The sequence below is a fragment of the Humulus lupulus genome, chromosome 9 (assembly GCF_963169125.1).
Source record: "Humulus lupulus chromosome 9, drHumLupu1.1, whole genome shotgun sequence".
Taxonomy (NCBI): domain Eukaryota; kingdom Viridiplantae; phylum Streptophyta; class Magnoliopsida; order Rosales; family Cannabaceae; genus Humulus; species Humulus lupulus.
The window spans coordinates 181,158,302-181,302,480 of NC_084801.1; the positions used below are offsets into that span (position 1 = coordinate 181,158,302).

The following is a 144,179-nucleotide window of genomic DNA, read 5'->3' on the forward strand; positions in this document are numbered from 1 at the left end:
GAAGTCTATCGACCTGCCCCCAACGCAGATGATCATTTTCATCAAACCGAAGACTATCCTTTTGATGAAGATGATGGATCATCAATTTATGAGTCTCCGCCACCACCGAGCTATGAAGTTTATTTGTGTTCTGATAATATTGACAATGTGAAACAACTTTAAGCTAACAAATTAAAGGAAAGTTGACTCCCGCCTTTTTTCGAATTCTCTCTCTCGGTGGTGACACCGGCGGCCATGGCTAAAGGAGCAAAGATCTCGGGAAAAGCTAAGGGAAAGAGGAACAATAAGAAGAAAGGTCCTTCTTCTTCGGATCATGTTATCAAAACTCGATCCATGGATGCCATTTTAGGGATTTCTGAGTTAGAAATCCCAGAAGAGGAACAGAAAGAGGAACAGGTCCTGGGGAAAGAATATACGGCTGAGGAATCGGAGGAGATTCTTAGGAAATAGAGTGAGGTTCGTAAGAATTTCTCAGAATGGTTAAGTATTGCAAACCAGACGGCTCATGATGTGGATAGGGGGAAGAAGGTGACTCCGCCTATATTACGATCTGAGCACATTGTAAGGAACTTAGATCGGGCTTTTGACTCTCCATCGAAGTCAGAGGGATCACCGAATCAGGGCAAGAAAAAGGTGAAAATTAACCAGGCCGATATTGTGGAAGAAGTGAATTACTGGACACCTTCAATAGTGGCGTATGTTGCTGGTGCTAATCCTCCCCTGAATGTGCTTGATGGATTTGTGAGAAGAATGTGGAAAGATGAAGTGGTCAAGGTAGGATTGCTCTCACATGGTATTTTCATTATACGGTTTCAGAATATAGAACAGAGAGACAAAGTTTTGCATGGAGGTTTCCTTTTCTTTGACAAGAAACCTTTCATCATGAAGCCATGGAATTCGGTTGATGATTTTACTAAAGAAAATGTGGATACAGTTCCTACATGGATTCAAGTGAGGGGCCTAGATATTAAGTATTGGGGAGAGGCTTCTCTTTTTAAGATAGTAGGTCAGATCGGAAATCCAATTCAAGTTGATGATATCACAAAGCATAGAGACAGATTACTGTACCCACGAATTTTGATTGAGGTGAGTATTGCTCAAGACTTTCCTCCTACCATCTCTTTTACAGATGAATTTGACCATGATATTGAATTGGATGTGAAATACGAATGGATTCCAATTGTGTGCAAGAACTATTCGGGTATGGGGCATGGCTCTAATGTGTGCAGGAACAAAGTTCAGACAAAGCAAACCTGGGTCCCAAAAGAGAAAACAGAGGTAAAATCGGTGGCACCTGTAATTGATGAAGATGGGTTTTAGATGGTGGGCAATGGTAAGAAAGTGCAGAACCAGGTTGTGACAGCAACAAAAGTGAGTAATCAGTTTGATATTTTACATTCTCAAGAGGAGAAGAATGAGCAAGAGAAGGACAACACTGGAGAGGGGGGAGTTCCCTCTAGTTCAAATGGATAGAATTCTTGTTTGGAATGTTAGAGGGATTAACAGCCAGCTCAAGCATAAAGAAATCAGGCAACTGGTTTATTCAAAAAAGGTTGGTCTTGTTAGTCTTCTTGAAACTAAAGTTAAGAATAAAAGTATGGGAGATCTTTATATGAGTTTGTTTCCTGGATGGTGCTTTACTAATAATAACCCTTGGTTGGATAAAGGGAGAATAATAGTGGCTTGGAACCCTTCTATATTTTCCTTAGATATTAGGAAGTGTACAAGCCAATTGATTCATTGTATTGCTCAAACTTGTCAAACTTCACAGGAGTTTCATATAACCTTTGTTTATGGTTTCAATGAAGTTCGAGGTAGAGAAGCTTTGTTGCTGGATTTAAAAGAACTCAAGGCTAATATAGATGAGCCATGGATGATAGTAGGTGATTTTAATGAAATTTTGAACTATGATGAAAGAGCTGGTAGTAAGAACCATAAAAAGCCTTCCGAAAGTTTCAAGGAATGTGTGATGTATTGTCAAATGGAGGACCTGAAATTCTCAGGAAGTTTCTTCACTTGGAATAATAAACAAAAGCCTGAAGAGAGAATTTTCTCTAAGATAGATCGTGCTTTGGTGAATCTGAAATGGACGGACTCCTTTTCGAATTCAGAGGTAGTCTTTCTGCCGGAAGGGGAGTTTGACCACTGTCCTATTTTGATCTCCTTCTATCAAGATGTTAGTACTGGGAAGAAACCTTTCAGATACTTCAGCATGTGGAAATCAACACAGGGTTATAAGGCAGAGGTTGGACAAAGCTGGCAGACCCCTATTGCTGGTACTCTTATGTATCAGTTGGTGGGAAAACTGAAAAGGCTGAAGAGTGTTTTTAGAGCTATTAACAGGGAGGGATTCAATGAGATACACAAGGTTGTTATTCAAGCCAAGCAAGAGATGTTAGATATTCAAGAAAAATTGAATATGGACCCACGAAATACTATTTTAATGGAACAAGAGCAAAGGGCCAGAGATAAATACACTTATTACCAAAGAGCTCATAACTCCTTTTTAGCTCAAAAGGCTAAAATCGATTGGGTTCAAAATGGTGATGAGAATACGGCCATTTTCCATGCTTTTTTGAAAGCCCGGAGAGTCCATAATAGAATTAACTGTATTCGGAATGAGAGGGGTATTTGGATGGATAAACCAGGGGATATTCAACAAGCATTTCTGAGCTATTATCAGAACTTGTTAGGGACTTCAATGAGGAACAGAAAGAAGGTTTTTCATTCAATAGTGGCTGCTGGTCCATTACTTTCAGAGGAGCACCATCGAATTATTCAGAAATCATTCTCCATTCAAGAGGTTAGAGATGCCATTTTTGACATACCGGGAAGGAAGGCACCTGGGCCGAATGGGTATGGGAGCTCTTTTTATCAGGACAACTGGGATCTGGTGGGTCAAGAGGTAGGTGCTGCTGTGACTAACTTTCTAAACACTGGTTTGCTTCTTAAAGAGATAAATGCAACAACCATTACACTCATTCCTAAAGTCAAATGCCCGAATAGTGTCCAAGAGTTTAGGCCTATATCTTGTTGTAACGTGATATATAAGGCAGCCACAAAGATTATTTGCTCTCGCTTAAGGCAAATCCTTCCTGATATTATAGCTGAAAACCAAGGTGGTTTTGTTCATGGGAGATATATAGCCTATAATATTATGGTTTGTCAAGATATTGTTAGGCATTATGGAAGAAAGAATTGCAAACCAAGTTGTATGATTAAAATTGATTTGAGGAAAGCTTATGACACTATTGAATGGGGTTTTATTGAAGAAATGCTGGTTGCTTTCCATTTTCCCCAAAAGTTTATTGATCTCATTATGGTGTGTATCAAAACCCCTAGGTTTTCACTTTTACTTAATGGTGAAATGCATGGTTTTTTTTTAATCCAATAGGGGTTTGAGACAAGGAGATCCTTTGTCCCCTCTCCTTTTTGTGCTTGGCATGGAATATTTGTCTAGGATATTGAAATATGTGGGGGCTCGGCCAGGTTTTAAGTATCATGACAGATGTGCCTTGTTAAAGTTGAATCATTTGTGTTTTGCGGATGACTTGTTACTTTTTTGTCATGGAGACTTTCCGTCGATCCCTTCTGTTATTGCAGGGTCTTAAACTCTTCTCAATGACTTCTGGTTTACTGCCTAATAATGAAAAGTCAGCTGTGTATTGTAGTGGCATGCAGGAGGCAGAGGTGGCCCGAGTGCTTGAGATGTCTGGTTTTAATAGAGCTCATCTCCCTTTCAGATATCTTGGCATTCCTGTTTGTTCCAAAAAAAATTCAGCAGCTGAGTGTAATGGTATCCTTGAGAAAATGGTTGCTAGGATCAGAGTGTGGAGCACGAGACACTTGTCTTACATGGGAAGAGTCACTCTAATCAATTCTGTTTTGATCACTTTGCACTCTTATTGGGCCCAAATAATGGTTCTTCCTAAAAGGTTATTAAAGGGTGTTGAAGCTATCTGCAGGGCGTTTCTTTGGAAAGGTTTGGCTGATAGTAATAGTCCGGGGTTAGTAGCTTGGCATCAAGTTTGTTTGCCTAAGACAGCTGGTGGTTTAGGCTTTAGGAAGGTTTTTTATTGGAATTTGGCTGCAATGGGTAAGTACGTTTGGGCAATTGCCAACAAAAAGGATAATCTGTTTGTGAAGTGGATTAATAGTGTTTATCTGATGGATAGAAACTGGTGGGAGTATCAGGTGCCTTTAGATTGCAGTTGGTACTGGAAGCGGTTGGTTGCTGTCAAGAATGCTTTCAAAGTTAAGATTGAGCTGTCTAAATTTGCAGGGATGAGGTATAGTATTAAAGCTGGTCATGATCTGCTGTTTGAGCATCCTGTTGCAGTTAACTGGAGCAAAGTTGTTTGGGATAGGCTGAGCATTCCAAAGCATAGATTTATGCTTTGGCTGGTGATAACTCTACAAAATAGAGTTATTTTACCACTTTTTATGTGCTAATTGTTGCTTAATTCTTGAGTTTTTAATTGATTTATTAAGTTTTTAAGTAATTTTGAATTTATTAGTCTTATTTTGATTTTATATATTTTTGTGTGTTTTTATAGTTATATTATTGGAAAATGTTATAGTTTAATTATTTAAAATTAATATTGTTAAGATAGGAGTAAAAAGATGCAATTTTGAGCTTAAATGTTTAAGTAAATTAAGTTTTAATTAATATTTTCATGGAAATTTTGTTGTATATTTTATTATTGAAAATATTTAGTTTTAATTTAATTTATGTTTGTTTTATAGGAAATTTGTTATAATTTATTTGCTCTTGAAAAGCAATAAAAATGAGGATAAAGAAATGGCATTTTTGAGAGAAAGGCAAAAAAATGACACCTCCAGCACTAGGCCCAAGGCCCACTTGCCCAGGCCCAATTTCAGCTTCAGCCCCCACGTTTCCTCCTGGTGCACTTCCTTCATCTAGCCAACTCATTCATTTGAGCAAGTTTGCATATATATATATATATATATATATATATGCTCCACCTCCTGCTACATCACTCAGCCAAGCATCAACCATTTCAGCTCCACGCCTCCAGCCTTCTCAAGTCACCCACGGCCCAGGCCCGCCTGGCCAGTTGCCAGCCCAAATATGGGCCTTCTGCTGCAGCTCAACCCAGTCGGCCCAGATCCCTCCAAGCAGCCTGCGCCAGCTGCACTCCAGCAGCCAACAAACCCCAAAGCAGCTGCCATTTCATTTTGAGCCCACAAAAAAATATCACAAAGTACCATTTGTCCCCTTGTCCAAAAATATCACATTTTTACCCAACTTTCTACACATTTTACCCCAAAACATCATTATTATACCCTATAATTTACCCCTATTTGCCATATTATAATTAATTAATTAATTTAATCAATTTAATTAATTTAAATTGATTATTTTAATACCACTTTTTTTGGCTATAAATAAGGGAATTTGGTGTCCATTTGAAAGGGAGGTTACCATACCAAAAACTCTACACATTTCAAAACCTCTCCATTCTCTTCATCTTCTTCTTCTTTTTGGTTATTTTTCATGTATTTTTAGAGGAAATATTTGGGGGTTCATCCTCCAAATTTTCCTATTTATGTTTGTAATTTTTAGTTTGTATTTGTTACTCTAGTTATGTGTTTCTAATCTTTTTAAGATTATTAAGGTGGTGATGAAACATTATGTAACTAGATAGTATCTATTTTGTATGTTGATTTCCCATTTTGTGCAACAAAGTTTATGGAATTTTCTTCTTCAAATATCTTCTTTCATCTTAAATATCATGTATTTTGGATTGTTAGCACATATTTACACTTTGTTCTTCATTAGTGCTAAAACATAATATTCTTTGTGTAAGATGTGTCATTAAATTGTACACATCCATGCTTAGAACAAAAATATTATGTTTTTCCTTATAAATAATGTTCATTGATTTATTTGTTATTTCATTAGATTGATTTACACTAAATGCTTTGAAATTATAATTTTGAAAAGTGAAGAAAAATCTTATCTTTTTAGAAAAAATTTGTGCTTGAAATTATAAATCTATTTAGAAAATGATAGTTTGATTTATTTTAACTATCACTAAAACTTGAGAATCAATGTACTTATAAATATTATTGAACTTATATTTTGTGGATTCTAATCCTTAATAATCTTATTTTACCATCTTCATTTCTATTATTAATTTATGTTATATATATTGTCTTTAATTTTTTTATTATTATCTTTTATTTTATTTTTATTGTTACAAATTCTCATCAATCTTTGGAACTAGGTTAGAATTTATTAATTTTGGTTTAAAATAGTTTTCTTTTCGATTTTAGACAACTCCTTTGGGTTCGACCTCGTGCTTACACGAAAACTATTCTATAAATACGATTCGTGCGCTTGCGAGTATAAATATTTAAACATACCCGTTTTGGGTCCATCAGCTGGTCATGTTGCAGAGGCTTCGTACTAGAGAGCAATTGCACAAGTTTCAGCCGTTAATAGACCAATCTTGTCTGCTTTATGGAGGTGATATTGAGAGTATTGGTCATCTCTTTTTTCACTGTCAATATAGCAGTTCCTGTTTGTAGAAGATCAAGCAAAGTTTGGGTTGGAATTCAGCTTCTTTAAACCTGGAGCACCTTTTCCGTTGGACTCACAAAGCTAAGAGATTGAGTGTTGTTCGGAAGAGCATCCTTTACTCTGTTCTTGCAGCTCTCGTGTATCATCTATGGAGAGTGAGAAATGATGTTTTTTGGAGCAATAAAGTTTGGCATGTAGATAATACTGTACAAAGAGTTGTTAGAGAGATTCAGTTTAGACTTTCTCTTGTAATGCCTAAAAAGGCTAAAGCTATAGATAGGGAGTGGGTCACTAAGTTCAGTAAGAGCTAGTTTCCTTTAGGTTGGATTTGTTTGATTTGTATTTGGTTTTGTAACTGGTTGGTCGGCTTGTAACTGGCTGAATTGTATCCTTTTGGCTGTTGAGTAATACATTGAATCTTATTCACCAAAAAAAAAAAAATATTGACAATGTGGTGGCTAAGGGTGTAATCATTGTACCAAACATGGGTAGCCAAATTACCGTCCATGGAAATGTACTTGATGATTCAGTTGCAAGGGTTTGGCTTATAGATGTCTTACAAGAAGAAGCTGAGATCCCTATTCCCTTTGGTAACGTACGATATGTTGGGGACGCATGAGACACATTCCTGGCTTGGCCAAAAAATTTAATTGTGGCTTGTCAGGTATAAAATTATTTACTTAGATATTTAAATTTTATTTTTAAATGGGTACACTATATTGATATGTTTAATGCTATTATGTAGGGTCCATCTTCATCTAAACACAAATCCCTATCACCAAGCCCACATTTATCATCAGTTGGATCTCACGTAGTCATCCTCACTGAAATAACTCAACCAGAACCTTCAAATTGGTTAACAGATAACCAATGGGACAAAATTGATCTGAGTCTAAAATTTATAGTGAAGGAGTATTATTCCAATAAAGGAATAGATGGGGTTGTACAAGTTCCCGTTGATCCGGAGTTTATAGGAGAACACGAGGCAATCTTCATCACTTCGGAAGACGTTTATCAAGCAGCCTCCATGGATAATATTGGATCCACAGCTATGCTGTTTGGTATGAGGTATGTATTAATCCGTTATGTCATTACAAACTATTAGAGGAGTTTGAATATATTAGATATTCATCCGTAGTGAAGTAAGTTCTGAGATGAAATTATGTGCTGCGGAGATAACAGAAGGTTGAGAACATGTATGTCTTAGTGAAGTAGGTTCTGCGAATTTTGTGTGCTGCGGTGGCTTATGGTTGAGAACATGCTTGTTGTTTGTTGTATGTTTTGTCTGAATTGAATTTATAGGTTCTAATAATTTTGGATATGCTATAGAAACAGAGGAAACTCTGCCCAATTTTTTTTTTGACGATATTAATTTATTAATTGAAAATGTAATATGAATGATTGATTCTCTACAGATGCATTTGGGAAAGCATGCACCCAAATTCACAACAATTATATAAATTTTTTGACACCGAACATCTTTCTATTGGCAATGATGAAAGTAAAAACTATACGGTGGATCTTATAGCCAAATGGATGATGACTATGGATAGACGAGGCCAAATATATTTCATTCCTTGGATTGTTGAGTAAGAACGAACTACTTAAACATTATCACTACTATGGTTGAATTTTAATTTTATAATAATCATATTTTATTATTATTTTAGTCGACATTGGATGTTGGTGCTCGTGATGATGCGGGGGATGACCATAATTTTGGACCCTTTAAAAAATGATAAATCTCCACCAATAATTACGGAGGTTATGGGAAAGTAAGTTCTTCAATTGTAATGTATGCATTATTAATTTTTAAAAGTTGAGAGCATAATATGTATTTAATTAATTTTAATTTTTGTAGAGCATACGCACAATGTTTGGAAAATGAATACATCGGCACATTTACAAAATTGGTGAGAGGTTCTTGTCCAAAACAACCTGAAAGTCATGAATGTGGTTATTATGTACTAAGATACATTTATGATCTTGTAAATGCACCGAATCCGGCAGAAGTTATCAAGAAGAAAGTATGTTATATTTTAAACTCTTTTTTGCTTAAAAAAAACTAGATATAGTATTTAATTATCTAATCTATATTAACTTTTCAATTTTGCAGTGGTTTGACAAAAAGCAATTCAACGTCAAAGAGGATCTACTACCACTACAAAGTGATTGGTTAGCTAGATTAATGTCATTTGTTTATGAAATCTAAATTTTTGTATGTGTTGACTGTGTTTTTAGCCAACGACGTGAGAACGTCAAATACGACAAACCTTCAAGAGAATTTAAATAACACAGATAGTTTATGAACAGAAAGTAAATAACACACAAGATTTTTATAGTGGTTAAGCCCCGATAGTCGGTAATAGCCTAATCCACTTAGAGTTGTGATTATAGATCTGTACTCAAGATCAGATGGACTGAGCCAACTGAGTTTCTTCAGTACAGATTGCAAAAATACAAGAATCCTTTCAAATACCAGCACTTTCTCTCTCTAGAATACTCAGACCCAAAAAGAAGAAGAAACCTCTCTAATCCCATAAGCCCTCTATTTATAGGCTTAGGGTCATACATCTGATATCCCCTAGAATCGGGATATTTTATTATATTTATTACATTTAAATTACAAAAAACATTCAAAATGTAACCAAACCCCCCATTTGTGGGAAGAATGAGAGATTCCCGCGTATCTTGTTGAAGCTGTTTCTGGGAATCTTAACTTAGTCCTCCTCTAGCTAGTTGATCCACCTCCTACTGACCACCCATGCAAGTGCTGGTCGGACATGTGCATGGTGGTAGGACATGCACTCTTCTCCTCTAACATGGCACTCTCCTCTAGCATGCCATATCTCTCCTCTAACATGGCACTCTTTTATTTGGGCAACCATGCACTTGTTGGACATATGTATAAAGACCAAATTCTTGGATTCTCCTCGGACCAAATCCTTGGGGTCTCCTCGGACCACATCCTTGGGATCTCCTAGGATGCATTCTCCTTAGTTCTCCTAGGATGCACTCTCCTTAGCTCTTCTAGGACCACCCCCTTGGGGTCTCCTCGGACCACACCCTTGGGATCTCCTAGGATGCACTTAGCTTGGTTATGACATCTTTCAAGCAGTCCAAACTCTTCACCAGTTTACCGGGTCACCTTATCACAACTCTGAGGAGTCAATGTATTTATTGACTATTAATCTGTCTTTTACTGACCATGTACTGCCATTTGTCACCTCTATTGCCACGTTATCAATCTCCATTTTTGGGGATAACAGTATGTATGTAAGATTAAAGTGCTAACTTATATTGGTTAGAATGATTAAAGTCTTTGATTCATTACTAGCCAATTATTTTGTATTAGATATGAAATTTATATATAAAAATTTAACAAATTAGTTATACTATTGAAAATAATTATGTATAATTAAAATTGAAAATTAATTTTTTTTATTAAAAATGCTGGGTTATCAACTGAAATTGAATTTTTTTTTTAATGAGAAGCTCTTTTCTCCGCGGTTGGCTTACTACAACCGCAGAGAAAAGTGTAGCTTTTCTCTGCGGTTTGCGTAACACTTTTCTCTGCGGTCGAATACACTGCGCTTTTCAATACTCTCGAAAACCGCAGTGTATTGAGTAAAAAAACCGCAGAGAAAAGCATTTTTTGTAGTAGTGTGATCTTGCTGCAGTTATGTTTGATCAAATCATGTCCTTGAGTGGTGCCAAATGCAAGGGTCAACACTTGATGTTTCCTCAAGTCATTTACAAACTTTTGGATTCTCAGCGTCCTTTGAAGAAGTCCCATGAGTCCTTGACTTCTCCTTTGGTTGGTCCTACCTACACTGTCAAAGATGACCATGCTCAGTCCATAGCTCAGAGGTCAAAGGCATTAATCTGGCTGGTTCTGGTTCTGGCAATGTTGTGACTGACACTCCTGCTGTCCCGACTGATCTCGCTTCTGTACAGACAGGAATAGCAAGTCTCTCTGACCGATTCACTCTCATGGAGGATACTCAACGCCAAATTCTTGCTTCGTTGGCCATTATTAGTGCATCCACCTCTCCTGCTCCATGATAGTTACAGTTCCTTTCACTCGATTTTTATTTTCTTTTGATAAATGTAAAAGAACACTAGATGTGTTTTTCTTTTGGTTTCGTTTCCTTTGTTCTTTGAAATTTTCTTAGACAATGAGGGGGAGAGAGAGTAACTCTATTTTTGGTACTTCGATTATGTTGATTGACCTGCTGTTTCTCATTGGTTTTTGTTAACAGATTTATCTTGTGCTTTGGTTCATTTTGGCAGGGGGAGTCATTCTGTGACTCTTGTGATTTTAAGCACTTACTTGTGTTTTGCAGGGATCTTTTAAAAATAGATATGATGTGTCTATAAAATTGCCAAATGGGGAGATTGTAAATCCTAAAATTGGCATATTTTATAGTAATATCTTTTTAATTAAAAGATCAATTTATGTTTCCCTTCATTGTGATTTTCGGAAATTCACTTTCCCTTTTTGTGAATTTCGGATTATATTAGCTTCCTTATATTGTCTCAATTTGATTATAAAGGGAAGTTATATCTTATAAATATTCAGTACTTACCCAAGTCATTTCTGGAATATTTGATTGTATATTTTCCTGCAACTCAAGAATTGAAATTCAGGAAACTTAATATTTAATGTCATTAATTGTTCTTTCTATTTTGAGCATGTTTTTTATCCGACACAGGTCTGAGCTGTCTCCACCAAAATCGTATCTATCGGATCAGCATCTTCTAAAAAAGGCAACTCTTCATCAATCAAGAATATCTTCAATTATTCTTGCCTTTATTAGGAGATTCTTTCTCAGCCCTTATGAGCACGAAAAAATGACTCTATAAATAGGGCTCTAAAGGAAATGAGAAAAAGTGAACTCTTAGATGCATAATTTGTGAGTGTATTGTAATATTTGTGAGAGTTCCTTCTTTGTATTCAAGATCATAGTATTCACGTGATTTTGTAGAAAATATAAGTGTTTAGTTTTTGTGGTGAGCTTATACCACGTTCATGAGTGAATACACATTGTAATTTGAACACAACTTTTATAGTCTTCGGGAGAAGATTTTTTACAAGCCTTGCGTCGGGAGGATGCAAGCGCTCACTGGCCATTGAAGGGAGTTCAAGTGGTTGAACGTTTCAATCAAAATCAGATTAGTGAAGAGAAGTACAACAAAGTTGCGGCAAATCTCAAGAGGGAGTCTTGTTTTGTTTAAGTCAATATTTTGTACTTGTGATTCTTTATTAATTGGTTTTATTCTCTAGGCGTGGCCCCAAGGAGTAGGTTATCCGAAAGGGTTTCTGAACCTTGTAAAAATTTGTTGTGTTCTTTATTGTTTTGCACTATCTTTTTATTGTGTTCAGTTTCTATCGTGACAAATTCGGATTCTGTCCCGACAGAACTGCAATATGTTTAAACAGTTAATTACCATTCCGTACTTTAATTAATTCACATGGTTTAATTAATTTGGTAATTACTAAAAACGGAATTTCAAAATATATGCTATATTATACATACTAAAAATTTATGATAAAATTAATTATCAATTTAGACTTTTATAATAATTTTATATATTTTCAACATTATATAAACATGTACATTAATTATAAGTTGATTTCGTTTTTGTTTATCAATGTTTATACATTGAATTTAATACATTATATCAATTATTATTTAATTTAAATTTAAATATGCATATTTCCAACATTTTATAGATATAATTTTATAATTGGCAGATTATTGTTAGGTCTACTTTTTATTGAAAGAATTGTTTTGAACAACTTTGATTTATGTTTTTTATGAGAATAATTAAAATAAAAGTGATAACCTTTTTGTTATTATTTGGATAGATAACGACTTTGTTTTGTGATATCTTCTAAAAGAAACTTGTTGAATTCTTAGCTCTATAAGTTACTTTCATATTTGTTTATAATTAAAATATTTATAAAATATTACTCTATATTACTGGAATAACTTTTGTATAATCATAAAAAAATTTAGTACCAACTCAGGATTAGTTATAAATAAGAATAAATTCTACATTGTAATAAGTTATAATATTTCTTAGTCTCATCTTTAGAAAATATGTATCGACATAATAAAAATAATAATAATAATTGTCTTAATTTTAAATATATTTAAATGTATGCTATATTATACATATTAAAAAATTTATGATAAAATTAATTATCAATATTATATAAATATATACATTGTAATTATATATTGATGTCATTTTCGTTTATCAATGTTTATATATTGAATTTGACATATTGTATTAATTATTATTTAATTTAAATTTAAATAAGTATATTTCCAACATTTTATAAATATAATTATATTAAGTTATAATATAATAAAAATATGTTGGTACCAAATAGATTTAATATTATTGAACTTTAGATTTTTCAAAACTCTTTCCAAATAAGTAACATTCGTGGTGTGATTTTCCGTGAAAGTGCTTAAAGAAAAAATAATATTGTTATTTGGAATCTTAAGGTGTACAACACCATAAAAAAGTGTCATTTTGTAATTTATTAATGATACTTCATAATAATTATTAAATTAAATTGTGTGGGACCCATTATTAAATTTTATCAATAACAATATGTCATTTTCTTGTGGTATTAAACATCACTGTACCCTATCAATTCTCAAAGAAAAAAATACACAAAATGAAAATTATGTTTAATGACTTTCATATTTTCACACGTACTCTTATTTATTTAATGAATAAAAAATAATTAATTCTATATTTATCATTTTCTTTTTTCTCTTTTCTCTATAAAATAAAAAAAAAATCTAAAACTTAAATGCTAAATAAATAAAAGAGGAATCTAATATCTGACAACCATTATAAAGTGATTTTTATTTAATAAAGATATATAGATATTTATTATGCATGTGTAATTGTGGTCATACACACACTTCCATTTTATTGTTCGAAATTTATGAAGCAAGAGTTTAAATTTGTTCACAGAAGAAAACAAATTAGGATAAATATTAAGTTATAAAACTGTTTTAATTATATCAATTTTTTTTATTTGTAATAGAGAATTTTAAGTAAATATTATTATTATTATTAATGATCAAATTAATTGTCTTAATATTTATTCTAATATGATTGAAAAGTAGTAAAATTTGGTCAATTCTAGCGTAATTATAGATCGAGACTACTTTATAGATCGACTAGTTTAAGCCATGTTTAAGCAAAGACGAAACACAGGAAAAGTGCTTATAGATCGACTAGTTTAAGCCATGTTTAAGCAAAGACGAAACACAGGAAAAGTGCTTATAGATCGACTAGTTTAAGCCATGTTTTCTAAGCTTCCGATATCGCTTCTCTTACTATTCCTAACCATAACAGTAATACCGGCTACGTCCCAAGATGATCATGGTGATCTTAGTTTTGTCTTCGATGGATTTAAGCCAGTCGACCTGGTCCTCGACGGCTTAGCTAAAATAACCTCCAATGGCCTGTTGAGGCTCACGAACAACACGAACCGCCATACAGGTCATGCTTTCTTTCCCAGACCAGTAACCTTCAAAGCCACCCCAAACAACACCGTTTCTTCCTTCTCCACTACATTTGTCTTCGCCATCAGATCGGAGTTCGCGACTCTGAGCGGCCACGGCATCATTTTCGTAATCGCTCCGACGAGAGGTCTTCCCGGAAGTCTTCTTTTGTTCTGAGGTGTTAGTTTGGTAATTTATTTGTAATTTTAGTTTAAAAAACTTCGATCAAAATCAAGTTTAAGATGACCTATTTAAATCATTTTACAAAATATGGAATCTAAAAAATAATTTATCAAAACGGTCTAATACGACAAAATATAATGTCCAAAATAATATAACCCCTACTAATATAATAATGATAAACTCAATCCATGGGATGAATTTTTAAAAAATTAGTTGCATTTAAAAATTTGAAAGAGTACAATTATATTTATATTTACAAATGGCAATAATAAAATAAAAAAATCTCGATGTAATAATAAAATTGTGTTATTTGTCAAAAAAAAAAAAGTGCTGGATAATTTGCCTAATTTAATTTTGGTTAAAAAAAAAAACAAGATAAAACGAAAGATACATTAAACCTAAAAAGAAATTCGAATCTCCATTTAGTGACTAACATATATATATATATATAGATAACTCTAATTTATATTAAATTCCATTAAATTATTTTATATTTTCTTAATATTCTAAACTATTGTGGGGACTTTACATGTCAAGTGCTGAGAAGAATTAGAAAAATCAATCAATCATTCTTCTACGTGTCACACTCTAATCCCTCACAAACTTTAAATCAAGTAAACAAAGACAAGAATTTAGTAATGAAACTGAAAGGGAACGAAAGTAGAATCGTAAGGAACAAGCGAATATAGCTCAAGGGCCATGTTTTCTAAGCTTCCGACGTTGCTTCTCTTACTATTCCTAACCATAACAGTAGTACCAGCATCATCCCAAGATAATCATGGTCATCTTAGTTTCGTCTTCAATGGATTCAAGTCAGGCGACCTGGACCTCGATGGCTTAGCTCAAATCACCTCAAATGGCCTGCTGAGGCTCACAAACGACACAAAACAGAAAGCGGGTCATGCTTTCTTTCCCAAACCAGTCACCTTCAAGGCCACCCCAAACGGCACCGTTTCTTCCTTCTCCACCACATTCGTCTTCGCCATCAGATCGGAGTACGCTACTTTGAGCGGCCACGGCATCGTATTCGTGATAGCTCCGACGAGGAGTATGCCCGGAGCTCTTCCGAGCCAGTACCTTGGCCTATTTAACGAATCCAACAATGGCAACTCAACCAACAGAGTCGTCGGCGTCGAGCTCGATACGATTCAAAGCAGCGAGTTCAAAGACATCAACGCCAATCACGTGGGGATTGACATTAATGATTTAACCTCAGCTACATCTCTACCGGCGATGTATTTCGACGAAAAAAAAGGTGGGTTTACGAACTTATCTCTTATAAGTGGTAAACCGATGAAAGTATGGGTCGAATATGACGCTGTTAAGAAGCAGATGAACGTCACTTTAGCTCCGGCCAAAGCCGTTAAACCCCAGAAACCGCTTTTGTCTTTGACCAAAGATCTTTCACCGATCATAAAGGATACCATGTACATAGGTTTTTCTTCCGCAACAGGCTCTGTTATTAGCAATCACTATGTTCTGGGTTGGAGCTTCAAGATTAATCGCGAAGCTCAAGAGCTCCCGAATCTGCCTCGGGTCGGACCCAAACCAAAATCCAAGCTTTTGACAATTGGGTTACCGGTGATTTGTTCGAGCTTGGTGGCTCTAGCGATCTTGAGTTTAGTTCTTATCATCAGAAGAAGGAGAAAATATGCAGAGGTACTTGAAGATTGGGAGGTCGAATATGGACCTCATAGATATAGATACAAAGATTTGTATACGGCAACTGAGGGTTTCAAGGACAAAAATTTATTGGGTAGGGGAGGATTTGGTAAAGTCTACAAAGGAGTATTGCCCTCCAAAACAGAGATCGCTGTCAAAAGAATCTCTCACGAATCAAGACAGGGTATGAGAGAATTCGTGGCTGAAATTGCCACTCTCGGCCGGCTCCGACACCGGAACGTATTACCCCTTTTAGGCTATTGTCGCGGGAAAGGTGAACTTCTTCTAGTCTACGACTACATGCCCAATGGCAGCCTAGACAAGTACCTATACAACAACCCAAAAACGACACTAAATTGGCACCAAAGATTTGGGGTCATAAAGGGAGTTGCCTCGGGTCTATGCTACCTTCACCATCAATGGGAACAAGTCGTCATCCACCGTGACGTGAAAGCCAGTAACGTACTAGTTGACAGCGAGTTAAACGGCCGATTAGGAGACTTTGGTTTAGCTAGATTGTATGACCATGGAACCGATCCTCAAACAACTCGCATCGTTGGAACATTCGGCTACCTCGCCCCAGAGCATACCAGAACCGGAAAGGCCACAACGAGCTCCGACGTCTTCGCATTCGGAGCTTTCCTGCTTGAGGTGGCATGCGGACGACGGCCCATAGAGGGGAGAGGAACATCGGAGGAAGAGTTAGTTTTGGTGGACTGGGTTTTCTCATATTGGAGCAAAGGAAGGATTATTGAGGCCATGGATGTAAATTTGATAGAATCAGATTCTGTCGTATCAGAGGAGGAAATAGAGCTAGTATTGAAACTGGGGTTGTTGTGTTCACACTCGGAACCGGGGGTCAGACCGAGCATGAGCCAAGTGGTGTACGTTTTGGAGAGAGATGTACCATTGCCGGACTTGTCGACAATGGGACTCACAGCTGAAGGGGTCGATGATTATGCAATGTCTATGGCATTTTTCCCTCAAGTGTTGTCGTCGTCGTCATCTTCTATGGCCGAGTCACTCCTCTCCGGTGGTCGATGAGTTGATTCTCAATCCTACACGTGAACTCACTTTACCTAGGTACATGGTAAGTCACTCTGCATGGGAGGTAAGTGCCTTTTTTAGTAGTGAGAACGCCATTAATAACACATAAGGTACTATACGAGACCACCTCATAGTGTTATGCAAATTCCCTAATAATTCACATATTTCCTTTTAACAAAAAAAAATAAAAATGTTAATAATTTATATTATTGTCCTATAGAAATGTGAAACTTTGCTCTCGAGAGAAACTTATGAGTTTTTATAAAGATGTTGTCTATTTGTGAGTCTTTCTACTTTATGACTGTGTTTTGTTGTGTTGGTTTAGAAGAGTCACTTAGCGTGTTTATGTTGGATAATACTCGGATGAAATGTTTAGTTGTTGTTTAGAAAATTGTTAAGAGATATTATTGGTGCCTAAAAATATAAAGAGTTGATATACAATTATTGATGTAATCTAATATCGAGTGATAATTAGGTATTTATTAAGCTTTTGGCTCATATTTAAATTTTATGCACTTTAAATAGAGGCTACTACTGATATATTATTTTAATAATAGTATATAATTATTTTTAGACTTTTTTTTTAGAATTGATAATCTTTTAATATTTGAACATTGTAAATGACTTGACAAATCAATATTGGTCATTTGAATCTCTTTTGCATGCAGTTGACTTATTGCAAGTGTTGTATGGTTGACTCTATAAATAAAATTTACCTTTTATCTTAAAAAAATGTGAAATTTTGACCATTAATAAATAAATTATATTTATTGATTTTAAGTCTTTTCAATAAGTGTTACTTAAATGATTAAGAGAACTTAACAATTAAAATGTTAACACACATTTAATACAATCCTAAGAGAGGTTTTTTTTTTAATCAAAATCTTATTATATATTATTTTAATTAAAATAGTGTGAAACTTAATAGAAGAAACTAAAGGGAAGCTTTCTACGTCGTTATACGCAATTTTCTCACCAAAAAGTCTTTAATAAATTCATATATAATACCATGAGAAAAAATAAGGAAAAAAACAACATTCCAAAGTGAAGGTTCCCTTGTAGCTACGTGGTCTAGACTAGAGTTGTCACAACGAGAAGGTTCTCAAGATAATTGGTCTTCTTAATTAATTAGTAGGAAAGTTATCAACAATGGACTTTTGAAGCATCAATTTTTTGGTGTCCAAACTCTTAATTTGTAGGGAACAAAACATTCCATGGCAATCCCAACAGAGCTACACTCAGCTCCTCAAACGCATACTCAAATAATAATAATAATAATAATAATAATAATAATAATAATTTGTGATGATAATTAGTAACTAGTTTAAAATGTTGCTTTAAGTCCCCAAGAAAAAGATTTTGGCACCAAAAATCATAAAATACTCTAAAAGATTGCATTTAAGTCACTAAGTAGTTTTTTTACGCTAAAAATCAATAAATACGTACTCTCACATATTGCACTTAAATCACTGAATAATCTTTTTATTGCAAAAGTCACATTTTACATTAATTTGTCTTAATTTTAATTAGTTAATAAAAATTTAATTATATATTTCTAATATTAATTTTTTTTAATATATTTTAAAAATAAAAAATAATTTAAAAGTTTTAACATGAATTTTTTTTTAATTTTAAATAAATTAAGTTTTAATTCAAGTTAAGTTGTACAATTTTCTAAAACTTAATTTTAAGTAAAATTAAATACTTTTTCATGTTAGAAATTTTAAATTATTTTTTATTTTTAAAACAGATTTCAAATAATTTTTTAAAGTTAGAAATGTATTTTTTTAGATTTTTATTAACTAATTAAAATTAAGACAAAATTGGTATAAAATATGATCTTTGCAACGAAAAAATTATTTAGTAACTTAAGTGTAACATTTCAAACTACTTACTGATTTTTTTCACAAAAAAATAACTTAGTGACTTAAGTGCAACATTTTAGATTACTTACTAATTTTTGTTACTAAAAAACTATATAGTAATTTATTTACAACTTTTTAAACTACTTACTGATTTTCGCCACAAATTTTCATTATAATAATGTATTCTCTTTATTTAATCTTTACTAATTGATTTAGTGTCTCGTCTCAAAAACAATAACAACAAATTTCAATGTCAAAATATTTAATCTTTAATAAAATAAAAATAAAAGCTCACTTGACCCATGTAAAGTCCGTATATGGATTTTTACATAATGTAACACATTATTATTTTTTTAATATATAGGTTTTTTTTCCTTCCAATTATTACTACTTTCAAATCGTGTTCCTTGAATTTTTTTCGTTATTAAAAATTTCCCTCCCCCTTGAATTATGCATGTTATTAAGTTATAGAACTTCCGCTAGTTTCTATCCTATATATGTGGCCAACAAAATATTACGTGGCACTTTGACAACTGATGTACCATAGTCACATCAGTATCACGTGTATAATTCAAAAATTAAAAAAAATTTATTTTCTTATTAAAAATTAATATTGTCAATTGTGTTCTCTAAAAATGATTTTAATTTTTTAAATAACATTTAAAACTTAAATATTTAATTAATATAAATAGCAATATTAATTAATAAAATAAATAACAAAAACGGAAAAAATGAAAGAAAAAAAAAAGATGTTTTCTCTTGACGATTTGGGTTTCTCCCTCTATTCGCCCCTCACCTCCCTCTCTATTTATCACTCTCTTCGACCCATAAGTAGATTTGTGCTTTGGGCTCATCAATGTTGGAAGGCGGAGTTGGGTTCATCGGCACACACAGAAGACTAGGCATGCGACTGGAAGACAGCAACGCTCCATGGAGGTAGAGGTTGTGTTATGATTGGTTAAATACATAGTGAAATTGGTTAAATAAATGATGAGAATGATTCAATTATATCTAACCACACTTGGGAAATTTTTTATCTACAACAAGGATCAAATCCAATAGGTTGTAAGTGAGTATTTCGACGAAAGTATCACACTAATAGGACCACTCAAGCCTTTAAGGTAAGGTTGGTGGCCAAAGGGTTTAGACAAAAGGAAGACATAGATCATTTTGATACATATGCATCGATAGCAATGACAACATCAATAAGAATGTTATTTGCCTTATCATCAATACACAACATATATGTTCATCAAATGGATGTCAAAATAGCAATCCTAAATGGTAATCTCAATGAGGAGGTTTACATGGAACAATCAGAAGGGTTTGTTCTAAGAGGAAATGAATATAAGGTGTGTAAGCTTGTTAAATCATTATATGGTTTAAAACAAGCACCAAAATAATGGCCTGAGAAGTTTAATGAAGTTATTGTTTCAGATGGGTTTAGACACAATAGTGTGGAAAAATACTTATACTCTAAGACTTGTGATGAATATTTCATCCTAGTGTGTTTGTATGTTGATGATATATTGATATTAAATAATGACATGAAAAGCATAATAGAAATGAAATACCTTGAAGAGGTTGATACCACACTAGCACTACACCAAACACCCATTACCATAACACATGATTATAATAGAATTTAAAAAGAGTTATTGTAAGTGAAAAAAATTGCAGGCGGCAACTTAAAATAAGGTACCGCCAAATGACTTAGCTTTTTTTACTTAACTTTTTTTACTGAACTTTTTTCAATCCGTGTACCCATTTCCCCTATACCCATTTCCTCAATCATTCTTCGGTCTTCCCCTTCCTGGTCTCTCAGTCCCTTCAATCTTCAATCGTTCTTCGTCTTTCCGTTCCTGGTCCGTTCGTGGTCTATCTCTCTCGGTTTCCCGTAGACTCGATCTCTCTCTCGGTCTCTCGGTTTCCGTTCGTGGTCTGTTCGTAGCTTGCTCTTGCAGGTCAGCCCTCTTGCATGTCTTCCCGTAGCTTGTTTTGTTTTTGTTATTGCAGTGTGGGTTTTGTGTAGATTGTTGCTCTGTTTTATCGGACATTTGTTTCTAATCTGCATTTCTTCTGGCATTTCTTCTGCATTTCTTCAGTCTTGCAGGTCCCGTAGCTTGCTCTTGCAGGTCAGCCCTCTCTTTGTACCAAGTTCTCCTTTACTCTATCAATGGAGGATCCTCTTCTATTCTGAGAAATACCTCAAACCCACCAGTTGTTTCACTCATTCTCAGGTACACAAATTAGGCACCTTTACTGTATTTTTTAACATTCTGTTTTCATGAAGCTTGATAACATTCTGCTTTCATGAAGCTTGATACTAGTGCTTCAGCAACAAACAATTTTTATTAGATTGTTACTGGGGTGCTCTTTATCCATTTGATAAAACATATATAGTTTTGTTTTTTTCTTTCTTTCGTATTCGTTGTGCTTTCACTATCAGTTTGTCTGCTTCTGTTAGCTACATATAATCTGATCTATACATATTTATGTAAGGTGAGTGGAATTAAACTTACTTTTGAATTTTAATTATTAATAATGTTTCAGAAAATGGGTTTTGTTTTATATCTGTTTCTTTACTTATTATTATTGGGTCAATAATTTGTTTAAGTCCAGTACTTCACTGAATCACTGATCAGTCTTTCTGAAAAAGAAAGAAGATTTTCATGTTGCTCTTACAAGTAAATATGAATCAAATAGTAATATCATGAACATTTCTACATATTTACTTATTCTATTAGACCATATATGAATGAAGAAACAACTTAAGTAACCTTAATTTTTATTTGCTCTTCTTGTCTTTAATAAACTAATAATTTTGTAAAAAAAATTAGTTGTTATTAGAATTTTTTTATATGCATGTTGAACATTGTAATAATATCCTGTAAAAGTTCAAACCTTGGTTGCTCAAGAAATCTTTGATGTGTTCGTTCAAAAAAAATAAAATCTTTTATGTGTTCTTTCAAAAAAAAGAAATATTTGATGTGGTCACTACTCTCACAGTTCTGTATCAAAGATTGATGAAATTGTAACTTCTGACAAATAACCATGTCTATATATACATTTTATGATTTGATTAAGCACTGTGAGATATACTGTCATTATTTTTGGGTAAAATGTACATTGATTTTGAATTTGGTGTCCTTTAGCGTTAAACATGGATTTTTCAAAATTAATCAAATCAACTTTATGGGGTTTTACTTATTAATTTAAAACGTCGAAAAGTCTTTCTTTTTTGGATTTAGGTGTGTGATACCAATCCATCCATGCAGTGTTTGAATTTGCCTTTATTATTGTTTCATGAGTGCCTTATTTAATTTTTTTTAACATAATAAATTTATTGTTTAGCTAAAGTACATGTAAATTAATCCAATTTATATGAAATAGTTGCAAAATGAATGAACTTTTAATTCATGGACTCAAGTCATTGTGTTGCAAAAATTTCCCAGCACCAAAACATGCCAATCTAAATATATAAGCAGAAAACATAACATATAAGTTACAAATATATTGACCAACTCCATTAGATGTCATCAGTATATTTAAAAATCGAATCAGTATATATTGTCTCTTGGATATCTTTAAATATATAAACTACAAATTTACATATATTACCTTTTAAATATAAAATATAAAATATATTTATATTTATATTTTCTTTATAAAGTTCTTCTAAAGATAGTGTTGTGATATTGGGTTTAGTAGGGAATTTTATTCCATGTAAGTAACTGTCTTTGGTATGTGGTGATGGCTGCATGGCTGTCTTATTTGGTAATGAAATTCTAATTCTTTAATTGAACCATTTTTAGATAAGAATTATTTGTTCTTATCTCATGTAATTGTTATTAATTTTAGACTATTTCAGTAAAAAAAAAATATAGTACATTTGACAATTTAATTATTTTGTTTTCTATCCATTTCATAAAACCCATTTCAGCATTCCATCCTCCATCCCAATCTGTAGTTTCATAAAATAATACCTGGTCATAATCATATTGGAATAATCTTACTACATCAGGAGTACAGCTATTCCTTATGGTTAAACAGTTTGATGACATTTCCTGGTCATGATATGGTGATTATGGTTAAACAGTTTGATGACATTTCATGTTGATCAAGAATAATTGAAATTAGAGCATATGCATATAGTCCATGATTTATTACATGAAGATCTTAAAATAGGTATTTTAAAACACTATTGTTGTCTTGTGCCAGCAAAATAGTACAAAATGCCCCATAACAGACCAATTGCAACTGAAATTGTGAAAGGCAAAAAAAAAAAAACATAAGTTTATAGCCTTTGCATTTGCTTTACAGTAGGAAACCTCTGCATCTGCATTTAGTATATTGTTTCATACTGAAGTCACTGAACCATGAATGGCTCATATCATTGATGTTTCATTTCATTTCCATGTATAAATGAGAATACAACTCTTCTTTTTCCTGTGCTTATATCAGTGTTTGGTTGTTCTACTAAAAGTTATCTGTCATTGTTAATTATAAAGTTCCATAATTTTGATCATGATTGTAAAACTAGTCTCAAAAACAATAAAAAATGGATATAAATCTTTTGCGAAGTAAAAGAGAAATCACATCTGTAAAAACGAGCTTGTGTGAGACTAAATATGCTGATATGTATGTTGAGTCTACTTTGCTAAAGTTTATTTTAAGATTTTGGTATCAATATCAACTTTGACGATGTGGGTGAGTTCAAATAATAAAAAAATGCAGGGGTCAAAACATGAGATTCTCAATAGTGTGCGAGTTATTAATACATCTGCTCATCAGTTTTTTCTAAGGCTTATTGGTAGCAGTAATAACACTCCCATGAAATATTGCAGAGCCTAATTTCCTCATTAAACTTGGATTCTCGCAGTTAAAACCACAATGATAAAACTTGAATACTAATAAAACAGTCCCAACATGGACAAATTACTCATCTAGTTAATTTTCATAACAATGATCAAAGTTACATATGAACAAACATGGAAAACCACAAGGTTTCTTTTTTAAAAGAGGGATTAATAAAGAAATAATATAAGATAAAACCACTGTTGTTACATTTATTTGATATTCCAACTTTTATTTTTGGTTGTTTGAGCTTGCTTGCCATGTTGTTTAGTTTGTTAGTTTATCATACATGCTTGTTTAATATCTATTGACAAATTTTAATTTTGTATTAATCTTTTAAGTATTGATTATATTCTTTAGGTTGGGGATCGAATTGGCAAGGAGCATTGCAAAGGTAATTTGCAAGAGGTACGGAATTTGTTCTTTTAACTCTTATTATTAATATCTTTAAAATGTTAGAGGAGTTTGAATATCTTAAATATTCATCCATAGAGAAGTAGGTTCTGAGATTAAAATTGTGTGCTGCGATGATAACGGAAGGTTGAAAACTTGTGTGTATTAGAGAAGTAGGTTCTGGAAAATTTGTTTGTGTGCTGCGGTGATATAAGGAAGAAAACTTATTGTGTGTTGTTTGAATTTTTTGACTTGGTATTGATAGATGGTTAGGTAAGCTTTTATATGTATAGATTAGATTTTTCATTATATGTATAGATTAAATTTTTCATTTAGTCATATTGTTTTCATTATTTCCATATGTATAGATTAGATTTAATTGCCACAACCCAAGCTAAAATCTTGTCTTTGATCCAAACCCAATTAGTTAGTGGCTACAATTTTAGAATCTGATTTTTAAATTAAAAACAACACTAGAATCTCTTGAAAGCTTAATGAAACTAAAGTACTGGAAATTAGTAATAGATTTAGACCAAGAAATCTTTAGTGGGACTAAGAATCATGGTACTAGAAAATCAAGTAACTGCTATAACATACAATTAAAAATCTCAGCACTAGAACAATCAAAACCATTTGAGCAATAAGGAATGAATTTTAATAGGTAAAAAAAGAAAAAGAGAATATATATAAACTTTAGAATGAATGAATCACTGAGATGATCTTATCATTGATTCACTATAGCATCTGGTTATCATTATAGCATATATATAATTAGTCATCATGATTTGTCCTACACGTGATGCATAAATTAAAGCAAGGCTTTTGGAATGATTATTCATTGGAATTTAGAGTGTCCCACTAAAACAATTCCAATTAGTACTAATATTAAGGCTAATTCTTAACCAAATCCATTTAAAAAATCTGCTTTCAAAACAATAGAAAAAAGAAACACTATCTCATGATAGTAAATTAGTTTCCTACCAGAATATTACCTTCTCTTGTTAAAAAAAATTGACAGTTCCTCCATCCCTATTGCCAATAAACTATTGATTTAGTTCTTTCTATAAAATGACATGAAAATAAAAACATCAGTGGACAGTTGAAGCTAAAAAAATAACCTACTATTATTATTCTTCATGAAAGTGAACCTTTTAAACAGTAGGGGCGCTAAAATGTATTCGATAAACAACCAGCCAAGAAGAAACAAAGAGAGAGACTATGAACCATACTTGAAACTCGTTTAATTATAACTTGCAAGCTAGCTTCTCAAGTCCCATCCTCAATTTTCTGAAATTAGAAAGATTATACAGAAACAATTAGAAGAAAATAACTATACTTAACTTTCTTTGATAATATTTTCTCTTATATAAATCTTTATGATTACAGTTATTATATTAAAACTACATATTCATGCTATTTTAGATCATATAGCTATAAACCCAGCTACACAATTTATCATCTCTTTATGCTTTCTTTAGTTCTCAAGATAGCAAATTAGAATCAATCAAGTTTTCCATAGTCTGTAGCAATACTATGGGAAGCAGCCATTGTGGAAAACATCAGTAATTTCTAAAACCTGAAGACTAACAGAAGCACTCTAGTTTTCTTCCCAGAGCTCCTGAAAATGGTAAAGCTATTAGCCACCTAAGAGTAAAATATGACCGAACAAATTCAGAATGGGGTTGGAGTACTTTGCTACACAAAACAATCTGCTTTGCTACAAATTCATTGATACAAATAATGTAGGCTTATAATTTCGCAAACATACTTAGATATACATAATACAGTCTGTCAAAACAAAGTGAGCAATGAATAAGAATATCAACCATAACAAACCATAGACAGTAAAAAAACATTATCATTCTGTTAAGAGGTGATAATTATCTGATTGAGATAATATTGCTCAAATTAAAAGATAAACTATACATATACCAAAACCCTTTTCCTTAAAAAAGTAAAATGTCTACATGTGCTGAAGCTTTAATGAAAAAATCACACCTACTTTTGAAAATATAGGCACTCTAAAAGTTAGGGTATTGGACCTTTTTTAAATTTTCTCTTCAATAAAACAGTGAGTTACTAAAATATTACCCCTTTAATATCTAATTAATCTTAATAATCATTTGGTGTGCTAAAGTAAATTTTACCATTACCAATATAAATTTGTAGCTTTCTTAGTTAAATACTTAGAAAAGTCCTCATATGTTTCTCTAAGTATAAACTTTATAAGTCCTAAGTTATAACTGGATTAGTTTGAAAATTATAATTGGAAAACTACATCTCCAAAAATTCTCAAACTTCACAGAATTAACCTTGGCTATATCAAGCAGTTTCTTGTAAAATTTTACACAAAAATAATTATTTTTACTTAGTGACATTTATTTTCAAAAATCTTACTTTAAGGCTGTCTAGGAATAGGTCAATCTTTTTAAGAAATTTTGAGACTTTATAAAATCTATTTGGTTTATTAATTTGGTCCAAAAAATTTTAGGACCATAATAGGCGGTGTAAAAAACACTCACACCAAAAATAAAATCATTTTAGGCATTTTTACTTGGTAAAACGGATACTCAAAGTTGGCTATCCAGAAACTATGGTAAATTCTCATAAATTTTTATCAAATTTTTTGAAAATTCATAACTCACAGCTCTTTTAAAATTCTCCTTTGAAATTTGGCCATTTGATTCTTAAATATTAAAATAATGTATTCTCCAAAAATCATCCAAAAATGCAATGATTTTTCCACCGAAATAATTGTCCAAAATCAGCCATTTACCTCATTTTTTAAATGCTTATCCCAGACTACACACAAATTTTGCAAAGGCTATCGCTTGGTCAATTCAAAATCTTCTTGCACGTTTTTACACATTATGGACATCTATACATCCTAAAATGCAAGATAAAATACAAGAAAATTCATAATTAGTTTGACCCATAACTCGTTTAACCCACTAGAAGTCAGCTTCTAACCATTTTCTTACAAAATCAAGATTTTTACATATGGAATGTTGGATTCCATTATTAACAATCATGTAAATTCTTATGCATGTACAATCAGCCATTAATTTAACATATAATGGCATGGAAGCCAGCTACTAATATATTCAAGAATAATGCCTCCTCCCCATGTTGCTTGCCCTGATTAACAGCCAAAGTTTTAATGTTTTATGACCCATGAAACAGTACTTATTAATCATGGCAGAAACATATTTCAGTACTCCTAAATACTCGATGAAAAGAAACAATCAGACTAGTACAAAATGCTATTTCGAACCAGAAGGTATTTTAAACGATTTGAGTAATGAAACCAGGGATTCAAGTAGTTTTACATTGTGCAAGTATGCAGGAAAATTGGCAGAAAGAACATATATACAGGAAAAAATATTAAAATTTTGGGAAGTATACAACCTGTGTCATGCCTTTTCGGCTCATCTTAAATCGCTTAACATCCCAATTCCCAGTAGAAAGGCTCCTCTCAAGTCCCATTGTTATGCTATCTCTCACTATCCACTGCATTAGCATAAAAACAAAAGAAATGATACACGATTTTCAAATAACACAAAGAAGAACCGAATTACATTCCATCAAAATTTCATATTTGCAATCTATTTTCTGTAGTAAAATTCTTGCACTTAGAGAGAACTTGGTCTTGCATACCTAGGTTTTTCTATATTTCCTTATTCAAAAATACAGTCCCCCTGAATTCTCTCTATTTATTTAATCCTATTGTTTGATATCAATTTGAGCCTATCATACTTGTCGCTAAAATTAAAATCAGTCTGCAGAAAAATTGAACACATCTGTTGAATATGAATCTAATAATTTGGATACAAGCTAGACTAGAATGAAATGAAGCCTAGTCTAAAAATGCTTAGGACAGTACCAAACAATAGTTTTTTTCCTGTGTAATCATACACACATCAAAGATCTATTTCTTTTTCCAGTAGTAAAGCAAACCTAGTCAAGTCAATCAAATTTGAAGTTGTCCACTTCACATGCACCCTAGATAAGAATTAGATAACAAATATTCACTTGAAACCATCAAATTAATGGAAAAAAATTCAGTGTTTTTATCTGTACCCAAAAAGAAATAAATTATAAGTTAATCATTTTGGTTCCAATATCCTCCAACCTCCTAACAGAAACTTTGGAGAGCTAAGTAAACATTAGTGATAAAAATATTTCTCATCACATTTCTGTTAAAAAAAATTAGTAATTAGCAGAGCTTACCTGAGAAAAGTCAAAACGATTAGACCTGCTGGGCTTTGTTAAAATAGTATCCACAGTCTTCTTAACCTCACTAATCATTGTCTTTAACAAATCCTACAATATTAAAAAAAAAACACCCAAACAAAATTTAAAAAGTTAATGATATAGTTATTATACAATACAAAGCATTAGATGGGAAAATATATGTTTACCTCAAAAAGTAGGGAAATAAGCTGACCAGATAACTCCAACCTCTTGTTCCCAACATAATCCTGAAATCATCACAGTATAATTTATTTGTTTCTATAGAACAACATTAGCCTATTAGTGACTTTCTAGAATGTTAATTTAAGAATACCTATTTTTTCTTTAAAGTTGTAATAACTAGAGATGATGAAGTATCACCTATATTATATCCTAGAAAGTCATTAATAGGCACTGCATTCTAAAACATCTAATAAGATATGCGACTATTACATATAAAGACCACAAATGCCAATCAAAAAAGAAAAAGAACATTGACAAAGTAAAGGCCCTAAAGTACTTATTGTTGAAGATAGCCACCCATTTCAAGTTCTTGACACTATTTTTGACACTAGTAAGAAATGAATGAATTGTTGAATTCTTCCTCTCTTGATTCTCTTTAAATGTTCACCTTCTCTGTTATTATTCTATTTCTCTCTAAAGTTCTATTTTATTTTCTGTCTTAATTCTCTCTCTAAATCTAAAATAACCCTGTTCTTCTAGAAATGTTTACCACTTATTCTGAACACAACTCACCATACACGGTTATACAATCAAACTGAGAACTAATAATGATCTATAAACCACAAATCTGGAATCAATTATAAATTTATATCCATTAACAATCAGAAAAGGTACGAGACCATAAAGAAATCCCAAACACTCTACAGGGAACTAGAACAAATTTGTAAATTGGAATTAAGTAATTAACTCCACTCTAGAATCTTCAGCAAAAGTGATCATTTAACTCTGAACAAGCAACTCTGCCCCTGAATGAAATTCAATAAACTTTAAACTTCAATAACCCAAATATACTGAAATTCAACCAAGGCATGTTTTCTTTTAAAAGCATGTGTGTGAATGACCTTGTCATGACCCTGATATTACAACCGCAAATAATGTGATTGTCTTGTCTAACAACATCAAATACAAATTCATTGGAGATGGATAAAAGTTGGATCCATCTTAACAGGTTAGTAACCAAAATCATATAGTTTATTTTGGATATAAGTTTAAGTGTTAGTGCTTGATTATTGACGTATGCTCTAAAATTGTAGAGTAACGGTGGAATATGAGCAAAAATCTAGAGAGTTTGTTGAGACAGCCATGACGAATCTTGGATTTCCAGCCAAGATTCTTTGTCCATGCAACAAATGTCACAATCTAAGACATCAACTTTCAGTCCCCTAAGGTAAATTATAAAAGTTGTTATTGTTTTAAATTTTCATTTTAGAAGAACAATTACAGAAACTAATATATTGTCTTTAAAATAAATTTGGTAGAGTATTGCACTAGAAAAAAGACATAACTTTACAGAAGGGAAGAATGCTTACTACTTGCTTGACTGGGCAGATGCAATTGTTGCTGAAGGTCGTTGGGATTCTAGTGATCCAAATATAACTGTACATGGAAAGCCTTTTGGATCAGACTTTATGCGAGTATGGGTTGATGTTGCTATTGTACCAGAGTCTTACTTATTTCGTCCTAAGCATGCGATGCTTACAATACAAGAAGCAGTTGGTTCCACAGTTGTATGGCCTTCTAAAAAAGTTATTCCAAGAGGTACATTTTCATACTCAAAAAATAACTAATGTCTTATAATTTAGTGTTTGGTTTCTTTGTTTGCTTTGGTGTAGTTGTGAATCTATTATTTTGTCTGTGGTGTCCTTTCTTGGATATAATTTCCATAGCATTTTTCTAGAAGTAATTTGTGATGCTAGATAATAACAATAAAATATTTCTTTGTTTATTTTGCAGATATGACAAGCGAAGTATAAAAGGATACTTAAGACTCCTTGAAAGTAGTAACTTTGTTTATTTCTTTGTGTTGAAAGTAGTAACTTTTAGACTCCTTGAATACTTAAAGAATATTTTGTTGTTAATGACAGTGTTGCATGTTTTAAACTAAATTGTGGATTGTTAATTCAATGTAGAATGTTCTTACTTTTTGTTATTTGAAAATCAAGTTCATTTGATGATGCTAGTATATATTAGAAAGCTAATTTTAATTATATAAAAAAATTAAAATATAATAGAATAAATTAGTGTAATATAAATAAAATATATAATGAGAATTTAAATATATCTAAATATAACAATAATACGAAAATTGAGTTATAATATATATTACAATAAAACTTTTTATGCAAAGAATTATGTTATGGAAACTTCATTATATAACACAAATAATGTGTTATACTAAAGTGTAGTATAACACAAAAAATGTGTTATAGTAAAGTGTAGTATAACACAAAAAAAGGGTTATACTAAAGTGTAGTATAACACAAAAAAAGTGTTATAGTATCGACTATAAATAACATAATTCAACACTTATCTATATATTAAAATAACACAGAAATTGTGTTATCGTTGACAGTACAATAACACATCTGTATAACACTGATAAAGTGTTATGTAAAGTACCCTGACCTACGATAACACAGTCTGTCTTAACACATCAGAAAGTGTTATCGTAGGTTTTGATAACACATTTTTGGTGTTATTAAAAGCATTTTTTCTTGTAGTGTAGGTATCAAGGTTAGAAGAAATATTGATGGACATGTCTTAGGTCAAGCTCATTATATTGAGAAGATGCTTGCATGTTTGGTCATCTTAATACCAAAGAGGCAAACACGCCCTTTGACTCAAGCCAAAAGCTTAAAAAGAATGAAGGGAGAGTGGTGGCTCAATTAGAGTATGCAAGTGCAATAGGAAGTTTGATGTATGTCGCACATTATACAAGAGCGGATATTCCATTTGCAGTTAGTAAACTAAGTAGGTTTACTAGCAATCCAAGTATCAAACCTTGGAAGGTCATAGAAAGAGTCTTTGGATACCTTAAAAGAACCAAATAGATGTACCTCCAATATTCAAATTATCCTATGATACTTGAGGGGTATTCCGACGCAAGTTGGATATCCGATGTAGGAGATAATCTCTCCACAATCGATTAGGTGTTCACCCTTGGTAGGGGTGCGGTCTCTTGGGGATCTAAGAAATAAACATGTATACGTCACTCAACCATGGAGTTCGAGTTTGTAGATCTAGTGGCAATCGACAAAGAGGTTGAATGGCTAAGACATCTCATGATGGAGATACCAAAAACCGCGGTTGATGTATCGACGATCTCGATACATTGTGATATTCAAGCCACTTTGATTAGAGATTATAATAAGTTATACAATGGGAAGTCTAGACATATAAGTCTAATACATGACTACGTGAGAGAATTTATTGATAAGGGAGTCATATCAATTTCGTATGTCAAATCGTGTGAGAACTTAGCGAATCTGTTTACCAAACCTCTAGGGGATATTTGGTTAGTTATACAAATAGAGGGATGAGACTAAAACTCCTTGACCAATAGATTCCCCAATGATGGCAACCCAACTCAAAGCTCGTTTACTTCGAGTGTGAAGTTCAATGGGTAAGAACAAGTTGTTGATAAGGGAATAATTGACAACATTAACGACTTAAAGTCTCATCTAGGAAAGTTAATGTTGGTTTCTATCAGACATGAGGGTTAAGCCAAAGGCTTTTAATGAAATTCAGTTGAAGAGCAATAAGAATTTCTAAAGGTAGCAAAGATGATGTAAGAATTTTACCTATGTGAACCTAAAGGTGGTGCTGCCTCTCAAGAGAGTAGGAGTTTTTTCTCCGGATGGTTCATGAATGGATAAGCACAGGGCCATGAAAAATGTTGAGCGCGCATAGCGAGAAATACACGAGTAATCAAGTAGAGGTGTTTGTGATATTATCGGTTTTTATCACTAGGAACGTTGGGTTCAATATTTTAAGAATTTTTTAGCATTTCAATATATGCTTTGTAGTGTTTTCACAAAGATAAAGTTCAAACCCAAAAGGTACTTTATTTTATGCACTAATATCATTCAAGATAGAGAAAGAGGATGTGTTTAACCAATTGAGGGATTGTTATGATTGGTTAAATAAATAGTGAAATTGGTTAGGCACGAAGAGGTGCAAAAACCATAACGATTTCATTAAAGTCAACATGAGCGGGTTGACTTTTGGTATAGGCATCTATAAATTATCTATTTGGGTCCAAAGTGTTTCTTTTGAGTATATGTGAGTACCCAAAAAGTTTGGAGATATTTGGGGCAAGTTTGGGGGTGCCAAGTCAGGTGGAACTTTGTTGCATCGCCTATAGAAGGCGACACATCACTTGGGAGTGAAACCTCAGACAGGCGATGCATCGCCTACATGGTGGCGACGAATCGCCTGGGCGATCCGTACGGGACTGTATAGTTACGTAATTTTGGCTCTAAAACTTAATTTAAAATGCTCTAATCTCATTGGTTGAGATTAATGAGGGTTCTTATACTATTTAAAGGGGTCGTTTGAGTTTTGATAGACTTAATCAGTCACCACACACTCTCTCTCTCTCTCTAGCTCTCAAGATTACTAGTTTTCTCCAAGATCTTCATCAAGAAAGCTTGACTTTCAAGAAGATTCAAAGCTTGTAAATTCCAATCTCATTCCACTTGTAGTAGCTTCAAGCAATCTCTAAGAGAAGGCGAGGAATAGAGATTTTTGGACAACAAATTCCAGTTGTGTCAAGCCTTTGTTACCTCCATTGATTTACATGAAATCATAATCTTTATGATTTTATGTAACTAAGGGTTTCTGTCTCCAAAGGTCTACTCTATCACTTGATCTTATTTATGTTATTCCTGTATTATAGATTAGATTATCTTAGGTTTGTTCATTTGAATTGCAATATTCAAAGTTTGTATATAGTCATATCCCCAACAGGTTGCAGTTAGGGACGACAGCAAAATGGTGGATGGGTTGTTCAACGTGAGGCAGACGTGTGACAGAGAGGATGAGTTCTACGACGACCTAGGAAAAAGGAGAAGCCTTGGAGAGATAAGTTCCATGTAAGGAATGAGATTTTCATAGATATGGTCTTTGGGATCATTTAAGTATATTGACTTTTGGGTTTTGGATATATTTTTTCATCTATGTTTGGTTTATAAAAATTATGGGTTTGTTTGTATATCTAAGATTTGATTTTTAAGTTTCAGATGGATTTTGTTCTTAAAGATTTCATGATTTTGTTCATATGAGATTGATGATCCATGGGTTTTGATGAATTTTGTTCAATGGCAATTTTTGGGTTTCAATTTTATTGTTCAACTGAGATTTTTAGAGCTTTATTTCATAAAGATTATGAGTACGGTCTATCTTTTGTTTAAGACATAGCAGTTTATCTGAACTGTTAAGTGTAACAACATAAAGAGATAGATGTGTCGTATACAATATAGATTGTATAGGATTGAGACACGATGAAAGAAAGAACTTCTAATAATCTTTGTTAAAATATAGAAGTTCGACATTCATCAATCAATGGTCGTTTGAGACTTAACCTCAATCTTGAAGTGAGCAATGGACTCTTGTTTGTGATTTCATGACTTTTGACTTATTGGGTAAGGTTCAATATTCCTACAACCGAATTCTTGATATCTTGGAATCATAGAATTGCAAGTGACTAGGAACATACTTCACAAATATGGAATCTACTCCTCACTTAAATGAAAGCAAATTTGTTGTTCCTTTTAGTGTTGATTTAGGACTTGAACATAGAACGCTCAATTTTTGTTAGAAAATAGAAATTTCATTTTGTAATTAAATTTATAGAATAATATTCATTAGAGGATCAATGGAACTAATTGATAAAGACATAATTAGAGAAGTTAACAGACATTAAGACCTAGCTCTAATTATGAACAACTAGCGGACGGTCGTAACTTATGTAATGACTAAATCAATGGATGACTTAATAGTTATCACTTCTAATAATATAAGATTGTAATTTTGAGAGTTCAACTATGAATTTCTAGTGAAATAATTCATAGTTAATAAATTAATTAACAGAACTATGAGTTAGTAAAATTAACTAAATTATTGGAACTTAGAACTACGGGTTCGTATTGTCCCCATACTAGTTCGATAACATAGATGTAAGATTTTGGTATTAAAATGAAATTATTGAAAATGATAAAATATTATTTTAATTACACAAATTAGTATTATTTGTGAAATAATATTTAAAATATTATTTATGAAATAATGTTTAATGGAAAATAAAATTATATTGATAATGTTATCAAGTTAATTTTTATTAAAATTTAATTTATTCATATTTATTTTTGTAGTATAATATATTACATAAAATAATATGATAAATACCCAATACATAACATTTTATAAAGATAAAATACCACATGGTTCAAAACCTTACATTTGGAGCTAGTCACAGTCCAGATGGACTATGGTCCATGCATAGGCTTAATGAGATTAAGATTAGTTTTTTTTTTTTCTACACATAACACTAATGAGAGAAGATTATGTTTTTCCCGTTAGAGAAATATAGAAAACTTTGTTATCTCTCTTTTGTGACAATAACACTCTCTCTCGTGAGTTGAGATTGAAAGTGTATTATTTTAGATATTCAGGATCTTTTGTTTTATTTCCCTAGAATTTCTATTCCATGTTTCTACTAGCACCGAGCAACACATAAATTGACTAAATTTGCTCATAGGATAGTCAATGAAAATCTGGTTGGAGGAAATTCCTAGTCTTATGCTATTTATTATCATAAATGATCAAATTTTCTCTTTTTACAGAAAAAAATTAACCAAAAAAATTATCACAAAAATTACTTTAAAAATTAAAAATTAATTTATTTGTAAATAACTAAAAAAAAAGGGGGAAATTCACAAAAATACCTAAAGTTTTTAAAAAATATATTAAAAATATGAAATCTGTACAAAATTACAAAAATACAGAGGAATATATATGTAAATACATTTTTTTTTTAAATAAAGTTTACAAATTTGTAACAATACAGTTTTTTTATAACCAAAATTTACAAATTTGTAATTAAAATTTACAAGTTTGTAACCATATGTTACAATTTTATAAATAACATTTACAAACTAAATAGAAAATTGTAACAGACGATTACAGAATCATAATAAACTGTTATTCATATTTTTGTAATTTTTGTAAAAATCTGTATTTTTCAAATTTTTTTTTAAATTTACAATAATAGATGTAATTTTTCCAAAAAAATATATAAAATGTCTTTTGGAAATAATATCTTGGGTCGGGTCGGGTCGGGTCGGACTATTTTGATAACCGATGGAATATTAATGGTATAGTTGTGAACAAGAGAAGAGAGAAAACATCCCTCGGAAAAAGAAATTGAGCTGAACAAGGAAAAGCAATGCCGGTGAGAGTGGTGGATACCTCCGCCCCTTCTCAGGTTTCTGGTATTTCTCTCTTCTCCTTCTTCTTTCTCCTCATTCGGTACCCATTGCAACACCTTCTTCTAGGTTTTCTCTCTTTTTGCTCCATAACCAGTACCGGCTTGTAGCCTTGTATATATGCTGTATATAGTTATATATCTGTGTCTGAAATTTGCTTTAGATTCTTTCTTTTTTTTTTTACCCAATTTTACTCTAAAGAACTTGATTTGATCTTCAATTTGATTTAACAGAGAACCCAAAAATTACAGGATCATTGTTTGTTATATTAATATTTGTATGATTCAATTCGATTTGAAATAAGATTTCCTTTTATTGATTTCTCGTTCAGAAGGTGCAAATTCTGGACAAACGTCACCACAAGCTTGTACCCTTTTGAGTGTTGGACAGGTTTATCCTCTTAACTTCGTTGTCTCTGTACATGTTTGACAGTTTTATCTGTTGGTACTACAACTTTACTTTTCAGTTGCATACTTCATTTCGAGCATTATTAGTTTAGCACTGAGTGCTTGTTCGAACTATGAGTTGGGTTTGTTTTGTATCATATTGAAATGAAAAGTTTTATTTGATTCCTACAAGATTTATGGTTGACACATTTCGTTCAACAACTAAATATGTTTATTACAGCACTTTTTTTTTACCTCATTCTTTGTGCAAGAACAATTGGTATGTGCCAATATGGGTGCTGATGTTGTTATATGATAATTGGAAGCTTTGTTCAGTCTTTGTTGTGGTGTGAAAGTGGGATGGGGAGAGAGGTGAGGGGGTGGCTGTTTTTGTTATCTTATTTTAGCTGGGATTTTTATTTAGTGTTCATATAAGAATATTGCTTCCTGGTTAAAGTTTCTGCACTTACATAAAGATTTGAAAAGCTGAATTTTCTTATGTTTATTCTCACGGAATGCTTCTTTTATAGACATTCTCGGGTACTCAGAATGTTTCGGGTCTGCAAAAAGATGAAGCATGGAGGGTAAATGTTTGTATACAAGGATGTGACCTTGAACATGGTTATCTATGTGGTACCATGGAAGCTCTTAATGTTCCCATGGCAGATACACCAGTAAGAAATTTATTCTCTTTGCATTTCAACCCTTGGAACTGTATAAGTAGTCTCAGCCTTTTCTTTAATTTCTGCTTTGGACACTTATTTATAACTACATACATTTATGTTTGATTGATTTAGAAAGTTTCCTTTATTAAACTAGAAAGATTCCATCTGATAAAAGAAAGCTGCTGCTTTGTTGTTTGAGAATTTCATTTTGCAAAATTTGTTGACATTGCTAGAAGACATCTATTTTACAGAGCTTCATAACTCACTGGCGTTCTCATTCTATTTGGTCCCGTATTGTAATTTCACAGAATGAGATGATTTTGAGATGGAAAGTCTATGTGAATGGTTTCCAACTAGTTCTCGTCGTATATTTACCATATATCAACTGAATCTCCCTAATTTAAAGCTTCCTTACACTTTATCAGCTGCTTGCAATATCACATATTTGGGCCACCTGTTGTAATTTTTGTATTTGAGATATAAGTGACTTTGAAGCGTTGGTTGCTTATATTTATTTATTGTATGCATTTCATTATGTTTAATAACATATGCTATAATGTGATCACTGATTATATCACTTTCGAACATCATTTTCTGATAAGTATAATGCTGGTATCTCCAGCAATTTAATTATTTTTAAGTCCCTCATTAAGCTTGTCCTTTGCTCCTTTAACTCATATCAGGTAGTAACCTTCTGGGAAGGAGAAATTGTTGACACCAAGAATTATACTTTCTTCACTGGCAAATGGGAAGCAACGTATGTTTCTTTTGTTTTTCCTTGTAACCTTTTATTCAATACTATATAGTACGGTATCCTTTACAAGATGATTTTTTAGAACTATAAACCTATTTTCCGATGCTTATCTGTTTGTAATCTCTTAACAGGCCAGAGGATGATATAAGGCACTGGACCAAGTTTTCTTCTTTTAATTCTTTACTTGTAAGGAGCTTATCTTCTTTCTTCTCTTAAACTTATTTTATAAAAGAAAAAATAATTGCATAGGAAATGTATAATATAATCTACTTATTCATATTTGCTTTATTATGTCTTATTTTCTTACAGAGCCAAGTGGAGGTTGATGGAGGCAAGTCTTTGGACTTGAGTAACTATCCATACATATTCATGGTAATTTCATCTCACATTGTTTCTCCTACTTGGTGTAAAGGTAACCTAGCCTATATGTGAAATAAAATCTCACCTATAATTCTTTTTCTGGCGCAGAGATGGAAAGAACAGTACTTTGTGAATGTTGGGACAGACTGTGGGTTAACTATAGCTGGCTTTTACTATGTTTGCTTCTCTTGTAGTGATGGCTCCATTAATGGATTCTACTATGATCCTAATAGCAGGTGCCCTTTTCTTCTCTTTTCTTTTTCTAAGATGTTCAAAGTAATTTTAGCTGATGTAACTTTTACTCTTTCTTAAACTGTGAGGTGACATTTTCAAGAACAAAATGGTATTAAGGGAAATAAACTGTTTCAGTGATTAATGGTAGATCAAATTTTTAAGTTCACTATGCTAATGAAATGACCTGTGATTTTCTAATCTTGCAACCTTGTAAAACTGATTGATGGATATTTACTTAAAATGAACCTGCAGCCCATTCCAGAAGCTGGAGCTGAAATCTACTAATGAGGGAAGATCAGGTTTCAGTTTCTCTTCATACGAGTTACGATGAGAGATAGAAGAAGAAGAAGAAGAAGATTAAGTTTTTAGTGTTTGGGGAAACTAAGGAGATCACACGGTTTCTCACTTTCTTGGTGTACATGTTTCATTACAACTTAGGAAAAGTTGTTGGCTTTCAGCTACTCCAGTTATAGTTGTATCAGATTTATTGTAGCAGAGCCGATGATCAAACTTCACTGTGTAGCTTTCTCTCTTCATGTATATGTTAAAGTTTAGTTTTAAAGAATACTCAAGCTTGGATTTTTATTTATATATACTTGTCCAGAGATTACCAACTCTATCAATGTCATGAAATATATATGAAGAAAAAATTTCTTCTGATCTATTTTTTTTCCCTTAATGAAAAATGAAGTCAGGTGGTGCATCTCATTTTCCGAGAACTATTAATCATAATCTGAGTACAGCCAAAGCCTGTGATCCCAAATGAGGTGCCTGCCTATGAAAGCTATTTTATCACTATACCACACCACACCAATTGGTGATATCTTCATGTACCAAGTTTTTTATGGTTCAATAATAATGTACCTTAGCTAGTAGATATGGTCAATGCACTGCCCTTGGGTTCAACCCAGCTAGGTCTAGGAGTCCTTTAAATCATGGGGTATGATTATTTTCATTTTTTTTTAAAGGTGGGGTAGGAATATTTAATACGAATAAGTAGACTCATACGACTGAGCAGTAACAACAACTGTCTACATTATGATTTATGTTCCTTTAAGTTATGAGGTAACTAAAAAACAATTGAAATAAACTCTTCATTTACTCATCACCATGTCATCAAGTAATAATCGAATAAACTTGTTTCATGGTTTAGAATGACTAAACTTGTAACTAGTCACTAAAACTAGTGTCAAATCGTACAAGGGTAGTTAGTTTATTAACTTGCAATAAGGCAAAAAGACAATTGAAAACTCATCAGAGGCTCATGACCAAAGAGCGTGCATGGAATTGTGGGGGTTGAGGAATAACCACAATGTGGCCCCCAACTGGGAAAGTGACCTTTCTTCTCAACTACAAAATAACATAAAAGGAATGAATAATGTAAGATTTTCATTGCCTAAAATCGGACCACAAAGCCATTGAAATCAAGGCAAGATTATCACAGACCCAAACTCGTGTGTATGCTCACGCAATTGGTTACTGCAGTCAAAACCACATATCTTTATGCATTTAATTATTTCATGAGGGACGTGTCCTTTTTATTATATCTCACATACCAACTCTCTCATCTTTTTACACTAACTCACATTTATAGATATATGACTATATATATACATATAGATATAGATATAAACTCCCTTCATATTAATATGCCCTTTCACCTTCACTTTGTTTGGTTCTTTTCTGGCTTTCTTGTACAAAAGACAAACAAAGACCAGAAAATGATTGTTACGTACGTACTCTCAGTGTAAGACTAGTGTGCTATACTACTAACTACGTACGTGCGTAATAATATGGATCATATCAGTTTGTTTTGTGATGAGGTTTGGCCCTCGAGCCCCACTGCTGCGAGTGATGACATTGGCAATAATATTCCAGTGCAAATGACCGAACATGTTATTACAACCAAACGTTGTAGTTTCGAAAGTCATGATGATAATAATGGTGGTGATCAGTTTCATATCACTACGGAAGACAGTGAGGTGGCCCTTACCATATGCCTAGAGAAGGAGAAAACTTACGTTCCTGAACCTAAGTACTCAGAATATCTTGAGTCCAAGAACTTGATCGTTGCTAGGTTTAGAACAATTCAGTGGTTTATCAAGGTCAGTATTACGTACTATATATATATATATATTGTTGATTTGAGATTATATTAATGTGTACTTTCTTGCAGTGCCGAAGTCGGTTTAATCTCTCGTTTGGAACTGTTTTCCATGCTACAAACTACCTCGATCGATTCATATCAATAAATCAGAACTGTATTATTACTGTAAGAAAATAATATGATGTATACATATATATATATAAGGAGTTGTTTTTTATTATGAACTCAATTATAATAACATCAAACATTATTGTTATATATGTTTTAGGAATGGAAATACTGGATGGTTGAGTTGTTATCTATTGCCTGCTTTTCCATTGCCTCCAAGTTCATTGACACCAATCCTCCCATGCTGCATGAAATTAATCAGGTTTGTATCCATATATTTGATCGTATATATGTATTATTAGAAGTCTGTATAATTTTTTATATAGATGATTTAATGATGATGATGGTGATGGTGATGGTGATCAGATGGAAGATATAGAGCACTCATTTGAGGCCAGTGCGATTCAGAGAATGGAATTGAAAGTGTTGGTGGCATTAGATTGGCGCCTTGCTTGTACCACTGCTCATTCTTATCTTCAGCTATTTACTCCTCACCTCCAATATTACCTCATTTTGAACCACCAACAACACATCATCATACCCCAAATCAATCACCTTCTTCTCCGAGTCATTTCTGGTATAGTATTATATAGATATATATATATATATATGTAATTGATGTATATGATCATCATATATCTAATAGCTAGTTTGCTTTGATTATTGATACCAATATATATATATATATATATAATGATGAATTAATAGATACGGAGCTGGTGGAGTTTAGACCAAGTGTGGTTGCTGCATCAGCCATATGGTGTTGCCTAGATAGGTTCCTTTCAACACCATCCACTGTCCATCAATACTCTCATCTCACTCGTTTCTTTCACCAACCTCAAAAGGTATATATATACATCTCTTTCTATATAAAAAGTAACAGATTAATATACTTTAAAGCTATTTAATTATATTAATATAAATTTAAATGTTATAAAATATCATTATTATATAATATTTAATACAAGATATTTAATAATTATATTAATATAAATTTAAATATTATATAATATTATTATTATATAATTAAATAAGAAATTAAAATAATATTTATTTTTTATCAAGGATAAACATGTTTATTCTTCAATCATAAATATGTGATTTGAGTAATATCATGAATATTTTATATATTAAATAGTATAGTTTATCATCATATATATATTTTTTTAAAATACTATAAAGAATATTTTAGGTTTAATTTTTCTCTTAATATATTTATGTTAATTTTATATATATAATATTATACATATTAAAATCATCATATGTAATGAAATTATTTTGCTTATTGGATGTAAAAATAAATAAATATAACTAGAAATAAAAAATATCTATTACAAATAATTATCTCTCTTAAAAATATTAATTTTTTTATTTTTCGATCTTTCTCATTTGAAAAAAAAAAAAGGAATCATCCTTTAATTTCTGGATGATAAATAAAATATGGGTTTGTACTTTTTTGATCCAGTTTTTTGTCTCATTATATGTTTGGTCCATGTATTCTGAAAAATTATTTTTTGGTTCATGTGTTTCATAAAATTGTTTAAATAGATATATGAATTTGATGAACAAAAAAAATATAAACAAGTTGTTAGGCATTTAGTTCAAAAAAACTTTTATCAAATTCGAGTTTAGTATTCTATTTAAACCATTTTACAAATTAAATACTTAGGTCCAAAAAATAATTTGTCAAAACACAGGGTAGGGACAAAACACATGATTCAAAGAAAGTACAATCACATAGAATATCTTTATTGATATTTTGTTTTTATTATTTTGTTTAAATTTTTATATCTTATTTACAATGGCGAAGCCAGCGACAAAATACAGTGGGGGCAAAAAAAAATTTACTATTATAAAAAATATTGAGAAATTATCCCCTAAAAAAGGCTATCGGTGTACCATTTGTGTTTTTAGTATGTAGATGGTTATAATCTAAAGTTTTTTATATATGATTGTATGCATTGTAGTCATAACATGCATCACACAAATTTTTGGGATATTCTTAATAATTTAAGATACCAAAAACAGGGTTCAAACATTTATGTTAACAAATGTGTTTGTTTTTTTTTATACACGAGTGTAACAAAATATTTGAACTGTAAAACGACACCATAAATATTTCAAAAAAAAAATTTTAAAAAAAAAGGAGTATATAAATTTAAATTGGAGTATAATTATTTCCTAAAAAAACAATTCATTAGAAATTAAATGTAAATAAATATTAAAAATAAAGTAGCACTAAATAAGAAGAAACAACAAAATTAGGTGAGATTTTTTTTTTATTTTGAACTGTCTTATAATTCAACTTTATACCAACATATAATAATATTGGTTGATCAAAGTTTTTATTTGTATACCAAACTACTTATATATGTATATGTGTGTATTATATGTTTATATAATGTTTTTTTTAATTTATATGCAAAGTAGACAAAATTATTTATTTGACATCACTATAATTTGTCTATATGTTTCGGGTGAGTTCAAATCCCACTTTAAAAAAAAATTATAAAAAGTGAGTGGGGGCACATGCCCCCCATCTCTCTATTATATAAATTCATATTCGAGTAAACATTATTAAAAATAAAATTATTAAAATTAATTAGTAAATAAATATATGATACTAAACACTATATAATTATTTAAGACATGCCCTTTCCATAAAAAGTTTATTAGTTTAAACTATAAAAAAATCACTATAGAATAATTTTCTATTATAGGGTATAAATATTTATATATATATGATAGTAATGCAGTATAACTACATAGCACAAATTTTTTATGTTGTGAATGGGATTGGTTTATTATTGATCAATTTTTATTTTTGAAATTGATGTAGGATGATATAATAAGGTGCCATAATATGATGGAAGAGCGTAGTACTAATGATGGTAGAATATACTTATATGATTATAACAATGGCTGCCCTTCAAGTCCTACAACAGTGTTATTGAAAGACCGTAATAACATCATATGTGATGATGAACTCTCTCCTTTCCTCAAATGCTACTATTGTCCAAATCCACCAATCAAGAAGCAAAGGACTTTGTAGTCATGAGAATAAGATATTATGCTTATTATTTTTATTTTTTATGTTTGATAAAATTGATCAAACATAAATTATGTAAAAATAATAATAATATTAATGCATGTATAACAATTAATTATTGTTGGTCTCTTGTCTTTTTCAATTATCATGTGTAATATGTATTCATGTGTTAATGGAAACACTATTTATTTAAGAGATATATATGGAGTGATAATAATTAAGCTTAAGCATATGCTATACATATAAAAATTTGAGTAATATTAGACACACTCAAATTGCACACACTTTTTACCTACTATTATGATGTATTTAATTTTAATTGCATAAGATCGGATCACTATTAATTGAGTGGTTGAAACTAATTAAAATTTATAATGTGTACAATTTAAGTGTGTCAACCATTACTTTAAAAATTTATAGGATCTTAGATATAAATTAGACTTAGATAGTTTCAGTCTCGACTCAACAATAGTTATGTAATGTTTATTTGCCTATTTAGTACTAGTAGTATCTTTACAAAAATTATGAGATTTTATCTAAGAACTAATTAATAATAAGTGGAGTTATTCGTGTTCTAATTCAATATTTTTACACACTTATTCCATAAGTGACACCTTAGACCAATATATCTCATTATAAAATTTTGGTAGATGAAATTAATAATGGTCATTATGATGTATCTACTTTGGGTGATGTTCTTAATGAAATTTGTAGCTCACAAGAGAAGCTAATTCTTTAAACTCTTCAGCTGGCACATGTTTTATGATTAGATTTCCTCCCAGCTTCATGTTCTTCATGCTTGATTTCTTAATGAAAGTTAAAAAAAAATTCTAAAGCCCGTGGACCACACAATCACCAAGTACAACTGTACAAGACACCTACCTATTATTTTTCACTATTCAGCCTCATGCATGCCTAGGAATGGGACCCAACAAACTCAAAAATTGTGTAATATAAGCTTTCAACATGGCGTAATCTGAGCCCCAAAAAGCTTCTGTTTCTTACGGAATATTCCAAAACCGTGACTAAACTCTAGCTGAGAAGATAAGGTTGAGCAGAGAGACCAATAAACCCATGTCTGGTTTTTCTCTGCATCAAATCCCAAAATTAAAAATGGCAACTTCAACAGTTTCTTCTCTGCTACCAGCTAGAGTTTCGACCAAAAATCATCAAATCACACCAAAACCCTTCTTGGGTAATCTTAATTTTGGTTGCACAACACTGAAGACTCCAGTCTCTACTAAGTTCAGGGTACAAGCTGCAAAGCTTCCTGCTGGAGTAAGTTTCTACTCTGTTCATCAATTTTTTTTTTGTTGGGTTTTCTTTTTTAGGAAGATTAAACAAAAGGGTATAAATATTTTCAGGTGGTAGTGCCAAAAGTAGAGCCAAAATTTAGGCCACCATTTCTTGGGTTCACTAGGATTGCTGAGACATGGAATTCTAGAGCTTGTATGATTGGTCTCATTGGCACTTTCATTGTGGAGCTGGTTAGTTATTATTCCCTCCCTACATTTTCTTCCATTACGATTAGAGTCAAGTTCATTTATTTATGAGTCAGTGTTTGCTTTTTACGTCACTCCAGATATTGAACAAGGGAATTCTACAAGTAATAGGGGTGGACATTGGAAAAGGTCTTGATCTTCCTTTGTGAGCTTATTCGATGCTACTTCAATGACCAATGTAGAGTCCTTTCATTTGATTCAAAAGCTGAGTTTGTAACAAATCTCATATATTATCTTATATACACAACTCATATTTTGCCTCTACACTACTGTTTCTGTGTATTCGATGTCTCAACCAGATATTTATGAGTCTAAACTTGATAATTGGGTGGCATAAAACTGTAAGAGATGGAGTTTTTAAGGAGAGATATGAGCTAAGTGGTGTAGAGGTGGAAATGAAAGAACTACATTGCCCTGCTTATTCGAGTATCCATGGCCAGCGTTTTGGAAGATTGTTCAGACATTTCTAGTGCCTCTGCCCAACTCTTCATTTTCTTTCCTTTGATTCTTTCTGTTCTGTTGGACACCGAGTGCTTGGCATAGCCACCTACATAGTTAAAAAGACTAGAAGATTATAGTCCAATAATATACATAAAAACCCTTTTCAGAATCAACTTAGCGTGCTGCCACAACTAAAATCAATCATGTCACATGGTGTAGAAAGATTATTTCAAGTAAAGTTGACCAGTTCATTTCAGCTAAATGGAGAACAAACTCATTCATACAGAATGTGTTCTGGTACGTATGCAGCAGGGATTATTTCAAGCCATTTTAAATGCTTGGTTATTACCTCTAGCAAGGGCCATAATATCACTTCTAGCTACCTTTGCTTCTGCACCCACAGAATCCACAAAATAGAAACATCAATACATTACTTTTCTTATTCCCCTTGCCAATGGTGGAGCTTTCAGCAACTCTATTGCCCTTCTATAAAAGTCCCTGTAAGTGAGAGTATTGTGGTGAAAATCCATCAATAGAACAAATTTCCGTAGTAACTAGAATGAAAACTGAAACAAACATATGTTCGTGTGAGGAATGAAACAAAACTGTCAGTAAAAAACTATGATAAGTTTGTGTGTGGAGTGAAAAGTCTATGATTATATCCTATCAATATGCAAATGAAGTTTACCAAAATGTTCCTCTGCATTAGTTACAAGCTGCTAGAGAATTTGATTTGTTGCAGTTTTTATTCTCAGATAATTGTTGAATTATATTATGGTTTAATATTCCTTTGCCAAAGAAAAGTTCTGTATTCTATGCAAGAAGCTATATTTTACCAAACAATTGAAGAAGCATATGTATGGTAAAAATAAATACCAACATAAGAGCTGAGATGAAAAAGAAAAGGTAAACTTGTTAAGATGAGTAAAGTGAAAGTGTGAATAATAGTATAATTACAGCTAAGAATGCAACTAGTGCGGTGAGAGGAATAAAGCTAGTGAAAGCCATTGGCAATCTATTCTTACAAGTCAGAGCTAGTGAAGAATGTGTTATTATAAACATATATGACTGAAAATTGCTCTCAAGTATTAATTTCTTAGATACATTGTTACTTATTAGTGAATGACTTTGCATTGATGCTCAAATAGAGTTAGAGTAAGGTTTTTTATTTTATGAATTCTAAATGAGCACTTGTCTTGATTGAGTTAGGGAAAATAAACATTTTAAGAAAGGGAACTTTTATGGTAGGAACTCCGAAAAAGATTCCACTCATAAAAATTTAATCTATTTTCAACACATAAGTTGTAATTTCTTTTTTTTTTAATATGACAGTGTATATTATAGTTATAGAAGACCTTCTATAAATTTTTGGAAAATTCTCGATAATTTAAAATGTTGAAATCAGAATTCAAACAATTTTTTTCACACTCGCTTAAAAAATAAATAAACATGCGTATAACAAATTATTTGAATCATAATTTCGATATATTAAATTATTCGAAATTCCTTGAAAATTAATTTTCAATATACACCGTCATATAAAAAAGTTGGGGTTACAACTTAATCATGTACCGAAAACAAAAAAAGTTCCTATCAATAGGTACAAAATAAGATCTGTATTGTAATAGTCATATATATTATAAATGTGTATTTAATAGAAATTGTTATTTTCTGTTAGATTTAATATTTTTTTATTGTTTTCTAACACCGTCATTTTTAAAATCATCTAAATGATGTAAATAAATTTTAAAAAATTAAATTTTAATAAAGTCGTCTAAATAAGATAAATAAATTGAATAAAAAAAGTAATAAATAAGTCACAATAATTTCTCATCGTATATTTTAAAATTTTATATTAAAGTGTTTAAATTACTCAATCAGTTATCTTTTCAAAACTATAACCGAAAAATATTTATGTACTTGAATTTATTTTTTCTTTCTTACACTTAAAGTCTAAATTAAATCAATTTGCTTAAGATAATATAGATAAAATTGTAGATGACATTTCATGTCCTATAACGGGAGATGTTGACTAGTGTTTTGGTCAATGACACTGAGTCAATTTGTACAATGGAATAAGAATCAAACGAACTAAAATCACGTAAACGACACAAAATTTTTTTATAGTGGTTCGGCCCCAAGGGTTGGTAATAACCGACGTCCACTTGCACTTTTATTAATCAAAGAGGTCTCAAACTCAAGATCAAGAAGATACAAGGTTCAACTGAGTTTATTACGTTGAGAAAAGAATACAATTCGAAAGGTTTTGTATATCAAGTGCGCACAAAAGAAATCTCTAGCCTTTAAAATAAATCTCTAGCCTTTTCTTCTGTAATTTTCACCTAGGGTTAATGATTGAATGAACTCCCTATTTATAAAGAGTCACAGTGGGTCATGGGCCCTTACAAACGAATCTAAGCCCTACACGTGTAGGTGTGGAATCAGTATATTCAGTTACAGATTCAAATAACACGATAATATAATATAATTTAAATATTAGTTACATAAATATTTTGGGATATTTGCTGGTATCTCGTGAAATCCGGATCTTCGGGTAAAAGTGACTTGCACTCTGAGCTGCATCATGGGATGGTACTAGCCTGATTCATTATCGAGTAGGTTACTTGAACTTTGCTAATAAGCTTTTATATTATGATGTATTCCTCTTGAGAAGCTACTCCTTCACGACCAGCTCTCTGAATTTAATGTAGTGTAATGTCATGTGTCTCTTTCTTAGATGTCACGTCATCAAGTCAAAATTGGGTTAAACATGAGAATTTATGTCCTACAAAGAAAGACATGAAAACTAATGGGGAATGTTAAAAGTTTATTCATTTTTTTTAATCTACCTACACATTTTATCTATAAAAAAAATGAATACATTTCACGCTCCACTATGTGGGTCCTGAAATATATTTCATGTCCCACAGTGCAAGACATAAAATATCTATATGAATATACAAAACAAGTCCCACATCATTTAGAAACAAAACAATTCATTTTCTCCATTCTTAAATTCAACACTCACCTATATTTCTAAACCCAATTATAAAATTGTTATAAATAATTACATTAATTATTATTTTATAAAATAATTATTATAATAAACAAAAGTTTAAATTTAATTTTATTACTTAAATAATTATATAAAAAATTAAAATAATATTTAATTTAAATTAATAAATATATAATAAAATTAGTTAAAATATATAAATAACATTTTCGACATGAAAAGTTGGCACTTTTTAGGACTTTGGCTTTAATGTCTTACCACCGGGGGTCATGAAAGCTTTTCATGTCACCCACGGAGAGACTTAATGACCTTTTTTTGTAGTGGTGCCATTCTTTTTCTCCATATGCTCTCTTTGTCTCTCTTGACGATTAATGACCTCTCTAACGTATCCATTGTCCTTTGGAGACATGCGCCTTGTGGTATGATTTCTCTCATTTCCATGAACAAAGCCCCAAAGTTTTAGAGTTCGAGATGCCCTTTAAAATGGGCATGAAGCTTCAAGAAAATAAGCTGATGGAGATCTTTCCTTCCACAGCTACTCCAAAGATTGAAATCCTCTCATCAAGTAGAACATGGTCTGATCTTTAGTCAAATATGGAGATCTTCCCTGCTAGAGTTACCCCAAGGATTGAAATCCTCTCATCAAGTAAAACATGATCCACCCAAAGTTCACCTTCGAAGCTTTGCCATGGTTGACAAACGAATGTTGTTGGAGTTTAAGGTTCTCAGTCATAATCTTGCATCTATAGATGGAGATGGACATCACTACCACTACCACCTTCAAACTCCCCATGGCACATAGACTTTAAAGCCTAGTTCCACATGCCTCCCATATTCATTGATGTCAGGTGGTTCGATGACAATATCAATGAATGATTTTATGAGTTACAACTTGTAGCACCCACATTATTTTGATATAATATAGCCAATAATCACATGATTGCACATATCATACAATATGTATAATTTGAGCCTATGCATATTCTTATAAGTGTTTTCATGTATAAATATAAAAGTTGTGCATATGATGTCTATGTGTATGTTTAATATTATTAACCTTGTGGTGTTTGAGTTGTCTTTTATGGGTGTTTGATGTGCTCAAGATATAAGAAAGGATGAAATATATGGACAAGGCATGAGATCAAGTGAGATATAGAACGCAAAATATGTTAAGCGGTGAAAAATAGTACAATGTCGATTACTAGTATTTCAATGTAAAATTGAGTATTAGTGGATTTACCAAATATAATTGAGGTATGATTAAGGTCTCATTGATGAGGTAAAAATGGTTTTAGAACCATTAGATCAAGTCTTGATGGGAGGTATACGTAATCAGTGATGTTGACGCAAAGTCAAAACGAGCTTAACATAAGTGCGATACGCTCAATCGGGTAAGCATAACTATTGGGTATGAACTCATATGGACCTAAGGTTTGGTGTGAGTGTTTCACACATAAGGATAATGGGCCTAGCAGATGATTAAGTCGAAATTATTAAAGTGATAAGGTTTTCATAAGTCAAAAAGTGAAATGTGTCAAATTTTGATACAATAAGGTCAAATCATTGAAAATAAAGGATTGTCATCAACCTTATCACTTTCCATGACCAAGACTCTGAAAAACAAAGAGAAAAGAAAACCAAAAATCATTTCTTGGCTAGCTTGAAGAGATTCTAAGGAGATCCAAGTGAAATCAAAGCCAAAGAAGTGGATTAAGCTTAGTTTTGACTTTTTATGGTAAGTTCTTGTACTTGGAAGTTAAACAACGTTTTTTTAATTTTGCTGAGAGCTTATCTATAGTTTTTTTATATTTTTTTAAGATATTTCTCGGTAGTTTCCAAGTGGTTTGAGGTTTAGAAAAGCTAGAAGAGATTGTTTTCGTCGAAAAGTTGCTCGGTAAGTGAAATTTTGTGTTTTATGAGGTTTTTGTGTTTCTTTAAGTACAAACTAATTTTTGGTTATTTGATTGAGTTTATAAGAGGGTAGATATGTTTATAAATGTTTCAATACACGTGGAGACTCATTTAAGTTGGGTGATGATCTTGGAAATTAGAATTTTATCAAAATCGATATATGATAACTTTGTGATGAATTATGTTGGTATTTGGGATATGTGGTTATGGCAAGTTATGTTTATAAATGTTTCAATAGATGTGGAGACTCATTTAAGTTGGGTGATGATCTTGGAAATTAGAATTTTATCAAAATCGATATATGATAACTTTGTGATGAATTATGTTGGTATTTGGGATATGTGGTTATGGCAAGTTATTTGATGTTGATTACTGATTGATTTTGATATTTGGGGATAGCTAAAATTAAGGGGAAGCTCTGTCAAAATTTCTCAAAGTGTTTAAGATAAATTTAACGCTCGATCTAAGTGGTTTAAGGCATTTTAGGCATGATTTGAATATGATGTTTTATGGATATTTTTAACTGATAGTTCAATGCCTTACTACCATCATTATGATGTGAAATTCATGTCATTGTCAGGATAAGTACATCAACACCTAAGACACCCTTTGTTACACGGTGAAATATATTTTGGACAGAAGGTAAGTAAAGTACTCAACTGCAACACAAGAATTACATGTTATGTGAAAGTATGCATTATATGAATATGTTGTGAGTAAGTGGTATTAACATACATTGACACTTCATCATAAATTTGTATGCATGACATAATAGTGATATGGTGAATTATTGTATGATATAAGACCATGCATGATATTATGATGATTAATTATGTGATGCCTTGGCAAGTTTTATGCAACATAAAAGTAAATTGTAATAAGAATTTTAAGTTCAGTGTCACTGTTTTGAAAAGGCAAATGAGAATGTAAGTAAGTGTAAACAGATGCCTATAGTTAGGCTCATAGTGGCAGCCCAATAATTTGGGCTAGGTTTTAGTGAACCAATTATATTGTTTGTCATGTTCCCATTTTTATTTCTCCTCCATATGAGTTATTGCTATATGTATTGACACCACAGTGTGTGACTGCCTTAACTCTTGAGCCCGACGGGGCAACGATGAAATAAGGTTTTTAATACGCCCTACTGTGGTGATGGCTAGCTGGAGGAGAACTCATGAGATTTTATATTATATGTGTAACAAGCCCTGCAGGCATTCGGCTAATCAAACAGTGTGCACAATATTAAGGGGCCCAAAATTTAAAAAGAAGTTGTGTATGTCCATTGACATTGGGTAATCATTATCATTGCATGCATTACTTTGCTTACTGAGCTTTAGGCTCACAGTTGTCTTGTGTTGCAGGTAGAAAAAGAAATAAGTGAATGACAAAGAAGAGAACTAAAGCATGGTCATGACCCTGATTTGTACATATGAACATATTGACCTTTTGTGGGTTATTTCAGTTTATCAATGTGTATGTTTGTAATAAAGTGTGGAGTTATGTTTTGAATCGGTTATTTAATACTTATGTATAATATGTTTGAGACACACTTTATATTTAATGTAAATAATGTGAAATAAGTTTTCTCTAAAAAAAAATCCAGACTTTCGCTGAAAGTAATTATGATATAGCTTTAAAATGTAACACTTTAGATATGATTTTAACTAAAATAAGTAAGGGTGTTACACAACTTCTAATAAAATAAGACCATAGTTTTGAAAGTGCAACTATGAATTTCTAATGGAATAATTCATAGTCAATAAATTGATTTATTAATCTAAGAATTAGTGAGATAATTAATTTATTGGAGCTTAGAATTACAGGTCTATATTGTCCCCAAATTAACTTGATAACATAATTGAGGTTTTTGGTATTTAAAAATATTATTAGAAATAATAAGTTATATTTTATTCATGTTATTATTTAAGAGATAATAATTTTTCTTTTGTGTTATTATATGAAATAACAATATGGGGGAAAATCTGCTGATATTTTGAAAAGAATCAATTGTGTTGAAAATTAATTGTGCCAATAATTTATATTGTATAAATAAAATGGGTTAAGTTTTAATTTGTTAAAACACTACACACCAAGTCACCACTCAAAAGGAGAAAGAGCTAGGGCTAGCTCTTCTTCCATTGACTCAGGGTTCTATAAATAAAAACTCAAGCTTTTACCTTTGAACTCAAATGTTCATTTTCTTTCTTTCCCCTAGCCTACACGCAAGCAAAAGAAAGCTTTGGAAAGCATTTTTTGAGTTTTGTAAAAGCATATACACTAATACACTATCATGAGTTTAGGCACAAAAGTGTATATCAATTAATGCAATCAATAGTGTAGAAACCCACATTTTTACCTTTCTTGTGCAAGACATAATTTGGAAAGCGACTGGTGTAGAAGCTCTTTAACTTTTGGTGCTTTGGATCTTGCACTTTGTTATGGTAAAAACTTTAATCTAGATTTTTGTTTTTTTTATGAGATCCATATGCATAAGAAAATTATATTCTAGTCATGATAACTAAAGTGTGATCTTTCTCATTAATACTTTAAGTTTATGCTTACACTATACTCGCATATTTTAAGATCAAAACCAATATTATGGGCCAACTGAGTGAGAGGTGGCCAAACACCAACCTTAGAAAATTTAGTATGGTAACGATCATATCCCGAGTTTGGCAATGGGGAACCCTGGATCCATGGTCCATATGGAATGAAGGCTTGAGGTCATCATCCACTTATTCTAGATATTGAAAGCAGTGCTGAAAGGAATGCCAAATGATTCCACATTGGAAGCAATACTCAGGTTGTTTTTTGTAACAAAGCTTGATCCAAAATTCATCATCAACATGGGGAAGTTTGATCATTTTTTTGCCATGAGCATTGGTTTACTGACATCAAGGAGAGCACAAACATGCATGAATAGACCCCATCCTTCATGTAGTGATGCTTCATCAACATCAATATAGTATTCTACCTAGTTACCTACCACGGTTGCCATAGCTTTAGTTTTGCTTAGGATAGGTAAGTGATAGACTTGGATCCAAAAGGGACTTGTGATCGTAGAGTTAGCTCTTCTTCTAAATTTCCATTCAAGAAAGCATTCTTAATATCAAGTTGTTGCAAAGACCAATCAAGTTTAGCAACTATTGATGATAGAATTCTTACTGTATTTAATTTTTCCACTGGTGTGAATGTTTCTATGTAGTCCACCTCATATGTTTGAGTAAACTCCCTTGCAACCTGCCTTACCTTGTAACTGTCTATAGTGCCCTCAGCTTTGTATTTTAGTGTGAATACCCACTTGCATCCTACTATATGCTTGTCTTGGTTGGGCAACTATTTTCCAGGTTGCATTTTTTCCAATGCATCTATTTCCTCATCAACTGCTCTCTTCTATTCAAGAACCGAAAGAGCTTCATCAATATTCCTTGGAATGATCAATTCCTCAATGTTAGCAGCAAAGGTTTTGAACTTCAGTTTGAGTCTGGTGTAATACACATACTTAGATATAGGATGGAAAGTACAGCTCCTAACTCCCTTATTTTTCGCAATGGGTAGATCTTATTCTATGACACTAGGAGGGTACTCAAGATTAGGATTAGAGTTAGGTAAGATGAGGTTAAAAGAATTACTTACATTGGGATTTGTCTCTGATTCAGACTCATGAGATGTGGAGTCCATAGTTGGTTGTATTACTTAATATTTACCCCATCACTTAGTGTGTGTATATATATATATATATATATATATCAAAATACCCTCTCAAAACTGACTTAAAATCAACTTTTAAGGGTTCTAGCACGATTGCGCTCTTAAACTTTTGTTCTTCGAAAAAATCCTACTGTGACTAGCAATGGTATTTTAACCATAACTCTTTCGATATAACTCAGAATTTGACAATTCAAAAAGTTATATAAAGCTAAGAGAAAGATTTACAACTTCTATTTCTATTAGTTTTTCTAGAAAGTTTTCGACTTGAAATTTCAAACTTGCATTACCAAGCATAAAAGACACATGTTGAGCATCTTCAACTTAATTGTAGGGATTTTACCAATCTGTCCCTACACAACTCACACAATCAATTAGCAACACAAGGTCTCAAGTGACCTTTCTTTAACCTGGTACAAGCACACACGTATCAAGCACGTGTAAACAACAGAATTGTTTAGCTTTATATATATATATATATATATCTAACCCTAAGTATTTGTTCTTGCAGGTTTGAGCAATCTTCGAAGAACACAGCAATCAATAGACAAAATTAGGGATATATATTCAAGAAACACACATCAGATTCAAGTATATATTCTAGTGAAAAGAAAGAAAGTAGAGAGAGAAGAAGAACACAGAGGAATTTATAGAGGTTCACCCCAAAATTGGGGCTAATCCTCTTCGAGCTCGCCTCAGAGAACAATGGAGCTCAATCTGCACTAACAGTGATCTTTGGTTACAATATTCTTGAAGATTTCAGTCACAGTAACATCAACAGGTAATCTTCTTCTTCTTCCTCCTTTGTTTCTACTCAATTTCTTACTAACAGAGAAACCTAGCTTTATTTCTCATAAACTCTCCTTTTCCTTTTTCAGAAAAATAACTCTCAAGCTCTGGCTTTTTCCGATTACAAGATGAGGTCTATTTTCTCTCTCAGCTTTGCCTTTTATATATTACATATAAAGAAAAATTAGAAAGGAAAAAAGAAACTGAGTACAACTATAATTTTGTTTTGAATAACAAAAAAAATCAGTTAGAGCCAAATTGGCTGAGCTGGAACTTGAGTCTGTTGTAACATATTTTTTTTTTTTTTTTGTATTTAACTTGATTTTATGAATATGGCTCTATGCGTGAACTTGCCTTTCAACAATTTCCACCCAAGTTCTCGTATAGAGTCAGTATCTTAGTGCATCAGTTCTCTGAGGGTCTTAACTCTATAACCTGCCCTTTAACCTCCTGTATCGACCCCTAGCAAATTCATACAATGTTTGAATTTGTGAAGGGTCACAATTTTAGTACCTATGTCTGTAGGGTTTTCTTCTATAGGGACTTTCTTTATGTTCACTAGCCTCTGTGTCACCTTATCCCTTATAAAATGGAACTTTATTTCTACATGCTTAGTCTTGTTATGAAAGACGGGATTTTTACACAAGTGAATGCAACTCTGGCTGTCAGAGTAAATAATAGGTGTACCTTTAGTTTTGGTGATTTCTTCCATGAGTCCCTGTAACCAGATTGCTTCTTTAATGGCCTCTGTTACTGCTATGTATTTTGACTCATTAGTTGATAGAGCTACCACAGGTTGAAGTTGGACCTTCCAGCTTATACAACATCCTTCAATCATAAAATAATAGACTGAAGTAGATCTCCTGTTGTCCTTATCCCCTGCAAAATCTGCATCACTATACCCTTCAATCTCTAATTTGGTATTTTGCTTTCTGCAGACTAGACCAACGTTAGTTGTACCCAAAAGATATCTAAATGTCCATTTCATAGCAAGTCAGTGCTCTTTTCCTGGGTTGGCCATATATTTACTTAGGATACTCATAGCATGGGCTAGGTCAGGTCTTGTACATACCATAAGATACATGATAGATCCTACAACATTAGAGTAAGGCACATTACTCATATATTCTGTCTCTTCTTTTGTGGTAGGACACTGAGCTTTTGACAATGTATGTTGACTAGTTATTGGCTGTTCGGTAACTTTAGTACCTTTCATGGAAAACTTTTCAATCACCTTGTATATGTAGTCTTCTTGACTTAAGGTCAGCTTCCCTTTATCTCTGTCTCGTTTAATGCTCATTCCTAGGATTTTAGTTGCAGCACCTAGGTCCTTCATCTCGAAATCTGCCTTTAGGAGGTTCTTCAAATTTTCAATTTTGGCCTTTTCTTTGCTTATAAGTAACATATCATCCACATACAGTAACAAGTAGGTAGCTGTAGTAATATTAGACCCCTTAAAGTACAAGCAGGTATCATAGTAGCTTTTTTCGAACCCTTGCTTTGACATAAATGTATCAAACCTTCTATTCCATTGCCTTAGTGACTGTTTTAACCCATATAAATACCTTTCTAGTTTGCAAACTAAGTCCTCCTGCCCTTTCTTTATGAAACCTTTAGGCTGCTCCATATAAATGTCTTCTTCTAATTCTTCGTGAAGGAAAGCAGTGGTGACATCCATTTGTTCCACTTCTAAGTCAAACTGAGTTGATAAGGCTAGCATAACTCTAATAGTCTTATACTTAACAACTGGAGAAAAAATTTCTGTGAAGGCAATCCCCTCCTTTTGAGTGAACCCCTTAGCAACTAACCTTGCCTTGAATCTACATGGCTCCCCCTTTTTTGTGTCTTCCTTGAGCTTGTATAACCATTTGCAAGCTATAATACTTTTCCCTTTAGGCTTTCTAGTTAATTTCCATGTAGAGTTTTTCAGTAGTGACTTCATTTCCTCTTCCATGGCTCTCTTCCATTGGGCATAGTTTCGGTCCTTGATGGCTTCTTCATAAGAGTTAGGCTCACTACAACTAATTTACATGGCACTTAGAAAAGCATAGGCCATAACTTCATTCCAAGCATTGAAACTAAACCTTTGAGTGGGTTTGGAGACTCTTTTAGCTCTGTCTCTGGTCAGCTGATATTCAGATAAATTTTCGGCCTTTTCTTGATGTTGTTCATGATCTGCATTAGTCTCTGTGTGTTCCTCATTAGGTGGTTCCACCTGAACTTGTTCTTCAAGAACTGGTTCCACCTGATTGATGTCGAGTTCATTATTTATGGGTTCATCTTGAATTCTTTCTGGTGGTAGAATAATAGAGCTTCCTGCAAGGTTAGTATCCAAAATATCTGCACCAGAATTTTTGTTAGATAAGCAAGGAAAAATATTTTCATTGAAAATTATATCTCTGCTTATGATAATTTTAAAACCATCTTTTTCCTTTACCTAAAGCCTATATCCCTTAACACCCTCGGGATAGCCTAGGAACACACATTTCACAGCTCTAGGTTCCAATTTTCCCACATTTTGGTGTGCATAAGCAACACAACCAAAGACTCTAAGGTGAGACAGGTCTGGAGGTTTTCCTGGCCATTTTTCTTCTGGTGTCTTTAGTTCTATAGCACTAGAGGGACACATATTAATTAGATAAGTTGTTGTCATCACAGCTTCTCCCCAAAAAACCTGAGACAGACCTGAATTGAAAAGCATACACCTAGATTTATTAAGAATGGTTCTATTCATTCTTTCAACTACCCCATTTTGTTGGGGTGTAAGCCTGACTGACCTATGCCTCAAAATACCATTGTCTCTGCAATAAGAGTCAAATAAATCATTGCAAAACTCTAGGCCATTGTCAGTCCTTAAAACCTTAATCTTCTTATTCGTTTTATTTTCCATTAAGATTTTCCAATGAACAAATTTCTGGAAAGCATCACTTTTATGTTTAAGTAGAAAAACCCAAACTTTCCTAGAGTAGTCATCCACTATAGACAAAAAATAAGAACAACCCCCATGAGTGCTAGTTTTTTCTGGTCCCCAAAAATTAGCATGCAAATATTCTAAAATTCCTCTAGACTTGTGTGTACCAGTTTTAAATTTAAGTCTATGATGCTTCCCTAAAATGCAATATTCACAAAAATCAACTTTAGTTACCTTGTCCTTACCTAGAAGGTTTTGTTGACTGATTATTTGCAATCCTTTCTCACTAATGTGGCCAAGCCTCATGTGCCATAGTGTTGCTTTATCATCTTCTGGTGAGGCAGCCACAGTTGAGTTGCATTTTGCAACTGGTTCTCCACACAAATGATACAGTCCTTCATTTTTCTGCCCTTTCATGATTACCATTGAGCCTTTGCACAATTTGATTTTCCCATCCTTGATTTTGCTTTCTACATGCAAGTCATCAAGAACACTTAGTGAAATCAAATTTCTAGCAAGTTTAGGAACATACCTGACATTTGTTAGTGACCTAATTATTCCATCAAACATTCTGAAACTGACTGTCCTAGATCCTTCTATCTCACATGTCTGGTTGTTTCCCAAAATTACTTTCCCTCCACTTGCTTCATTGAAATCAGAAATTATAGACTTGTTATTAGTCATATGAAAAGTACAACCTGAGTCTATGATCCGGTCATTATTAAATGTGGCAGCAGCTACATAAACTTCTCCACTCTCATATCCATCGGTGAGATTTGCATTTTGTTGATCATTCTTGTGTTTTGATGAATAAAAATCTAACTTCTGGGTATCTCTTTCTTGATTTTCTGATATGTATTTGTTCTTTCTTTGCCACAAATAGAAATCCCTTTTTATATGTCCATGTTTACCACAGTGATAACACCCTTGTGTGTCATTAGGACCTCTTGAACTAGACCTTCCTCGATCATGATGCCCAGTTCCTTTGTGATGACTTTTGATTTTACTTCTCCCCTTGTTGTGCCAAGGCTTTCTTTGACTAGTCCTTCCTCTGCTGAGATTCAGTTCCCTATTTGAACTTCCCAATTTTTCAGTTTTCATTTCCAAATCCTTGGACTTGAGAGCTGATATAACCTCTTCCAAAGTTATTGATGTTCTCCCATATTTGATGGCTGTTTTGACTTCTCTGTATGATTCTGGAAGTGAATTAAGAATGATGATAGCTTGATTTTCATCACTGAGAGCCTCATTTTCCCCTGAGTTTGCTAGCTCAATTTGCATTCTAAGAAACTCATCAAGATTTTGTTCTAATGACTTTGAATGACTCATCTTGTATCCAAAAATTCTTTCTTTAAGAAAAATCTTGTTTGTCAAAGATTTCTGTTGAAATTGTTCTTCTAGCTTTTTCCAAATCTTTGCAGGTGTTTCCTCTTTATCAACTAATCTGATTATAGCATCAGATAGGTTGAAAATGATGAGTCTAGTAGTTGTTTCAAGACACTCTTCCTGTTGTATCTTTGAGGTATTTTCTGGCCATTCAATTGGGTCCTCCAACACCCTTAGCAGTTTTTGTTGTGCAAGAAGAGACCTTATCTTCCTCCTCCAGATTCTATAGTCACCTGAACCATCAAATTTATCTATATCAGCTTTAACACTACTCATTATATTAGTATTAATATCAAAAGTAGTTTGAGTTAGAATGTTCTCTGCCAAGTTTTCCAAAGGAATGTCTTCGAATTCTTCAAAGTTGAATCCAGGCACTTGGGGATCTTTCTCCTCCAGCCTTGCTAGTTGATTTTATCACTTTGTGAGTCTGAAACTTCCAGCCAAAGAACCTGGCTCTGATACCACTGTAGGGATTTTACCAAACTGTCCCTACACAACTCACACAATCAATTAGCAACACAAGGTCTCAAGTGACCTTTCTTTAACCTGGTACAAGCACACACGTATCAAGCACGTGTAAATAGCAGAATTGTTTAGCTTTATATATATACATATATATATCTAACCCTAAGTATTTGTTCTTGCAGGTTTGAGCAATCTTCGAAGAACACAGCAATCAATAGACAAAATTAGGGATATATATATTCAAGAAACACACATCAGATTCAAGTATAGATTCTAGTGAAAAGAAAGAAAGTAGAGAGAGAAGAAGAACACAGAGGAATTTATAAAGGTTCACCCCAAAATTGGGGCTAATCCTCTTCGAGCTCGCCTCAGAGAACAATGGAGCTTAATCTGCACTAACAGTGATCTTTGGTTACAATATTCTTGAAGATTCCAGTCACAGTAACATCAACAGGTAATCTTCTTCTTCTTCCTCCTTTGTTTCTACTCAATTTCTTACTAACAGAGAAACCTAGCTCTATCTCTCATAAACTCTCCTTTTCCTTTTTCAGAAAAATAACTCTCAAGCTCTGGCTTTTTCCGATTACAAGATGAGGTCTATTTTCTCTCTCAGCTTTGCCTTTTATATATTACATATAAAGAAAAATTAGAAAGGAAAAAAGAAACTGAGTACAACTGTTATTCTGTTTTGAATAACAAAAAAAATCAGTTAGAGCCAAATTGGCTGAGCTGGAACTTGAGTCTGTTGTAACAGCTTTTTTTTTTGTATTTAACTTGATTTTATGATTATGGATCTATGTGTGAACTTGCCTTTCAACATTAATATTTTCCACTCATAATATGTTTAAACTCCACACTCAGTACTAAATTCATCATATTCATCTTATTTTCCATGTTTTTTCTTATTTCACTTTGCATCATGTATTTGACCATTAAAACATGAAAGAAAAGAAAAACAAGCTTAAAAAAAATTGGAAACACTAAAACTACAAATTAAATTATGTTCTAAAAGATACCCTAAAATCAACCTAACACTCAATCATCGTGGTTCGTAGACAGTAATAAAGCTAATCTGGTGTGCAAATTGCACAAGACCCTTTATGGATTGAAACAAGCTCTGAGGGCGTGGTTTGAAAAGCTTCGTGCAACCCTTATATACCTTAAGATTTCATGCTTCAAAGATTGATCAGTCCTTGTCATCAGGTTCATACCATGTTTCTATTAGTCTATGCCAATGATATTATTTTAGTGACTGGGAGTTCATATATTTAGATCACTTTACTGATTTCACATTTAAACTCAGCCTTTGCTTTAAAGAACCTTAGATATGTGCATTATTTTCTTGGTATCCAATGTCAAAGGACTACCATAGATTTGCATTTATCTCAAACAAAATATACCATTGATCTGTTGTGCAAGTCTAAAATGCAATTTTCCAATAGTTTACCAACCCCAATGAATGGTGGCGAGAAGTTATCAGCTTAGGGAAGTGATCATTTTGAAGATCCCAAACTGTCACGTTCTGAAATATCTTATGTTGTTAATCGGGTGTCTCAACACTCCTATAGAGTCTCATTGGAAGACAATAAAGAGAATTTTATGCTACTTAAAAGGTGTTGACTATGTTTTTAGCCAACGACGTGGGAACGTCAAATGCGACAAACCTTCAAGAGAATTTAAATAACACAGACAGCTTTATCAAGAAAAGTAAATAACACACAAGATTTTTACAGTGGTTCAACCCCGATCAGTTGGTAATAGCCTAATCCACTTAGAGTTATGATTATAGATCTGTACTCAAGATCAGATAGACTGAGCCAACTGAGTTTCTTCAGTACAGATTGCAAAAATACAAGAATCCTTTCAAATATCAGCACTTTCTCTCTCTAGAATACTCAGACCCAAATTTTCTCTCTCTAGAAAGAAGAAGCAGAAGAAGCCCCTCTCTAATCCCATAAGCCCTCTATTTATAGGCTTAGGGTCATACATCTGATATCCCCTAGAATCGGGATATTTTATTATATTTATTACATTTAAATTACAAAAAACATTCAAAATGTAACAAAACCCCCATTTGTGGGAAGAATGAGAGATTCCCGCATTTCTTGTTGAAGTTATTTCTGGGAATCTTGACTTAGTCCTCCTCTAGCTAGTTGATCCACCTCACCTCCACTATGGTCGATCATACACATGCTGGTAGGACATGCAAGTGCTGGACATGCACTTCTCTCCTCTAACATGACACTCTCCTCTAGCATGTCATTTCTTTATTTGGACAACCATGCACTGGTTGGACATATGCGTAAAGACCAAATTCTTGGTCTCTCCTCGGACCACATCCTTGGGGTCTCCTAGGACCCCTCTCTTGGTTCTCCTCAGACCAAAGTCCATTGGGCTCTCCTCAGACCACATCCTTGGGATCTCCTAGGATGCACTCTCCTTAGTTCTCCTAGGATGCACTCTCCTTAGCTCTCCTAGGATGCACTCTCCTTAGCTCTCCTAGGACCACCCCCTTGGGGTCTCCTCGGACCACACCCTTGGGATCTCCTAGGATGCACTTGGCTTGGTTATGACATCTTTCAAGCAGTCCAAACTCTTCACCAGTCTACCAGGTCACTTTATCACAACTCTGAGGAGTCAATGTATTTATTGATTATTTAATGTGTCTTTTACGGACCATGTACTGTCATTTGTCACATCTATTGCCACGTCATCAATCTCCATTTTTGGGGATAACAAAAGGCACTCTAGATTATGGAATTTATATCAGTAGCTGCACTTTGTTGAATCTGGTTGGGTTCTGTGGTGCAAATTTGGCATCTCTATCTCGGCTCTATTTTGGTCTCATGGTCCTCCAAGAAACAACCTACAGTTTCATATAGGAGCTTGGCAACTCTTGCAGCTAAAGTAACATGGATCCAAGCTTTTCTTTCTGAGATTTGAGTCGCTGCTACTGCTACTCCTGTCCTTGAGTATGATAATATGAGTACAGTGTTGATGTCTGCTAATCCAATTCTGCATGCTCAAACAATCACATCAAATTATCTTTTCCTCTGGGTTGGGATAGATTCTGGCTTATAAGAGCAACTCCAATGGTGGCTACCCCAATGGTGGCTTAACATGTCCAAATCATCCCAAAATATAATTTTTTATTTTCTCTCTCATCCACATCACTTTTGGCAACTTTTTTCATAAAAATGCTCCAATGCTAAGCCACCCCAAAAGTTGTCAACTATGGCCTCACATATTATTATTTAATATATTATTTTGTAATTATAAATATTGTCACACTAAATTTTTTAAATCCATAAATTAATATAAATAAATATTACATCAAATTTAAATTAGACGAAATTTAAAGGAGCTTATAAAATGACATAATCATAATTAATCAATCTAACATAATTAAAAAAATGATAATTAAAATAATTTCCAAATTTTGACCATATGTGCTCTACCAAGTCCGCCTGAAGATTGCGATGAATGTTTCTATCACGAATTTCAGCATTTCTTTGAAGCATTGTCGGGAAGTCAGAAATAGGTCCATGCAATACTTCACCATTAGGGTGTTGGTGGGGCTGTCATCATAATTAAAATCAAACAAACTCTCATATGCATCTCTTTCATCCTCGACAATAATGTTGTGCAATATGATGCATGCATACATAATATCTTTGAGAACATCTCTTTGCCAAAAATGTGCTGGTCCTCGTACAATAGCAAAACGAGATTGAAGTACTCTGAATGCTCGCTCAACATCTTTGCATACCGCTTCTTGGCATCGGGCAAATAATTTTCTTTTCTCTCCTTGAGGCAGTGGGATAGTTTTAACAAATGTACCCCACTCTGGATAGATATCATCTACTAGATAATACTCATTGTTGTATTGTGTGCCATTTATCGTAAACTCAACTCTCGGAGCTTGTCCTTGTAAGATATCAGTGAATATTGGGGATTGATTTAACACGTTGAGATCATTATTGGATCCTGGAACACCAAAAAATGCATGCCATATCCAAAGATCTTGTGACGCAACTGCTTCGAGCATGATTGTTGGTCTGCCGTGATCACCTCGCGTGAATTGACCTTTCCATGCAACTGGGCAATTTTTCCATTCCCAGTGCATACAATCAATGCTTCCCAACATTCTTGGAAAACCACGCACCTCCCCCATTTGAAGTAAGCGACGAATGTCCCCAGCATTGGGCCATCTTAAATATTCGGTCCCAAAAATATCATTCACTCCTCGAACGAAATTGACTATACATTCAATAGCGGTAGTTTCACCAATTCGAACATACTCATCAACATAATCGGCAGGCACTCCATATGCCAACATTCGCATAGCAGCGGTGCACTTCTGTAATGGCGAAAGCCCCCTTCTACCGACTGCATCAAACCTCGTATGGAAATACTCTGAATGATTTTCTAGAGCTTGCACTATGCGTAGGAATACATGTCTACGCATTCTAAATCTTCTTCGAAATTGATATTCTGTATACACTGGTTCATCAGAAAAGTAGTCATCGAACAAACGTTGGTGTCCTTCTACATGACCCCTATCAATGTGGGCTCTCTTTCTTCCTTGTCTTGTTGAGCTACCCCCATCCATGAGTGCTTTGAAATATTGATCATCATGATCGTCATTACACTCTGCAATTATGATATCCTCTAGACTCATATTGCCGTATGGATTCGGAGAATTTGGCGAATCCATTGTTGAACTTAGAGTATATGATATTTGGGAATGAAAGAGTAAAATGAAGGATTGAATGGAGATTTGAGTAAAAGGAATATTGAAATTTGGTATTTATAGACATGGTGGTCGTTAAAATGTAGCCGTTAAAATGTAGCCGTTAAAATGTAGCCGTTAAAATATAGCCGTTAAAATATAGTCGTTGAAATGTAGCCGTTAAAATATAGTCATTGAAATGTAGCCGTTAAAATATAGCCGTTGAAATGTAGCCGTTAAAATATAGCCGTTAAAATGTAGCCGTTAACATAAAGGATAATTTATTTAAATAAAATAAAATACATAATAATGCGGTTGATAAAAATACTTAGCAATTACAACTTCAGGATATTATTCTTAATATAAGTACACAAGTTTTCATGATCTTTCTTTTGTTCAAGAGTCATATGCGACGTGTCCATGATAAGATAATCCATGTATTTTGTCATCCTATTATCTTCTGCCTCTTTCTCCTTTATCGTCGCCTCTTTCTCCTTTATCGCCACCAATTTCTCCAATGCAGATGCTTTCCGTTCACTAATCTCTATAAATCTAGCATGTGTGTCTTTTTTTTCCTTCCCTTTTCTCTTTGCTGCCTTTTGGCTAGTAGGGCACACTTCACATTCTTCTTCATCACTGATGTCTGCATTGGAAGAAGAAGTAAATGCCCCTGTATCTGACACCTTTGTTCTCTTACCACCTTTTGGTTGGTACATTGTATTCCATTTCGACTCATCCTTTAGCAATCTCCAACAGTCCACAAGCAGAAAATTTGAGTTATTATTTTCAGATTTGTACAATTGATGTGCATTCTCAAGAATTTGCTCATCAGACCAACCACTGTGATGTGCTTGTTGTACTTGTTTATAATACCCATTGAAACGCGCCACCTTTTGATTCATCTTGTTCCAATGATCTTTGCATTGCCTTCCAGTTCTTGCTTGCTCGCCTTTTTGGTTGGTGTTGTAGTATTCTGCGATCCAAGCCCAGAAATGTGTAGAAGTTTGGTCATTCCCCACAATGGCATCCTTAGATGTATTAAGCCATCCACTTATCAGAAGTATAGTGGCTTCCTTGCTCCATTTGACTTTACATTTATGCATTGATTCATCTTCATTGTGTAGAACTACATTTTCCAACCCTTCAACACTATGTTCAGGTTGGGTTACAGAGACAGATGTCGATGATGTTTCACGATTCAAATCAATACTAGACTTTTCCATACTTGGCCTATAATTTCTTGAAACCATTTCGAGTTGGTGTAGGAAAAGCATATGAAATGCATATGGTAGTGAATTTGTTGGTGTGAAGAATGGAGCTTGTTGGGGTGTCTCAATAGAGCCAAAATTTTAGTAAGGGTGAGAGGACATGGGATAATTTTGAGAATTTGGAAAACTTTGGTTAAATTGACAATATTGAAAATTTTGGATTTTGAGGATTAGTAGAGGGAGTATTTTGAAAATTTTGATTGAAATGAGAATATTGAAAATTTGGATTTTGGGGATTGGTATGTGGAGAAAATGATGAATTTTGAAAATTTAGATTTTGGGAGTTGGTATTTGGAGAATTTGGAAAATTTTGAGAATTTTGGGAATCCATTGGTAAGAAAAGAAATTTTGTGATACTGATAATTGGGAAGAAGATGTATGTAATAGTGTGAAAATTGAATGAAATAAATGAGTATTTATAGAAGAAAAAAAATCATGTGACAAATGGTAATTAAAAAACGGTAAAAAAAAACGATAACAAATTTTATATATATAAACTGTTATATATATGTGTAAAATGTTTTATTTATATATATATACAATTAAAAAAAAAAGCACCGTTGCCTCACAGTGGCAATGGTGCCATAATTTTCTTCAAGCCTTCAACCATTCCAACGCAGAAAATGATGGTCTGTCAGAAAATGATCAACATGCAATCTTGAAAGCAACTTGTGTTGAGGCTGCTCTAAGAATAAATTACTTTTTTGTCTACTTTTTATAAATACGAGGTGCTAGCTTTCACTAGATTTATTACTCTCATTGCACTAGTTGCATTCTTAGCTGTAATTATCCTAATATTCACCTCTTATGTTGTCATTTTGTTACTCTATCCGGGGGAAAATTCTTGCATACAATAATACAAAACTTTTGCCATTATTTCTTAGGTTCACTAGGATTGCTGAGACATAGAATTCTGGAGCTTGTATGATCGGTCTCATCGGCACTTTCACTGTGGAACTGGTTAGTTTTTACTCTCTCCCTACATAATCTTACATTACGATTAAAGTTTATTTATTTACGAGCAAATGACTGCTTTTTCGTCACTACAGATATTGAACAAGGGAATACCACAAGTGATAAGGGTGGACATTGTAAAAGGTCTTGATCTTCCTTTGTGAGCTTATTCGATGAAACTTCATTGACCAATGTAGAGTCCCTTAATTTGATTCAAAAGCTAAATTTGTAATAAACCTCAAATATTAAGTCATCTTATCTCTACACAACTCATATTTTGTCACTAAGCTACTGTTTTCTGTGTAATCGATTTCTCATAGATGTACATGAATGAACCAGATAATTATGAATCTAAACTTGATATTTCTTCTTTCACCATATCCTTGTGTACAAAAACTCTGAAAATCCCTGGGGTTTCTTTAGCAAAACTAAAGCTAGGAGAAGTTTATACATCGCATAAAACAGCAAGAGATGGACTTTTTTCAGGAGAGAGATATAAGCTAAGTGGTGTAGAGGTGGAAATGAAAGAACTACAGAGCCCTGCTTATTCGAGTATCGATGACCAGCGTTTTGGAAGATGGTTCAGACATTTCTAGTGCCTCTGCCAATGAGAGCCGGCGGTTTCTCCATGCAGCCTCTGCCCAACTCTTCATTTTCTCTCCTTGATCCTTTCTGTTCTGTTGGACACTGATTGCTTCGGCATAGCCACCTACATAGTTAAACACACTAGAAGATCATAGTCCAATAATATACATGAAAACCCTTTCCAGAATCAACTTAGCATATGCCGCCGCACCTAACCAATTATGCCACATGGTGTAGAAAGATTATATCAAGTACAATTGATTAAATGAGATGAATGAAGAACAAACTAATTTGTACAGAATGTGTTCCAGTACGCATGCAGCAGGGACTTGCAACTTCTAAAATTAGTCAAAATTGTTCAAATACGTTTACATTTCATTTTTCCTTTTAAATCCATTTTGAATGCTTGGTTATTACCTCTAGCAAGGGCCATAATATCACTTCTAGCTACCTTTGCTTCTGCGCCTACAGAATCCACAAAATAGAAACAACAATAACTGAACTGATTTTGAACCATTAAATAACTGAACTGATTATTAAGCTATTCAGTGTACCTTCAGTTTCCAATGCCGGAGCTTTCAGCAACTCTATTGCCCTTCTATAAAGTCCCTGTAAGAATATTGTGGCAAAAATCCATCAATAGAACAAATTTCCGTAGAAACTAGAATGAAAGCTAAACAAGCATAAGTTCGTGTAAGGAATGAAAAATTCATAAGTTTGTGTGTGGAATGAAAAGTCTATGAAACCAGCAAAATCTACAAAGTCGGGCAATGAAAATTCTATGCAGTATGCAAAACTCGAGAAAAATAGTTCCAGAGAATTATTAAATCACAATGCCAACTGTAAGGTCCTAGGCTTGTTGAGCTTAGATATCAAAATATATACCACCAAAACCTATCTATTTTAGCTTTTAAAACCCTGACCATAGAAATATACCAATGTAAATTTTACAAAAAGCATGGACAACTAATACTAAAAGCTTACTAAATTAATCTGTTTGTTTGTGCTACATGAAGTAAAAAAAATAGCTTATTTTCCAATAACTAAAAAGGGAAATTGGGGAAACTAAATCTTTGACTTGATGACTTCTAGTCTTTTTGGACGGTCAAGGGTAAATCTTCTCGTTGTAAACAACCAGTTTATCATTAAGTGAAGATTCTAACCTCTTGAATCAAAAGAGAACTCGAATTCTCCTGAATTGCTTTCCGCCGAAACATGAGAGCTATGCAGGTTAAGACAACCCCAACCTTTGGATGATGAGAACCTTCATAAAGAGCAACATGAGCACAGACAATCCATATATTTATGTTAAAAACCCAGCAAGTACTTTATATATTCTAGAAAGTAACACCACTATCAATTGTCAGAGCAATGCAAATGAAACTTACCAAACTGTTCCTCTGCATTAGTTAAAGCCTTGGTCAATATCTCCTCTGCATGACCAAAATTCCTGAAAGTATATGAGTAAGACTTGTGGCACAAGTGTATCATGCTAGAAAGCAGATAGCTACTGAGGTAGAAAAAAAAAAATACTTACCCCAGCTGCGCCTCAAGCTGTCCCAGAGCGCATGTAGCTGACAACAAAACCTCCTCCAATGACATATTACATGCCGCTAGTGAATTTGAGTTGTTGCAGTCTTTACTTTCAGATAATTGTTGGATTACATTCTGGTATAATTCCTTTGCCAAAGAAAAGTTCTGTATTGTATGCAAGAATTCTCCACGGGATAGAGTAGCACCGACTATTTTTTACCAAACAATTGGATGGCCAAAGTAAGACAATTTTACAGCATATGTATGGTAGAAATAAATACCAACAAAAGAGGTGAGATGAAAAAGAAAAGGTAAACTTGTTATAATGAGCAAAGTGAAAGTGTTAAAATAAGTATAACTATAGAGAAGAATGCAACTAGTGCAGTGAGAGGAAATAGGAATAAAGCTAGTAAAAGCGAGTGCAATCTATTCTTATAAGTCAGAGCTAGTGAAGGCGTGAATATTTGTATCACCTCGTATGTATCACAGCCTTCATAGAGTATATAAAGTAAACAAAAAAGGAAAGAAGCCATTGGCGAACTATGCTAATAAGTCAAAGCCCATCCCGATCCAGCAAAACAGAACCTCCTTGAAATGGAGAGCAGTATTATCTAGTTTAAGAAAATTCAAACATTTATAAAGTAAATCGTGATTAAATTCTTTTCTTTTTTTAAAAAAAATGAGGCTTGAGGAAATTAAATTTTCAAGATTTGCACTGTTATGAGGTTAAAGTATGTATTTTTTTGTCAATTTGTGATATACTTATATTGAGCAATTATGCAATAACTTAAATGGACTTCACCAAGTATTCTAACTGTAAACAATTATGAACCTCACCAGTTAATCCTTTGCTATCCTCAGGTACTTGGAAGAAAGACTCGGCTGTAAAGAACAAAATATTAAACAGTTACGAATACAGCAGTCATGAATGACATGACAACTAACTATAAAAAATTGTTCCAGTGTTAGCTAGACCTGATTGAATATTTCCACAGACAAGCTCATTCAGCCCTTTAGCCGCTTTAGCACGAGCACTTAAGACCTCACTAACTCCACTGGCAAACTGAGTTCCATTTTCTCCCAATATATCTAAACATTTATCTGCGACCACTGATGAAGTATCATCCTATATAGGGAGAATCATCTCCATATATCAAAATTACATATACACTCAAAAGGTTTAAATAATGTGGAGATTTACCTGGCCCAACTCTAAGTATAGTCCAACAAGAGCTTCCATTGCAGCAACTTTAGAAAACCCAGATAGATTCATTAGTCAAAACTAGAAAAAACCAACAAAATAAATAAATAAATAAATAGAAAATGGTACAATGTTTATTTTTACCTCTAAGACCCATTGAAGAGGATTGCATATCTTGAATTCCTTGGAGTTTTTCAATTGCCTCATCAAAGTTTCCTCTGAGAAAGATATCCAACTAATCCGGGTTACGAAACAGAAAACTAAAAAAAATCAATTGGGATTTGCAAGTAATAATCCAATATGAATAAAAATAGGACCTTTCAGACAACAGTGTAGACATGGCCATGAAGACCATCCCCCTCGAATCATCACCATCAGATGCTTGCCCTTCACTTGGTTGAGTCGAAAGGGACTGTTCAAGCACAAGCAGACCTTGTCCGTACGAATCATCTACATTTTCACGTACCCAATTCAACCCACAAAATATATTAATCTAAAAAAAGAAAAACAAAAAGTGGGAATTTTAAGAAGCTCAATCAATCTGTTAAAAAGTTGAAAACCTTCTACATGACCCCTGTCAACGTGGGCTCTCTTTGCTCTCTTTCTTCCTTGTCTTGAGCTACCCACGTCCATGAACGCTTTGAAATATTTATCATCATGATCGTCAATACACTCTGCAATTATAATATCCTCTAGACTCATATGCGAATCCATTGTTGAACTTAGAGTATATAATATTTGAGAATGAAAGATGAAAGAAAAAGTAAAATGAATGATAGAATGGAGAGTTAAGTAAAATGAATATTGAAATTTGGTATTTATAGACATGGTGGTCGTTAAAAATGTAGCCGTTAAAATATAGCGGTTAAAATGTAGCCGTTAACATAAAGGATAATTTATTTAAATAAAATAAAATACATAATAATGCGGTTGATAAAAATACATAGCAATTACAACTTTAGAATATTTTTCTTAATATAAGTACACAAGTTTTCATGATCTTTCTTTTGTTCAGGAGTCATATGCGACGTGTCCATGATGAGATAATCCATGTATTTTGTCATCATATTATCTTATGCCTCTTTCTCCTTTATCGTCGCCTCTTTCTCTTTTATCGCCACCAATTTCTCCAATGCAGATGCTTTCCGTTCACTAATCTCTATAAATCTAGCATGTGTGTCTTTTTTTTCCTTCTCTTTTCTCTTTGCAGCCTTTTGGCCAGTAGGGCGCACTTCACGTATTTTATCATCACTGATGTCTGCATTGGAAGAAGAAGTAAATGCCCCTGTATCTGACACCTTTGTTCTCTTACCACATTTTGGTTGGGACATTGTATTCCATTTCGGCTCATCCTTTAGCAATCTCCAACAGTCCACAAGTAGAAAATTTGAGTTGTTATTTTCAGATTTGTACAATTGATGTGCATTCTCAAGAATTTGCTCATCAGATCAACCACTGTGATGTGCTTGTTGTACTCGTTTATAACACCCATTGAAACGCGCCACCTTGTGATTCATCTTGTTCCAATGATCTTTGCATTGCCTTCCAGTTCTTGCTTGCTCGCCTTTTTGGTTGGTGTTGTAGTATTCTGCTATCCGAGCCCAGAAATGTGTAGAAGTTTGGTCATTCCCCACAATAGCATCCTTAGATGTATTAAGCCATCCACTTATCAAAAGTATAGTGGCTTCCTTGCTCCATTTGACTTTACATTTATGCCTTGATTCATCTTCATTGTGTAGAACTACATTTTCCAACCCTTCAACACTATGTTCAGGTTGGGTTTCAGAAACAGATGTCGATGATGTTTCACGATTCAAATCAATACTAGACTTTTCCATACTTGGCCTATAATTTCTTGAAACTATTTCGGGTTGGTGTAGGAAAGGCATATGAAATGCATATGGTAGTGGATTTGTTGGTGTGAAGAATGGAGCTTGTTCGGGTGTCTCAATAGAGCCAAAATTTTGGTAAGGGTAAGAGGACATGGGATAATTTTGAGAATTTGGAAAACTTTGGTTAAATTGACAATATTGAAAATCTGGATTTTGAGGATTAGTAGAGGAAGTATTTTGAAAATTTTGATTGAAATGAGAATATTGAAATTTTGGATTTTGGGGATTGGTATGTGGAGAAAATGATAAATTTTCAGATTTTGGGAGTTGGTATTTGGAGAATTTTGAAAATTTTGAGAATTTTGGGAATCCATCGGTAAGAAAAGAAATTTTGTGATATTGATAATTTGGAAGAAGATGTATGTAACGATGTGAAAATTGACTGAAATAAATAAGTATTTATAGAAAAAATAATAATAAAAAAATCATGTGACAAACGGTAATTAAAAAACGGTCAAAAAAAACAGTAACAAATTTTATATATATAAACAGTTATATATATGTGTAAAATGTTTTATTTATATATATATATATACAATTAAAAAAAAAAAGCATTGTTGCCTCACCTTAATTTTCTTCAAGCCTTCAACTCCTCCAACGCAGAAAGTGTTGGCCTGTCAGAAAATGGTCAACAAGCAATCTTGAATGCAACTTGCGTTGAGGCTGCTATAAGAATAGATTACTTTTTTGTCTACTGTTATATATATATGTAAAATGTTTTATTTATATATATATACAATAAATAAATAAAAAAAAAAAAGCACCGTTGCCTCACAGTGGCAACGGTGCCTTAATTTTCTTCAAGCCTTCAACCCCTCCAACGCAGAAAGTGATGGCCTGTCAGAAAATGATCAACAAGCAATCTTGAAGGCAACTTGTGTTGATGCTGCTCTAAGAATAGATTACTTTTTTGTCTACTTTTTATAAATACGAGGTGCTAGCTTTCACTAGATTTATTACTCTCATTGCACTAGTTGCATTCTTAGCTGTAATTATCCTAATATTCACCTCTTATGTTGTCATTTTGTTACTCTATCCGGTGGAAAATTCTTGCATACAATAATACAAAACTTTTACCATTATTTCTTAGGTTCACTAGGATTGCTGATACATAGAATTCTGGAGCTTGTATGATCGGTCTCATCGGCACTTTCACTGTGGAACTGGTTAGTTTTTACTCTCTCCCTACATAATCTTACATTACGATTAAAGTTTATTTATTTACGAGCAAATGACTGCTTTTTCGTCACTACTGATATTGAACAAGGGAATACTACAAGTGATAAGGGTGGACATTGTAAAAGGTCTTGATCTTCCTTTGTGAGCTTATTCCATGAAACTTCATAGACCAATGTAGAGTCCTTTAATTTGATTCAAAAGCTAAATTTGTAATAAACCTCAAATATTAAGTCATCTTATCTCTACACAACTCATATTTTGTCACTAAGCTACTGTTTTCTGTGTAATCGATTTCTCATAGATGTACATGAATGAACCAGATAATTATGAGTCTAAACTTGATATTTCTTCTTTCACCATATCCTTGTGTACAAAAACTCTGCAAATCCCTGGGGTTTCTTTAGCAAAACTAAAGCTAGGAGAAGTTTATACATCGCAAAAAACAGCAAGAGATGGACTTTTTTCAGGAGAGAGATATAAGCTAAGAGGTGTAGAGGTGGAAATGAAAGAACTACAGAGCCCTGCTTATTCGAGTATCGATGACCAGCGTTTTGGAAGATGGTTCAGACATTTCTAGTGCCTCTGCCAATGAGAGCCGGCGGTTTCTCCATGCAGCCTCTGCCCAACTCTTCATTTTCTCTCCTTGATCCTTTCTGTTCTGTTGGACACTGAGTGCTTCGGCATAGCCACCTACATAGTTAAACACACTAGAAGATCATAGTCCAATAATATACATGAAAACCCGTTCCAGAATCAACTTAGCATATGCCGCCGCACCTAACCAATTATGCCACATGGTGTAGAAAGATTATATCAAGTACAATTGATTAAATGTGTTCCAGTACGCATGCAGCAGGGACTTACAACTTCTAAAATTAGTCAAAATTGTTCAAATACGTTTACATTTCATTTTTCCTTTTAAAGCCATTTTGAATGCTTGGTTATTACCTCTAGCAAGGGCCATAATATCACTTCTAGCTACCTTTGCTTCTGCGCCTACAGAATCCACAAAATAGAAACAACAATAACTGAACTGATTTTGAACCATTAAATAACTGAACTGATTATTAAGCTATTCAGCGTACCTTCAGTTTCCAATGCCGGTGCTTTCAGCAACTCTATTGCCCTTCTATAAAGTCCCTGTAAGAATATTGTGGCAAAAATCCATCAATAGAACAAATTTCCGTAGAAACTAGAATGAAAGCTAAACAAACATAAGTTCGTGTAAGGAATGAAAAATTCATATACATAAATATATAAACCAATAAAAAACAAAACTGTAAAAGAAAACGATGATAAGTTTGTGTGGAATGAAAAGTCTATGAAACCAGCAAAATCTACAAAGTCGGGCAATGAAAATTCTATGCAGCATGCAAAACTCAAGAAAAATAGTTCCAGAGAATTATTAAATCACAATGCCGACTGTAAGGATCTAGGCTTGTTGAGCTTAGATATCAAAATATATACCACCAAAACCTATCTATTTAAGCTTTTAAAACCCTGACCATAGAAATATACCAATGAAAATTTTACAATAAGCATGGACAACTAATACTAAAAGCTTACTAAATTAATCTGTTTGTTTGTGCTACATGAAGTAAAAAAAATAGCTTATTTTCCAATAACTAAAAAGGGAAATTGGGGAAACTAAATCTTTGACTTGATGACTTCTAGTCTTTTTGGACGGTCAAGGGTAAATCTTCTCGTTCTAAACAACCAGTTTATCATTAAGTGAAGATTCTAACCTCTTGAATCAAAAGAGAACTCGAATTCTCCTGAATTGCTTTCCGCCGAAACATGAGAGCTATGCAGGTTAAGACAACCCCAACCTTTGGATGATGAGAACCTTCATAAAGAGCAACATGAGCACAGACAATCCATATATTTATGTTAAAAACCCAGCAAGTACTTTATATATTCAAGAAAGTAACACCACTATCAATTATCAGAGCAATGCAAATGAAACTTACCAAAATGTTCCTCTGCATTAGTTAAAGCCTTGGTCAATATCTCCTCTGCATGACCAAAATTCCTGAAAGTATATGAGTAAGACTTGTGGCACAAGTGTATCATGCTAGAAAGCAGATAGCTACTGAGGTAGAAAAAAAAAAATACTTACCCAAGATGCGCCTCAAGCTGTCCCAGAGCGCATGTAGCTGACAACAAAACCTCCTCCAATGACATATTACATGCCGCTAGTGAATTTGAGTTGTTGCAGTCTTTACTTTCAGATAATTGTTGGATTACATTCTGGTATAATTCCTTTGCCAAAGAAAAGTTCTGTATTGTATGCAAGAATTCTCCACGGGATAGAGTAGCACCGACTATATTTTACCAAACAATTGGATGGCCAAAGTAAGACAATTTTACAGCATATGTATGGTAGAAATAAATACCAACAAAAGAGGTGAGATGAAAAAGAAAAGGTAAACTTGTTATAATGAGCAAAGTGAAAGTGTTAAAATAAGTATAATTATAGAGAAGAATGCAACTAGTGTGGTGAGAGGAAATAGGAATAAAGCTAGTAAAAGCGAGTGCAATCTATTCTTATAAGTCAGAGCTAGTGAAGGCGTGAATATTTGTATCACCTCGTATGTATCACAGCCTTCATAGAGTATATAAAGTAAACAAAAAAGGAAAGAAGCCATTGGCGAACTATGCTAATAAGTCAAAGCCCATCCCGATCCAGCAAAACAGAACCTCCTTGAAATGGAGAGCAGTATTATCTAGTTTAAGAAAATTCAAACGTTTAGAAAGTAAATCGTGATTAAATTCTTTTCTTTTTTAAAAAAAAATGAGGCTTGAGGAAATTAAATTTTCAAGATTTGCACTGTTATGAGGTTAAAGTGTATTTTTTTTTCAATTTGTGATATACTTATATTGAGCAATTATGCAATAACTTAAATGGACTTCACCAAGTATTCTAACTGTAAACAATTATGAACCTCACCAGTTAATCCTTTGCTATCCTCAGGTACTTGGAAGAAAGACTCGGCTGTAAAGAACAAAATATTATACAGTTACGAATACAGCAGTCATGAATGACATGACAACTAACTATAAAAAATTGTTCCAGTGTTAGCTAGACCTGATTGAATATTTCCACAGACAAGCTCATTCAGCCCTTTAGCCGCTTTAGCACGAGCACTTAAGACCTCACTAACTCCACTGGCAAACTGAGTTCCATTTTCTCCCAATATATCTAAACATTTATCTGCGACCACTGTTGAAGTATCATCCTATATAGGGAGAATCATCTCCATATATCAAAATTACATATACACTCAAAAGGTTTAAATAATGTGGAGATTTACCTGGCCCAACTCTAAGTATAGTCCAACAAGAGCTTCCATTGCAGCAACTTTAGAAAACCCAGATAGATTCATTAGTCAAAACTAGAAAAAACCAACAAAATAAATAAATACAAAATGGTACAATGTTTATTTTTACCTCTAAGACCGATTGAAGAGGATTGCATATCTTGAATTCCTTGGAGTTTTTCAATTGCCTCATCAAAGTTTCCTCTGAGAAAGATATCCAACTAATCCGGGTTACGAAACAGAAAACTAAAAAAAATCAATTGGGATTTGCAAGTAATAATCCAATATGAATAAAAATAGGACCTTTCAGACAACAGTGTAGACATGGCCATGAAGACCATCCCCCTCGAATCATCACCATCAGATGCTTGCCCTTCACTTGGTTGAGTCGAAAGGCACTGTTCAAGCACAAGCAGACCTTGTCCGTACGAATCATCTACATTTTCACGTACCCAATTCAACCCACAAAATATTTAATCTAAAAAAAGAAAAACAAAAAGTGGGAATTTTAAGAAGCTCAATAAATCTGTTAAAAAGTTGAAAACCTGATTTTTGAGACCTGGCATGAGAGAGAGCGTAGTTGATCATCTGAATAGCAACTGGGTTAGCGTTCGAGGCGTTGATTTGACCATGAAGTGATCTTCTAAACAGCGGAGGCCGCTCCAAGTGAGAGGAGCTAAACCCGAACGAGTTAGGTCGGAGCTTAGTGGTTCGAGCTACTGCTCTTGATAACTTGGCCATGGTTTGAATCATTCTTCCTGGTTGATCAAAAATGGATAAACCTGTTCTACTGCGCACGAACGAAGGGTTTTAGTTCGCAAAAAACAAAATAAAGAACAACTAAATAAGAAAAACGACAATATTTGAAACAAACGACAAAATATGAAAAACACGACAAGAAATCGACAATATGTACCAAAAACGACAAAACATACCAAAAAGGACAATGCCTTTCAAAATAGAGCAAACAACAATTCCCAACAGCAATTGGTCCCCAATATGTTAGAATTAATGTCCTAGTAAATATATTTTATTGATTTAAATAAAAATATAATTGCAAATATGTTAGAATTAATGTCCTAGTAAATATATTTTATTAACTTAAATAAAAGTATAATTTTATTATATTCGAATATCATAAGTTTGAATTAATTATATAATAATATCAAGAAAATTATTTATTCATTCATGAGCATATGTCTTGTATTACAAGAAAATTAAAATCATATATAATAAATAAAATGGTCAGGAACATATTAAAGTAAAGAATCTTTAATGAATGGTTACTAATGCGGTTTACTAAGCATATGAGATGCGAATGATCTAGATTCAGATTACTGATGTAGATAGACATCTTAGTTAATGTGTTGTATATAATAGAAATTGTATATGATAAGACCGATGATAATTAATTATCTTTATAAACTTGTCGTTTGACATATAAAATTTAACTCTTATCATAATAGATGATCATTTATAGATCAATCTAAATCCTAAGTATTCATGAACTCATGTTTCTGTTTATTGGGTATTTTGATTCATTCGTTAAGGTTTCTTAGTATAATGAGGCAATGACTTTTGTTTTGGAGATTCAATATCATGAATGGCTGAGAACATTATTTACAATAATAGAATTCATATTTTCCTAACGGATCGAATATTGGTTCCCTTAAGAGTTAATTATGGAACTGAATAGTTATTGAGCTCAAATCTATAATATGATTATAGATTAATTATTCACTAGTGAATTAATGGTACTTAAGGATCAAGAGGTAATTAGAATGGTAAAACGATAATCTTGACCAGCTCTAATTAATGAACCAATAAATGGAGGACATAACTACATTTATTGATTATCACAATGGACTACAAGAGAAAACTCTATAAATATAATTCTATAAATACTTAGAGTGCAATTATATATTTATAGTGGAGTAATCATGGAATTAATAAATAAGATTATTGGATTAGAGAGTTTAAATAATAATCTAGTTTATAGGAGTTTCGTATTATAGGTCTATAGTCCCTAGATCACTTCTGTCCTACACTGTCAAGGGTAAGGATGTCAAAAGAAAGATTTGTAAAGAGAATGACTTAATTGCAAAGGAATTAATTTTCCAAAGCAACGAAATAATTATGTGATAATTATGGGCAATTGATTAATTATTAATTAATTAATTGTTTAACTATATAGTTTTTATTATGAAAAACTATAGGTTAAAAGAAATATTAATCATGTTTGGATTAATATAAATAGAGATTAATAATTATGTTATTTAGAGTAAGATATTTATTTATTTATTTAAAACTGGTATTTTAAGATAAAGTTAATTTTGAATTAACTGATATTTATTTTAGGATAAATATATTGTCTTAAATATTAATTAAATAAACAAATGATAAAAATTATGAATAACCCTAATGGTGTGGTCGACACACTCGCCACACAAGGATTTCATATCCTTAAGATTTGAATTTTGAATTTCAAATAATTTGTTTATTTAATTATTATTTTTTAAATATTATTTAAATTAAATAAGGTTATAAATGATCAATTTTATTTTAATAAAATAAAGATAAATTAATATTACTTAATTATCTTTATAAACCTAAAAAGAAGCGATACTTTTCAAGAAAAACAAAAATTGGTTTTCATAGACTGGTTGACTCTCTCTCCCTCTAAAAAGAAAGCGGTAGTTTTTCCTAAACCTAAAAAATTATCCAATATATATTCTCTCTATCAAACATCTATAGATTTCGTGTGTTGAGTACATATGGAGAGTCATAAATCAATATTTTGAAACCTACGTGCCCACACACGTCCTTGTGTATTTGAGGATTGGTCTAGAAGATCAAGGTGTGAGCTTTCAAAATATGGATTGGAAGGTCATTGATTTATACAAAAAGATTTGTGGATACTTGTTAGGTTTCAAGAGGTAATCTCTAATATATTTGTATGTGATTTAATATATATATATATATATATGATCCTGGGTGGTATTAATAAATTTTTTAAAACCCAAATTTCTCTACTGCGTATCTCTAATTTACACTCTTAATACCAACACCCAAGTTTTACCAGTTGTATCACTTAGGTCCTTAACCTTTATTTTATAGTAATTAGATCCACAACCTTTACTTTTTGGCTTAGGTCCCCAAATTTATATTTTATTAAATAAATCCTAATTAATAAGTGTAAAATAGAACTTTAACAAAAAAAACCTATTTTTTTCTCTTCAAACCCTTATTTATTAATTAATTATTATAAACTATATTATTTTTGGTAATTGACCTAAATATTCTTATGAAATATTAAGAAATAATAAAAAAAAATTATTGTACCCTAAAAATACGAGCTCAATCGTCTTGTTCGATGTACAGCTGGCAAGCAACAAATGAAGGTTATTGGATTCTGAAGATGTCTTATTAACTCAGACTAAATAGCTTGAGGTTACATCACCAAGTTCGGCTAAGTAGAGATCCTCCAGATCGCCCTCATCAGGCTTCGAACATCACTCGGGTCAGATCACCCTGGCGTATAACTTCCAGTTTGAAGAACACATTCAGCTCGCGGCAGTCTCGGAGATTGATGTGCACAATTAGTATTTGTAACATTTATCTAATAAATGTCTGATATCAAGGGAATTAGCACATTTAAGGAATTTATATATTTGGGAAGTTACTCATTCTTTTAAGTTATCAAATATTGTACGGTTACCCAAAACTATCCATCAACCCCCTATAAATACAAGGGAAATTTATAATAAAATGGACAAAATTTTGTATACAAGAACTCTGCAGAAATTGTCAAGAGTACTCATATAGAATAATATTGACTTGTGGACTAGATAGATTTTATCCACTTAACCACGTAAAATGTTGGTGTTCTTTATTTATGGTTTACAAAATTCTAATCACCTTTGTTCAAATTTCTTCATCTACTATTGGCGAAAAACCACATCAATAGATTAGTGCTTTCATTGAGAGGTAGATTTCTTCAAGAAATTTTCATCCAAATATCAGTATGGTGGTGACACGTTCAATGCACATCAATGAGTCTGAGAGACCTGGAGATCAAGGAGAATTTCGTATGATTGACACTGCTAGAGAGGGCACCTTTGTACCTCATCATCCTGGAAAACAACCCCAAAACCAAGACAGCAACCACGGTGATACTAGCAGCTCACCTTCGTGCCACCATAACCCTAACCCAGGTTATCTCACTGCTATAGAGATGCAGAATCCTCAACTGAGGAGCCACTTTGCCCAAGCTAACAAGAGAATTGATGAAATTATGGCACGGTTACCCCTCCTACAACCGACAATAATGTCGGAATGAGAGCAAGTGGGTCCCACGGGACTAGATCCCACATGCAAAATCATCCTAATGTGAGTCACTCTGTTGTGATCATAACTTCGAGCTTCATGCCATCAGAACAGACTCCCATTAAATAATCAGCCTGCTCATAACTGCAGGAATGAGTAGACAACTCACGTTGCTAGAAATCAGCCCAATCAGGCGGAGCGAGCAGGGATTACATCTAGGCAAGCATAATTCCCCATGAATCCTCCAGCACCAGCTTGACCAACTAGTTAGGTACAAAGAAATGAGGAAACTTTACCACCAACCCGAAATATTGGAGTGGATAATGGGCGACCTAGTCTAGTGCGCCCTAATGGACTGCAGATTGCCTTGCCAATAAGGCACCCACCATCACAATTTCACTATTTGACACCTCTGCGGGCACAAGGTAACACATCAGCTCGCAGAAATAATCAAAGAAAATTTGTTCCTAGAGAAGATACATATGTTTCGTGATCTCGAGATACTGGGATCCGAGTTCACGTGAGCAACCAAGCATCGCAACCTCATCCGTCAATGGTAAGCTTCGCTGAAGACAGCTACTAGATGAAAAGTCATCATGAAGGTAGGGCAGAAAGTGTGCGCATTTTACACTCTCGAAGGCAGGAAGCCGACCTGATGAGTCATTTGAATTCAGCTAAGAGTTTTCGCTCTAACCATCAGTCTGACTTGCGCGATCATTTGAACACCCAACGGGGACAGTAAGCTCGCGGTAATGATCCGAGTTATGATCAAACGAGGGAAAAGTCCTTCAATAAAGCTTGAGAATTGGAACATTCTGATTAACTGAGCTCAAGCTTGGAGGGACAATAACCCAAACAATGTGCAGAGTGGGACGGGAGTTAATAATCAGCTCCCAAATAACTTGGAAGTGAAGGATCCAACCCTTGAGCGGCTCGCTATGATGGAAGAGCAAATAAAGTGTCTCTTGTCCAGAAAAAATTGGGACTACTAAAGAGCAAATGATTCTAACAAGGAGCTCGAGTTCGAGTCCTTCGTTGCTCACATTGCTTCAACTCTGTATCTAATAGGATTGACAATGTCGAACATGACATCCTATGATAGGACTACCGACCTGCCGAATCACATTGGGACTTTCAATACTTTGATGAGAGCCCATAATGTCAACATCGACCTGCGATGTGTCCTGTTCCCAGCTACAATGACAGGACCAGCCAAGTTGTGGTTTACTAAATTTAAAAGGCACTCAGTCACCTCCTGGAAACATCTGTCGACAGAGTTCAAAAAACAGTTTCGAGCCGAAAAGAAGTACGAGTAGAAGCCAATTCTTTGGCCAATATAAAGCAATAACCAAGTGAATCTCTCAAGGCTTACATCAATCAGTTCACGAAAATAGTAGCTCGAGCTAGGGACACTGATGTCAGCTCCAAGCTCATGGCCATGCGATCAGAAATTACTGTGGGAGGTGAATTATGGAAAGAGCTCCAAAGGAGGGGAGTGAAGAACACAAATGAGTTCTTGGCCTGAGCTCAAGAATGGATAAACCTTAAGGAGGCAGAATCTGTAATGGCAGGGACTAGCCAAATTCCCACTCAGCTCGCTAAAGTGATAGCGAATACTGCAGCTACGACTCAGCTCACTACCCATAACAACCAGACAAGGAATAATAACAAGAGAAAGGGAAACAACGAAGGTGACCAAGTAATGTCAAAGAGAACAAGGTCGGAGAGAAGTATACTTCAATATTCACCACCTATACTAACCTAACGGATACGCTGGAACACATATACCTGGAAAATTATTCCTGCCTTCCTTGGAAGAAACCTCCCATGAGAAATCAGCAGGCAAAAAGAGATTCAGCCAAGTTTTGTCATTATCACAACGAAATCCAACTCCCATGAATCAATCGCCAGCTCCACTAGTGTAACGCCCCAAACTCCAGAGACCGTTACAGTGTGCCTTGTAACCAATGCTAAACTCGCTAATCGAGTCATTTGGCCAAAATCGTGTAACTAAGTATGATTAGCGGTTTAGGGATTAAAAATTTTGGTTAAGATGTAACGTTTCATCAAAACATTTACTGTATACATTGGGATCCCAAAAATATAATTTTAGAGTCTATTACAAGAAAATATTTACAACAAGCCGATCTACGCGGCAAAACAGGGTTTAACCCTAGTTTCTCTTTCAACCCTCGGTCGTGGCGGTCGAGCAGCCGCATATGTACACATCGTCACCTAAGCTCTCCAACTCAAGGATGGTCCAGCTTTCTTTTGCCTTTACCTGCACCACATAGCACCCGTGAGCCGAAGCCCAACAAGAAAACTCAATATGCTCATGAACAGTAATAACATGTCATCAAATCATAAGGCACACGCCACCAGATATAGCCCTACTCAAGCAGGCAAATGAATCCACGTATTGTTGAGTATATCACATCAACCAATGATCATAATAATCATACAGGGCTTTTAGCCCAAAATAGAAACGTAATGTTGAGTATAACACATCAACCAATGATCATAATAATCATCCAGGGCTTTTAGCCCAAACAAATAGGTGACAGTCGCAAAAGTCACTGAATTGGGTATAGCCCCTTTTAGCCTTGTGACGATAGGGTCACCGGGGCTTAACAGACAAGTGAACTTTTTATTAGTTCAAACTGGATAGGTGCATGGTGACTAATCACCAACATAACCTTCCTCATGACCATAGAGTCATAACCTTGGAACATCGTTCCCTAGCCATGTGACAAACGGTCACCTGGGCCTTAGGCCCTGGCTCTAGTAACTAGTCTTAGACTAGGCAAGCGCTTATAAGTTTCATCGGCCTTAGGGTCGGTCTAGCGTTAATGCCTTAGAGTCATTCAACGCTGATATCGATTAGATCTAATCTTCATTTGGCCTTGCATTCATGACGCTATGCCATTTCTGACTCTTAGGTCAGTATCCCTGACTAGTCAGTGCCATATACAAGTAAGCAATGCCACCAAATAAGTATCACATATCCAATATTCGAATACAAGGCATTCAACATGCTTACTTAACAAATACTAGCACAATTAGGATCATGCATAAACACAGAGGCTCAAGCTCTGAACAATATCATACTCAGAACACAAATCATTTGCTAATCACATGTTTCTCGTGCATTACACTTAAACATCCAACATGCATCTAGAATAACCATGCATGTCACATATACACAGGGTGCAGTTTTCTTACCTCGGGTTCAAGCAAGAACTAGTAAAAGAACAACCCTTGAGAACAATCAATCCTTTGACCCTTTAGCGGTCACCTAGCCATAACCATATATGGAATCCCATCAATAAAATAAATCATAAAAAGGTTTATAATCTAAAACCTCACTCCCAGGATCCATCCCACACTCTCGGGAATCTTAATATACTTAAACGGGGCAAAGGAATCCATCCCCGAGCCTTAAAAATCATCCCGAGCCCTAAAATAGGCTTGCTGGAAAGTGGACCAGCACTGCAGCCCAATTAAATGGCACTGAGGTGCTATTTCCAAGTCAGAGAGGCCCAGCTCTCTGCCCTGCCTAGCACTGCTGCGCCAATTATAGACCAGAAACTTTCTGGTTCTTCCTCCTTGCGATTTCTCTTGAAACCAACCCTCCAAACCAATCCCAAACATCACCCAAACATCCAATTCAACCCCTAAACTTCATCTACATCACACCCTCATCAAAACCCAATCAACTTTACACAAAAACATCCCTTAATTCCCAACCATCCACATCAAAACTATAAGCTGAAAACTACCAAGAAAAACAGAGTATTGCTTAAAATTCATGGATGAAATCCTACCTCAAGTTGGATTTGAGTCCTTTCCAATGGATGAACTAAGTCTATAACCTCCAAGCTTTGATTTCCTAGCTTGTATCTTTAAATTGGGTTTCAAAACTTTAGAGGAGAAGAAGAGATGAAGAGGTACGAGAGAGATGTTCTTCTTACTCTGTTTTTATTACACTTTCTACAACTTTCTAAGCCTTAATGGCTGAAACAAATCCTTAAGGTCAAAATACCATAATGCCCCTAGGCTTAATAAAATCCTCTTAAGGCCACCAAGGGCAAAACTGTCAATTCCCATCTATCTCGTTAATCATAATTAACGCCCTCTAATTCCTGTTATTCTCAATATTCTCAACTACCGATAATTCATATCCCATTACCCTTTAATTCCCGGCAACGTTCTAATCATTTAAACATCCCGAGACTCACCTCGAGCCCCGAACTTAATGTGGCTATATTAATTAATCACAAACATGCCGAATATCTCGAACAAATCCACATTATAATGTGGCTATATTAATTAATCACAAACATGCACCAAAATACACAATTATGCCATCAACGGGCCAAATTACCAAAATGCCCTTATAATAAAATGTGAACCCATATGCATGCATTTACCATCATATAATTATATAATTCACATAAACATGCATATAATCATTAAATATCATAATAAATCAATCATGGCCCTCCCAGCCTCCTAATCAAGGTCCTAAACCTTATTAGGAAATTTGGGGCATTACAACCAGCTTCGGAAACCCAACTCATCCCTCCTCTTATAAAGGGAAGGGACATAGCCACGATCGTAGGCGAACCTCATTTGGTCGGCACAAGCAATGGGGCCTAGAAAAGATATATCCAGGAGCTGAAAACCCATGATGGCGTAGTTTTCACCTCGGAACAAGGATTGTTAAAGCAACAATGAATGGAAAAACAACTCATCATATTTACGGAAGAAGACACTAGCCATGTCTAATTCCCTCATAATGATCTGCTTGTAATAACCATTCAACTCATGAACCGAAGAGTTAGAAGGATTTTGATCGATAATGGGAGCTCAGTGAATGTTCTATTTAGGTCCACTCTAGAGAATATGGGCTATCAGTAGCCAATCTAAAGGCGACCTCCACAACTCTATATGGGTATTCTAGAGAAGGAATGGCAGCAATCAGAACGGTCGACCTTGTAGTAACCATTGGTGATGAAACACGAGCTATGGTGAAGATGCTCGAGTTAGCCGTAATAGATTGTCTGGCTACCTATAACGTCATTTTGGGGCGACCAACATTAATGGTGTTTGAAGCCATAACTTATGTCCGCCATTTAGCTATGAACCCCTCGCCCACAGGGATATGCACAGTAAGGGGGGACCAGCTCGCTGCCAGGGGATGCTACAACATTTCCATGAAGGGAAAATCATAACTCGAGCAGCAAGCCATGGTGGTAGTCAAAGAAAACGAGGAGCCTCATGCAATGGTAGTTGCTGAGGAGGCGGAAGAACCTCAGGTGGTAGTAAACGAGGTCGCCCAACAAGAAGAAATTGACCCACGGATAGGCAAAGATCGATCTGAGCTTCAAGCTTTGGAGGAGCTAGAAGAGGTGATTCTTGATCCAGAAACAACTTCAAAAGTTGTAAAAATTAGAAAGAATCTCAGTGCTGAACACAGAAGGGATATGATCGAGTTTTTAAGGAAAAACCTCGACATCTCCGCCTTGTCACATGCATATATGGTAGGAATTAGTCTGAGTATGATCATGCACACACTGAATTTGGACAAGAATGTACCTTCAAAGTAGCAGAAATGAAGGCTATTGGGAAAAGAAATAAGAGAAACTTTGGAGAAAGAGGTAGCTCGCCTCCTAAAATGCAGATTCATCAGGGAGACGAAGTACCAGACTTGGGTAGCTGACCCCGTCTTGGTTCCAAAGCCACACAGAAAATGGAGGACATGCATCGACTTATCCGACCTCAATAAGGCCTGCTCGAAGGATTTTTTTTCCTCTGCCAAGAATTGATAAGCTATTTGATGCCACAGCATGTCACGAGCTCATGTCCATCATGGACGCGTATTCTAGATATAACCAGTTCGCAATGAACACTGCGAACCAAAAGCATACCAGCTTCATGACCGAACACAATGTCTATTGTTACAAAATCATGCCATTCGGGTTGAAGAATGCTGGAGCAACCTATCAGAGATTGGTAAACAAGTTGTCCGTTGACCAGATTAGGAAAAACATGGAAGTGTACATTGATGACATGCTTGTCAAGTCAAAAATTGCTAACAACTATGTATCTAACCTGGAAGAATTTTTTCGCGTATTAAAGAAGTATGACATGAAGCTAAACCCCTAGAAATGTACCTTCGAGGTCTCGTCAGGGAAGTTCCTAGACTTCATTGTCAATTCGAGGGGGATTGAATCTAATCCTGAGAAAATTAAATCATTGTTAGAGATGTCATAACCTAGATCACGAAACGAAGTCCAGAACTTAACTAGGAAAGTCGCAGCCCTTGACCGATTCGTATCAAAGTTTACTGATAAGTGTCTTATCTTCTACAATCTACTGATGGGAAATAAACGATTCAAAAGAACTGAAGAGTGCAAACATGTGTTTCAGGACTTGAAAAAACATCTAGCTAAACACCCCGTTCTATCAAAGCCTGTTGTTGGGGAAAATTTATACCTCTACCTGGCTAACCGATAACGCGATTAGTGATGTATTAGTTCAGTATGAAAATCGGGCACAGAAACCAGTATACTATATAAGCAAGAGGATTTTGGGAGCTGAGTCCTTGCTCGCGTTCTGTCTAATTTTGGCCTCGATGAAGCTTAGGTCGTATTTCCAGTCCCACGGCATACACGTCTTAACCGATCAACCTTTAAGGCAGGTTTTGCAAAATCCTGAAGCATCGGGATGTTTGTTAAAGTGGGTCATCGAACTTAGTCAGTTCGAGATTTTATACACGCCACGAACAGCTATAAAGGGTCCATCTCTAGCTTATTTCATGGGCGAGTGTACTGGATTCCAGGACAAACCTATGAGAGAACTGGTTCTAGAATTATGGAAGCTCTTCATCGATGGATCATCAAACGAGCACGGATCTGAAGCTGGAATAATCTTGATCACACCTGAAGGACATCGATTTCACACAACACATAGATTTGGTTTTGATGCCTCCAATAACGAGGTTGAGTATGAAGCGTTATTGGATGGAATCCAGACCGCTAAGGAGCTAAAAGCAAAGGTTATCCAATGTTTTAGCGATTCTCGACTCATGGTGAATCAAGTGTTAGGCGAATATCAAGATCGCAAAATCAAGATGGCAGCTTATCTAGCTAAAGTAAAAAAGTGAATTGTTAGAATTTGAATTCTACTCCATTCAACAGGTCCCAAATGAGCAAAATACAAATGTTGACGCTCTTGCCCGACTTTAGGGATGGCAATATAACCCATGGTAATGGGTACCCATGGTTATTCGATCTGAATGAGGCAGGGAAAAACCATTCAAGCGGGGAAAATGACCAAGGTGGGGAATAACCGCCCCGCATATATACGAGTGTGGTGCGGGTACAGTATTAGCATAATCCTCCCCGTACCCGCCCCAATATATAATAATTTATTTGTTTATGTAATTTTATATTTTATAAATATATAATATGCTTATAGAAATATTAATAAAAACTAAAAGAATCTTTCTATGTTTTACTATATTTTACTTAAAAATTTGTGTTACACCCAGATTTCGAGATAAGGAGTTATGACCCCAAAAGCTAGGCTCGTCGGGTGTGAGCTCGAAATACATACGGTTACCATATGACCCAACCATCGAACCTCTGTAAAGTAAACGACGACTTCGAGGATGTATAGCCTCGAGTATGCTCTGAGCTCACAATGGCATAACACTTGAATATATTTTTCGTGTATGTAGGAGATAATGCATTTAATATCATTATTTCAATTGATTTACAGAATATCTTCCCGAAATATGTGGGAATGAATTCTGCAACGTTCCCTATAAATAGAGAAGGAAACACCATTTGTAAAGGACCTTTTTTCTGATTTCTGGAAAGAACACTTTGGGCAACTTATCTCAGAAAAGTTTCCAGAAAACTCCCAAGTCTTAATAATATAGACTCTTGGACTAGGCAGAGTTAACTGCTGAACCACGTAAAAACTCTGTTGTTTTCTCCTTTATTCATTTGCTCCAATATTTTATTGTTTAATTGCTTTACTATTTAAGTTGACGAAAAACGGCGTCAACAGTTTGGTGCTTTCATTGAGAGTTGTTAAGCAGTACGTGCATGAGTCTGTTCACTCAAAGAACCTCCCAAATCAACAATGGTAGCAAATGATCCCAATGTTCCTGAGGAGGAAATTTTAGATGAAGCTGACTACCCCCGACGCCCTGGAAAACAGCCCATGGTGAACTCAGACCCTGATGAGAGGAGTGGTTCATCCGATTCTCGGGGGCCACCAGCCCCCAGGGAGGACGAGGACTTGTACTACAATCCTGAACGATATGTCCCGATAGTGGAGCTCGAAAATCGTCAACTGCGAAAGCAATTGGCAGAGGCCAAGAAGCGCAGTGAAGAGCTAGCTAGACTAGCTGCTGAGGCGCAGGCGGCTCAGGCCCCACCTCCGCCAGAGGATCAGGCTCTACCTCCGTGAGACGTTCATGTTCCGCCACGTAGGCCTCGAGGGCGGCCACGTAAAAATGCTGCCACCTGAAGAGTGGAGCGACCTCCGCCGCCAGTAGAATATCCTGCTCCGCCGAGAACCCGGATAAGTAACCGGGTTGGAGGTTCGGCCAACCCAACTGCAGAGGCACCAGCCGGAGTAGGGAATAACCGAGTCCCCTCGGAGGCTCAGACCCAAAATCTTGGTACCGCGCAGAACATTACAAAATCTGGTCGGGAGAACTCAGGACCTTCTAGGCCCCATAATGGATGGCAGCCACCATCACCAATAAGACACCCACCATTGCTAATAAGGTATCCTTCACCAACTCGAAGGAACACACAACTGACCTATGGTGATAAGGAAAGGCGAGCTGGGTGAAGGCATTGAAATAGGGAGACTGCTAGAGAGCATAGGGATCCTCAACCCATGTGAAGGCAAATGTCTCGGTCTCACATTATTGAGATGAGACAACCGGCTAGAAACTCGTCTTGAAACAACCACGCAACGAACCTTGTCAATGAAGGCTCGGGAGACACTAGATCAATCAGTATGTATGACCAGGAACGTAGAAATACTGGGAATCGAAGAAATCACCCAGATTTACGAGAACACCTGAACCATAATTGGGGGAATGATAATCCATCGAACCCGGATCTGAGGGATCATCTCAATGGGCACAAGAACCCTGTACCGAGGCGCGAAACTAGAGTTGTAATCAACGATAACCAGTTCCCGCTGCTTCAAGTCAGACCCCCTGTAGATCCAATCCAAGAAAGGATTGAACAGTTGGAAAGAGCGCTCAGGCTCTTACAAAACAAACGAGGTAGGGAATGGGACGAAGAGTTCGATGAAGAACTCGAGCCCTTCGCCCCGCATATTTCTAGCACCTCGTTTCCTCAAGGATTCAGAATTCCTCATGTCCCACCATTTGATGGGAATTCATATCTGCACAGTCATTTGAGCACATTCAACACAATCATGCAAGCCAGTAATGTGGGCTACGAGCTCAGATGCATGCTGTTCCCAGCCTCGCTCACGGGACCAGCAAAGAACTGGTTTGAGAAGTATAAGAGACATTCGATTGCTTCTTGGGATCAATTATCAAAAGATTTCAAGAAACAGTTCATGGCCATGGTCGGCTTTAGGCCCGAGGCGTCTGCCTTAACCAATATTCGACAACAGCCGAACATATCACTGAAGAGTTACCTCACGAGGTTTAATTTAGAAGTCGCCCGAGCTCATGACATCGACGACAGTGGCCATTTAATGGTTGTCCAAGCCGGAGTAATGCCTGGAAGTCCTCTCTGGGAAGATATGTAGAGGAAGCCCGTAAGGTCCCTAACCGAGTTTAATTGACGAGCTCAGAGATTTGTTAATGTTGAAGAGGCGAGGTCAGCATTGAATATGACCTCTCATCCCATAACTACAACAACAAACATAAACTCTGCCTCAACCTCGGTGGATCCTACTACCTCAAAACCCCCTGGAGCCAACCCTTCTAAAAGGAAGAAGAATGAAGGGAATAATCCTGAGGCAGAAGGGGGAAAGAAGAAGAAAGGGGAAATATATTTCTCCATATACAAAGTGTATACCGAGCTCAATGAGTCTCGGGAGAATATCTACCTGCCTAATGAAAACCAGGTCCCTTTCAGACGGCCTAACCCCATGAGGAACCAAAAGGCAAAAAGAGACTCCAACAAATACTGCATATTTCATAGAGATATCAGACATACAACCGATGAATGCAGGCAATTAAAAGACGAGATCGAAGGATTAATCTCGAGAGGATATTTCAGACAATATGTTAAGAACCAAAACCCCAATCGGGCTTCCACCAGCCAGAGGGCAGAAGCAGCACCACCTGCTCAGAATAATAACTCCCGAAGAAGGGAGGATGAACAACCCCTCCGATTGATGGAGAAGATGTCATAACCATTTCGGGGGGACCACATATCGCAGGAACGCCCAGAAACGATATGTGAATGAACTAAAAATTGGTGACGGGTCTCCTTACGAAGCCGAACCCAGAGCTCCAAAACAGCAAAGGGTTGAATCTCAACCCATAACTTTTACCGAGGACGACGCATCTCATGTACAGTTTCCTCACAGTGACTCGCTGGTCATAGCCCTTCAGCTTGCGAACAAGAGGGTACACTGAGTCCTGGTTGATAACGGGAGCTTAGTAAATATCCTCTACAAGGCTACCTTAGAAAAGATGGGACTCGTGCTTCGCGACCTAAAGGCCTGTGCAACGACGATGTATGGCTTTTCAGGAGAAGGGATTGCCTGTATGGGATCCATCGAACTCCCCATAACCTTGGGTGACTTCCCAGTCTCGATAACCAAGATGATGGAGTTTGTAGTAGTGGATCTTCCATCGGCCTACAACGTACTGCTCGAGAGACCCGCCCTAGTAGGGCTGGGGGCAGTTATGTCTGTAAGGCATCTGGCCATCAAGTTCCCGACTTCTAGTGGCATTGGGACTTTGAAAGGGGACCAGCTCGCAGAAAGGGAATGCTATAGCATTTCCATTAGAGGAAAGAAGCAGACAAGTGCACAAACACTTGTCATAATTCAGAATAAGGATGGGACAGTCTTCGAAATAGACGAATAGATCGATCCAAGAGTAGAAGAAAGGGCTGATCTCGAGCTGCTAGAAGAACTCGAAGAAATCAAGCTCGAAGAGGTCGATCCCCCAAAAACTATGAAGGTAGGGAAAAACCTGTCGGAGAAAACAAAGTAGCAATTAATCTGCTTCCTCAGGAAGAACCAGGATGTCTTCGCATGGTCACATTCGGACATGGTGGGGATAAGCCCGAATGTGATAAGCCATGCTCTTAACATCGACAAGAGCTTCCCCCCGAAGCAACAAAAATGAAGACTCCTGGATGATGACAGGAAGAAAGCCTTGAAGGAAGAGGTCGATAGGTTAAAGGCGAATCGATTCATACGAGACGCCTTCTACCCTGATTAGGTCGCCAACCCGGTCCTAGTTCCAAAAAATAATGAAACATGGCAGACTTGTATCGACTACTCAGACCTCAATAAAGCATGTCCTAAGGACTGCTTTCCCTTACCTCGGATTGACCAGCTCGTAGATGCCACAGCCGGGCATGGACTTATGTCGTTCATGGACACTTATTCTGGAAATAACCAGATTTCCATGCATGCCCCAGACCAAGAGCATACAAGTTTTGTGACAGATAAAGGGCTATACTGTTACAATGTCATGCCGTTCGGGCTTAAGAATGCTGGAGCCACGTACCAACAACTCGTAAACATGATGTTCTCCGAGCAGATAGGTAATAACATGGAAGTTTATGTTGATGATATGTTGGTCAAATCTAAACATAACAAAAACCATGTGGACGACCTCGAAGAATGCTTCGCCGTGCTACGAAAATATAACATGAAGCTCAACCCCCAAAAATGCTATTTTGGAGTATTGTCGGGGAAGTTCCTGGGTTTAATTGTGAACGCACTGGGAATAGAGGCTAATCCTGACAAGATCCATGCGGTAATTGACATGCCCTCACCTCGAAAGCATAAAGATGTCCAGATTCTGACTGGGCGGATGGCGACATTAAGTAGGTTTATCTCGAAATCTACAGACCATTGTCTTCCATTTTTCAACCTGTTAAGAGGAGGCAAAAAATTCGAGTGGACAGAGGAATGCGAGCACGCATTTTAGGAGCTCAAGAAGCACCTCGCGGAGCCTCCCATCTTGTCGAAATATCACAGGAGAAATTTTGTACCTATATCTCGCTACGACTGAACACGCCATCAGGTCGTAATCTTCCGAGAAGACCAGAAGGTACAAAAGCCAGTATACTATGTCAGCAAAAGGTTACTGGGGGCAGAATCGAGATAGCCCTTAATGGAGAAATTGGCCCTCAGCCTAATTCACTCATCTCAAAAGCTCCGACCTTATTTTCAATCAGACCCCATCCATGTGCTAACTGACTAACCACTACGACAAGTCTTATCAAAGCCAGAAGCCTTGGACCGATTGTTAAAATGGGCTGTTGAGCTCGGACAATTCAAGATCACTTATCATCCAAGGACAACCATAAGAGGACAAGCCCTGGCAGCTTCATAGTGGAATGTATTGAAATGACTGACAACGAAGTTATAACCCCAGCTCGCGAGTTGTGGAAACTTTATGTCGATGGGTCTTCCAACGAAAATGAATCTGGGGCAGGAATCATATTGATCACTCCAATTGGAAGCCGATTTCACTCCGCCTTGAGATTTGACTTCGAAGCATCTAACAATGAGGCTGAATACGAAGCTCTATTGGAAGGACTTCGAATAGCCAAGGAACTCAAGGCTAAAGCGATACACTGTTATAGTGACTCGCAGTTGGTGGTCAACCAAATTTTAGGGGAATACCAGGCTCACGGAACAAAGATGGCTGCATACTTGAAAAAAGCAAAAACAGCACTCGAACATTTCGAGTTCTACATAATAGAGCAGGTTCCCCGAGAGCAAAATTTGAATGCAGATGCCCTAGCCAGGCTCGCCACGTCTACCGAGGTCGACGAGCTGAATGTTGTGCCAATCGAGCGTCTGTCGACACCCAGTATTAGCGAGCCGGAACAGAAAGATGTCTGCATGATCAACTCCGAGCCAACCTAGATGACCCCAATAGTTGAGTACCTTAAAACTGGTGTTCTCCCAGCAGAACGGAACAATGCTCGAAAACTGATATATCAGATCCCCAGATACACTATTGTGGAAGGAAGGCTATATCGGAGAGGATACTCCATGCCATTACTCCGATGTGTGACTCCACCCGAGGCCAAAAAGATCCTAGAAGAGATATATGAGGGATTCTGTGGGGACCACACTGGGGGGCATAGCTTATCAAAGAAAAGTATACGCCAAGGATACTTCTGGCCCACTATCAAAGCAAACTCATTTGATTATGTCAAGAAATGCGATAAGTGTCAACGGTTCGCCACGATCCCACGAGCTCCACCTTCCGAGCTAACTATGATGACCTCCCCATGGCCATTTGCGGTCTAGGGAATTGACCTCATAGGCTTGTTGCCTACTGGCAAAGGCGGAGATAAGTACGCAATATTCGTGGTAGATTATTTTACGAAAAGGACCGAGGCCGAACCTCTGGCAACAATTACCTCAAAGAAAGTTTTGGACTTTGTGGTAAAAAATATAATCTGCTGATATGGAATGCCAAGGAAGATAGTATCAGATAATGGTACTCAGTTCGATAGTGAACTATTTACCAATTTTTGTGAGAAAAATGGGATAATAAAGAGCTTCTCCTCTGTGGCTCATCCCCAAGCGAATGGCCAAGTCGAAGCTGTGAATAAAACCCTTAAGAGTTCCATGAAGAAGAAATTAGAAGAAGCTAAGGGAAAGTGGCCCGAGGAGTTACCACAACTTTTGTGGGGATATCGGACCACAGCTCGCACTTCAACAGGACATACCCCATTTTCTCTGGCATATGGATGCGAGGCTATGCTACCGATCGAGGTCGAAGTACCCACTATTCATAGCCATGCTTTTGATCAAACCTCAAACTAATACCAGCTCGAAGTAAGTCTTGACCTGATTGAAGAAAGACGGGACGTGACTGTAATGCCCCGGATTCCCTATTATGGTTAATGGCTGGATTAGTAGGCCGGGAGGGCCATAACTGTTTAATTATGCCATTAAATGTGTTTATGCATGTTTATGAGAATTATATTATAATATGATGTTAAATGCATGCATGTGAGTCCACATTTGTTTACAGGGGTATTTTGGTAATTTGGCCCGTTGAGGGTATAATTGTATATTTGCATGTGCGATAATGATATATTGTGAGACCACATTATAATGTGGATTGGCTCGAGTATTTCGACATGAGACGATCTTTAAACGTGATTTAACGGTTTGGTCATAACAGGTTTGAGATCGGGGCTCGGGGTGAGTCTCGGGGTGTTATTAATGACTATAGCGTTACGGGGGATTTTAGGGTAATGGGATGTGAATTATTGGTGTTTGAGGATATTGAGATTAGCGGGAATTGGGAAGCATTAATTATAATTAACGGGTTAAGCGGGAAGTACCAATTTTGCCCTTGGGTAGGTTTAAAAGGCTTAGGATGACACAAGGGTATTTTGGTCTTTTTGGGAGGATATATGTGACATAAGTGGATTGGAAGGCTGTGGAATAAACAGAGTAAAAACAGGGGTTTGCCTCCTTCATTCCCGTACCTTCTCCTAGCTTCGTCTTCTCCATTGCTTTCTTTGAGAGTTTTGAGTTCTAGGTGAGATATCAAGCTAAGGAACCTCAAGGCTGAGTTAGTAGACTTGGTTCTGCTTGTGTGGGAGTTCAAAACAGGTTTTGAGGTAAGTTTTGATCACTGAACTTAAGCTATGCTCTGTTTTCGTTTTAGCTTTTCAGTCATGGGTTTTGATGTGGAAAGTGTGAATCAAAGGGGGTTTTAATGTTAGTTTGATTGGGGTTTGATGTGAGTGAGCTAAGGGAGTTGTTTGGGGGTTTAATTGTGTGTTAGGAAGAGGTTCTATGAGGGTTTGAAGGTCTGGTTTGAGAGGGAATTGCACAGGGAGAAAAACTGGTTCGTGTGGCCGACTTAGCCATTCTGGGCTGAGCGCCGCGGCGCAGCAGAGGAGCGCCGCGGCCCTTGGCGTTTGGCAGGCAGGGAGCCTCTCTGTTTGGAGGCGCGCCGCGGCGCAGCAGAGGGGGGCCGCGGCCCTTAAGGCCAATTTTGCTAAAATGTGGTTTTTAGCTTAGGGATTCAAACCATAGGCATCGGGGTTGAACCTAGTACCCGGTTGAGTAGAATTTAAGGTCTCGGGGGGCTGGGATTTGGTTTGGGAACCCTCGGTTATCATTTTTATTGATAAATTCTATAATTTGGTTATGACCAGGTGACCGTCAAGGATTTTAAAGGTTGGTCGTTCTCAGGGGTCGTTCATATAACATTTTCACTCGAATCAGAGGTAAGAAAACAGTGTATGAGTACAGTTGCACCCTGTATAGATATATGGCATGTTTGGTTTGATATTTGAGGCATGCTGGTTGATATGTGTGGACATGGATTGCATATTAAATGCTATTGAACGCTGATTACCTGCTTGAGACACTGACTAGTCAGGGACCGACTCTAAAGTCGAGAATCATGCATTGAATGGCTCTATAGCATTAATGCCAGACCGACCCTAGGGTCGAGAAACTTACAAGCGCTTGCCTGGTCTACGACCAGATGATTATAGCCAAGGTATATGACCCCGGTGACCGTTTGTCACGTGGCTAAGGGACGTTGTCCATAGTTTCGACTCTAGAGTCGTGAGGAAGGTTATGTTGGTGACCAATCACCATGCACCTGTCCTGAACAAGCTTATGAAAGAATCACCTATCAGTTAAGCCCTGGTGACCCTATCGTCACATGGCTAGAGGGAGCGATGCTCATTACTGTGACTTTTGGCTATTGTCACCTATTTGTGGGACTGATAGTCCTGAATGGTCATTACGATAGTTGTTGATATTATATCATGTTTTATTATGTTTTCTTGCTGGGCCTTGGCTCATGGGTGCTATGTGGTGCAGGTAAAGGAAAGGAAAAGCTTGGCCAGCCTTGAGTGGAGAGCTTGGGCGATGTAATGTACATACAGGGCCGCTTGACTGCCACGGTCAAGGAGTTCTCAGAGGGACTAGGGGTTTACCCTATTTTTGCCGCTTAGGCCGGCGGGGATTGTAAATTTGGAACTGTAGCGACTCTTTTGTATTACGAACTACTTGTAAACATTTTAAAAGGCTCATGAGCAGTTTATTTACTTAATGAAATGTACCCTTTCCTTTTTATTGGTTTTTCACCTTAACCTGTTAATGGTACCTAGATCACGTTTTTAACCAAAGGACTCGGGTAGCGAGTCAAATTTCCGGTTCACCGTAACTGTTCTGGGGTAACCAGGGCGTTACAGTGACTCAACTGAGAAATGCGGCCTACCAACAGCGAGCTACCCGGTATTTCAATAAAAAGGTTCGGGACAGGAAATTTGGATTGGAAGACTTGGTATTAAGGCGTGTTTTTCTAGCTACAAGGGACCCAGCCGCTGGCGTGCTCGAACCCAATTGGGAAGGACCTTACCAAATCGAGTCAATTATCTGACCTAGCGTCTACAAATTGGCAAGATTAAACGGGGAATTGGTACCATGAGCATGGAATGGTGAACATCTACGACCTTACTATCAATAGTGTAGGAATGATGTCACCTGTAACCGTGCTTGTTTATCCTTACTATGCTTCTGTTAATAAATTGTTCAATTCTGAATAAAGTTCATTTCCGTTGCAGTATGCTGTATTTTTTGCAAACTCTCTTAATTTAATAACCTATGGTCACACTCATAGGATATTAATGGGGCATTAGTGGTATATATACCGTAAGCTTGAAAAAATAAATAGCATACACGAAAAGAATAGAAGTATTTGGATATAACCAAATACGCGAGCTAAAATAGTTTGGACATAACCAAATAAAAGTATTTGGACATAACCAGATTATTAAATGTAAAGTGTTTGGATGTAACCAAACGTGCGAACTAAAATAACCAGATTATTAAAAGTAAAGTATTTGGATATAACCGAATGCGTGAGCTAAAATAATTTGGACATTTAAACTAAAGTGTTTGGATATAACCAAACGCGCAAGCCAAGGTAATTTGGATATAACCAAATGCGTGATCTAGATATAACTAGGTCAAAAATATGTGTATGGATTGCGAACCAAACACGACCTAAGTAGGTTTGGAATAAATCAGCTAAAATTAATCGACAGAAAGATGGGATATAGATAAACCCACCTCAAATTAAGTCGAGATCGAGGCTGGAATATCTTGCAAAAAGATAGTTTCGACCTCATAACCTCGGGGAGCTACCCGAGGATGAGGAAAAGCAACTAAAAAAGCAGGATATAACTAAACTACCTGCCTTACACACAATATAAGTACTTTCTAGTGCATGGTAAAAGTAAGTTTCGACCTCGACAAATAACGAGATCGGACATGGATACATCGAGTAAACTGTGCATGAATGTATTGAAACTCGAGCTTAAATCCACCACGTGTTTGTATGAATAAACAGACATAAGGACAAACTTTTAATACAAATTGCTTAAAATATTTCGATTTAAGAAATGTAAAGCAAAAATATTAAAGTAAAGTCAAATATGGTATTGTAAATATCATAAGAAAACAGTTATTTTACGAGCTATAAATTGTCTTAGCCCCAAGGGCATAAAAAGCAAGAAATAAAAACTATTACAAAAAGTCTCAAAGGGACGCAGCCCAGGATCGAGATTCAGGAGGATAGAATGCCCCCCTTAGCCTTCCCAGCATCCTACATTGCCTTTTCTGCATCCTCCCGAGCAGCATCCTCTGCTTCAAGCCGAGCTTGACATTTGGCCACAAGCTCCTCCTCAAAAGAGCCTAGGAAGCTGGTATCGAGATCAACATTGCTGGCCTAGATCCTGTACATGGCCAGATCAACTGCTCGGTCCTTCCTCCCCTTGAACTCTGCGAAAAGATGAGCCTTTTCCTCCTCCATTATCTCGAAGGTGGCCTTTTTCTCCTCCTCAAGCTTGGCATTGATCTTCTCAAGCTCCTCAAGCCTGGCATTCAGCTTCTTGAGCTTTGCTATCCTGGTCTTCATCTGCTTGGCCTCAACCTCCAGTTTTAATTTTTCGGCCTTAAACTCGTCTGCGAGCTTGAGCTGGAGATCCTTCGCCTCTTGAGCATATGACATGCTCGAGTGGACCTCGTTGTTCAGCTTGTAATTTAGTTGAGCAAATGCAGTAAGAGACTGACACACAAACATATCAAGTTAGAACATACACTAAGCACAACAACAACAAATAATAAGGTGAGAGAAGTTGTCGTAGCAATGAGCTCGACACTCTTGTCATAAAGGGTGTTGCAGTCCCGAGCATTGTTCAAGAACTGCCACTGGGGAGCCTCAAAGCTGCTAATGCTCTGGCCTACCCGAGACCGAACGTCCAAGCCAAATGTAGCCCCATGGGTCCTGGCAGCATTGTCGACAACATACTCATCAACATGAGTAGAAATCAACAACAGACGCCCTTTGGACGCTGGTTTCTTCGGAGGAAGGTCGAGCGTGGGGAGGATCTTAACAGCAGGAGGCGGAGGAGGAACATTTGTGGTGGACGCATCGACTTGGGAGGCGGGACCCGCAGCCAGGCTCGCAACAATGGGAGCTGGGGGAGGAGGAGTCTTCTCGGTCCTCTTAGAGACCTTAGCAGGTCGATCAGACTTCTGCGAGGCTCTCAGGCGCTTGCTCTTCTTAGCCCCCTCATCCATGGCAAGCACGGTCTCGAGATCAGAATCCATAGTTCCTGCACAGTCACACTGCATTCAAGACACAAAAAGTTAGCATAATGCAGACAGTCAAGGAATAAAAGGACTAGTAACGAGGAACCTAACTGGAACTCCTTTCCCTATATGTGGAAGTCAACCTCGAAAGGTCCCTATAATCATTCGTCCCGTATTGGACGGCTATTCCATTCCATACCTCATTCAGGCTATACAGAGTATCGTACTTCCCTAACCAGCTATCAAACCTATGGACTCTCTCATCTACCCAGGACCATACATAAAAATTGTCCCTATCATCTGGGCACAAGATTAGAGTGTCAGGTTTATGCTTAAGTAGCTAAGGAGACCATAAAGCCGAGCTAAGGATGAACGTACCTCTGTCACTCGAGCTCGAAGCCTCGTCATTGGCCTCGTTCCCCGAGCACGGACTCCTGCGATGGCGAGCTGGGGATCATGCCTTAGAGCTTCGCCTCGGAGGAAGGCTGCTGATTGGGAGAGGCATAGACTCCCACTGGGTGTACTTCCTGTTGGACCAATCGTTTGTGGATTGATCCTTCTCTAAGAGACCACAGGCTCAAAGCTTATCTTCATGAAGAAGATACGACAGGGATCGCCTACCATAAGGGAGTTGAAGCAAAGTCTCCTTATGCTCCTTCATCTCACCAGTGGGAGTAGGACGATGATAGTTGGCTGAAGAAATAAAAGTATTATGAGTGGTTCGATCCTAAGCAAGAATTCGAACATGAAAAGAAAAAGAAAAAAGAGATCGTATACTTATGGATTCGCCTGAACGAATAGTGTTTGTAGGGAGCTAGACCCTTCGTCCAAAAGAATGCCACCTTAAAGTTGGGAGGATGGTTCGGGAGGTCCTCGAAGATTTTCTTCTCACGAGGATAGCTCGAGAGATAATAGAAGCCATCTACTCCCCGAGCTCGGGAGGGATTGCTTTTCAAGTAAAAGAGATACAAAATCTCTTTTGGTGAAGGTCCTTCCCACTTTAGCTCGTGATAAAGCGACCTCATGGCTGACAAAACCCTGTATGAGTTGGTGTTGAGTTGGAAGGGAGCGAGCCCGACAAAATCCAAAAAGTCCTTGAAAAAGGACTTCAAGGGCAATAAGGCCCCTGCCCTCATGTGCTCATGGCTCCAAGCCGCATATTTTAACTTACTGTCGAGATTACCATCTCCCGAGGTGCGACAGCCTCGCTCATGGGAGGTTGGATCTCGACACCTCAGCAAGCTTGATAGTCCAATTCCGTGGAGGGACAAGATGTCAGAGATCTGCCCTAGTGAAGAAATCGAGCTCCAATAATGCTTGGCCTCAAAAAAATCTCCCCTCGAGGTGGGAATAGTGGTTGGCTGTGAAGTAGACGGGGGATTTGATGGTTCTTCCATCAATGAAAATTGGAGATCGCCCGGTCTGAATGCGATTGTCACCTTAAGAGTAGGATCGAGGGGGATTGGTCTAGGCTCGGGGTCTGGATCTGGGTAGATGGCGACCCTAAGTCTCTTCCTTTTTCTCTCTTCGACCTCGTCAATTTGACGTCGAAAGTGAGCTCGGGTGTCTTCTTGCTCACGCCTTAGTTCGTGCTCCTGAATCAAGCACTGATTCCAAGTAAAAGGTGACTCAGAGCTCGGAATAGCCGCTGAGTAAGGAATCGCGAGTTTTGACCCCACCGTTTTTCCAAATTCTGCGACATCTAGCAAGAAAGAAAAAGGGTGAGGGCCAGACGAACAAGAGATTAATAATAAAAATCAAGACGATCTAAGCTCGAATGCTCGAGACTATGGAACGAGCTCGGTCAAAAGAGCGAGATTAGGCTCGGAGCGTGTATGCCACATAAAGGGGAAAAGTGGATTTATATTTGAGAATCCCGGATTTTTAGGAAAAAAGTTGGCGGTTACTCAAAAAGGTGATATTTTTGGGAAACGTGTAATTTGAAAACCCTAATCCCATACCCAGTTTCTTGGTCTACATGATATGATAGTTGAAATCAAGATAACCCAGTAAAATCCATATTTGCATCATTCATCCAAAATCTGGGTTTAGAAAATCCATAACACTAGATAAGCCTAAAAACTACACGATATTGACCAAAGCATTCTAGTACAAAAATAGTAAATGTGCCTAAAAGTGCAACAACGTAAAACATGCAGGAAAAAAAAACAAAGTATATACACGAATATACGGGGTCAAGAACAGATACTTACACAATGCAGATGGTGGAAACAAAGAAATCGAAGACCGAAGGATTGGTTGCAAGAACGATTTCACAGAGTCAAACAGACCAATGGTATTTCACTTCCTCAGCTTGGAGAACATGCAAGGACTGGAGTTTTTGAGTTCTGGTTTTCTTAGTTCTTCTCTCTTTTCTGAAAACTCGAAAACGTAGAGGTAAAATGAGGAAGATGATGGCATATTTATAGTCCCCAAAGGATGCCAATCGACGAAATAATCTGGACAGTTGGCCAATTTCGATACTTGATCAAATGGTTAGGAACAAATAGAAGAGTGGCGCCATAAAGTTGGCAGGTGGATGGACGTGCGTATGGTGTAAAAGACACTCAAGTACTCTAACCATCCAATACCTGGCTGACGCGTGTCTACACTTGAGTACAAATGATGGTACAGTTTCCAAGAAGGGCAGTTCAAAAGTTTCCTTCTCATGGGATTTGAACTGATACTTTTGAGGGGGCAAAATGTTACACCCAAATTTCGAGATAAGGAGTTATGACCCCGAAAGATGGACTCGCCAGGTGTGAGCTCGAAATACATACGATTACCATATAACCCAACCGTCGAACCTCTGTAAAGTAAACGACGACTTCGAGGATGTATAGCCTTGAGTATGCTCTGAGTTCGCAATGGCATAACACTTGAATATATTTTTTGCCGAATGCCTTCAGGCGAGGTGGCCCGAGCTCGGGAAATGCAAGCTCGAATGCGACAGCCTCGTCAACATCTATCAATCCCGAGCATAGTGCAAAGTTGGGTGATTGACTCATAGTCTCGACAGACTCAATGCCAATTGCTGATCTCGAAGGTTTAATGAATCATCTGGGATAACCAATTACGTGCGAACATATTTATTGTTGTACAATCCCAATATATTTAAGGGATATCATTTAATCTGTTATCTGTTCCCGATCTTCATGGGACGTTTTCGTGTATGTAGGAGATAATGCATCTAATATAATTATTTCAATTTATTTACAGAATATCTTTCTGAAATATGTGGGAATGAATTATGCAATCTTCCCTATAAATAGAGAAGGAAACATCATTTGTAAAGGTCCTTTTTTCTGATTTCTGGAGAGAACACTCTGGGCAACTTATCTCATAAAAGTTTCCAGAAAACTCTCAAGTCTTAATAATATAGACTCGTGGAGTAGGTAGAGTTAACTGCTGAACTACGTAAAAACTCTGTTGTTTTCTCCTTTATTCATTTGCTCCAATATTTTATTGTTTAATTGCTCTACTATTTAAGTTGACGAAAAACAGCATCAACAATTTGAATATATAATGTTTTAAGATTATTAGATTTTAATTACTAAAAGAAATGATTATTAGATTTTAAGTCTGGTACTATTTAGTATGTTATTTTATTTCGTTTAATCAAATTATAATAATAAAAAATTAAATTGATGATCATTTCATTTAATCAATAAGTTTTTTAATATATATAAAATAATATATATTGATATATATAAATAGGTGCAAATAATTGGAAGGTAGTAAAATGGGTGTACATATAACTTTTCTCTCTATCTAATCTTAGTGCTATCGAGTGTTATGCCCTTAATAAAATCATATTTCTCATATAACACGTTTTTATTATCAATAAAAGAAGTAGAAATCATTTTGTTTATTCAATCGCATTGTTCGCCTGTTTTATTACATGTTTATTCAATTAATACAAGCATTCATAATAATCACAAACATATGGATAGTTACAATTATAGTGACTAGGTTATAGTGGATTATAATTTAATTATATGTTCAAAAGAACAAGTCTTAAGATTAAATCAATGTATTGGATTTTCATTAATTTAGTAATCTACGATAAGATCTACTTACACATTCGGGGTGTGATGTCTTGTCCAAGGCATTGACCAGGTAGAGAAGATCAAATGTATTTAGTTACATCAGACTAGGATCGATATTGACTATTGATAAATAAATAAGTATCATTGTTATCGAATCTAATAAATGTTTCTGTGACAGTCAGAATCCCGTGATCCACAGGGGGAAAGATTGGGTAAAAATATGTTCAATCCCACACCGCCAGGGGAAGGTAAAGTGTGATGATTCTAAGACTGTGTAGGTATGGGACTACACAGTTGAAGAGGGCTTAAATGGATTCATGGATACTACCTATGCCAACAAGATGCATTTTCTTTTCAGTAGCCCATCACTTGAGAACTCCAAAGTTAAGCATGCTTGACCTGGAACAGTCTCTTGATGGGTGACCTCCTGCGAAGTTTTCCCAGGAAGCGTGCGAGTGAGGACAAAGCACGTTGGAAAGACTCGTGTTGGTTTGCAAGGCTAGTCGTCATTCCAGGAAGCAACCATAGTGGCATGGGGCATTACAAATGGTATCAGAGCCTTGACCTAGCCGAAAGTGTGGCCGACGGGGACATCGGACCCCTAAAGGGGGGTGATTGTGACAATCAGAATCCCGTGATCTGCAGGGGGAAAGAGCGGGTAAAAATCTATGCAATCCCACACCGCCTGGGGAAGGTAAAGTGTGATGATTCTAAGACTGTGTAGATATGGGACTACATAGTTGAAGAGGACTTAAATGGATTCATGGGCACTACCTATACCAACAAGATGCATCTTCTTTTTGGTAGCCCATCACTTGAGAACTCCAAAGTTAAGCGTGCTTGACCTGGAGTAGTCTCATGATGGGTGACCTCCTGGGAAGTTTTCCTAGGAAGTATGCAAGTGAGGACAAAGCACGCTGGAAAGACTCGTGTTGGTTTGCAGGGCCAGTCGTCATTCCAGGAAGCAACCATAGTGACGTGGGGCGTTATAGTTTCAACGTTGACCATAGGTTAAGTCAATCTTAATTCTGAGTGATAAAATTCTCCTTATTATATTATTTAAATATTTTGACTTGTTCATTATCAGTACGATCTAGTCCATACTTACATCTTGGAGATTTAGTAGTATAATTGAGTGTGAGTATTATTCATAGATATAAAATCTATAACTTCTGCACAAGAAGTGAAAAGATTATTTTCTTAATTGCTTTCTTCAAAAGATTAAATGATTGAGATCTCATTGTTGTGATTACATTCACGGAAATATCATTTATAAGAAACTTAGTGGGAGATAAGGATAAAATACTAATGAGGGGTAAAACGGTAATTTGCACCCAGCTCGTTAGTAAGACATTGATAGATGATTGAATGACATTTTAACTATGGATAACGTATTTGTGGTTTGGAAAATACAATCTGTGAACTCAAGAGTTCAATTCTGAGTCTATAATGGAGTCACGATGAATTAATAAGTTGTGAAATAATTTATTACGATAAATAAATTCACGGAAACTCATTGTAGCTTGGGTTCATGGATCCATGGTCCTCGTGTCGTCTTGAGTTCATGGATCCATGGTCCTCGTGTCGTCTCTAGTAAAATTAAATATAAGAGTTTCAAATAATTGATTTAATTATCAATTAGTAATATCGAGTTGACTGGGTCAACATAAATAAATAATGGTGAACTATTTATTGATATTAGGTGATAATTACAAATAAGAGAAAGTTTGAGGATTTAATTGAAAATTCTCAAAAGAGAGTTTTATAGACAATTGGGCAATTTTATTGATATTAATAAGTTAGTATTAATATTAGTAAAATAAATTAAATTCAAGTTCAAAATATAAATAGTTATTTTGAACAAATATTTAATTAATTATTATTCAAAATAAATAAATAAATAGGGATTGATTTTGGGTAATTTTGGAAACAAAATTGAAAAATCAAAATGGAAAAACAACCCCTAAGTGACCGGCCATGTAATGCATTGGTGAGCGAGTAGTTGTTCCAATTATGCACTTATTTATTTAATTAAATAATTAAATCAAAATTGTTAACTACCCTATTTTGATTGCCCTAGCATTTGCCTATAAATAGAACCTTAAGTGAGTGATTGTCTAAGAGTTTTTTGAGGTAAGGAAACTCTGTCACACTATGTCGTCCTACTTTTTCTCTTTCTCTGTGTATTTCTGACTTATCACACCCTTTGTTAGATCTAAATTAGAGAAAAGTTTGAAAGATTGTTGTGTTGTGTTCTAGCGGTTTGAATTCCTGACAATACCTAGCATTCAACTAGGACAAAATGTTAGAAAATTCAAATGAATGAGTCATTGTTCCGTTGTGTATTTATAAGTTTCTACATCTTTGTATTTGTTTTAATTTACGAATCTGATGTTTAAATGTATATCATGTGATTCTATCTTTCTACTATGTTTTTGGAATAATTAATAGGGAGCATGCATCTAGATTTAAATTCCAAGATTCTACAGATTTTCCTCATATTTGGTTACATTTTATTCCTTGTCTATGGTGGTCGTCGCTTGATATGGTGGGTGACCTATGGTTCTCTAGTCGAGGGAGAGGATTTGGTTGAGTTTTGATTTACACAGGGTGGTAGTTCTCGGCATTGAAGTGATTGGGGATTGAGTCCGAATCTTGTTTGGCGAATGATGGAAGGGGAGAAGCTGGATGGTGGTGGATCTGATGGGTCGTGGGCTTTTGCTAGTTGGGGTGCATGGGGTCTGACGGAGTAGGGCTTGCTTGGTGGGCATAGCCTATCTCCTCGGTGGTGCGACTGGTTTTGGGGTGGTCTAATAGGCGGGTTCCTTTTCCTTGGCGGGTTCCCTTCTGTTATGGGATCAGGGTGGTGTAGTCTCATCCACGTTGGTGTCGATTCTTCAGTGTAGGGTGCTACTCTTGTGTTTTCTTTTAGTTTTTGTCGTTTGATGATTTGTTTAGTTTTATTTTAGTTTGTTTAATAATATCCCTATGTGTGAGGTTGTAGTCCATTTTTATGGTGGTATTGTAGTCCACCCTTGTGGTGGAGTTTCATTTACTTTGTCATGTTTGGTCATTGTCACTGTTTTTTGTGAGGGGATTCTAGTGGTCCAACACTGTGACAAAATTAAAAGTCAGAGATGTTTTAGGCTTTGTGATGAGTTGCATCTTATTTGCATATTGATATTACTAGTTGTATGTCTTTTGGGTTGTTTGAGATTTGCCTCTTAATTAATGGAATCCTTCCTATTGTTTCAAAAAAAAAATAGGTGTAGATCACTAGATGGTCCAAACAGTGTGTTCTTTCCTTCTACTCCCAAACAAACTTTGTCAGTAACCAATTGCATACTGATGCATATCTTGTGTTAAATTAGGCTTCTGGGGCACAAAAGAAACACCTTACACTATTATTCTACTACATAAAGATATATTTATATATATATATATACACACACACATCATTATGTTTCCTCATTCAACTTTATATTAAACAATGATGAAACTAGATTACTCTTAACTTTATAGACAGTTAAAGACAAACTAGAATCATTAATATTCCTTAACCATTCACGCTCCTACAAATTAAGATTAAATACTCATTTATAAAAATATCAAATTGCTAGTGAAGCTCCAATGATTTTGTACTAAATTTAATCCACAAGAATAGCTTTAGTTTAGACACCATGATTTTCAGGTACGAAGTCATGTTTCTAATCACATCATTACTTTCATCTCACTCCTCCTATTTCTTCCCACTTGCAACAAAACAATACTTAATAAGTATATGTATATGTATATCCACTTTTATTCATGTCAAAAAAGATGTTGAGTAACTTTAGTTTCCTTTTTCATGGACAAACCAACAGTTAATATTGTTATCTCTTAGTCCTTTTTTAAAGATTGATTCAAATGAAGTTTAATTAGTTCTTATATAAAGAAAGCCTGCACAAGAAGGAAAGCATATATACCCTTTGTCATGAAAGTAAAAGTGAAAAAGATCACATCAATATAAAGAAAAAGAATAAAATAAATAATAATGATAATAAAAATCTAATACAACCGTTAGCTACTCTCTGTAGTAATCACATTGCTTAAAAAGCTTGTAGTTGTGTTTGTGATCACTAAGTATGCGGCATTAATTTTCCAATCAAATCTCAAGATACAATGTCAACTTACTCAATTCTCTTCGGTCTTCTTCTGTTGATCTCTCTGAGCATTTCAGGTCAGTTTTCTTGGTACAACTCTTCTATGAGTTTGTTTTATTTGGCCTAACTATGCACTAATTGTGTTTACTTGTGGTTACAGATGGGGCACAATTGATTATAGTGAACAACTGCAATGAGAATATATGGCCTGGTGTGCTAGGCAGTGCTGGGCAGAGCACCCCAAAAGATGGAGGCTTCCACTTAGGAAGTGGTGAGGAAGTAGTACTTGATGTCCCAGAGAAGTGGTCTGGCAGGATATGGGGTAGGCAGGGTTGCAACTTTGACGACAATGGGAAAGGATCATGCATCACTGGTGACTGTGCAAACCAACTGCATTGCCGAGGCAGCGGTGGGGAGCCGCCTGCCACGGTGGTGGAAATGACACTTGGTTCTTCAACTTCACCACTTCATTTCTACGATGTTAGCCTTGTGGATGGCTTTAACTTGCCTGTTTCGATGAAACCGGTGGGGGGTGGGGTCGGATGTGGCGTGGCGTCTTGTGAAGTTGATTTGAATGTTTGTTGCCCTTCTGCATTGGAAGTGAGGAGTGGTGGAAGGGTTGTGGGGTGTAAGAGTGCTTGCTTGGCTATGCAATCAGCTAAATATTGTTGTACTGGCAACTATGCCAACCCAAACACTTGCAAACCAACACTCTTTGCTCATCTGTTTAAGGCTATTTGTCCTAAGGCTTATAGTTATGCATTTGATGACTCTACTAGCCTTAATAAATGTAGAGCTACTCGTTATGTCATCACCTTCTGCCCTCCACAGTAATCAAGAAAGTGACCATGTGGAACTTAGGAAGTCAAATCTCTTTGAAGGTCTTCATATAAATATATATATATAAGAACTTTTTTTAATAATTAAATTTTGGGTTTTGTTGTATTGATTAAATAGTAGAATATAATCGGTTATATGGTCTATTAGAAGATTATGAAGCATTGTGCCAAAGATGGACAAAGTAGTCTTCTGGGATATGCAATGTCAATGTAATCAACTTGTTGTAGTGTAATAGAATTTGAGTTTATGTTTTTTAAAAACACTTGGAAATTAGTTGTAAGGAAAATGCCAAGGGTTTTTTTTTTCCTTGTATTAAGTTACAAACTGCATAATGCCATATAAATAGAATAAACCAGAGTTCATAATATGAAAAAGGAGAAGTCAATTCTTTAGTCATAAGCAGTTCAATAAGCACCAATCCATGACCAGTTTAGTGAAAAGAATCTAGTAGACTTCTGAGATTATCCTAGTTAAGCTTAAGCACTTTGTAAAAAAAAAAAAACATAAGGTAAAACTAGTTTTAACCCTTTCTCCAAGGAAAAATATCTTACATAAAAAGAGCAACATAGACAAAACTTTCCCTCCTGGGGTCTCCGAAGCAAAGTTACAAACATCATAGAAAAAGGTGACTTATAAACAAAGTTTTGTTTTAGTGTCTTGTGCTGGTGTCTCATCTAGATACACATGATATTCTAGCCGTTCTATCCCAAGGAATCTCAAATTAGGATATCAAAATATTCCTTTTTGCTACAAAACAAGTCTAAGTAGAGATATCATAGATAAAAGCCATCATGTGTAAACTCAGTCGAGTCAGAGTTTTGATTAAATCTAAATTGAGGAAAAGATTTGAAAAATATGGGTTCAATTACCGGGGATGATAAACCAATTTATCCACCATCTCTGCAAGTACCAAATGTACAGAAATGGTCATGAAGGACCCTCTTGAGGTTCCTAAAAGATACATAAGAAATGCAGACTAAACCAGACGTATCTCATTAATTTATTATTGCTCACAAATGGGGACGAGGATATGAGCGATGTGCCAAAATACTAATGGACAATGTAATTAAAATTTATTTGTTGTAGACTTTAAACACTTGGGAATTAGCTGTGTTTTGCTTATTTGTTGAGGATATAATGCCAAGGGCCCTTCTAGTCCTCTTGTTTAAGTTCATACAACCTGCATAGTGTTATAAACAAAGTAAAGAAACTATTCAATGACTTGTTCAGTAGAAAAGACAACAATAGGAAATAAGATTCTGTACCCTTTGTGAATTGGATGGTCTAAAAGCTCAGCTTTCTGTCTAAATAAACCAATCACTTAGCAACAAAATCAAAAGGTGAAACTAGTTTTAATTTCTCAATCGTATATAAATATCTTTTGGAACATATAAATATACTTTGTTTTCAAGTAGGAGTGTTTTTATAGAAAATCCTGCTATAAACACTTCTAGTCTTGTCCAATACACAATATGTTAAATAAAAGTTCTCCTGGAGTCTGGTAGACAACATGGACAAAGATGACTAATAAACAAAGTTCAATATAGTGTCTTGTACTGGTGTCCCATCTAGATACTAGCCGTTCTATTCAAAAGAATCTCTTTAGCTATGTGATCAAACTATACTTTTTTGCTACAAAACAAGGCCAAGTAGAGAAATAATTACTAAAAGCCATCGTGTACAAATTCATGTCTGAGTTTTGATTACATCTAAATTGAGGAAAAGAAAGTAATTATGGGCTCAACCACTGAGGATAGTATACCAACGTATCCACCATCTCTGCCAGTACCAAATGTACAAGAAATGGTTTGGAAGGACCCTCTTAAGGTTCCTGAAAGATACATAAGAAATGAAGAGGAAATGCACACTAAACCAGAATTATCTCATCTTTCATCTCAAGTTCCTGTAATTGATTTATCATTGCTCTCAAATGGAAACAAGGAGGAGTTATTGAAACTTGATTTGGCTTGTAAAGAATGGGGATTTTTCCAGGTAATACATGTCACATTACAAAAGATATATTTATATATAGTTGGGTAGCTTTGGAGTTTGTGTGCCGACCTAGTTGGATGCTTCTTTTTCAACTTGATATATAGTAAAAAAAAGTTATAAAGATATATACCTCAAACTGAAAGATTCAAATTATATAAAATATGTTCAGGTGGTGAATCATGGAGTGGAAAGCAAAGTATTGCAGGGTCTGAAAGATGCTTCAGCAGAGTTTTTTGAACTGCCATTAGAAGAGAAGAACAAGATTTCAATGCCTCCAAATGACATACAAGGCTATGGACATGCATACGTAGTATCTGAAGATCAGATACTAGATTGGTCTGATGCATTGATTATGCTTGTCTACCCTTCCTGGTTTAGGAATGTTAACATTTGGCCAACAAAACCAGAGACATTAAAGTATGTCTTTAGTTTCAAGTCTCACTATTTCATGCAAAAACACTCTTTTTTCTCATTAGTAATAATGTTGTTGGTTTGATAATTTTGATTAAAAAGTTGCTTCAATATAGGGACTCTATGGAGGCTTATTCAACAGAACTCAAAAGAGTAGCAAAGGAGCTACTAGGCTCTCTATCTTTGATCATGGGGATGGAGAAAGGTTATCTTCTAGAGCTGCATAAAGAACTGGTGCAAGCCATGCGTGTGAATTACTACCCTCCATGTCCAACACCAGAAAACGTGCTGGGAATAAGTCCTCACTCTGACACAAGTACCATAACAATACTCATGCAAGATGGTGATGTGACCGGGTTACAGATTCGCCATCAAGGAGGATGGGTTCCAGTCAGGGCTATACCAAAGGCGTTGGTTGTTAATGTTGGTGATGTTACTGAGGTACCTTAGAATTACATTATTATTGTGGCTATGTTATATAGTTCTGTTCAAATTTTCATGATTGAGTTAGCTTTTGTTTGAAGCTGAAACATTTTGTTGCTGCAAATGGCAGATACTGAGTAATGGCAAGTACAAGAGCATAGAGCATAGAGCTGTGACAAACGAGTCCAAGTCAAGATTATCTTATGCAACATTTTTCATTCCCCTGGATGAGGTAGAAATTGGACCACTAAGTCATTTGATAGACACACAAGGGTCCCTTCCCTTGTACAAGAAGATCAAATATGGTGACTATGTGAGGAATTCCATGAAGATGAAACATGATGGGAAAGCCCATACTCAGATTGCAAAGGCAAAATAACTAAATGAAATTTCTATTTTTCACATTTTGAAAATGAAGAAAATTTATATTTATGCTTTTAATGACTCCACATTTGTCATCACCTTCTTTTCCTCATTTATAGTAAGAAAGAAGTCATTGTGCACAATTTTGTGTATTAAAGATGTCTATGTAGTCAGAAGTTTAATGGAGGTTACTTTTGCCTTTTATTAAGACTTTATTGGAAGAATACAACTTCTTATTTTCTTAATGCTTGGAAATTAGTTTCAACTTTTCATTGTTGAGTTTTACACCACCATAATTTTGTTTTGTAGTAGGAATTCTAATCCTATAATTAGATATATATATATATATATATATATCAGTGTTTCTCATATTGAGATTTCTAATCCATGCTTTACTACAAATATACAGGTCACCATATTGGTCACAATTGGAATAAATTATAAAATATATATGTTGTACATAATGGTGTTGTTGGGTAACATTTAAAATAATAGTTTTTTGTTTAATTAATTAAAAATTTGACAACTAAACATAAAATAGTGTTTTGTAACTTTATTTTATTTTTATTTTTTTTTAATTTTAAATAAAATTTATTAAATTTTGAAAATAGAAAATTTATATTTTCAAATTTTTTTTATACCGTTTTTTATTTTTAGTTTCTTTTTTTCTTCTCTTTCTTTAAATCAAAGATCTCATTTTATATTATTAAACAAAAAATTAAAATTAAAATTATCAAAAGTATTTATTATTTTTTGTTTTTAAAAACAAAAAACTAAAATAGTTATCAAACATTTTTTTATTTATTAAAAATAAAAATAATATTTCCATTTTTATATTTAAAAAATTCAAAAACAAAAATTTTACCATATACAACCAAGATTTATACTCAAATATTTGGGAATCCATTTGTTGTGCTTTCTTAGGATTCTCTGCTAATTTCGAATATTTACCTGGATACATTAATTTGGCATTTAAAACATAGTACATTAGAGCACATCCAGTACTTAGTTGCTTAAGTTGTCAAATCACAATTTTTCCATTTTGCTTAACCACTCAAAAAAAAATGAAGGCAACATTGCCACTGCTAAGCAACGTTGCCAATTTTCTCTTAAAACAACCCCTCCACCTCATTTACCAACCCCACTCTCACAAACATTTCCCCAAAGCAACTCCCATTGGAGTTGCTCTTATTATTTCTTGTGTTGTGAGTCCACTCATGCTCACATTCTACCTTATTGGTATCCATAATATTCTTCACTACTTGAATTTAACATATCAAAAACTTATTACTCTTTTCTAAGAATGCTTTTCTTCTATTACTCTTTCTAAGTTTATAAACTTTTCTATATTTATTATTTCTATTATATTTTTGAAGGCTTTCTTTCCCTATTTAATCCATATTGTTGAGATGTATATATAAATATATATATATATTATTACAGAAACTAATTAACATGATCCTGCTTTAATTGTTTTTGTATACTAATAGTAGTACACTTATCTACTAATTTTTTAATTATAAAATTTCCTATCATACTTAGACTATGGAAAGGTCAATCTCTTAATGAACTATATGTTTTAATGAACTAGTTCTACTACTAGATGCCATCTATTTTTCTTCTTTGAATAATTGGATTTTATTACTTGTATTTTTCGATCTTACTTCTCGTGTAGGACTAATTTGTATTTTACTTAGATCCTTGGTTAATTTTCCCCTTTCATTCATACGGTACGGGTACTTAACAAAGCATCAAATGACCCCTAATCCTATGTCTTATTGCCCAAAATTACCTATTATTAAAGTGTCCCTTCTAGAAACACAAGGTCCAGCTCTTCTATTTCTATCCTAAGAATCTCAAATTAAGTAACCAAATTATTCTTTTTTGCTAAGAGCAGCTACAATGGAGTAGCTCATTGACTATTTTCTAACAAGTACCGTATTCTGATAAGTATCGTAGTTTGTTTTTTTTAAAACATTGAAGAGTTTTAATATTTAAGCACCGTTGTCTCTGTTAGGCAACAATATTTTTTTTTTTTTTCGATTGTACATATATATATATAATATAATTTTTGGAGTGACTTAGTATTAGAGTATTTTTATGGAAAAAGTTACAAAAAATTATGTGGATGAGAAAGAAAATAAAAAATTATATTTTTGAATAATTTGAAGATGTTAAGCAATTAATGGGATAGCGACCATTGGAAAAAGTTACAAAAAATAATGTGAATGAGAAAGAAAATAAAAAATTATATTTTTGAATAATTTGAAGATGTTAAACAACTAATGAGATAGCCACCATTGGAGTTGTTCTAACAAACAAAGCTAACTAGAGATCATAACTAAGAGCCTTCCATGTATGAAATCCTTGTGTTGTGTTCGGATGAATATCTAAACTGAGGACCAAAAAGAAAATATGGGTTCAACTTAAAATCACTGAGTTGATAAACAAATAAATCATAATCTATAATCTCTCACCTAAACTCGTGTTGATGATTTTTACTCTCTAGAGTGAACAATGAAGAATTAAAGAAACTTGATTAGGCGTAATGGGATTTTCCTTTTCTTTCTTTCCCGGTACTACAATGTTACTCAGAAAATTGATTAGATTTTGAATTTCATGAAGAAAAAAAATTCTAAAAAATAGGAATGGCCAAAAGCCAAAAAGGTCCATAAGTAAGAAGAGAAAATAAGATTTCATTGCCACCAAACGACAACACAAATCTATGCACATGCATACGTAGTATCCCAAGATCAGATACTAACATGTAAGCCTCAATAATTTACTAAAACTATAAATTACAAACCAGAAATACAAGAAAACCAGAAAAACAGCTTTAAGAAAACTAATTCAGCAATTCCTATTGTTCTCTCCCCGAGGTATTATCGCCATTCTGTGTAACCCCAGAACTCCCTTGAACATCAGCAGCAGATGGTGCCGGACCTAAAAGCAACGGAGCCGCTTTTGTTTCAGTTTCGGTGGTTCTATCAGCTGAAGGATTGGCTGCCCAAGCTCGAAGAGGAGGTTCAAAATGCTTGCTTGCAACATCAGGCGCAGGTGCGGGTGCATCTTCCCCAGGAAGAACAAGAAGACCCTTCTCATGAAGAGAAGATGGTTCGTTAAAGTATGTCTTCCAAAGGGAATCCACAAGATGCCTCTCTTCTCTGGCTGCCCCAAGATCTTCGGGAGACATAAGACTGATACCGTTAATTCTCTCTTGAAGAATTTGTTTCAGTTTGTCATCATTGACATCAGCCACTCTACCACTTGTCTCGCCACTTTTGTCCCGTGCCAGCTCGAGAAGGCCTCGAAGAGCAGCCTCTCGTACCTCTGCATCTTCGCTAGAGGCAAGGTGCAACATAATACGAGGAAATCCTAGCTCAGATACTACGCTGCAGTCTGAACTATTCTCATTTAGTAGATAATGGACCAAGTTCAACGCTTTCCTGAATGTTTTTCAAGAACCCGTGTTATAATCTACTTAAGCATATATGAAATTAAACACTAGATTAAAAAAAATACATATAGTTCTCAATCATACCTCTGAAATCTCACGCTTTCAGAACTTAAAGCATCTCTCAAGGCTGCATACCCATTGGCAAGACGAAATGCAGTAATACCAGGTTTGTTATGCCGGATTAATGCTGAATTACAAAAGCAAACCGTATCAAAAATTCATTCTGAAAAAAACAAGAAATGGACCCAAAACTAGAAGCATAGGCACTCATTTCGTTATTAGCAAAAACATAACAAAAAAGGACTAGAAACTCGCACATACAAGATATAGCACCGAGCGCTTTGGTTCGAACTGTCACATCAGGATCGGATGTAAAATTAGAAAGAAGAGGCTCTAAGCCATTGGCTTCCATAACCAGCTGTTGACTCCGTTCATTATTCTGTACAATGGTTGTTACGACCTCAGCAGCCTTTGCTCTTATGTTAGCATGTGAGTTCTTAAGGTAACCAAGAAGAGGGACCAAACCGCCAATGGAATGAAGGTCTGTCACAAGATAATAGATTGTGAATCAGTTGTATGGTACTGACTACTAATTGAAATCACCTCATCAAAGGGCAAATGCAAGCAAACAAATGGGGTAAAGTAAAACAACACTCAAGAGGAATGGACTTCGTTTGGTAGGAGATAGGTGGGATTATATAGCATTGAATTGGATTATAAAAAAATAAGAGGAAAAACAAGACGAGAAGATAGATAAGAAGTTGTAAATTTTTGTTTCATTAATAATATACATATGAAGTGGGAGATTTGGTACATTAATTTAGTAGCTGAATTAACCAGTCCAATTTGCTTTGTAGTTTCATAACCAAAACACAAGAAAAATACTATTCAATCCGATCATATATTTATCAACTCCAAACGTGACATGAGGGAGCATATTCATTCACCAATTGAAATGACCTCATCAAAGGGTAAATGAAAAAAAAAAGGTTAAAAGATAACTCAATAGGCATACCGAGCATATACATTTAAATTAATAACTACAATAACTTAGTCAAAAAGTAAATGATAAGCAAACAAATGGGGTAAAGAAGAACTCAAGGGGCATTCACAACTAAGTAGAACAGTCAAAACAGAAAAGAGAAAAGAACAAGATATGAAACTTTACCATTGGCCATGTCAATAGATTCAACATGTTCTTGTAACTCATCCAGCATATCTGCCAAAACCCAATTGAGAAATAAGTTTGCAAAATCGAAAGAAAAAAAAAACATTAAACATACATACATATAAATATACATATATACATAAAATAAGATTGAAAACCTTCAATATCAGCAGCAGTGACACCCTGAGCTTCCAAAACCTGTTCAGGGGTTTGCATAACCAAAGTAATTTCTTTCATACGCTTTACAACATCAACACTCTGCGCTTGCATAGCTTCCATAAACCATCTTCGATCCTCCTCACTACATACAATACCACAAAAATCATATAAACCATTCTTCCAAAAACAAATCAAAACTCAAAATCAAAAGTAAATAAGAGAAGAAATACCTCAAATTACGAGTGGGTTTAGTCCCGTCAGAATGAGCAATGCTCCACTTGAGCAAACCATCCCAGTTGGGTCCGTCTTTAGCCATTACTACGCGTAGAAAAGTTTCCTTTTAACCCTAGATTTTGCTTCTCTTCAGCTAAATAACGAAAGAATCAGTTATTAATAAAAAGATTCAAACTTTGGATCATCAAAGTGTATATATAGATATTGATGAAGATAATTCGAGAATTGTGTAGTGGTTTCTGGAATGCGATGGGGAAGAGAGAACAAACCACTACAACTCTATTTCTCTCAGTTAGGGCTTGGTCAATTTGGGGGCCCAATAATATCTGGACCTCTTTTCTTTGCCGAACTCGGCCCAATGAAATATTTGTGCCAACTTTTCTACAGTTTACTAGTAAATTACACAGTTTTATTTTATAGTGTTATATTTGTGTCAATTATTATAAAAAGTGTTATAGTTTATTAAGAAACCATGTAAAAAGTGGTATAGTTTCTCTAGTTTACTAATAAATGACACAATTTTATTTTATGATATATTAGTAAATGATTATTAAATATAAAAAGCGGTACTGTTTATTAAGAAACCATGTAAAAGGTGGTATAATTTCTCAAGTTTACTATAAATTACACAATTTTATTTTATGATTTATTAGTAAATAATTGGTCGATGATTATAGAAAATGATAATCAATTAATAGTAAGCCTTAAAAATGTGTTTAGAAAGCCACCATGTAATTGGAATTGAGTATAATTTAGAATAATTACTCGAATCAGTGTATTTATCTGACCATGTAATTACACAATAACTATGTAATTTGAGGTAATTGAAGAGTCCTAATTACATTATCAAATTCTCATAATTCTATGAGAACTGGGTGTAATTACTTAAATTTTATTAATTTTAAATAATATTCATTGCATAATATTCTTTTATGGCGTAACTACTAACTATTTTGTCAAACATGATATTAAAAATTCATAAGTAATTAACATTTGACATCCAAACACGTCTTGTATTTTAAATAATAATATAATTACTATCTTATTAATTACACAATTACTTCCAAACACGCCCGAATAAATTATGAAGATATCATATATTCCAATATGAAACTTCTTTATTATTTTCTTGTGCTGTGCACCAAATGTGCTGAATATTGTTTGAGTTGGTTAACTTCAGTCTTACCACTTATTTTGCATAATTAATAAATCTTATTGTAAATTTTTAAGATAAAATAATTGTATGAATGTTTTATAATTACCGAAAATCATTAAAAAAAATTAAGTTGCCTAAATCAAATTAAAAAAAGTGACTTATGTGAAAATTATAGAAAGAGTAGTATAAATTATAAATTTATTATATATAACAGGTTTTAATTATTTACTTGTTATAAAATATGATAAAAATTAGGGGTGTTCATTAGATCACATTAAAAAATTTTAAGCTTATTTGATTCAATCCAATTATTTATTGAATATTTGGATTTTTACAGCCGATCTAATTTAATTAATTTGTCTCAATCGATCTGATCCGATCTAATTATTCATTTGATTGGATCGGTTTTATCTATTGGATGTGTCCACTTGCTTATATATTTGATCGGATTTGATCCATTCAATATTTTTTTAGCATTTATTTAGCTTAATTTATTCAAATAATTCATAATATTATAAATAAAAAAACTAATTTGTTCAAAATGATACAACATCATATAAATACAAAATAAATTATAAGCATGGTCTTAAATAAATATATATATATATTTTTAAAATATATATATATATATATACAACTGGATCGATTCGATTTTATTGGATTTTTGCATATGTCATCCAATAACCGATCCGATCAAATTTGGATCTTCAAAATCCGATCCAATCATAATTGGATATCAAATTTTTTGCGATCGATTTTAATTGGATTTGATAATTTTTTCACTCCTAATAAAAATAATTAATATTAGTGGAAAAGATGACATGTGATTTTTTAATATTCACATATATGTATTGATTTATGTGTCTCATACTACTTTTACTCATTAATTTTATTACTTTTTATTTACACTTAATGATCTTTTTTTTATATCTTCTTTGTGATACTCAATTAATCATCTTTATGTATTTATTAAGTGATAGTAAAATAAGACTATTTAATTTGAAAAGGCAAATATTGTTTGATAATTTAGCTTACATTCTAAAAAAAAATTACTACATTAAATCATAAATAATAAGAAATTGCCACTTTTTCTATGAATTATTAGCAAATCACAACATTTAAATATTCTATTTGACCCATCCTCAAATGTGTGAATATTTTATAGGTAATGGATTAAACTTTCTATATTTGTGGGCCTTTTTAATTTGCTCTCTATATAAAATTCATTCAAATTAAATAATACTATGATTATAAAATGTTAGTCAATTGAGACTACTCACTTTCAATTTCTAAGATATCTTTCACCGACCCAATATATAAATACCATATCAACAAGCTTTATCAATTATATTTATTTATTATGAAATAAAATATTTATGGCAAAAGTAATTAATGTATTACATATATAGCACTTGAGTATCTAATTTAATTATTTAGTGTTAAAAATATATTTTGTCTATATTTTGGTGCAATTTAATATAACAATTTATTTTATCATTAAGTTCGTCTCTATAATATCAAATTTACTGATAATTTAGAAATTTTATCGTAAATATCTCTTAAATTAGTTATTTTTATCATAAATTTCCCTCTACTTAGTATTTTTAACTATATGTTGCATATGCACTTAACTTAATGCTAGGAAGGGAAAAAAAAAGTAGTTAAGCATATTATTAGTGTCGTTATCTGATCACAAAATTCTGGTCGCAATTGGCAACAAAATTCCATTTTCATAACAAAAAACGACAACGTTCCGAGTTTTCGAATATCGCACGTGCCACGTGAATAAAGGCATAAAAGTCAACATGTCTTTTCATATACAAGCACGATGATATACTAAACGAATTGATCCCATTTTTTTCTTGATGAAATTATTCATAGAATTTCATAACTTGGTGCAATTAAAAAGTTGAGATTTAAGAATGAGTATTGAGTTCCTTATTCCAAAAAAAAAATCAAAGAAAGTGGATCTCTTAATTGATTAAAAAAATTATTTAACTTTAGCAGATTGATTTTGATGATTGCATTTTTTATTTTTTTAAATATATATATATAAATCTAAACTAAAAATTTATTTCAAAGTAACAATTAGGGATAATAGCGGCATAAGTAATATTTGGGAAAAATATCTGGTATGAACTCAATTTTTTTTTAGTCGGTAAAGTACCCAAAGTCAATAAAACTGTAATTCCGTCAGCTTCTTCGTTAGGTCTCCATTACGTAATAACTAGATCAACATGTGTCATTTCGTGATTGGTCCAAATATTGGGTACTTATGCCGCTATTATCCCTAACAATAGTAAGGAAAAAAGAATTTGTGCAACTCTTGCCATGAGCGCATCCCATTTAAAATCTCATAAGAAAACAATAATTCAAATAAACAGTAGCTAATAACTTTTTAGTAAGATAACTCTAATAATTTTTAATAATAATAACAATAATCAAAATGACTTGAAATTAGTACGATAATCTTTAACTTACCAACTTAAATAAATTATAAAAAAAATTGGAACAAAGCCTAGAAAAAGTAATTTGAATTAAATAATAAAATAACATAACTATCTAAGAAATAGTATTATTTATCATAACTAACTTAATATAAAACTGAATTGTTGAGTAAATTAAATTAATTAATTAGGAATTAATAAATCGGAAAAATTATGGATAATTAAAATTTATTTTATCTCTTCTATATAACAGTTTATATTGTTAACTTTAACTAAATATTCTAAATATTTGACAAAATATACATTCAAAACTAATAGAAATAGATATTTATTAATTATATTAATATAAATTCAAATATTATAAAATATTATAATTATAATAATATATAATACAAAATTAGATATTTAATAATTATATTAATATAAATTTAAATATTATAAAATATTATTATTCTTATTATAATATTTAATACAATACGAGATATTTAATACTTATATTAATATAGTATAAAATATCATTATAATGTTAATATATAATACATAATGTTAATTTTTATTAAAAAAATTATCATTTATATTTAAAAATGTTAACATTATATATATATTTAAAAAAAATTATAAACGATGTTTTGATTTAATTTTTCTTTTAATATGTTTATGTCATTCTTTTATATATAATATTGTTTATTTATTTAAAATTTATATAACAATGATACAAATTTAATAAAAATAATTAATAAATTTTATAAATAAAACTAAACAAACATACATTAGACTAAGTAAGAATTATAAAGCTGAGATGCCAAGTAAATTGAAACATTGGACCCTCTCCTAAGAAACTATTGCCAAAACTAACTAAGAGTCATTCTCAAATAACTATTAAATAATTATTAATTAAAATATAATTTTAATAAAAAATAAAAGAACTAAAAAATTGGAGAATTTAACTGGAAATCTCTAACCGGGAAAAAAAACATTATTAGGTCAAAATAATAAATAACTAAAAATATTTTAAGAAATAGTTTCCAAGCACTATAAATCAATCAAATAAAATTAAAAAATAACTTGCCAGTTATTTAAATTGCCGAAAAACATGAATAATAACATAAATTTATAGTGGTTTGGCATAAAAAAAGATGACAGACGTCCACTTTAGTCAGTAGTAACAATGGAGAGTAGAAGCTCTCTCAAAGACGAATAGTTACCGACTTTTTGACCGACCATTTTTATATTTTAATTTGCAGTATTTATATAGCTGCGGAGATGGGAAGAGCTGACAGTGACAAGTTGTTTTCTGATTAGGCTAATTTTAGGGACACTTGCATGGAGGCATGCTTTTTTCTCTCAAAAAATGGTAATATGATGTGTCATATTCATGAAGAATTTGAAAGCACGTTATGGTGCTTAAAAAGGCTCAGGTGCCAAAGGCCACCAACGAGCAATGGTAGCTATTGATGACCGGCGACCGACGAGGGCCACCAGCGATCCACTAGGGCTGTTGGCAATGGGGAATTGGTGAGGAGCCCTTCATCCTTGTGACTAGCGATGGCTAGGACGGGTGAGGGTCATTGATCTCTCACAATGGGAGAAGTAGACTTTTGTTGATGAAATCTATTTCTACCTAAGTGTTGAGGGAACGACGAGGGTCGCTCTCCTTGGTGAGTCACTGTGATTGTGGCATCTTGCCATTTCACCACTTGTTTTGACACATCATTAGCTATGCGGGCAATACCGAAATTGGGTATAACAAAAACAATAAGTATATAAGAAGCTAAAAATGTAAACATAGTAGAATTTTACCATTCCACATCAGTTCACTTTATCGCCCTAAAGCTACATTGCTAGACAATGAGCTAAGGTAGTTGGCTCCCTAACTACATACCTCACAATAAGATTAGGGGGATTTTGAAAGCAAACATACAATATTGTTAATTACAACACCAAAGGAGATAAATCATAAGTTCCTTCCGAGATGGTGGTCATTCTTGTTATTGAAGGTTTGTTTAGTACGAGGAGTTAGATTTTTTTAATTAAAAAAAATCTTAGAAAATGATATCGTGATTTTTTAAAATTTCACAAAACATTGTGAAAGTTTGCAGCAACAATTAAAAAATAGTTTAAAAAATTACATATAAATTAGTAAGTAGTTTTTTTGGGGCAGAAATTAGTAAGTAGTCTAAAAGGTTGCACTTAAGTCACTAATATAGTTTTTTTTATGACAAAAGTTAGTAAGTAGTGAGCTTAAATCATAATTTTTTCATTGTAAAAACCACATTTTACATTTTAATTAATTATTAAATCCTTAAAAATATATATTTCTAATATTAAAAAATTATTTGAAATATGTTTTAAAAATAAAAAAACAATTTAAAATTTCTAATATGAAAAAATTATACAACTTAAATTGAAATATAACTTAGTTTAATTAAAATTAAATAAAATTTTCCATGTTAAAACTTCAAAATTATTTTTTATTTTTGAAATAGAATAAATAGTTTTAGGTTTTTATTAATTAATTAAAATTAAGATAAAATTGGTGTAAAATGTAGTTTTTACAACAAAAAAAATACTTAGTGATTTAAGTGTAATATGTGAGATTACTTATTGATTTTTGCTAAAAAAAACTACTTAGTGACTTAAGTACAACATTTTAGATTGTTTACTATAAAAAAAATTACTTAGTTACTTAAGTGCAACATTTTAGACTACTTATTTATTTTTACTGCAAATTATCTTTAAATACAATAATATTAGATAAGAGTGTTACGTTACACATGATAATGTTATAATAGAATAGGATCTAAAACCCACTAGTTTAGATTGGTCTAAGATTATGAATAAGACAAAAATTAAAATTTAGAATAAACTAAGTGCCAGTTTGGTATAACTTTTAGAAAAACTAGAAGCTGCTTTTTGGAAAAGTTGTGCAATAAAAGTGTTTGGTAAACCATTAAAAATCAATTTATTGAATAATTTATGCAGAAGCTATAGCTAAAAGTTAAAGCTGGTACGACCAAGCTTTTAGCTTTTTCTAAAAAATGTTTTTTGAAAAAACTCTATAATAAGTGTGTTTTTTTTTATCTAAATACATTTACTTATTTATTATATATTGATTGAAATTAAAATATTTAAAATAAATTAATATAATAAAAACATAGACAATATTTAAATTTTAAATATTTTTATTAGATATTTTAAAATATTTTTTTATTGTAGTAATTTTTTATTAACAAATAACATTAATTTAGATATTTTAAAAAAAATGTTTGATATAGATTTTATACACTATAATATTATTTTTGCATCTCATATTATTTTTAATTTACAATGTATAATATGTAATTAAAAACATAAAAAAATAAGAGTTTTACATAGCTTAAATTTTATATATTTGTGATTATGACGAGATTATTATACCATGATTATTATAATTAGAATTTAACTATACTTACTAATTATAATATATATATATACAATTATATGTGATATCATATGATATAACATTTTTATTGATAATTACTTTATTAGTGTCTTATCAAAAACATATTTTAATTGTAAATTATTTAAATAAATACAATATTTATATTAAAATCTATTTAGTATGTATGAATTTATTTTAATAAATATCACTTATATTTTGATATTTTAATATTTAACATCATTTTAATCATATAGTTTACCAAATGTTCTGCTACAACTCATCTAACTCACTACACTTTACAATTTATAATTTACAAAACACTTTCTGCAGAGCCGCAACTGCTTTTCTTCACAACACAATTACATTTTTTTTCCCCACAACACAACTGTACCAAACTGAAACTAACCAATAGTTTAAGATTTCACATACTAATATTTTACATACCACTAAATTAATATAGAACATTGTGTTTTATAATTTTGTATAATTAATTTTAAATTTGATTTTTAATAGAAAAATTAACCAAATTTAACTTCGAAGTTATAAATATTGCGGGCTACTTACCAAGAAAATAATGTTAGAAACCAACTTAAGAAGCATTAAAAAAATTTGGTGTCCAAAATAAGAATGTTTTTTTTTATAATTTATGTTGTATTGATTCTAGATGATGTAATTTATACTCAAAATTATAATTTTGGGGATTACGTTCTAGATTTTCTAATAAAACAATGGTGTGTTTCTGGAAGGAATAGCGTGAAATATCTACAATTATTTATATTTTTTTTGGGAAATTAATTTTATTCTTCTATGAACAAAAATTATTATTATTATTGTGAGGAGTAATTAAAGCGTAATTTCCACGCTGAAAAAGTAAAGACGCGCATTCAAAGGCTAGTCCTTAAATCCTTCCCCTTTTCCTCTCTCTTCTCAATTTTCACCTCAAATTCCTCTTTCTCTCTCTGGCGCTGGTCTCGCTTTCTTGTTCCTCTTCCGGCGAATTAGGTATTTTTCATGCTTTTTGATCTTCAATTCTCCTTATATAGTCCCCAAAATTGGAGTTTGGATAACGAAGTTACGTGCTTTGCCTTTTCTTCCTCTACAAGTGGACACGGAAAGTTTGTTCAACTTTGACCGTCTAGGGTTTGTAGATGTGAGCAAAATCGAATTGGGTTTCGGAGCTTTTGATTTCTTGGCCCGTTTAGGCTGAGAAGACGATATCGGATAATTGTAGGGGAAAAAGAAAGGTTTTTTTTATTTCTTGGGTTTGAATTTTTGGTATATGGATTCGGCTCAAACGTCGTACTGGTGCTATAGATGCAGTCGATTCATTAGCGTAGGGGTTCGGGTTCCGGTTGAAGATACCGTACTTTGCCCCCATTGTGGTGGCGGATTCGTTGAAGAAATGCAGAACTCGACCCCGACTAGATCTCCTATCCATAATCGGTTTCCGGCGGCTGCTATGTACCTCGACCGTGCCCCCAATCCTGAGATTCGTAGCCATGGCCAAAGACTGCGCCGTAGTCAAAGAAGTAGTCGTGACCGCTCGCCTTTTAACCCTGTCATTGTTCTTCGTGGCACCGCCGAGGGGGGTGGGGGTGGCGGCGTTGGGGGCGGCGATGAAAGCAACGGAGCTGAGCGAAGCAACTTTGAGCTATATTACGATGATGGTGTTGGAACGAGTCTTCGGCCCCTACCTCCTAGCATTTCTGCATTTTTGATGGGTTCAGGATTTGACCGCCTTTTGGATCAATTGTCACAGTTAGAGATCAATGGGGTTGGGAGAATGGATCATCCTCCAGCGTCCAAAGCTGCTATTGAGTCCATGCCCATTATCAAGATTGTGGCGAACCATGTTTCCACAGAATTACACTGTGCTGTTTGTAAGGAGGAATTTGAGCTCGATTCAGAAGCTCGAGAGATGCCTTGCAAGCACATCTACCATACGGACTGTATCCTTCCGTGGCTTTCTCTTCGTAATTCCTGCCCTGTGTGTCGCCATCAACTGCCCACTGATGTCCGTGGGTGTGGCAGAAACTCCCCAGAGTCTGCTGATGGGGATGAAGAAACTATGGGTTTGACAATATGGAGGCTTCCCGGGGGTGGTTTTGCTGTTGGGAGGTTCACAGGTGGTAGGCGAGGCGCTGAGCGCGAGCTTCCTATTGTTTACACTGAGATGGATGGCGGTTTCAATACTTCTGGCGCTCCAATGAGGATTGCATTTCAATCTAGTGGAAGTAGATCAAGGGAGAGGGGACGAGTGGGACGAGCATTTCACAATTTTTTCTCATTTTTTGGGAGGCTCAGATGGTCATCCTCTCGGTCTGGCGCTGAACCGAATTCGACTCGAAGGAGTCTTTCTAGTACCATATTCAGTAGAGCAAGGCGCAGCCGGCATTGGACTTTGGATGGTAGCCAATGACGAATGTTTTAGTTCCTCTTTTCCTTCTTTGAGATCAAGTTGAGAAAGGGGAGGAGAGTGCATTTTTGCTTCTCAATTTGTAGGTTCACTTTCTAATTACTAAGATTGTAGTGTATTTCTTAAGCAAGATTTTTTTTTTGTTGTATATTGTAATTGTTTTGTTTATTTGCTGTACATAGCATACATGACTACGAAATGAAGAGTCTTCCCAATGTAATTCTGTCGAAGAAGAGGACAATCTGCATTGGCAGCAAATTAGAAAGATATACCCCCTTAGAGGGATGTAAACCATTATCTTAGTAATTGTATCCCTGTTTTTCTATTAAAGAGTTCCATTACCTGCTTTTTCTCAGGATTTCGACCTGTGCAAATTATAATTGTCCTATGTTTTATGAATATTTAATGTCCAGCTGAGAAGTATGAGCAAATGTCAATATATACTTTTCTTATTAATAGGGTGCTTTCACAACTTGCCATGCATAAATATTGTAGGGCTACTGTCTAAATGTACATTTGTTGTTGTATTTTTTGGATTTCAAGAAGCTAGTTCCTCAATCTTTGTGTGTTTGTGGATGATTTTCTCTTTTGATTATTCAAAATAGATTACATCTTTTGTGTTAATTTATCAACAAGGCTTACATTTCGAGAATTTGATCAAGTCTTCATCTAATATGATAGTACACATTTGATCATTAAATCTTGGGGCTTCTGTAGTGATTTACAAATATTTTGAGCTTGAAAATGTGAAAACCATATAGCTTACATTGAGAAAACATGCAGATTTGTAATTTTGGGACCCCATAAACTGGTATTTTTTTTGTTCTCACTTCTCAACCATAATGTTGAGTATTAGTTACTTTTTTTGACATACTAGTTTTCAATAAACAAGTTTGACTCGTGATGAGTGGAACTCGGTCATTGAAGATAGACATGACAGAAAATGGTGCATTCACTTGCTAAAAGAGACCATATATTATGGATATTGATGCAACAGATGCAAAAATCTAAAGGGGAAAGAACCATATACGCATATTTGCAAGTTTGTATTTCGAACCAGTGATTTGTTTATCCCCACATGTTTTGAAGATCATTATTTTTCATTAATTATTGAAGCTTTTTCTTTGCAGAGAAATTGATCACTTTTTTCATTTCATTGATTTTGCAGTATGTGTGGTATAAGCTTAATACTCTTCATATGTGGTATGTGATAGTTTGTCATTATCCAGGTCGGTATGCTCTGTTAATTTTGCCTTTTAGACCTCTACTGCTGTTAGACTATTCCATTTATTTGTTGTGTAGTGTTGGCTCTATATGAACCAGTTAAGTTAGCGGGTCCCATTCTTATCTTCAAACTCACAAGAATCTTGAATTTCTGACGTGGTCCTTATCCATTGAGGGAGTTATACAACTCATAAACCAGACCATACCCTTTTGTTTCCCCACTCTCATTATTATTGGATCGATCCCATACATCTCTAGAAGATGGCTTCAATGTCTTCTCTGCAGACAATCTTTCAAGCAAAACCAAAAAGTTCTTCTCCTCTTTATGGTGTCTGCACTCCATCAACAGCATCACCAGCAGGCTCCACAGCTCTTTCATGGAACAAAAGTGAGAAGAACAAGAAGAAGGTGAGGCCTCTAACCGTGGTGGCTGCAGTCGGAGATGTGTCAGCAGATGGCACTGCTTACTTGATCGCTGGAGCAGCAGCTGTGGCTCTACTTGGAACTGCCTTCCCTATCCTTTTCTCCCGAAAAGACTTGTATGTAAAGTTACCCTTTGCTCTTTTTATTTCATTACTCTATTATATAACTGCTTTCTTTGTTCAAATTCCTAATGTTAAGGCTCAGCATAGCAAGCAACCAAGCTTAATGAGGATCGATATTGTGTGCTTTGTGTGTGCAGATGTCCTGAGTGTGATGGGGCAGGGTTCGTTCGAAAGTCAGGGGTGACCTTAAGAGCAAATGCAGCAAGAAAAGATGAGACTCAGATCGTTTGTGCTCGTTGCAATGGCCTTGGCAAGCTCAATCAAATTGATAAAGTTTAACTACCCTTTCTTTGTGCTCTCTCTCTTTCTACTGTAATGTTCAATATATATTTATAAGAACACGAGTTTATAATCTCTAAATCTATTTCACTATCTAAAATTTACAAATTCCTATCACACATTTCTCTTGATATATTAATCTAAGTTTTTCTTCTTCACCCTTTTGACAATTTTCGTTTTTAAACTTCTGCTTTTTATTTGTAGAGTTGATGCACATAATAAATTAGAAATAATGAGATCAAGTTTATAACCTTAAACTTCTAACTTTAGCTAACCTCATTGACTTTTAAACTTTTACTTAAGTCTGTGTGTGTAATCATTGAATAGATCTAGTAGTTATATAACTCATTATTATAAATATTTGGCATAAAATAATCTCTAGTTAAACTTAGATATGGTAGCAATTTACATGAAATAATATCATTGATTAATAGAAAGAGACCAAACTATGGAATCCAACACCATAACTTGTGCTAATACTGAAATTGTTGACTCAGAAAACTTATTTTTTTCCCTGTCCTATTATGATGCCGACACAAATTTTATATCATCGTTTTTTTTTTGCTACTGTTGAAAGTTGAAACCGTTGTCCTATTCTTTGTGGTCATAGCACGTGAAAAATGCTTGTAACATTTCACTGAGACTACAAGAATTGTGATTTACAATTATTAATAAGTGCTTTTCTTTAGAGCATTTTCATAATCTTCTAAATTAAATTGTATAAGAAAGTCAAGTATGGATTTGAGATCTCCATCTCACTAGTGATGTTGAAAATTTCCCTCAAAATGCTAGGATTGCTACATCATTAGTCTTTGCCTTTAAAAGGATTGTTGCAGCATTTTTTAGCTTTAGGCTGCATTGTGAGTTTTTTCAGAGAAGCGATAAGACTAAGCGTTGTGGCCGCGACAAGTTTCTTTGGTATAGTAGCCCAATGCTGGCCTTTTCCCGAGCTGTGACAAGCTCCATGCTTGTTGTGATGCTAGTTTCATTAGCCCTAATTAGGGTTGTGGTGCACCTCTATGGGGCCATGATACTCAGCCCTCAATAATTCCATTTTGAGGCTTAGTCTTAGAGTTGTGCAAGCTCATTTTGAGCCACAACCCAATATTGTTATTTTAGTTTTTTAATTGATTGGTGCATTTTGCCCAATCACTTGGGATGGCTCTTGGGTATATATGGGGTCTTTCTAGGGACTACTACAAAAATGACATAATTTGTCACCTTCTTATGACATGCAAAAAAAATAATCATAAATTTATTATGATCAACATAGCGTGAAATAATATGTGACTCATAACATATAACGTTTCACACTATAAGACGTATTATGTTGTTCTCCAAAGTGTTAGACCCCAATCTAGTTTACCTACTCTAGGAGGAAGGCCACTTAATTTGTCCAGTTGTCTTTAAATTGTATAGTGTAATTCTTTTATTTGTCCAACCTTATTTTAATTGTCTAGTTGTCTTTTAATTGTACGAGTGTAATACTTTTAAGTGTCTAGGTGTAACGCCCTGGATAGCCAAGACTGTTACACTATGTGTTTATAAAGGTGCAAGACTTGTTAATCAAGTCATTTAGTTTGAAACGTGTTACTGAAACTATATTTGAAATAGGTTAAAAGATTTTGGTCATAAAAGTTACATTTCATTTAATTAAACATTTTGTACATGGAATCCCAAAAGAGAAAGAGTTTAAAAGAAAATTTACAAAAATTTCAGGTTATAAACATGTATTGGCAACTCTAAGAGCAAAACAGACATTTAGGCTTCTCCCGTCCTGTATCACTCCTCAACTGTGGCGGCCGATCAGCTGACTATGTACATTCAGCCCCCAAAGCTCTCCAACTCAGGATCGATCCACCTTGCTCTTGCCTTTACCTGTACCACGAAGCACCCATGAGCCGGGACCTAGCAAGAAACCATAATGAAGTGTATAGACAATAAACAACAATCAGATATACCACAAGTCATATAGCTCACATAAGCAGTGGCATCAATCTTCAATCCAATAATCAGTTATTCAGATAACAACCTCATCACAATCATTAATTAAACATCATTAAACATATCACGCCAAAAATACAGGGTCGACGCCCTTAGGCCGCACCCTCTGATTATCCCACTGACTATGGCTCGCTTAGGCCGAGCTTAGTGATTATATATTTAACCTCAGCTACCAGTGGCCGAGCCGCGCCCTGTGCGCAAATGTTGATTCTGACACGCTTAGGCCGTTTATCACATGTCCCATGGCATAATACCATCTTATGACATCACATATGTATATAGGGAGCTCTTAGTCCCAACACAAACACATATCCGGGTGCAGTTTCTTACTTTTAGATTCCGATAGCTTGATTAGTGAAACCGACCCTCAAGCACGATCTGGTCTGAGCCCTGGCGTACACCTAGTCACAGCCATAAATTAGAACTGTCACTAAACTTCAATTCCATAACCTAACCTCGGGACCCATCTCGAGCCCTCGGAAAGCCCTAATTTCACCAAACGGGGTGGTGGAATCAAACCCCGAACCCCTGGGCAAAAACCCTAAGAAACAACCCAAAAATCCACTTCTGAAGGCAGGGTAGTGCTACAGCGCTACAAACAGAGCCAAAAGCGCCTAGGAAAACCAGGCCTAGCGCTAGTTACAACGCCAAAAATTCCCCTGATTTTTTTCGAATTTCCCCAAACCAAAACTCCTCCAAAGCTCAACCACACTCCAAATTAAACCTACCATCCCTTACATCTCATCCCACATAACCCAAAAACACAAAACCTAGCCACATGCATCACCAAACAAAGGAAAACAAAAATTGAACTCAAGACTCAATAACTCAACCAGAAACTTAGAAACTCAGAACTACAAAGCCAGAAATTGTTACCTTCAATGGGGAAATTCGACCCTAGGTTATCCTCCAAGCCTCTCCAGCCTTTAACTCCTCAATTCCCAAAGCTTAACTCCCTTGACTTCCATCAAAACCGAGTTTCAGAAATCAATTCTGACATAGTCCAGAAAACTCATTAAAACCTTGAAACCTTACCTCAATTAAGCTTAATTCCAGTAGAACATCTTAGCTTCACCAAGGACCCAAGTGCTAAGCCTTAGCCTAAGCCTCCTCTGAACTACAGCTTCAAAATTCCTCAAGAAATGATGAAGAACAACCTAAATCGAGAAAGAGAGAAAGTGCCCCTGTTTTTCTTCTTTCTTTCCTTCCTTCTTTCCCTTTTTCTTTCAGCTTCTACTTGTTTCTAAACATTCCACTAAGTCTGAAAAGGCTGAACATCACTTATCCTTTATTAAACTAAACGACCATTTTGCCCTCCCACTTAAATCATAAGCCTTTAATCCCTTCAAGGGCATTTTGGTCATTTGTTCCCGATGTTAGGAGTGTGTCCTAAAAGCATGTAAAGACATTTGTTTTTTTTCTGTGAATAAATAAATACAATGATTTATTATTATTATCATATTTAGATTGTTAAATTATTGTTTGAATAATTTTGTAAATATCATAAAAATTCCATATTCATTATTGAGGGTGTGATCTTGTATTAGTACGAGAGAATTAAGATCACATGAATGAATAAAAATAGTCAACAACAACAAATTAAAGTTATGGAATTCTTTAATTGGAGTTGTAAGTACGGTTTACTGAGTATCATAATGATACAAATAATCTAGATTCGGATTATTGATGTGGAAAGACATCTCGGTAAATGTGCTTTATATAATATGATTATATATGACATGGACCGATATAAATTAAAGTCTTTATCAAAAAACCATTTAACAATAAAGACTTGTAATTCATATCATAACTGATGATCATTTATAGATCAACCTAAATCCTGAGTGTTCATGAACTCCTGTTCATATTTATTAAATCTTTTGATTCACTCGTTAAGGTCTCTTCAAAGAATGAGGCTAATGACTTTTGTTTTGGAGATTTAATATCATGGATGGCTGGGAACATGTATCAACAATACGGAATCTAATCTTTCCTAACGGATCGTATATTAGTTCCCTTAAGGGTTAATTCTGGAACTGAATGATTTTGAACTCAAATCTATAATTAGATTATAGATTAATTATTCACTAGTGAATTAATGGTACTTAAGGAATAAGAAGTAAATTAGAAAGGTTAAATGGTAATTCTTCCATTCTAATTTATGAACTAATTAATTAGAGGGTTGAACTATTGTAAGATGGTTATACCAATGGACGACTTAAGAAAAAGATTTCTGTAAAAGTATATCTATAACATAAAGAGTGCAATTCTGAATTTATAGTGGAGTAATATCAGAATTAATAAATTAACTATTATAATTAAAGAGTTTAATTATTTAGTTTCTATTTATTGGAGCTTAATGTTATAAGTCAATGGTCCCCAGAATGGCTCAAACAATCACTGTCAAAGGCAAATACAAAAATGGGCAAAAATGACTTATGTGATAAGTAAAATATTTTTCTATGTATCAAACATAATTATTGTTTAATTATGTGTAATTAATTAATTATTTGATTTAACAAAAATATAATTAATTTTGAATTAATTTATTTTTGGGATTTTTGGTATTTAAATAATAATAAAATTGGGAAAAATCACATGCCTGCACATGCATGTGGTACACGTGTGGCACAGTGCACAGGCACTGTGCTACACGCATAAGAGATAGACTTGGTCTCTTGATTCCACAATTTTAGTTATTTAAATATTAAATAAATAATGAGATATTTTGATTTGATTTAAATATTATTATTTAAACAAAAATCTGATAACTGATCAGTTATTTTGAATTTGTTTAAAATAACAAATATTTTAATATATTGGATATTATTAAATATTGGATATCAGTTTTCACAGAACGTAAGTTTTCAGGGATAGAAAAATATCTAGGATTCTCTCAGAGAAAAAGATCAGTGACAAAAATAAAGGTCATTGTTCTTCACAAAAGCTAGGTCCAAACTTTATCAGATCTCATGTGTTGAGAATATCTGATAAATAGTTATTGCCTATTATTTGTATAGCGAGCCCACACTCGTTCTTTGGGTGACAGAGAACATTTTGGAAGATCTTGGTGTGAGATCTCAAGGATTCAGCCATACGAAAAGATAGCAGCAAGGAAGGACCTGAGGTAATGTTTATATTCTTGTCCTTGATTCAATATATATATGAGTGTGAAGAAGTAGATCTAGAAATCTTATGGTATTAATCTGACAATTTGATTGTTGTTCCACTGCGCATAATCTCTGATTTGATCAATAAAAACCAACACCCGATTCCCGCTAATTCCTCGAGTGTCTCTAATATTTACCGTTTGAACCCCGACACCTAACCAATCACCAATTATTTTCCTTAATATCAAATAGTCTCCAATATATTTCCCAGATTCCCAGAAGTATCCCCCGGCTCCCCCGAGCCAGGTATAAATCCCCACCGTGACTTTTCCGCTAAACCGCTCACTATGATCGCCTCGAGTCACAAGCTGCAGATATATCCACATAATAATGTGGTCTCAACAATTTATCACAAATATTTACATTTATGCCCTCAACAGACCAAAATTACGAATATGCCCTTATAACCTAATCAGGGCCTACATGCATACTAATACACATAATCATGCATCTCTTATATCCAAATAATCATATAAGCATGTGTTGACCGCGTTTTTGGCTAACGACGTGAGAACGTTAAAAACGATAAAACCTTCAAGAGAAAATAAACGACACAGACAATTTTATAGTGGTTTAGCTCCAATGTGATGGTAATAGCCTAATCCACTTAGAGTTGTGATTATATATCTACACCCAAGATCAGATGAACCTGAGTCAACTGAGTTTCTTCAGTGTAGATTACAAGAATACAATAATTCTCTCAAATATCAGTACTCTCTCTCTCTAGAAAATTCAGATCCAAAGTTCAAAATTCCAAAAGTCCCCTTTATGATGCCATAAGTCTTGTATTTATAGGTTTAGGATCGTAAGATGATATCCCCCATAATCGGGATATTTTATTATTCACATTTTATTTAAATTACATTAATTTTCAAAATGTAACAATACACTATATTTATAGGATAAATTGAGAGATTCTCGTGTATGCCAAGACCGATTCTTATTGAAGCCGTTTCTGGGAATCTTGACGTAGTCGTGCTCTATCCAATTGATCCATATCTCACTCAAGCTAGTCGACCACACCTTCACTGGGCAGACACGCACTTGACTGGGCAGGCATGCACTTGACTGGGCAGACATGCACTTAACTTGGCAGACATGCGCTTGACTGGGCAGACATGCGCTTGACTAGGCAGACATGCGCTTGACTGGGCCGACAAGTCATGACTGGTCGGTCATGACACTTGACTGGCCAGTCAAATTTCTTAATTGGTCTACCGGGTCACTCCTAAGCCAGATCACGTTATCACAACTCTGAGGAGCTAATATATTTATTGACTATTAATGTGTCGTTTACAGACCACGTATTGCCACTTGTCACCTCTATTGCCACGTCATCGATCTCCAATTTTTGGGGATAACAGCATGCTTATCACATAATCATGTAATTAATCATTTAATTCACACATAATCCAATTATGCCCTCCCGGCACACTAATCAAGGCCTTTAAGCCTTATTAGTAATTTTGGGTCGTTACACTAGGTGTAATTCTTTTATTAGTTTTTCTTATTAACCTTGGGGGGCCTTCCTGTAATTTGGTTTAAAGGCAGTAGTTGTGTTGTAGGCTTTAAATACTACGCCAAGTTATGTTGAGGGGATCAATTTGTAAAGTTCTTTCAAAGAGTTTTCTTAGTAGTATAGACGAGTTCTATACTATGGAGAGTTTCTTGAGTCTCTCTAATAACTCAAGATCATTGTAACACTTTCTGGTATCAATACAATTATTTCCTAGAGGTTTTTACAGACCTTAAGTTGTATCAAAGTGGTATCAGAGTTGGCGGTCGTGGACATGGCAGGCGGCAAGAACATGCAAGCACGACTAGATGATATGGAGGAAGGAATGGAGGTGGTTCGATCAGAGTTACAACAAGTTTCTGGGTTGGACGTGAGGAGTTAAAACAACCAAGAACGTAGAGGACAGAGCCAAAACCACAGTGAGTGGCTCTAATTCAACAGTGGAGAAGGCAGCGAGCACTCCGATTCCGCTGGTGAACTCAAGCGTGTACAGCACAAGGACTTCCAGTAAAGAATTCTACTCTAATTCTTATGATCCCAAGCGTGAATTCAGGTTAAAAAGGTTGGAGAAGCCCATCTTTGATGGCACCAACCCAGATGGATGGATTATAAAAGCGGAACACTACTTTTCCCTTCAATGATTTACCAATGAAGAGAAAATAGAAGCAGCGGTAATTGGGTTTGAAGAGATGCCCCTTTTGTGGTATCAAATGGAGCATAAAAGAATACCTCTACTGTTATGGGAGAAGATGAAGCTCTTGATTCTCAAACATTTTCGAAGTACTCAAGAAGGTTCTGTGCATGAGCAATTCTTGGCCATTCGACAAGATGGAAATATAAAGGATTATTGTAGAAGATTCATTGAGTTATTGGCACCACTAGATAACATCCCAGATGAGATTGTCTTGAGCCAATTTTTAAATGGGCTTAAGAAAGGGGTTAGAGATGAGCTGAGAATTTGGGCACTAAGCTCTCTAAATCAAGCCATGGAATTAGCTCAAAAGATTGATACTAGGAATCGATCTTCCTCCAAATTTTGAACAAATTCATTTCTAAGCACCAATTGAACCACCATCAATAATGGATTTTAGAATTGACCCAATACTTTTGGACGACTAAATCCACCATAGCGGAAATTTAGAAGGCTTACTTACTCTGAGATTCAAGAAAAGAAAAACAAAGGGGTTTGTTATATATGTGATGGAAAGTGGGGTTCGGGACATGACTGTAAGAAAAAGGAGTTCAATGTGATAATTATACATGATGAGGAAACCGTAAAGGAGCTGGATGAGGGGACACAAGATGACAATCAAGGGTTTGAGCCTAATTTGAAAGCAACTGAATTAAATGAAACAATAGAGGTGTCTTGGAATTCAGTGGTAGGACTCACGACACCAAAGACAATGGAAATGCGAGGGTACATTGGAGATCAGCCGGTTGTGACTCTCATTGACCATGGGGCAACTCATAATTTTATCTCCACCATCTTGGTGGAAAAAACTTGGGTTGCCACGGACTGAAACTAGCTCATATGGAGTCATTCTTGGCAACAGAGAAACTGTAAGTGGGGTTGGAATGTGCAAGGGAGTCACTTTGCAATTCGATTGGCCCTTTGTTTTGTTAAATAACAATTCAAACCACCTGATTTGCAAAATGGATCAAAATAGTACACTGAACACAATTTTGGTCAAACATTTTTTCAATATAATCAAAATACCCTGAAGTTTTTTAATTAATGAATTAATTAAATAGTTAAAATAGATTTAAAAATAAAAAAATAAGTTATTTTAAAATGAATTAAAATTAACTACATAATTCAAAATAACTTATTTTAATTAAAAGGGATAATTGCGGCATAAGTACCCAGTTTTGTATGCGGCATATACCCAATGTTTATTTTTAGTGACAATAGTACCCAAAGTCAGTAAAAGTGTAATTCCGTCAGTCTCCTCCATTAGGTTTGTTAATGAGCTGATTAGGTAGACACGTGTCACGTTTTTATTGGTCCAAATCATAATTATTTTAAAAATATTATTGAGCTGGACCAATCACGGAGTGACACGTGTTGGTCCAGTCATCACGAAACGGAGACCTAACGGAGGAGACTCACGGAATTACACTTTTACTGACTTTGGGTACTATTGCCACTAAAAATAAACATTCGGTCCATGCCGTGTACAAAACCCAAACATTGGGTACTTATGCCGCAAATATCCCTAATTAAAATAACACAAATTTAAAATAATAAGAACATAAATCAAACCATGGAGTCATCCTGGGGTCTTGTACCCTGAATAAATGACCATGGAGTCAAGCTGGGGTCTTGTGCCCTGAGTAGATGACCGTGGAGTCAACCTGAGGTCTTGTGCCCTGGATAGATGACCATGGAGTCAACCTGGGATCCTGTGCTCTGAATAGATGACCATGGGGTCAACCTGGGGACCTGTGCCTTAAGCCATGTGACCATCAAGTCCCCTGGGCCTTTTAGCCCTGGCTCTGAGTAACTAGCCATAGACTAGCCAAGCGCTTTAGTTTTCTTCGACCATAGGGTCGGACGAGCGTATAATGCTCTGTTGATTACATCTAATCATATCGAACAGAGCTCGATGCGCTATTGCCGCTCTTGACTAATAAGTCAGTGCTTTACGACCAGCGCTATTGCCGTCCTTGACTAATAAGTCAGTGCTTCCTCAGTGAGGTAATGCGAACATTCATATATCATATGTCAAATATCCAAATATAAGGCACTCAGCATGCTTAATCAACAATCACAAGCATAATCATAATCATGCACATTTACAGAGACTCAAGCTCTGATCAATTTCATATTCAAAATTCATGCCATGCCATAATCACATATATCATATGCATCACATACTGGGTCCAAGCACAGGTTACCAATAAACGACCCTCGAGCACGATCTTGGTTCTGAACCCGTAGCGATCACTTAGTCACAACCATAATATAGAATGCCATAAAAATGAGTAAATAAAGACTTCTGGACCGAGTCCTAGCCTCTGGGACGTCGAATCCTACCAAACCGGGTAGTAGGATCGATCCTGAGCCCTTAGGTTTAAGTTCCCACGACTAAAATCCCAACCTGGCCAAAACTGCACAGGCGGGCCGCGACTTGGCCCTGGGGGTCGCGACGCGCCTCCTAGAAAGACAACCCTCTGCCTGGCTTCAGGGTGCGGGCCATGACTTGCCCCCTAGAGTCGCGTCGCGCCCCCCAGCCATAACCCCTCCTAGTTTTGGGTTCACATAGGTCGTGACCCAACCTTGAACCCAGCCATTTTCTTCATTTTTTCCCATTTAAAATCCTCCAAAAACCTATCCAAACATATTCAAATCCCAAAAACAAAGTTATCAAACATCCCAATGACCCAAAATCATCAAAACCTTAGCTTTAAACAACTCAAAAACTCATCAAAGCATAAAATCCACTCAAAGCTTAAAAACTCGAAAACTCAAAACTTGGATTACCTCTGATTGAGTCGTTTCCCAATTAAATTCTTTGGCTAATAAGCTTCTAATCTTCTCTAGAATCATTATGACTCTAACCTTGCTTGAATTCAAGTCCTAAAACTCGAGTTTCCTTTGAAAATACTAACGACGTCAAAAAGGGATAACGGGAGAGAGAGAACGTACTAAACGTTCATTTTATGCTTCTAACAGGTTATTTCGAGCTTAAGTAACCTCAAACAAATACTAATGCTCTGGGTCCCAAAAAGCCCCCCAGGGTAAAATAGTCAAAATTCCCAAAATTCCCTCCAGATCTCATTAACTTCTAATATATCATCAAATAATCATTCCCATTACCCAATATCCCGGTAATGTACTAAATACCCAATATACCCCTTGACTCACTTCGAGTCAAGTATGAGTCCCGTTGTGACTTTTCCATTAACTTTCTCCCTAGGATCGTCTTGTGCCAAGTAACCCAATCATATCCACATAGTAATATAGTACCACACACATACCACATATGCACCAAATATACCCATAACGAGCCAAATTACAAAAATTTCCATTTTAAACAGAAATGGGCCCACATGCATATTTAATATACCTAAACATGCATATCAAGTCATATTATAATAGGGAAATTTCATTATTCATACTTACCAATGCCTAATATTACAAAAAAATCCTAACACTATTAATCTTTTCAATTTAATGCTAAATATTCCTCTCATACCCAAAATACCCCTCCCATTATATCAAGAATCCTAAAACCTTCTCTTCCTATCTCTTCTCTCTCTCTCTCTTTCATTATCACGAAATCCTCCCTAAAACCTACAGATTTGTATGATTTTCAAATCGTTGTTAGCCATCTCCATTGTCTCTGTGAAGCCGCCAATATCAAAGGCTTTTTGGAGGAGAAAAACAATGGGTAAGAATATTGACTCATTTTATCTGTTGGGTATTATTTATTTACATTTCAAACAGATCTAAGCCTATATTGGTGTATTTTTTTTTTGGTTTTTTAGAGAGAATTCGCGATGTGCGTTTTTCTGGGTTTTCTACAACTCTTTTGCTCGATAGGAACTCGATAACAGTTCGATAAAGGCTCGATAGTATGTAGATGAAGGTTCTTTTATGTGGTCGATAAGGGTTCGATAAAGGCTCGATGGAAACTTGATAAGGGTTCGATAAGGGCTCGATGGAAACTCGATAAGGGTTTGATTAGACCATAGAATATTTGGCCTTGTTGTTTTCTCAATATGTGCTCGATAGGGTTCGATGAAGGTTTTGGCTAGGTTTTATGTTCGGTTTAAGAACTTTTAGCTCAATACGAACTCGATAAGAGTTCGACGAGGGCTTAATGGTAACTCGATAGAGTTCGATTGAAGCTCGATAATATTCTTTTTTTCATGAATTTCTGAATAATTGACATTTTTTTTTTACAATTTCAATGTTTTTTTTTTTTTTTCCAACATAGGTTCCATTGTTTGCGTTTTTGTATCCTACAATGGTGTTTGGGAATTACAAGGGAATAAGTGGATTTTCAAGGACCCTCAATGCATGGTGATACCGATGGAGGATACTGTAACGTACTTGCAACTTCTTGACATATTGCACAAGGAACTTAAAGTTAATAAACGGATGTATGGGTTGAAATTGGAGGTTCCTTACACATGCGGCGACCAACCGTTTACACCCGTTCATGTTGAAAGTGATCTTGGTGTCCGTGCATTCTTAGGAGTAACATCTAAAGAAATGTTAGCCTTGTGTGTCACTCATGTTAAAAAGATTGTCATTGCAGATCTATATTCCACTCCCGGACCTAAGGGAGCAGCCAATACTTTAGGATGTCCTATTGGTGACTTGAGGGACAACCAGTATGAATACAACCCCTATGTGAATGACGATCCAGTAGTTGAACATAATGAAGACTCGGGATACGATTAAGAGGCATATTATTGTAACGCCCTACTTCCTTAGAGCCGTTACTAAGTGAGTTTTAAGACAAAACAGTGTGCAAAGAACTCGCTAACCGAGGTTTTCTTACGAAAGTGTGACTAATTAAAATTTAAGGCTGTAATCTTTGAAAATGCGTTGATTCAATGAAAACTTCTAGCATTAAACATTTGGGATCCCAAAATAAGGTTTGAAAACTATTTACATCTTAAAATGAGTTTACAGTTGATCAATCATAAAAATCCTAGATTATTACAGCCATTTTTCGAATAAACCCCCAGCCAAAGCAGCCGGGTAGGCCAAACATGTACGCGTTGCTTCACGCTCTCCGTACTCATGGTTGGTTGACTCAGACATTGCCCTTACCTGCAACACAGAGCACCCGTGAGCCGAAGCCCAGCAAGAAAACTCATGCAGAACATAACATATGCAATTTATACAGTTTATCATAACAGATAATCCACATACAAACAAGTCAACCATTAGACTAAGCAAACACGGCCATGCTGCCCCCGAAGCCTTACCGAAGCCTGGGGTCTCGGTCCTCACCGCAGGGATATCACACGTATCCCCTGGGTCCTACCCTCACCATAAGCATCCCATGTGCTAGGTGTTACTTCCGGCTCCGCTGCCGTACCCGGCCTACGCCGCACTCGGCCCTTGCTGTTCATTTCATTATAATCATACATAGCATAAATCAAACAACATTCATACAATTATCAATACATGTAAGTCTACACCCTAACATGTAATGCAATATAGGGCCATGCCCGGCAATCATCTCATCATGCAATATAGGGCCGTGCCCCGCAATCACACTATGGGCCCACGCCCTATCCTACGGGTGTTATAGTTTTCTTACCTGTATTCCGAGCCTCCTGATGCACTAAAGCCGCGAGCACGGTCCTCTAGCACGAGGCTCACCAACATCCTAGTCACAACACACAAGAAACATCCCTCAATACTAATCAAATAAAAAACCGCTTCCCGGGACCAATCCCACACTCTCGGGACTCCCAAATCCCTAAAACAATTCATCGGAAACATCCCCCGAACCCCCGGAGCAAAAGCTCAAAAATGCAACTTTTGGTGCCCTGAAAATGGCCTTGTGCCGCGGCACAAGAAAGTTGTGCCGCGGCACCCATCAGACAGGGGCTCCTCGCCGCGGCACGAAAAAGCTGTGCCGCGGCACGCCTTCGCAGACCTAGAATTCTGGGTTTTCTCCTGCGTTTTCTCCGAGCTAAAACCTTCCCAAATCATACCAAACCAATACCCAAACCCCAAAACTCAATTCCAAGCTTCAAATGAACAATATAACAACCTATAGGCACTAGATACAAGATCAAAACATCAACACACTCAAGAATCCACCCCTTGATTCCTATTTTCAGCAACTCAAACCAAAAACTCAAACACACAACTCAAGCTCTAGATTTTACAAATCAAAACAGAAATCAAAACTTAGATGTGTATAAAACCCTTACCTCAAATGGAGAACCCACACAAAGTCCTTGATCTCCTCCTAGACTCCCACTTCTCCTTCTCTTCTTCTTCTTGCCCTAACCTTCTTTCTCCTTCTCTTTCTTCTCTTCAATTTCTATCAAGCCTTAAGTGACATAAATGCCCAAACCGAATACCCCTAAATCCCAGCTGCAATATGTCTATAACCCTTGCCAAAAGATCATATTACCCTTTCCTACTAATCCCTCCTAACTAAACCTTCAAGGGCACTTAAGTCTTTACACATCATTTCAATTCTATCACTTTTTACCTTAAAACTTGTTACCCACAGCAGTAACTAATGGTTACCCAGGTTACTAAATCTCCAATAACCATTACCCGCTAAATCTCAACTTAACCATAAAACTCCCAAAGTACCCCTAGGCTCCTCCCGAGCCGGGTATAGAAATCCCGTTGTGACTCTTGAGTTAACTAGCTCTCTAGGACCGTCTCGGCACGTGCATCACAATAATAAAACCACACTCACGTGGTACAACTCACATAATACAATTATCACATACTAATACAGTTATGCCCAACATGGCCAAAATTACAATTACGCCCTTTCTAACACGATCCGGGCCTACATGCATACTAATATACGTAGTCATGCATCTCAGATAAACAAATAGCCAAATAACATGCTTTAAATCATAACCATGCATTTAACTCATAAAAATCACACATAAATCCCATTATGCCCTCCAGGCATGCTAATCAAGGCCCTTAAGCCTTATTAGCGATTTTGGGTCGTTACATTATAGTGTAGAAGTGTTGATTGACGTGTCTGATGATTTGAAAGTCGAACAAGTACAAGAACAGCCAGTACGTCCTATTGCACAGGCGAACCCATTAAGTCAAGGACGCCAAACACTTGACACCAACTCTAGTCGTCCTGGTGGAACAGAATATAATAATACAGAGAACGTTCAAATATGTTCAACAGAAGATCACAGAAAATGGAATGCTCCCATGTTTACAAAAGAAGATATCACGGTTTCTAGTCGATCTGAAACACCCTCATCCGGTGTACCGTTGGGAGAACTACACCGTGGGATGACTTTTGAGAACAAAATGGAATTGAAAACCAAAGTGGCTCTCTTCGCAATGAAAAATAATTTTGAGTTTATGGTTAAGAAGTTTGGTACTGATGTGTTGTATATCACCTGCAAGGATCCTGATTGTGGTTGGAGAATACGGGGGAAAAAAAGTAGCGCGATCGGAGATGTTTGAGATCACTGTTTATAATAGTGTACATACTTGCTCACTAGAATTGCGACAGAAAGACTACCGACAAACAACACCTTGGGTCATTGGGCACCTTATCAAGAACAAATATGCTACTGATGGCACTAGCTACCCAGCAAACAACATAAAAGAGGATACGAAGAATAATTTTGGGATCGATATGAGTTATATGAAGGCTTGGAGATGCAGAGAGAAGACACTTGGTTATGTCAGGGGGACACCTGAATAATCGTATGCCAAGTTACCTTCTTACTTGTAAATACTGCAGCAAAAGAATCCATGTACAATAACTGATTTTGTCACAGATGAAGGTCATTTTCTTTATTATTTCTTCTCACTTAGAGTTTGTAGAAGGGGATTTACATATGTCGTCTTGTTATATGTGTGGACGACAATTTCTTGAAGTCAAGGTATGGTGGCCACATGTTGTGTGCTGTCGCATTGGATGCGAATAACCACATTTATCCAATTGCATTCGCGATTGTTGACAGTGAGAATCATAATTCTTGGAAGTATTTTATGATGAAATTGACCCGTTGAGGGTATATCTGAAAATATATGTGCTTTGTGAGTGGGACCACATTATTATGTGGATATATTTGAGATGTATGGCACGAGGTGATTCTAGTGAGCAATTTGGCGGAAAAGTCACATCGGAGGTTAATACCCGGCTATTTTCCCTAGCCTTGGAACAACCTAATCATTTAGAAGCTTTCACAACTAACAAACATCAAAACACTTCATTCCATTTTCTCTCCTTGTCTCTCGCTTAGTTATTCAATTTTCTAAATTTTTGGAGGAGGTTGATTTGAGCTAAAGACTTAGAGCTAGAATTGAGTTTAGGTGCAGCCTAGAGGTTGAATTAAACAACTGAGGTAAGATTTCCTTGCTCTGCTTTGCTATGATTTCTGGTGGTTTAAGCTTTTTTTGAGTTTTTAGGCTTATGATTGAGTTATGAATTGGGGTAGAGTTTTGGCTTAGTTTTTGTTGTATTTGTGTTGCCTTAAGTGTATTAATGAGGTTTTGGGACTCAATTCTGGGCTTGATTGTTATTTGGGGTGAAGTTTGTGGGATTTGGCTTGGAGAGAATGTTGGAAATTCTGGGTTCGCGGGGTTGCGCTGCGAT

The 144,179-nt window shown here is 34.9% G+C and overlaps 11 protein-coding genes and 1 long non-coding RNA gene across 14 annotated transcripts; 9 read left to right on the top strand and 3 right to left on the bottom strand.

The window, feature by feature from the left end:
- The first annotated feature begins 14,801 nt into the window (after positions 1-14,801).
- On the top strand, positions 14,802-17,463 carry LOC133801397 (L-type lectin-domain containing receptor kinase IV.1-like). The gene has a single exon (XM_062239588.1). It carries the CDS (start codon positions 14,968-14,970, stop codon positions 16,972-16,974), a length of 2,007 nt encoding a protein of 668 aa, XP_062095572.1. The 5' UTR covers positions 14,802-14,967; the 3' UTR covers positions 16,975-17,463.
- Positions 17,464-35,701: 18,238 nt separating this feature from the next.
- Positions 35,702-38,896, top strand: LOC133801398 (uncharacterized). The gene is made up of 8 exons (XM_062239589.1): positions 35,702-35,839; positions 36,165-36,223; positions 36,750-36,893; positions 37,568-37,641; positions 37,770-37,824; positions 37,948-38,010; positions 38,107-38,234; positions 38,485-38,896. The coding sequence occupies exons 1-8, from the start codon at positions 35,794-35,796 to the stop codon at positions 38,561-38,563; spliced, it is 648 nt and encodes a 215-aa protein (XP_062095573.1). The 5' UTR covers positions 35,702-35,793; the 3' UTR covers positions 38,564-38,896.
- Positions 38,897-39,899: 1,003 nt separating this feature from the next.
- On the top strand, positions 39,900-43,687 carry LOC133802587 (putative cyclin-D7-1). Its single transcript, XM_062240928.1, has 6 exons — positions 39,900-40,337; positions 40,409-40,504; positions 40,608-40,709; positions 40,814-41,024; positions 41,156-41,292; positions 43,287-43,687. Exons 1-6 carry the CDS (start codon positions 40,026-40,028, stop codon positions 43,497-43,499), a joined length of 1,071 nt encoding a protein of 356 aa, XP_062096912.1. The 5' UTR covers positions 39,900-40,025; the 3' UTR covers positions 43,500-43,687.
- An 825-nt stretch (positions 43,688-44,512) lies between these two features.
- LOC133801405 (light-harvesting complex-like protein OHP1, chloroplastic) lies at positions 44,513-73,126 on the top strand. Of its 2 annotated transcripts, none has more exons than XM_062239606.1 (3): positions 44,513-44,774; positions 44,861-44,979; positions 73,039-73,126. In XM_062239606.1, exons 1-3 carry the CDS (start codon positions 44,571-44,573, stop codon positions 73,109-73,111), a joined length of 396 nt encoding a protein of 131 aa, XP_062095590.1. In that variant the 5' UTR covers positions 44,513-44,570; the 3' UTR covers positions 73,112-73,126. The 2 variants fall into 2 exon arrangements, with proteins under 2 accessions (XP_062095590.1, XP_062095589.1); XM_062239605.1 differs by lacking the exon at positions 73,039-73,126 and adding an exon at positions 45,079-45,262 and having other exon boundaries at positions 44,525-44,774; positions 44,861-44,983.
- On the top strand, positions 49,913-51,908 carry LOC133802588 (uncharacterized). 2 transcript variants are annotated; one of them, XR_009877397.1, is made up of 4 exons: positions 49,913-50,187; positions 50,271-50,346; positions 50,944-51,005; positions 51,725-51,908. It is a non-coding gene; the product is annotated as an uncharacterized LOC133802588 (long non-coding RNA). The 2 variants fall into 2 exon arrangements; XR_009877396.1 differs by having other exon boundaries at positions 49,913-50,346.
- On the bottom strand, positions 66,920-70,665 carry LOC133801403 (uncharacterized). Its single transcript, XM_062239603.1, has 12 exons — positions 70,456-70,665; positions 70,213-70,345; positions 70,040-70,113; positions 69,896-69,942; positions 69,670-69,820; positions 69,532-69,576; positions 68,699-68,903; positions 68,550-68,611; positions 68,325-68,425; positions 67,716-67,770; positions 67,579-67,626; positions 66,920-67,285 (listed from the first exon to the last, which is right to left on the bottom strand). The coding sequence occupies exons 1-12, from the start codon at positions 70,607-70,609 to the stop codon at positions 67,107-67,109; spliced, it is 1,254 nt and encodes a 417-aa protein (XP_062095587.1). The 5' UTR covers positions 70,610-70,665; the 3' UTR covers positions 66,920-67,106.
- Positions 73,127-73,278: 152 nt separating the features above from the next.
- On the bottom strand, positions 73,279-77,077 carry LOC133801404 (uncharacterized). Its single transcript, XM_062239604.1, has 12 exons — positions 76,832-77,077; positions 76,590-76,722; positions 76,417-76,490; positions 76,281-76,327; positions 76,055-76,205; positions 75,917-75,961; positions 75,086-75,290; positions 74,937-74,998; positions 74,712-74,812; positions 74,052-74,106; positions 73,915-73,962; positions 73,279-73,656 (listed from the first exon to the last, which is right to left on the bottom strand). The coding sequence occupies exons 1-12, from the start codon at positions 77,037-77,039 to the stop codon at positions 73,478-73,480; spliced, it is 1,308 nt and encodes a 435-aa protein (XP_062095588.1). The 5' UTR covers positions 77,040-77,077; the 3' UTR covers positions 73,279-73,477.
- Positions 77,078-107,574: 30,497 nt separating this feature from the next.
- On the top strand, positions 107,575-108,760 carry LOC133802589 (thaumatin-like protein). Its single transcript, XM_062240929.1, has 2 exons — positions 107,575-107,735; positions 107,819-108,760. The coding sequence occupies exons 1-2, from the start codon at positions 107,678-107,680 to the stop codon at positions 108,490-108,492; spliced, it is 732 nt and encodes a 243-aa protein (XP_062096913.1). The 5' UTR covers positions 107,575-107,677; the 3' UTR covers positions 108,493-108,760.
- A 1,472-nt stretch (positions 108,761-110,232) lies between these two features.
- LOC133800395 (oxoglutarate-dependent flavonoid 7-O-demethylase 1-like) lies at positions 110,233-111,703 on the top strand. Its single transcript, XM_062238352.1, has 4 exons — positions 110,233-110,490; positions 110,660-110,907; positions 111,018-111,342; positions 111,455-111,703. Exons 1-4 carry the CDS (start codon positions 110,233-110,235, stop codon positions 111,701-111,703), a joined length of 1,080 nt encoding a protein of 359 aa, XP_062094336.1.
- Positions 111,704-114,363: 2,660 nt separating this feature from the next.
- Positions 114,364-116,941, bottom strand: LOC133801407 (uncharacterized). The gene is made up of 6 exons (XM_062239609.1): positions 116,702-116,941; positions 116,471-116,613; positions 116,313-116,363; positions 115,466-115,687; positions 115,229-115,331; positions 114,364-115,133 (listed from the first exon to the last, which is right to left on the bottom strand). The coding sequence occupies exons 1-6, from the start codon at positions 116,785-116,787 to the stop codon at positions 114,548-114,550; spliced, it is 1,191 nt and encodes a 396-aa protein (XP_062095593.1). The 5' UTR covers positions 116,788-116,941; the 3' UTR covers positions 114,364-114,547.
- A 7,671-nt stretch (positions 116,942-124,612) lies between these two features.
- Positions 124,613-126,503, top strand: LOC133801408 (probable E3 ubiquitin-protein ligase RHC2A). Its single transcript, XM_062239610.1, has one exon. The coding sequence runs from the start codon at positions 125,009-125,011 to the stop codon at positions 126,146-126,148; it is 1,140 nt and encodes a 379-aa protein (XP_062095594.1). The 5' UTR covers positions 124,613-125,008; the 3' UTR covers positions 126,149-126,503.
- Positions 126,504-127,580: 1,077 nt separating this feature from the next.
- On the top strand, positions 127,581-128,351 carry LOC133801409 (uncharacterized). The gene is made up of 2 exons (XM_062239611.1): positions 127,581-127,908; positions 128,052-128,351. Exons 1-2 carry the CDS (start codon positions 127,631-127,633, stop codon positions 128,191-128,193), a joined length of 420 nt encoding a protein of 139 aa, XP_062095595.1. The 5' UTR covers positions 127,581-127,630; the 3' UTR covers positions 128,194-128,351.
- Positions 128,352-144,179: the final 15,828 nt, after the last annotated feature.

Excerpts from the sequence above, each read along its gene's own strand:
- LOC133801397 (XM_062239588.1), top strand. The coding sequence starts at position 14,968 with ATGTTTTCTAAGCTTCCGACGTTGCTTCTCTTACTATTCCTAACCATA.
- LOC133801398 (XM_062239589.1), top strand. The coding sequence starts at position 35,794 with ATGCCGGTGAGAGTGGTGGATACCTCCGCCCCTTCTCAGGTTTCTG. Across the intron at positions 36,224-36,749 it reads CCCTTTTGAGTGTTGGACAG|ACATTCTCGGGTACTCAGAA; the intron begins GTTTATCCTCTT and ends CTTCTTTTATAG. Across the intron at positions 38,235-38,484 it reads TACTATGATCCTAATAGCAG|CCCATTCCAGAAGCTGGAGC; the intron begins GTGCCCTTTTCT and ends ATGAACCTGCAG.
- LOC133802587 (XM_062240928.1), top strand. The coding sequence starts at position 40,026 with ATGGATCATATCAGTTTGTTTTGTGATGAGGTTTGGCCCTCGAGCCCC. Across the intron at positions 41,025-41,155 it reads TCTTCTCCGAGTCATTTCTG|ATACGGAGCTGGTGGAGTTT; the intron begins GTATAGTATTAT and ends ATGAATTAATAG. Across the intron at positions 41,293-43,286 it reads TCTTTCACCAACCTCAAAAG|GATGATATAATAAGGTGCCA; the intron begins GTATATATATAC and ends AAATTGATGTAG.
- LOC133801405 (XM_062239606.1), top strand. The coding sequence starts at position 44,571 with ATGTCTGGTTTTTCTCTGCATCAAATCCCAAAATTAAAAATGGCAACT. Across the intron at positions 44,775-44,860 it reads CTGCAAAGCTTCCTGCTGGA|GTGGTAGTGCCAAAAGTAGA; the intron begins GTAAGTTTCTAC and ends AAATATTTTCAG. Across the intron at positions 44,980-73,038 it reads ATTGGCACTTTCATTGTGGA|ACTGATATTGAACAAGGGAA; the intron begins GCTGGTTAGTTA and ends TTTTTCGTCACT.
- LOC133801403 (XM_062239603.1), bottom strand. The coding sequence starts at position 70,609 with ATGGATTCGCATATGAGTCTAGAGGATATTATAATTGCAGAGTGTATT. Across the intron at positions 69,821-69,895 it reads TATACTTAGAGTTGGGCCAG|GATGATACTTCATCAGTGGT; the intron begins GTAAATCTCCAC and ends CTCCCTATATAG. Across the intron at positions 68,904-69,531 it reads GGATAGCAAAGGATTAACTG|TCGGTGCTACTCTATCCCGT; the intron begins GTGAGGTTCATA and ends GGTAAAAAATAG.
- LOC133801404 (XM_062239604.1), bottom strand. The coding sequence starts at position 77,039 with ATGATTCAAACCATGGCCAAGTTATCAAGAGCAGTAGCTCGAACCACT. Across the intron at positions 75,962-76,054 it reads CTGTGGAAATATTCAATCAG|CCGAGTCTTTCTTCCAAGTA; the intron begins GTCTAGCTAACA and ends TGTTCTTTACAG. Across the intron at positions 73,963-74,051 it reads ACCGGCATTGGAAACTGAAG|GCGCAGAAGCAAAGGTAGCT; the intron begins GTACGCTGAATA and ends TGGATTCTGTAG.
- LOC133802589 (XM_062240929.1), top strand. The coding sequence starts at position 107,678 with ATGTCAACTTACTCAATTCTCTTCGGTCTTCTTCTGTTGATCTCTCTG. Across the intron at positions 107,736-107,818 it reads GATCTCTCTGAGCATTTCAG|ATGGGGCACAATTGATTATA; the intron begins GTCAGTTTTCTT and ends TTGTGGTTACAG.
- LOC133800395 (XM_062238352.1), top strand. The coding sequence starts at position 110,233 with ATGGGCTCAACCACTGAGGATAGTATACCAACGTATCCACCATCTCTG. Across the intron at positions 110,908-111,017 it reads ACAAAACCAGAGACATTAAA|GGACTCTATGGAGGCTTATT; the intron begins GTATGTCTTTAG and ends GCTTCAATATAG. Across the intron at positions 111,343-111,454 it reads ATGTTGGTGATGTTACTGAG|ATACTGAGTAATGGCAAGTA; the intron begins GTACCTTAGAAT and ends TGCAAATGGCAG.
- LOC133801407 (XM_062239609.1), bottom strand. The coding sequence starts at position 116,787 with ATGGCTAAAGACGGACCCAACTGGGATGGTTTGCTCAAGTGGAGCATT. Across the intron at positions 115,688-116,312 it reads ATCTATTGACATGGCCAATG|ACCTTCATTCCATTGGCGGT; the intron begins GTAAAGTTTCAT and ends ATCTTGTGACAG. Across the intron at positions 115,134-115,228 it reads GAAAGCGTGAGATTTCAGAG|GAAAGCGTTGAACTTGGTCC; the intron begins GTATGATTGAGA and ends AAAAACATTCAG.
- LOC133801408 (XM_062239610.1), top strand. The coding sequence starts at position 125,009 with ATGGATTCGGCTCAAACGTCGTACTGGTGCTATAGATGCAGTCGATTC.
- LOC133801409 (XM_062239611.1), top strand. The coding sequence starts at position 127,631 with ATGGCTTCAATGTCTTCTCTGCAGACAATCTTTCAAGCAAAACCAAAA. Across the intron at positions 127,909-128,051 it reads CTTTTCTCCCGAAAAGACTT|ATGTCCTGAGTGTGATGGGG; the intron begins GTATGTAAAGTT and ends TTGTGTGTGCAG.